Raw genomic sequence first — 143,771 nt, forward strand, 5'->3', positions numbered from 1 at the left:
ATCTACTTGTGAGGGCAGTAGCAGAGGAGCTGTGAGCTGGAGAAACAGAAACATGTCACATCATGGGTGGCAACAGGCCCCCGGGCCTCTGGGGAAGGCAGGACCCGGGACCTGGAGCCCAGGAAGCGAACTGGGTGGAGCTCAAATCCAGAAACCTCTGCGATTCTCACTCCAATCACCGCTGGTCTCCAAGGCTGATAGGACCTGGGAAGCAAGAGTCATGTGAGAATAAGTGTGAAAATACAGAAGTGAATTTTAACGGTCCCCTTGACTTCTCCCCCTGTCTGCTCTGGGCCTCTTGAGGCTAGGGCTGGACGGCCATCTCCATTGCTGCCTCTGAAAAATTCATCGTGGCCCATCGTCTCCTGGACTTGCCAGGCACTAGGGCCACTTGCCTGGGATGAAAGAGTTTGTGGCGTGTCTGAGAATGAGGCCCCAGTATCCTGCCCTCCAGAGGCTGGCTTCTCCATGGATTGATGGATGAAGTCTTCATGGGGCTGGGATAAATCAGGTGCCAAGTACAGGTGGAGACCAGGCTAAATGTGGTATTCTGTGTTGGGTTATGAGTTTTGAAGAAAATCGTTAATAGTAATAGCCATCCATATAAGAGATTATTCCAGGCAAGATGCTACCAGGCAGATGCACACGTGTGGGCATCACTTTCTGGGACCCAGCTCCCTACTGGAGAAGGGGACCCCAGTGATGTTATCTTCCCCTGAGACCAAGGGCCACTCCCCTCCCTGATCAGAGCAGAAACTCTATCCTTCCCATCAGTCTGGAGGGTCCCCAAGGGCAAGCGCTGTCTTTTTCCCTTCCCTGCAGTCCAAACACATGGGTTGGTCTTTCCCAAGGGCACAGTCCTTGTCTTCTCCACTCAACCGGGACCTTCAAAAGTTCATATGTCTTCAATGAATTTGAGAGCTTCTCAAGGTAGGGAACGTTGTCTTCCCCGGGAGGTGTCCCCAAACAGGGACCGTGTCGCCCAACCAAAGCAAGAGCTTCTTGTGTCCAGGCACCATATTTCTAATTTTGTTTCCTCTGTCAGTATGCAAGACTGAGCCCTGCACACAGTGGATACTCAGAGCTTGTTATTGACTGCCTAGGACCACGGCGGTGGGCCTCGCGATGGTGGGGACTTAGTGCCAAATTGGAGATGGCGCTCACCCTTTAATCACCTGATTCAGGTGTTTTCCCCAGGTCTGCTTCCCCAGGTAACCTTGGCCTTCCATCTCCATGAGTTCTTCCTAGTGAAAATGTTCTCAGAAAAAAGGGCAGTGCTCACAGCTTGTCAAGGGCACCACACACATGGTTTTAATTCAATCTTCTTCAAGCGAAAAATGTGTGTTCTGGGAGCTCACCTTAACCCTGGGAATTATTGAGCAGTCATTATAGAATTCATTAGTTTGCTAACAACCTTTCAAGAACTCCCCACCTGTGATGATGTGACTGATGCTATGACAAGTCACCCCAGAGTCTACTTAATTTGTTCTTGGAGGCTGTGTGTGTGTACTGTGTGTGTGTGTGTGTGTGTGTGTGTGTGCGCGCGCGCGCATGCATGTGTGGTCTTCAAGATAATGATGCAGGACAAGAATCATTTATTGAGTGTCAGGCAGCAGGATTCTGGTCTGGATTCTGGTCCCACAAATTGTGTGACCTTGGACAAGTCACTTGACCTATCTGGGCCCCAGTGAGTTTATAGCCTGGAAATGAAACAAACTATCCTGCCAATCAACTGGCCTTTCTTGTCCACAGACTCCTCCCCTCCCACTTTCTCCATAACCAGAGAAAATGAAATGAAAAACGATTGCTTCTCTTTTCTCCCACAATTTTTTTTTTTGAGATGGTGAGGGGGAATCACATTTCTACTCAAGATCTCAGTTCTGAATTTCCCTCCAACATAAAGCCAAGGGAAATATGCTTGAGAGAGCTAATATGGATCTCTGATGCTGGTCATCACAGTGGAGTTGGCACTCAATACTGAATAAGTTTGCCTGTTTCATTTGGGCTGGCTCATACAAGGTCAAGGGAGCCAGGCCCAGCTGCTGCAAGACCCAATGTTGACCACATACTGAATCTGAAAGACTTCGACACCAAGTCCCAAGTATTAGGCAGAAACATTAGGTAGAAACATGTTTCTACCTGTGTAATCTCATTACTGATGGAGCATCTCACATTAGACATGTCTCGCTCGCCCAAGATCAAGGTCATTTTCAATGTTCAACAACTCACCATGTGCCAATCAGCACCTCACCAGGAAGGCCGAATGCCCACTGGTTGAGAGAACGAGTTTGAATCGCAGCCCTGCTTTTGGTGTTTGATTATTCCACGTTTTTTGAGACTCAGTACCTTTACCTTCTATTACAAGGTGACCAATGGGAAGTGCATGGAAACTCTTCTGAGCTAGAAGAACCACCACTTTAGAGACTCTAAGTGGTTGTCGCCTACAGCGGAGTCTGGGAGGGGCTGCTGAAAGCCAAGAGCACTGGCACTCAGCATTCTGCTGGAAGCCCCGATCACAGGATATTTCAAGCTGGTATTAAATGTTCTGTTTTGTACTCTGCTTGGGCATAAGGGACCCAACTGCTTCCCTATGGAGTTAAAGAAAACTGCTCCCTCTGAATTTGGAGAGACTGTGTTCCCCACTTGTATATTATTATTTCTCCTAGGGATGTGTTTGGTGGTGCTTGTGTGTATCTGTGTGTCTGTCTGTTCTTATCTGAGCTTTTGCTCCCAGGAGTCAGGAAGTGAAGACTGCCAAAGGGACATGTGGGCCTGGCTTTGACCCTTCACACTGCAGATGGTGAAAGGGACAGCTCAGCCTTGACTGGGGTGCTGGCCCCTCGTGAGGGGTGTTACGTGGGTGTGATTTGGAACCTTGGACTGTACACTCTTATGAATGTCTTATCTGGAGTAAAACCTGATAGGGTGCCCATTTTGCTCTGAAGCAAATACAGCTTGGCACCATCAGCTGTTGGGTTTACACTGCTTAAGAACTGTCCTTTTAAGGCTTAAGGGTTTCAGGCGTAGCCACTTCTAGTAACAGTCATACATCTTCTTCTGGCTGCCATTCCCTTCTCTTACCCCCAAGACTTCACTCAAGTAAACTGGCAGTGGGGGGACTGAGAGGCACAGTGTCCCCTCACTGCTGCTAAAGGGGAGATTCGGATGCACAGAGCACAGTTTGATAATCCCTGGTCTTAAGGAAGCAGCCCCAGCTCCTCAGCATGGTACACAGGCCCTCCAGGACCTGGGCCTTCCCATCATTTCCTTTCCCACACTAATGCCTCACCAATCCCTTCCTACCCCCAATCCAGGCTGTGCACATAGCAGGTGCTCAGGAAATGTGTGGGTTTTGAATGGAACTGAGCAGCTATCTTGGTCAAAACCCTGTGGGTCCCCTTGGTTCAACCTCTCCCTCCACACCTGCCTGCTCTCCAACGCCAGGCCTCTCGAACCCTTCCATCGTCAGGGGTTTTCGTCTCTGTCTTCCTCTGTATTCCCGCTGTTAGTCTCAGGTGAAGGGTCCTGCTTGGACTATTGTAATAGTCTCCAAGCAGGTTGAGCTATGCTCAGATTGTCCCCATCTCCCGTCTGCCCTACAGGTTGTTGCTGGGAGATTCTCTGCAGATCACTGCTTTGATCGTGTTCCTCTCTGGCTCTAAGCCCTTATTGGCTCCCTGTTGAGTAGAGGTAAAATCCAGACTTCCCAGCCTGGCCTGCCACAATCTGATGTCAGCCTACTTTCCCCATCCTGCCCAGCGGGACTGCGGGTGCACCAGCCAGATTAGCCCACTTGTCATTTTTGTGTGTCTGGAATTGCTGTTAGCAAGACCTTCCCTCTCCTTCAAGGAGCAGATTCAATGCCAGCTTCTCCCACCATTTCCCTCGTTCCTCTCAACTCAAAGGATCCCTCTCTTCTGAACTCCGTGTGTGTTCTGTTCGTTTGGCACGTATCACACACTACTGTATAGTGCTGTGTGTACACTGTCCTTCCTCAAGCTCATAAGCAGGACCTGTGACTTAGTCACCGTGCTGTCCCCTAGTGTCCAGAGCAGGTATTTGCAGGGAACAGGAGCTCAGTTAACGTTTGTTTAATGAATAAATACGTAATTCAAATCCAACACCCTGTTGTCTTCCAATGACACTCAAATCATCCTAGGCGGAAAGCGTATTTATCTTTCTAACCTGACCTCCTACCATTGGTCAAAATTAGAATAAGCACTTTGTGGATTAAGAGCTGTCACTCTGTATGTGGCACCTTTCAGACCCAAGGTTGGGAGTGACTCACAGTTTACCATCCATGGGTCTAAGATGTTAGCAACAGTATCATCTACCTGGCAGAATGATGTCTGGGCTTCTAGGCATGCAGTAACCCGTCCTTTGAGCGCTCCTTCTGATTTCACATGCCCTGGGCTCCGGGTTGGTGTCTCTTTCTCTGATTCAACTCTCCCCCTGGATCACTGGGCCTTTGATCTTGGTATTTGTTCTTCTCTTGTTTTCATTTTTCAGCTCTTATCTGCTAGGGAGTTTTGGGTGCAAGCAACAGAAAGCACTTTGGCTAAATGTCAGCATAAGGAGTTTATTGGAAAGATGTGGCTGAGCTCATGGAATTGAAGGGAGGGCTGGAGAGCCAGCCCAGAGGGCCTGGAACCAGGACAATGTACGGGGTGGCATATGGGTCTCAGAAACAGGGGGAACTGATGAAAGGACAGTTCTTGAAAGGCTGTCATTGCTGCTGCTACTGCTGGTGCAAATGAGAGCCAATGACTTTTAGTCTTTTTGTCGCTGTAGTCCAGATTCAAACTCCAGGGAGAATCCAACTGGACCTAGAATGTGCTTCCTTTTCGCCATCCACTGCCCTGCCTCCTGAACCTTTCCTTGTTACCAGCCGGCCACTCACATTTCCACCCATCTCTCACTCCCCCTCCAGGCCTGTGTAGTTACCTGACAAGGGGTTTCCAAGTTGCCTCCCCCAGGGTGCCAGACTTCTGCCTGATCCAGGTGACACAGCCCTCTGAGTGGCAACAGCAGGACAATTAGACACCAATCGTCCTCCTGCTTAGAAAATAAAGCGTTTCCTTGTTTAGCCAAGATGACGGGTCATTAGTGGCCAATAACATAGCGCAAATTTTGATTCAATGAGTCACTTTAAATTTCATAAACCTTCTGTTTTCTTTCCCGTGGCACAAAACATATAGGCCAATTCTGAAAACTCCGAAGTGATTTGTTCTTCCAATATAAGTGCAAACCTGAGGATGATTTACTAATTAGCTAACTGTTCCTCCTTCCTGGGCTTTGGCAAAGCAATCTCTAGGCACAACAGGTAGATTCAAATAGTCGATCCCAGTTGTTCCAGTACCAACATAAGCTTCCTAGGAAACAGTTCTGAGCAGAAGTCATAAACACAGCGTTCTCAATTTCTACCCATTGGACTTGTGGGTTCACTTAATGCTAGTTTTCTCCCTAATGAAAGGCAAGGGAAATATCAGCTAGAAATTTCATAATCAGAGTGTTTGCCTAGTTTGCTATTTTTAAGCGCCACGGGCTTCACTTGAAATGAAGGATAAGCATTAGGCCAGCAAACGCGTCTGGTGAAGAGTGAGGTTCCCGTCTGCAGAGCTGTGCTGGAGAGGACAAAGAGTGGGCATAAATAATGGATTAAGAGTGGCTCCAATGAGAGCCTATTTGTCCAGCAGCCTCAAAATGAAAACACGCTGCCGATGACTCATTGGATAATAGTAAATATGACGGGCTCATAAAACCGCTGATTCCCACGGGGGCTGTTCCGCAGCCTTTGTCTGGTCTCGAGTTTGTTATGTTCGGAAGCTACCAATTTAAACCTCCCTTCCCCCAGCAAAGACATGGCTCCTGGATGGAGAGAGTTATTTGGGTGATTTGCAAAGTCTGGATGGCACAGGGGGGAGGCAGCCTGCCCCCAACCTGAGACACTCCTCTGTTCCCCTGCCTGTGCCCTGAGCCTGGGGCCAGCTCTGCGCCAGGCCCCCACGGAGGCCTGGATGCTATATGGACTTCATTAAGGGGAAGGCAGAGACCTCAGCCCCAGGGAACCCGAAACCGAAAAGAGACATGGCGTAAAGTGAGGGCTCGGAGTCCAACCTGGGAGATGAATAAAGAACAGAAACATGTCTTCGCTCCACCATGCGAAGCACTTCCAGCCAGAGTGCCTCTGATAATAACAGAAAGATATTCTGCAGGACTCTGGCTGCAGTGAAAGTGGTGGTCTTCAAACTGGGGGGAGCCATGTGGGCAGGGGGATCGCGTGGGTTCTCTGAGGTTGCAGAGGCTCCACCAGGACCCATGAGGCGAGGGGATACGCAGAACGAGTTGGAGAAATGTCAACATTAGCCTTATCCAAAAAGGGAACGGAGTTTCCCACCACTGGAGGTGCATGGGAACACACTCCTGCATTCACTGATTTCCTTCAGCCACTGATGCCTTAAGCATAGCTCGGCCATCCACTTGTGATAACGAAATAGAAGGCCTGAGTGCTGACTTCTGTTTGCAGATGGGACAGATGCCATAAGAGACAGGTTCTTTACGTAAACTCCTCAAGTGTAGGAGTACCAGCAAAAGAGGGAATTGCCTCAGCTCTGTTGCCAAACCACACAGCCAAAGGGGCACAGGTGGGGAGATTAGAATGGATTGAGTTTATCCTGTAGTCTAGGTATCAGGCTTGATGCTTTGCAGAACTCTGGACCAGGAGTAAGGGATCCAGGGACCGTTTGGCCTTGCGCAAGTCACTTACCCTCTCTGGCCTTCAGTTTTCCTCACAGTCAAACCATAGTGGAGGGGTAAGGGTAAGTGTTATTTTCGTTTGTAATCCACCAAGTATTGATGCATGTATCCATTCAACAAACACGTTCCCGTGGCCCCTTGACGTGTTAGGTGCTGGGGGAACAAAGACAGTTGGGACCAGGCCTGCCCCTGAGTGGCTCATAGCCTCATGTGTGCACATATGATGGTGTGGATGTGATGTCTACCATGGTGGAGCGAGTGAGGATAGGAGAACTTAGGGCTGGGAGTCGGGGGCAGGGAAGGGTAAGAGCCACATGGCAGCTTTCTGTGCCTGGGGGCAGCTGGAGAGAAGCATAAATTCAAACACACTATTATTGTCATAAGCAAAGACTAGCAGAATGCAGCAGACCCTAGGAGGGCTGCATCCTGACATCAGCACAAAGAGTAGAGTCATGAATATCACCATAGCACGAGATCCGGGCTTCCTTCCTGGGGCATTTCCCCAAAGGGAGCAAAGTCTCCATCACTGTCCAGTGGCCCTTGCACCTGAAGAGAACAAGGGACAGGAGACAAGAGGGGCCCTGAACAAGGCTCTTGTTCATGCCCACTCAGTGGTCTCTTCCTCCACCCTGGCCTTGCAGGGCCTGGGAGTTAAATGTGTGACTCAGCAAAACTGCCACTGACTACAGACCTTGGGATTTAGGGGTTGCGAGCAAACAACCCAAATCGAGAATAGTAAATCTGCAAATGACAAGGATGCATCTGTTTGTGGGATGCAGAATCTTTGTGCTGGAATTCCTTGGCGGTGGAGAGCAGAGGAGAGTTTTCTTTTCATCTGGCTCCTGCCCTTAGAATCTCACACTCTGTGGATACTCGGGAAGTCCTGACAGTGTTTGTACTGAGCAATTGTTTTTAAAAGCTTTGCAGACACCTAACTGGATAACTTGGTGGTCCATGGCACTATGGACTCTGGAGGGACGCAGACCTGCATAAAAACCCCAGCTCTGCACCTGGCTAGCTGTGTGAACTGGGGGTAAGAAACATAATCTCTCCATGCCTTTGTTTGTTCATCTGTAGAATGGGTCTCATAGTTAGGGAATGAATGAGAAGTGCTCGTATGCTACTTAGCAAGCGGTAAGTGCTCAGTAGATGGGGAACAGCAGAAGCATCTTATTATGGTCTCCATCTTCATCTTCATCACCACCGTTATCATCACCACCATTATTCTTGACTCCTGAAGGCCAGACTAGAGGGAAGGATCGCTGCCCGCTCCCACAGCTCTTCTAAGTGCCTCCCTGGCTCCTGGACCCTCACCACCCCGCACAGACAAGGGCCCAGCTGGAACCACGCTTTTCTCTAGTTCAGCGCTTCCCAGACTGGAGCTTGTAGCAGAATCACCACAGACCACCGGGCCCCTCCCACAGGGTTTCTGGTTCAGCTGGGCGGGGTCTTAGAATTTGCATTGCTAATGAGTCCTCCGGATTCCACTTTGAGAACCACAGCCCCAGTTTAGCGCGGTGCCCTGTCCAGGTGTCTCCAATAATCAGCATTGAAGGCCATTTGCCTCCTTTGGCATTTGACTAGCTTTCAAAGGCTGGCTTGTTCTTAGGGACAGGCCAAGGCCAGTCAGCACCGTGATTCAGTCACTTCTGAAACTTTTCCTCTTTTCTACCTAAAATCATTCACCCAAATCTTGAACCCCCTCCCACCCCCCCACCTTCCCCCCAAAAAACCTAAGCCCTGTGTCATAAGAACAGATGCACCTTGTTCCTCTCTCTTTCCAGGGCCCAGGATATTTTATTAAGGGGGCAGGTGCCCCGCCAGAAGAGTTTGCTTGTGGTTGATGCCCATGTCTCTGATGCCCGGGGAGGCCTAAAGCCCTCTGTGTTGGGAGTTACTGCGCTTCCCTGACTTGGTCCCCAGCAGACAGTCCAGGCCTTGGAAGCGCTCTTCATGCCTGAGGAAGTGGAAAACGCATCAGCAGTTATTTGGACCTGCAGCCTGTGTGTGGTGTCCAGGGCCTCACAGTGGACCCCACCGTGAACATCATCCCAGCATTGCCTCCTTCAGGAAGACTTCCCTGAATGTCCCCTCCCCGGATGGGTTTGGTACTCTTTCCTCATGCTTTGCACACCCCCTCTACCGTCTCGCTTATCCCACTGTTTAACAAATGTTTTCCTTCCCTGCTTCAGTCTCCTCCCCCTGCTCAGCTGAGAGTTCTTGAGGATTAAGAACTGTGTTTTATTGACATTCAGTGACTGTTTGTTGAATGAATGAACGTGGAATTATCTGAGGTTACATGTCCAATAACATGGATTGAGCAAACTCTGCTAAAAGGTTGCCAGGGTCTCATGCTTTCCTGCCTGCAGCTCTGGGATCTCAGTGTCCTATCTGCCCAGAGGTGGCTCCCGGGCATGAGGGCCATGAGCAAAGAGAGTGAAGGAGACTTCCGAGGGCACTGCTTTGATAACTCACAAGACTTTCCCCCAATTCCTCCATCCCCACAAGGGAAGCCTTGCTCCATTTGTTCGCTCCAGGCTCCAGGTCCAGCACCTGCCCTGGACCAGGGTAGGGTGGGGTCCTGAAGGAACCCTCCATGGTAACTGGGGCTCGCCCTGACCTTGTGCCTGGAACTTGGAGTGGGGAAAAGCGATGGCCCAGAATGTACCCCCGGCTCCTCCCTGGGTGACTGAGGGCTGGGTCCTGCATCTCCCTGAGCCTCAGTTTCTCCCCTGTGCATGCTGTGAGGAGTGCCCGGCTTGGAATACTGCCTGGCATGTGAGGTGTGTTCAGCGTTAGCTACTCCGATGATGACGACGATAATGATAATGTTTATGATGAAAGAGAAGATGACGATGATGAAGAAAAGGACTCCGTGTCACTCCCTTGGGCTGCCTGCTTGGTATCTGAGCTCCCCTGAGACCAGGACCTGCCTGGGGCCCCATCACCTGCTATTTCACCTCCTCTGTGCTGTCTCCCGGGATCTCAGCATGCTACCTGCCCCTGGTGTCCCTGTCTGCTGGTGAAATGGAGCAGGACCCTATGATCCTCCCCTCCCCACCATGTCCTCCACCTGTCTTTTGTCTGTGGAAAAACTTTAGTCAAAGTTCAGGGCTTCCCTGGTGGTGCAGTGGTTGAGAGTCCGCCTGCCGATGCAGGGGACGCGGGTTCGTGCCCCGGTCCGGGAAGATCCCACATGCCATGGAGCAGCTGGCCCCATGAGCCATAGCCGCTGAGCCTGCGCGTCCGGAACCCGTGCTCTGCAGCGGGAGAGGCCACAACAGTGAGAGGCCCGCGTACCGCAAAAAAAAAAAAAAAATAAGTTCAATCAGAGAAGTAAAAAAAAAAAAAATGCAGAAACAAAGAAAAGCAGTCAAACAGCACAAAATGATAATAGTTTAGTCATTAAAATCAAGGGCCTTTAGTTCCCCCTCAGGGGCTAGAGGTAATATTCTGAGCCATGTCCTTTGAGCTGTCTTGTAGAGACTGAAACTGCCACCAGGTGGAAGAAGTGAACTACATGATGACCAGGCTGTAGTCATGACACCAGCTGCCACAATTCTGAGAACTGGCCTCAAAGACATGGAAACAAACCGACTGTGGAACTGAAGATTAACTGTGCTTAGAACAGTCAAGATGATGCTGATCAGATCACCGAATGACCAGTTTCAAGACGACTGTCAGAGCTGACTGTGCTGTTTCTGCCTGTGGCCCCCTCCCTCTGTCTATAAAAGCTCTTGCCCACTGATTGCCAGTGGGGGGAGTCAGTCTTTGGACATGAGTCTGCCATCCTCCCCAGTTGCCGACCTCCAGAATAAAGCAAACTTTCCTTTCCACCGACCTTTCCTCTTTATTGTCTTTGAGCGGTGAGCAGCTAGAGCCCCACTTTCGATAACAAGTTTTTGCGCCCAACGTGGGACTGCTGCGCTCTTACGGCATCTGGCTCGCCTGGGTTTTAGAGAGTAGAGCCACTGGCCATGACAATGGGCCGGGATGGCTGTGATGAGCCCGCTGCTCGTGGCTCCTGGCCCCGAGAAGGGGGTTTGGGGGGATGTTCCTAGCAGCTGCAGAAACCATTTGTTTCGGGGGTCCTCCCAGTTTTTTGCCAACTGGTTCTATCTGCCATTGAGGACCATTTATGTTGGGGAAGTGTTTGTTTGGGACTCTATCGATCATCCTCTAGGAGGATTTGTGGTAGTTCTGTCTTCTGGTGTGTGAGTGCATATTCCATTTGTATGATTGGTATTCTTGCTGCCTTTTGTAAAATGGGCAATTCAGGTTCATTTCATTAGAAAAATTTAAGCTATGAAACCATGACTAAAGAAAAAGAAAGATGCTTTATTTATTATTATTATTTTTTTTTTGCGGTACGCGGGCCTCTCACTGTTGTGGCCTCTCCCATTGCGGAGCACAGGCTCCGGACACGCAGGCTCAGCGGCCATGGCTTACGGGGCCCAGCCGCTCCACGGCATGTGGGATCCTCCCGGACCGGGGCACGAACCCCTGTCCCCTGCATCGGCAGGCAGACTCTCAACCACTGCACCACCAGGAAAGCCCCAAAGATGATTTTTTTAAACACTGTATGGCAACAGTATTCTTTAGACTCTGGGAAAAAAATTGGTTAAGATGAAACTCATTTGAAACTCCAAAACTGGCTTTTTTTGCATGTGTAGTTAGAGAAAGCGGGCTTGATAAAATACTTTCTTCAGAATTCTGACCCTGAGAAAATAAAAATATGCCTAGGAGAAAGTTTGAAGTTAACTTTTTATCATGTCCTTGAAATACAGACACAGCCCACTTTGTCTGAGACTTCAGCCTTGGGTTAATTAGTAAAATTTCAACCCAAGGGGAAAAAAAAAAGAGGAAAGAGGGCTTGGATTTATTTAAACACACATCTTGTACCACGTTAAAGAGAAATTATGCTATAAAAATGTATGTTTTTAGAGGTTATGGAATATGTTCTTAAGTTTGCCAATCAGAAAATGCTGATGTAATAGTTCAGTTACTTGTTTCTTGGTTTTGTTAAGGTTTTTAGGGGTTAAACATTGTAATATGTAAAAATGATAAGGAAAGCATTTCAGTAAGTAAAGCAAGTAGGATATGTGTTGTCGGAGAGAGAAAGTATAAAGAATGGAGATATTTTTGTTGAGAAAAAATGATGGTAATAATTTTGTCCTACACAAGTGGATAAAGAAGATGTGATATATATGGAATATTACTCAGCCATAAAAAAGAATGAAATTCTGCCATTTGTAGCAAAGTGGATGGACCTAGAGAATATTTTGTTTAGTGACAATAAGTCAGATAAAGAAAGACAAATTCTGTATGATACCCCTTATAGATGGAATTAAAAAAACATACAAATGAATGTATATGTGAAACTGAAACAGACTCACAGACATAGAAAACTAGTGGCTGCAAATGAAGAGAGGGAAGTGGAGAGGGACAAATTAGGAGTATGGGATTAGCAGATACAAACTACTATACATAAAATAGATAAGCAACAAGAATATATTGTACAGCACAGAGAATGATAGCCATTATCTTGTAATAACTTGTAATGGAGCATAATCTGTAAAAATACTGAATCACTATGCTGTACACGTGAAACTAATATAATATTGTAAATCAACTATAACTTCAATTTTAAAAAAGAATATGAAACAGAAAAAGTGAATAAAATAATTTTGTCCTACAGGTGGAAGTTTCTGGATGGGAAAGAATGGGACAAATTAATATAAATACATGAGTCTGCCCTCCTCCCACCGCAACCCCCAGTTGCTGACCTCCAAAATAAAGCAAACTTTCCTTTCTGCCAATCTTGCTCTTTATTGGCTTTAGAGCAGCGAGCAGCTGGACCCCACTTTTGGTAACACTGGAACACCGCTTGGGCACCTCCCTGACTCCACTGTGTGTGATTCGGCCTCTGCCTCCTGCCTGGCCCACTGCCCTTTGTTACCGGCGTCCGGTTCCACCCCTAAGCACCTGGTATTCCTGGTTGACCATACCTCCATGCCCCCATCTCTCCCTTCCAGGAGAAAACCACCCACCTGGTGCATGCTGCTGCCTTTTACTTCCCCAGACTTTATTTTGTCTTCGGAGAAACTGCCAGGAGACCATCCACGTCCTTAAAGCCCTTGCCTCCCCCTGGAAACCACCTTGCAGGCCCCCTGACCACCAGTGATGCTGGAGGGCCGATTGCTTGGTTCTTGTTTATTACACATACATTGATATTCAGCAGTGGAAACTGGACAAAAGATCAAACCCAGGACTTTCTGGGTCTGTCTGTGGTCGTTTTTCTTCCCATCATGTCGAGAGAAGAGGAGAGTCCAGCTGAAAGTTGAAACCTTGATCTTAATGATCAGTTCTACAAAGCTCACCCTCACCCTCTCACAGTGCTGTTTCAAAGACTGCTTGGGGGCAGCCGAATATACCATATGTTATGAGGCTGAGTTTAGAAGCAGAAAAATAAATTGTTACTATTATGGATGAAGCAATTATCACACATCTATTTTTAATCTCTTCTTCCTTTTAAAATAATGGAGGCTGTCTTTTCATAAGAGGAAGAATCCAGACTTTGATATAAGGGAAGGTGCAAAAAGCTCTCCTTTTTCTAGCTGAAAATGCTAATTGAGCCGCACTTATTTTTTTAACCTTCATTAACTGCATTAGCCTGCATTAACACCTTTCAAAATCTCTTTAAAATTGTGTTCAATTCACTTTCTGTAATCTCTCCGTTTCTGGGAGTGTGGAATTACTTTGATCCTCATCTTCATCTTTTCTTTGATGACAACTTTGGGTTTAATTTGTATTTGGGAACTGAAATGCAAATTTGCCATTACCCTCACTCCCCTCCCGCTCCCGCTCTGCTAGGGTGGTGAGAACCCAGATGAATATTGATGCTGCGTGTCCCTGGCCAGAGGACCCTCCCAGCCCCTTCCAGGTCCCAGGTTGGGATAACATAGTTTACTCTGCTCCTGTAGGTTCTGGGCATTCAAGAAAGTTGCATAAAGTACTCAGTGTTGTGCCTTCCCTTGGTAAACCTTCAGCCAGTCATAGAAATGGTTCTTTGTTTTTCAAAATTTTATAGGAAGCTTCTTTCTTGTCTCTGAATATTGCTTTTCTTTGTCCTTTGCCATGGTGCCTTGATGTTGGGGAGAAAGCTCTGGACATTTTTAAGAGAAGAAAGACATAAAACTATATTGGTTTCCCATTAAGTTAAACATAGAATTGCCATAGGACCCAGCAATTCCACTCCTGGTATAGATCCCAAAGAATCGAAAACAGATATTCAAACAAAAACTGGTAAGTGAATGTTCAGAGCAGTATTATTCACCATAGCCAACAGGTGGAGACAGCCCTAATGTCCATCACCTGATGAATGGATAAATAGCATGTGGTATATCCAGGCAATGGAATATTATTCAGCCATGAAAAGGAATGAAGTAATGAAACTCGCTACAGTGTGGATAAACTTGAAAACCTAATTCTAAGCAAAAAAAGCCAGACACAAATGCCACGTATTGCATGATTCCATTTACATGAAAAGTCCAGAGTCAGCAAATCCTTAGAGACAGAAAGTAGAAGAGTGGTTGCCAGGTTGGGGTGGGGGAAGGGAGACATGGGGAGTGACTGCTCAGTGGGTATAGAGTTTCCTTTTGGCATGATGAAAATGTTCTGGAACTAGAGAGTGATAATGGTTGTACCACATTGTGAATGTGCTACATAACAATAATGATCAATATTATGCATATTTTACCCCAATATAACAATAAAAAGGATATTGGTTTCTCCAAAGAGAACTGGGTTTGACCTCAAGATAATATCAACATCAGGCCTGGGTTTATGGATGTGGGGAGACACGAGGAAGTGTGGAAGTATGGAAAGAGAATAGCTTTTGCAATCAGAGAGACCAAGGTTGGGTTGTCATCAACTGCACTCCTTCCCAGGCTGCACCTGGGCATGTTATACGGTGGCTTTGGGAGCCCAGCCTGTTTCTTCATCTGTAAAATAGGAATAATAGTACCTACCCACACGTGGTTATTGAGAGGATGAAGACAGATGACGTGGTTAATTTTCCTAGCACTCGTGGATGCTCAATGAGAAAATTGCCCGCCTCCCCTCTGTATCAACTGTGGTTATTTTTATTGCAAGCAACAGAAACCGATTTTAGTGGACTGAACAAAATGAGAAACTTCATTGGAAGACACCTGGGGCATTCCAGAAGTCAAAGGCGAGTTGCTTTGAGGAGGGCAGAGCCAGGCTGCTCCTGTGACCTGCAGCCTCCAGCTGGTGAACCTTCCCTCTGCCCCAGCCATCCCCTTGTATCTCCCTTTTTAGTCTATTTAATCTATCTCTCCCTTTTTAATCAGACTCTAAGGGGAGAGTCTGATTGGCCCAGCTTGGAAGACAGGGGTGTCATCCTTGCCTGGGGCAAAAGGTCTTGGAGTACCCTTATGAGCCTGGGAGCCCTCTCCTGCATCCATCAAGGGCTGTTCCCAGAGAAAGGGAGACCTGAAGCAGTCACCCACTGGTGCCCACTACACTGCCCCTTAGTGGCTGGGGTGGGGTGGGGGGTGAGGAGAAGCAGGGCATGCAGAGAAGTGGAGCAGCAGCCCTAGATGCAAGCCTGACCTCCCCCTGCCTGGTATCCCCTCCTCTACCCTTCCTCTAATTGGAAGATGCAGCTTCCAGCATCTTCATGGCTCTGCACCTTGGCTCATCCCATTCTCCTTTCACTTTTCACCACAACATAAGACTGATAGAACTCCTCATGCTCAATTGTAAGTTCACCTCCTCCTTGGAGCCTTCCCTGATTAGCCCCCGCCCCAACTACATCTTATCTCCCTCCTCTGTTTCTCTTTCCCAGCATCATGCACAGGGCTCTGAGCACAGACTGCCGAATGATGCCCCTAGTGCTGTTCAACTTTTCACAGAGTGTGTGTGCATGTGTGTGTGTGTGTGTGTGTGTGTGTGTGTGTATTATGTGTGTATTGCGTGTGTGTGCGTCTGCAACCCTGCCGTGTGGTCTCCAGTGCTGCATCACTCATTTGTAGCTTTTGTAGCACCAGCACAGTTTCTAGTGATGTAAAGGGGTGTTTAGGAGTCCAGGATGACTGCAAGGGGATAGAGGAACCCCCTAAAGGGCAACGAGAACTTACCGATGGAAAAGGACCCTGCTACCCAGTGAGTCTGCAACCATCCTGGGCAAGGCTACAGAAAGAGGGTTGGCCTGCGGGACTGGGGTCTCAGGCCACTAGAGGTCTATTTGCATGAAGACCAGAAGTTCTCATAGGAAAAATCTCACCCTAAGGGAAAGAGGAGGAGGTGCACAAGTGTGACCCTTCTCAGAGCAGCGGTGGGGCGACTCTAAGCGTACCTCACGCTGTCCGCTGTTCAGACTCCCAGGAGGTAAAGCCCACACCACTGCACCCGCTCAGGTGCAGGATTCTCACGGGGAGCGGGGAGGGGTAAGACTTCCACACGTTTGAATCTTGCTGTGCCCCTCACCGACCGTGTGGCTGAAAGCAAGCCTCTTCGTCTCAGTTTCCTACTCAGCACGATGGGCACAAAAACACCCGTTTTGCAGCACTGCTGAGATTAAAGGTAACGAATTCAGAGCACCTCCCGCTGTGTAGGTGACTTGAAGACTTAGGGCTGGAGGATGTGGGCGACAACTCCAGGAGTCTGTAGGGGATTATCTGTGGAAAGCCTATTTGCTCTGAGGTGATGGCGGGAGACGCATTTGGGAGAAGCGGCTGGCTCCCCTGCGTGTGGCCCGGCTGGTGTGTCCAGGCAGTTGGCCGGGGCTGGTGAGCTGGGAGAGGCAGACCTTCCAGGCAAGCGATCCTCCCCTGTTTGTTCACTTCCACAAGTTGACTAAGACAGTAAGTTTTTCCTATTCTGAACTGAGAAACCGCAAAGACCCATAGCTGCTGAGATGGATGTGGAAAGGGGTACATTTTCACCCTCTCACAAGAGGCAGAGTGCCAGGGCAGCAAACCACAGAATGAGCATAGCATATTTTCCTGCAAGGTCAATTTTCCTGGAAGATTTTAATATAAACTCAAACATGTCGAAAGCAAAATTCCCATGAATTTTTTTTTGTGTGTGTGGTACGCGGGCCTCTCACTGTTGTGGCCTCTCCCGTTGTGGAGCACAGGTTCCGGACGTGCAGGCTCAGCGGCCATGGCTCACGGGCCCAGCTGCTCCGTGGCCTGTGGGATCTTCCTGGACCGGGGCATGAACCCGCGTCCCCTGCATCGACAGGCGGACTCTCAACCACTGCGCCACCAGGGAAGCCCCCCATGAATTTTTTAGATGAAAATCTGGGAGTTTTTCACGGTTAGAAGGGACTCTTCAGTTATACTGCAGCCTCTGAAAGTACCCACTCATTTCCACCCAAGACTGACTTTCGTGGAAAAGTCCAGGTAACTCTGGGTTAGATGTGGGACCACTGGGCTCTAACCCCAGCTATAGACTTTTAGATTCCAATCTCTCTTCTGAAACTTGGAACCGCTCTCAGGACAAAGCTGAGCTATTGCTGTGCCTCTAAGCTTCCAAATTCCAGCCAGAAAAATCAAGAAGGAGGAGACATACACGCAGCCTGAGGCCATGACTCAGTAACCCTCCAGCTGTTACATCCCATGGGACATTTTACTGTGACACAGGAAGTGTCAAGGAATCACAGGCTCTCCTGTCACTCAGAAAAAATGTGGGGGTCATTCCAGGTCATAATCAGCCTGAACGTTATTCTTTTTCTTACATAAAAGCCCGGGCTGCCTGCAATGTCTCTTGCCATCCCAATGCAGACACAGAGAGATCAAAATAAAGGGGATTCTTTTAACCTCCCTGCTGAGGTTTGATGGTTAGCTAGTCCAGGCTTTACCTACTAGCTGGTGACTTTGGGTAAATTATTTAAACTTTTTAAGGCTTAGTTTTCTCATCTTTAAAATGGGACTAATTGATGATACTTTCCTTAAAGCACTGTTGGGAGAATTTGGTGAGGCAGTGAATAACAAAGAGCTTAGTCCAGGGTCTAGAACATGACAGACACTTGGTGCATGTTAACTATTATTATTAAAACTAGGAAAGCTACAAAAACTGTTAGAGGGATTGGGGAATATGGGAAATGGAAGCCAAATCTCAGAATTTCCCTCCAGCAATACTTAAAAAAATGAATTAAAAATTGTAAACTCCAATAAGCAAGCAATCATTGACAGCAACTACATGAGGAAAGACATGTCCCGGTCCCATGAATGTTAATATTGATGGCTAAGAAAAGAAGATTCTGGAGTGGGATGGAGAGATGCAGCACAGTGAGGCTCCTCTTAAAGTAGATAAAAATCTAGATTTTTTTTTTTTTTCCCCAAGAAGACCTCCAATCTGGAGAGATGCAAAATGACTGGGCTTCCTTCCCCTTTTCCTTTTCCATCTTGGGAGTAGTGGGAAAGCTTCAGGGATGTGAAATGGGAGACAGTAGAGAGGGAGGTGACCCCCCCTCCGACAGAAATGAAGGCTTCAGGGCTACGTTCCTAATTATGGGGGAGACCCATGGCTCAGGATCTTCCCCATGGTGATGGAGCACATCTTCAAAGCAGATGGAGAAAACCCTGGGCCAGGCCACTTAGCAAACTTTGGAAGAGAAAGCAGAACCCAGCTACTCTAACCAAGGGTGTGTCTTGCCTGAGTTCAGCTCCCCCTCACCTCGCACCCTCCACCATCCCTCAGGATTCCAAAAAGTAGCCAGAAATGCTTTCCCCAAGCCTCAGCCAGGAGACAAAACCAACTGGTCTCAGGTGTGGCAAAAAGCGCTGAGAAGCGCCGTCACTATATCAGTGCCAACAAGAAGTCCAGAACTCTCCAAAGGAAAGAAAATAAACAGAAAACACAGCAACTACACAAACGTGCTATAGCCAAGAGAGGAAAGTACCCAACTTAGAGGAAAAGATACTCATGAAACAGAAGGGGATTCTCCACTAATGCTTCATATATAGAACAGCTTCGTAAATCCATAAATTCTAACTCTAAGATACAAGAGAGCATAACAGAATGGGATAGAGATTGCAAAGCTACAGAAATAAATGGAGGACCCAAATCTTCACATATACTAAATAAATTAGAAAGAGCCAGCAAGGAACTGACACAGTTGAACATAGACAAAATTGAGATTACTGACACAGAGAACGGGCTTAATGAGGTAGAAGAAAAAAAGAAAGAGATTATAGCAATTAGAGCGGAGTTACTAGATATCAACTGAGATGGAAATGCTCCAATATGATCTTAACAGGTGTTGCCTGAATTCAAGAACCCAATGAAGGATAAAGAGAATGTCCTCAAAGATGGACCAGACAACGTCCCTATGATGAAGAAAGGAATAATCCTGCAGATCAAAAGAGCACAGGGTGTTCCAGGAAGATGTGATTATAAATACTCATTGCTGAACATAGCTTAGGTGGGCTGTTGAACTTCCAGGATAAAGAAAACAGTATCTTTGGATATCAGGAAAGCAAAAGCAAATCACCTACAAGGGTTGTGAGATGATGGGGGGGAGGGGGGGAGGAAATCAGGCTGACTGTGATCTTTCTGTAACGTAATCATCAATCCCCGAAGACCATAAAATAATGTCTCTAACACTCTGGGAGGAATAGAGTGTCATCTAAGAATGTAATACACAGGCATGCTATCATTTAAGTACAAAGACCAGGCAGACACACATTCTCAAATGTAAGAGAACTCGTGAGCACAGCAGATGTGAACCCTTAGTGGGCTCTACTTGATAAGGAAATCCAGCCAAATAAGTTATGAATAAAAGCAAAGGATTCAGGAATTAAGAAAGACTGATGGTGACCAGAAATGTATTTAAAAATAAAATTTCAAACAACTATGGGAGATATGGTTATCAAACATGAAATCATAAACCTTATTAAAATAATATAATAAAAATAGAAAAATCAAAGGAGATATGAAAATACAGAGTGGGGAATCAGTTGATATTGTTTATCATACAAACATGTAGTTTAAGAAAATATTGATTACAATATATAATGCTTTTTTCATAATCTCTTTAGTTAACCTTACAGGAATCTTAAAAAAAACTTTTTTTGTGATAAAGAACATTTATTCGAAGTTCAACAATTTCTTCTGTTTCATTTCAGTTTCTTTTTCTGCTGATAAATTTATGTAAAATTAAATTTAATACTTTTAATTAAAATAGCATATATGGTATCATCCCATTTTTATTAAAGTATTTCTGACTTTCTCTTTACATATGTATCCAATTATTTGGCTTTCTCTTCATATAATGCAGAGAAAGTTATCTGCAACGATGTTTGCCTAATGTTAATAATGGTTATTTCTGGGTGATAGTTAACTTTGTACTTTTCTGCATTGCTTAAGTTCTTCATAATGAACATATGTATATTTTTTAAAATAAAAAGTATACAATGATTTTTTTTCTGTTTACTGTTGTAGCAAACCCTGAACATAGTTATGCCAAAAAGTTAACAGTGTTTTTAATTCTGGGTGTTGGGAATGGGACACTGTTCTTTCCTAGTGAGTATTTTTTTTTTTTTGGTATTTTTCCAATTTTTAAAAATGAAAAATTCTAAATTTAATAAAGTGATGCAAATAAAGAAGAAGAAATAGACATTTTGCAGAAGGCACACTTTGAAGAAAAGCAAATCATCCTAGTTCCGGAAGTTGACTAAAGTCTGTGGAAGTGATAGGAACAGAAGCGGGGAGTGCTGTAGGAATCAGCAGGATAAGACTCAGAATCTAAAGACTAACCTGTGGGACTTCCCTGGTGGTCCAGTGGGTAAGACTCCACGCTCCCAATGCAGGCGGCCTGGGTTCGAGCCCTGCTCGGGGAACTAGATCCTGCATGCGTGCCACAACTAAGAGTCTGCATGCCACAACTGAGAAGTCCACATGCCACAACGAAGATCCTGCATGCCACAACTAAGACCTGGCGCAGCCAAAATAAATAAATGAATGTATGTATGTTAAAAAAAAAATAATAAAGACTAACCCATGAGTGATTGCAGTGCCTCCGAATTCTTGATGCAAAACGTGGCCATTTCAGCAAAGACTGTCATGGGGTAATAGGTAGGTAGGTAGGTAGATAGATAGATAGGTAGATAGATAGATAGAAAGATGATAGGTTATTGAGAGAAAGGGTTCCAGAGGAGAATCCTGGATGAAAAGGAGCCAGATGATGAAGAACAAAAGAATTTTGATGGAATGCCTCTTCTCTCCATACATTTGATGAGGGGTTTCTCAATTCTCCATGTATTTAATGGGGTACCTGGTAGAGCCTGGATTTTAAAATAAAATTGGAGCTGGAAAACTCCTCTGGGGACCTGTAAACACTTGAAGCAGTCTAAGGTGGAGATTGGAATTCATTTCTTGGGCAGTTCTGGGAGGGACCTCTTTGTTGCAGCCTTTTCCTTGGGGCAGCAAGTACCTGTCCATTTTCCTTGGGGAAGCTCTGAAACATGAGGGAAGTGCAACAGAGGCAGAGTCTGCAGGCTGAGATGTTCAGTGTTTTGTTTAGAATGTACCTGGTATGTTAGGAGAGTCTGGTCCTGTGTAGTTAGGGTCCTACCTGCACCCCACTCCCCCATCCAACACCTAGATTTACAATATTCTCACAGTGGGTTCATGTCCTCTCTTCTTACATTTTCTCCCGAGATATCTGGAGCCAAGAATCAGGCCGAGATGGATGTGGGAGCCGCATACCCTCTTGCCCGCAGATCGGGGAGGGGTAGGGGTGACTGTGTGTGGAACTGGACTTGAGCTGCCTGCCGTTGTACCAAACAGGGTGACACCGAAAACCGGGAGTCATTTTGATTGTCACGTCTGGACCCTGGTGTTTGGACCACACCTGCAGGGCCTGGGATCTCTCTAGGAGGAAAGGAATGTCCTGGGGCAGCAAAGGACACAGGCCTTGCACTGGGGAGGGGAGGATTTTCTCCTCTCTCTGTGGCCAAAACGAGTGGACTTCGAGGTCTGCAGACTCCTAGAGATTCCCGGGGCTTCTGGAGACAGGGCTGTTCCCCTCTACATGGAATCCTGCTAGGAGCCGGGCAGACTGTAGGTCAGGTTTTGATTATGAGCTTTAAGATGAGTAACTTCTGGTAGCAGCTGTGGTTGGTCTCCATGTTGTACAGATCTCACTCCTAAGCCTTCAGTAAAATTGTGTTGAAATATCAGCTCGGTCTTAGGTGAGTTCGAGGGTGGAGATGCTGGATTGCGTCCAGGACTGAGATGACACAGCAAGGGGAATGGCGGGTGCAGTGGCCTGGAGAATCAAATTATGAGATGGTAGGCAGTGACCCCCCTGTAGTGGAGCTGTGTCTGGGGCAGGGAGGTCAAGTAATAAGAAACAATCAGAGTGTCCTAGGAACATGTTCATATTCCGTGGGGAGGCTTAGAAATCCATGGAGAAGAATCCCAGGAAATACTGTCTCCCACCCCCCCGGCTGCCACAGGAGATGGATGCTTGGACTGCTGCTATGGGGTTATTAAAAGAAAGGTGACCCTAGAAATCTGGAGGATGGAAGCATTTGGGTTACTTGTCGGAACTCTTAGGTCGAGTGTGCATCTGCCCGTCCTCATTTTAGGGAACGCTCAGTCATTCTCACCCGAGCATTTGGGGGTTGCTCTAAAATCCTGACTTTAAAGGCACTTGCTGACCTCGCTAAAGGGAGGGCCCTGAGCCAGCTGCAGCCAAGTGACAAAGGGCAGCTAAGATCTCAGGGGCGGGGGATGGTGTGGGTGCCCATCCCTGAGAGGAGGGGCTGGATGAGCTGCATTCCTCCCTGGGGCCCCCTCTGCTCACAAACATGCCAGCCAGGCTGCATTCCCCCCATGGCTTGAAGTTCCCTGTCCCAGCAGGACTTTCTTCTTCTTTCTTTAGACGAAGTCTGCAGGAGTGGATCTAGGAACTGAAATTTCCCTGTTCTCCACTTCACTTCATCCCTGCAATGCAGCTTGTGGAAAATAGACTTTATTTTTTTCTTTCTCCACCCTAACTTCCCTCACCCTCCATCTCCATTGTGGGTGTTTTTTTTTAAATCATTTATCTGGTTTCTTCATATTTTCTAACATAACTCATATGCCCATGGTAGAAAACTGATCTCTTTTAATGTGGGGGGACTATAATCTTGAGAAGCCTGCGAGGTATTGCAATTGGGCTGTTGTATCTTTCTGTGGCCGGACAAAGGGCACCTGCTGCTGTCCGAAGTCTTCAGAGTGCTGCAGGAACTAAGCTGCAGTGCCAGGAGAGCAGAGGAGCGGCCACTGGGGGGCGCTCAAGTCTGTGGGCTGCACTGGCCGTGGTAGTGGCCTTGCTTGGTAGGAAGAGGGCGCTGTGGAGCCACGCACAGAGCACTGTAACTTCGGGCCCCCGCCAGTCACACCTTGAAGGATTCACCTTGGAGATCCACTTGGTATGTTGCAAACCCTCCACTTGGTCCAAGAACACCCCACCAGCAAATTCCATCTTCTACCATTCAACCCTTATTATGTTCAGGGCCTTAAGGCACCTGGGTAGGGTACCTTAAAAAGATGATTACGGGCTTCCCTGGCGGCGCAGTGGTTAGGAGTCCGCCTGCCGATGCAGGGGACACGGGTTTGTGTCCTGGTCCGGGAAGATCCCACATGCCGCGGAGCGGCTGGGCCCGTGAGCCATGGCCGCTGAGCCAGCGCGTCCGGAGCCTGTGCTCCGCAACGGGAGAGGCCACAGCAGTGAGAGGCCCGTGTACCGCAAAAAAAAAAAAAAAAAAAAAAAGATTACATTTCATCTTCACAATCACCCTAGAAGAGAGATGTTATCAATATTATTCCTATTTTATGGGAGGGAGCAAACGGAGACTTAGAAGGGATAGGGAAGTCGCTCAAGGTCAAGCTCATCCAGCTAGCCAGGAGTGGAACTGAGAATCTCAACTCACACCACTGACCCCGAAGCCCAAGCCACAAGCCACTACTTCTCTGTGTTGCCCCCAGTGTCGAGCTGAGAAAGCATCATAGTTCCCATGGGGGAGGGGAGGGTTTTGCCCCGGCAGCAGGAAGCCCACTAGCCCTGCCCAGGTGTCAGCTGTTACAGAACTGCCATTTCATAGGGGTTGCTCTGGTTTTCACAGAGGGCCATCAGGCCTGACCAGGAAGAGGAGACTTTAGGTCCGGTCTGCCTGGGGATGCTGGTGTGCAGGGTGTGTGGTGTGTGGGGTGCAGCTGCTCTCCCTGGGGGTTCCTGGGTCTGAGCCAATGACGTCAGGGCTGTGAAGGCTGTTTGCTGGCTCAGGGGCCGTTCCAGCTGTGGGGACCCCTGGCTTGTCTGCAGGGGGGAGCAGAAATCGTGCTGAGCCTGGTCTCCAGTGAGGAGGAAGGCGTAGCATCACTCCAGAAAGGCTCACGTCCATGGAGCACAGTAACAGGAGACTATTTTGAAATGGGGGTGTGGGGTAAGGATGGGGGTGCCCTCTGGGAAATGGGAAAGCCAGGCGCATGTCTTGTCAATCTAAGTTTCCTGTGACATCTCATGGTCAACAGAAACAGCTTCTTAGAACTGGAAGTACAGACCAAATCAGCCACAAGAGGAACTTGTAGATCACTGTGTCTGAAATCCTCATTTTACAGATGAGGAAACTGAGGCTTGAGGGAGGCTGTGACTCATCTAAGGTGATAAAATCAGTGAGGGGCAGAGGTGAACAAGCTCCTGATGCCTTACCACACTTGTGGGCCACCCAAGGCCTTCCCTGCAGTGACCCTGGGGACTTTGGCCATCTTATTGGAGACTAAATCCATGTCACCCCCTCCCTACTCCCTGTGCCACCTCCTCCTAGGCCAAACCAGACCTTCCCTTCCTCTGCCCAAGCTGTTCGTTCCCACCTCCAGGCCTTGGCCCACACTGTCCCTCTGCCTGGCCCTGCTGGGGCTGCTGGTTTATCCCACTGGCTTTGCCTATAGAACTCCTCCTCATTCTTTACAACCTGGATCAAATATCAACTCTTCCAGCCTCCCCAACTGGAAGCGGTCCCATCTTCCTCTTTATTCCCGAATCCATTGTTTGGGCTTTTCTGTAGGATGAGTTATCTGCTTTCTCTCTCTTTATCACAACAGTTTACAAAGTGCATGTCTTCCTTGGGACACTGGGAGGTGAGAAGGGTGAGTACTGTAACCCCCTGTTTGGACATGAGAATGTTAGATGACTAATGAGTGGCAGAGCAGAAGCCAGGTCTCCCGACTCCCAAACCATCTGGACAGGAGCCAGCCCGCTTCCTCTGCAGAACCACCTCTGTTGGCTCTGGGAATGAATCCCCCGGAGCTGTGCAGTGCACAGCCTGTGCGACTGTATTCCACAGCCCTGACTTTGTGCCTGGCTCAGGGTCCTTCTTGAGGCAGATGCTCAGTAAACGTGGGTTGACGCAGCAGAACCACAATTCAGAGGTAGCTCTCTTTTCTTTTCCTTCCCTCCCTGCTTCCTTCCTGAACCTGTTCCCCCCCCCGCCCCCGCTTTAACTCCCTGCGTCTTCCACTGAATTTTTCACTGGGAAGAAGCACATTTAGAGATGTGAAGCACACACTTTGCTGAGCCTCAGCTTTGATGAATCTTTGATGCCTATGACCCTGGGGAGGCGGAGGCTGCAGCAGACTGGGTGAGGTGAGGGAGGAGTTGGGGAGGCACCTCCAAGGGCCAGATTCTCCCTCCTTTGCCTCTTGGTGGGGGGAGAATTCAAACGTGCCCCACGCCTGGTGGGGCCTGGCTGCGCCCTGTGCCCTAAACGCGTGTGCTGGGTGGGAGCGGTGAGAGAGCGCGCAAGCTGTGAGTGGGAGGGGCCCGCACGAGGCTGGGGGCGGGGCAGCTAGAAGTCTGGCTCCCAGACACCACCTACTCTAACCTCAGCTCCCTTCACCCCCCCCTCCCTTTTCCAAGGGCTTTGAGGTCACACCAGTTTCTAGCTGTGTGGCTTTGGTGAGTCATTTAACCTTTCTGAATCTTAGTTCTTCAATAGTAAATTGGAGATGCTAATACCTTTCTCCTCAGGCCACTGTGAGTAAACGAGATACCTTATTTACTGTGCCTGACTCATGCTACATGCTCAGTAAAAACCAATCCTCCTACCCCTCTGTTCAAATCCACCTCTCAGAGCCTGGCCAGGCAGGTTTTTACAACGCGAGCGCCTCGCGCCGTGGGCGGGCCCTGCCTGGAGGTCTGATATGCAGCAGCTCCGTGCTGTCTGCACCAACAGCAGAGGATAACCAACCTGCAGAGCGCTGTCCTTGGCATCCCAAGGCATGCGTTTGAGTTCTGAGCTGACGTAGGGTTGCGCATGTGGCTCCAACACCCCCTTCTGCGGGACAGACCCCACCTGAGTCATAGCTGGGTGCCCTGCGATGCCCAGCACAGGTGCCTGGCCCACAGCGCCGCTCATCAATAGGCCGAGGGGGATTGGTGGCGGCGAACATTTGGGTGTGGCAGAATGTCAGTCTTTCACCCCCGACTAGCCACTCTGCGTGGCCTCAGTCAGAGTTGTAGGACCATTACGGAGTGGGCAGAGAGGGCTATTTGTTTTGTGGCTCTGCCCCTGTAATTTGCTTATCATCTTCTCATGATTCATCCTTTATTACAACACATATATTCAGACTCCGCTATGGGCTGCTGTACACACACCTCTCTGTGGGCTCCAGCAGCTGCCATTTCCTTCTCGTGGCATTTTTCTGTTGGCTGAGATGGAACAGCTCGCCCACCAAGGCTGAGTCCAGCAGGCCAACCCCTCTGCACTCTCTGGAGTTTCTCCAAGCCCCCTTTGGGCATTTCCAGCAGGAGAGAGTTGTATGACACGGGGCTCTCCATCAGCCTAGCTCTGCTCCCCAGACTTCCCTCAGCGGTTTGCATCCAAAGTGGTGAATGCGTGTCGGTGTACGTGCATTCACACACCCCAAGGGTCCCCCTGGCCTGTAAGGTCCTTCCCACTCTGAGGGGCTGTAATTCTAGGATTAACCTTCCAAATGCCTAATGGATTATGGAGGTCCTTACCCTGGCAGGGATGTCGGGGAACTCCTGCAAATCCCCTGTCCCTTCCCTTTAACTGCCTTCCGGTCTGGTTTCATGGGTTGGTGAACTGCCTCAGATTTCTCCCTCTATTTGGGGTCGGCAGGATACCTAAAAAGTAATCCTCCCCACCCCTCCTCACCCCCTCCATAGCACTAATAGTCATACCTGAGTGTGCATGACAATCAGGTTGTTCTCCCCCTTACCGTCCCCAAGGGAAGGGGATTTTGACTGAGGTAGAGGGAAGGCCTAGATTACTCATGAAGCCCTGAATGGTCCCTGCCTTTCAGAATCACTCACCTTCACGTCAGTCTGCACGAGCGTAAGGACGGGAAAAGTACTGCCCTTGGCATTGGAGGCCTCCTTTGAGCAGAAGAAAGTGTTCTGGGGAGGGCAAGGCTAGGGGACTTCCGGAGGGCCCCTGAAGACTGGGAACCAGGGGTCTCCCTCTGGGACTTTGCCACCTGGGTGAGGGATAGATGGTCATCCAGTTTCCTCTGTCTGTGCCCACTGCCCATCTTGCTGCCCGGATGGCCCTAAGGTGTCTGAATGGCAGAGCCTGACGATGCAAACATCTGGCCACCAGCAGGGGTTGCTCTTTTGGCGTCCAAGGCCAAACTAGGTCGTGGTTTCTGGGTTTGCGGGGAGAATCTGAGAGCTGGAAAGTGAAGGGGCTGACACTTCATTAGGGATGGGGGTGTTCTGCAGCCAGATAGAAGACAGCTTGAATTGGGCTCCCAAATCTGAGCCCTCCTGATGGAGGCGTGGCATCCCGAACCCCCCCAGGGCAGACTGCAGGCCTGGTCAGGTTCTTAGCCCCCCTGCTGCAGGTGGATGAACTCAGCGGGGCTGCTCACCTCTGCCACAGTCACATCACTGTGACCTGGGGAACAGCTGGGAAGACAGCACGTGCAGTTAAGAGTCGGGGGCTTGGGACTGACTCTCATCCACCGCTCGGGTAGACCCTGTCTGTGCGGTGAGGGGTGGATGAGAGGCGTCCCAAGAAGCACTGGGGCACCTTAGCTCTGCCTCTCCTACCACCCAGCACAGCCCCGCTAAGGTTCAGATGCTGGTGTCTGGGGAGATGCTCCTGCTGGGGGGCCTTTCTCAGGGGCAGGCCCAGTGGGCAGCTTGAATGACGGTTTCTGAATGTCTTCTTGTGCTGCCAGCTCCCTTCACTCCTGGCAGGAAACTGCCCCGTTAGAGAGCCCGGATTTGGCTGTCAGAGGATTTCCCTCCGTTAACACACCCAGGGAAGGAAGTGACACTGGAGCCGCCGTCACTGACACTGGGATCATTGAAGGGGATGGGGCTCCCAGGGCACAGGACATTTAGGGGAGCACGAGAGGCCTGGGGAGGGGACGACAGCTCAGACAACTTTCTCCATGCTAATGTCAGACCTTTGCAGCCAGAGCTTCACTGAGCTGAAGTTCTTGCACAAACCTCATTCTCCTCGAGCTCAGGGTACTTGGGGGTGGGGGTGGGTGATGGTACAGAGCTCCTGCCCCGTGTCACAGATGGGGACCCCGAGGCGCACAGTGACTTGCCCAAAGTCTCAGAGTCAAGAGTCAGGCTTTGTGGCTGTGAGTAAGACACAGCAGGGCCTGGCGACCTCAAGTGGGCTTGGGGTGATTTAGGGGAAATCGTAGGTTTCTGCAGACACGTGGCCACTTCAGGGTCAGTCCCAGCAGGGTTTCAGGGCCCCTGGGGGCTGGGGCTTTTGGCCTGAGGGAGAAAGCTCTGAGAGTCGTTTGCTGGGCCTAGTCATGGGGTTTGGGGAATAGAAGGGACCTTGAACCTCAGTGAGGTCAACCCCACCCTCTCGGTTTACAGCAGAAACGCCTGAGGCCTAGAGGGATCAGGACCCCAGCAAGGTTGCCAGCAAGTTGGAAACACAGTGGAAACTGACCCTGGTCTCCTGACTGTTCTTTCCGTGTGGCCGCGGGCTTTTCTCTTTCCAGTAAACTCTGCTCTAGGTACTGGCTGCTGCTTTGCTCCTTTCCCCTACCCACACATACAAGGAACCTTTCTCTTTTACACTTTCCCCTGGGCTTCTGAGTTTCTACTCCCCTCTCTCTATTCTCTGACCTCCCATTTCACTGCCTGCTTCAACAGTTGCTTGTCTGTCCATCCACCCATCCATCCATGCACTCATTCCTTGATTAAGTGTTTATGGGCAGCTCCGTGTGCCAGGCTCTGTTCTGGGCCAGGTGGACCTGGGCCCTGCACTCTCTAGAAGAGGGACAGAGACTTCAAATGGAGAATCCCACCAACATCTCATGGGGCCTGTGATTCAGGCCACGAAGGGAAAGCACAGGGGACAAAGAGAGTGTGTAACTGAGCTGTGACCCAGGCTGGGAGAATCAGGGAACTTCCCTGCGGGGAGTGACATTATTCTATCCCCTCCTTAATGCCGCCGGCTTTTCCAGGTCAGGGACCTCAAGATCTTTCCCTCTGGTGTCCTCTCAGCAAAGAGCACAGCAGTGGGGTCCCCAGTGGCGCTCTGTGAAGCCTAGGAGACAGGTAGGGAGTCTAATGAGCGTGTCTTGTGGACAGGGCTTCTGTGACGAAGCTTGGGGCAAATTCTTTAACCTCCTTGAGCCTCAGTTTCCTCATCTGTAAACTGAGGATGTAGGTGGCCCACCCTGAAGGATAGGAAGTAGGGACAAGTAAATAGCCCATTCTCTCCTTGGACTTGACATTGGGAGGATCCATGTTTCCAGACTGCTAGCCTGTTCCTTGTTCTGTCTTTTTGTTCCTTTTTCACCTTGTGGTGCAAACAAATGACAGACTGATATGAAGCGGTTGGTATTGTGGGAAAGAGCACTGGTTTGGGAATCATGGGCTCAAGTGCTGCTTCTACCCCAAGTTGCTGTGCGGATTTGGGCAAGCTGCTATCTATGAACCTCATTTTCCTCACCTGTAAAATGGGTCTGTCTGCCTGTCTCCCAGATGATGGAGGTGTCAGATGCCAGCGCCTGGCACGAGTGAGCATTGTGACCTCTCCAGAATCTTGTTCTGCCCAGAGAAAAATGCTGGGTGAACTCAGTAGGAGGCTGAGGGTCTGGCAGGAGCCCAGGTGGGATGGAGGCCAGGCCATGCAGCAGGGCACCCCAGCTCTAGCCACTAGCCGTGTGAGACCCACGGCTCTTACGTTGTGGGCTTCAATTGGAATTCACAGCAGTGCTTGGATGGAGAGGGCCGTGCTGAGGAGGGAGAGCCCAGCTGGTCTGCAGATGCAGGCACGGCTATTGCACGAGAGGACCCAGGGGGAATCATTACTGGCTCCACGTCCACCTCTCGCTGCTTCCGACCTGGGAAGCGCTACCCTTCCCGTGAGGCCATCAAATATTCAGAGCAGAAGATGCTGGAACGACGGGCCAGGGAAAGTAGCCCCTCCTGGCCTCCAGGTTAGCCAGCCCTCCATGAGGTTGATATGCAGGCCGGCATGTGGGCGCCCTGGGAGCCTGTACCCCCTCCTTTCATCTCCTTTCCTGTTCTAGACACTCCCCCTTCCTGCTTGCCCGTTTTTCTTCTTTCTCCTTTTGACCTGCCCTCCCCACCTCTGAGGCTCTTTCTTCCCTTCATTCATTCAGCAGCTTAACTGACTGCTTCCTCCTTACTCTACCCAGGGTCTAGGCAGAGCTGGGACCGGAACTTCCCAGCTGCTCCCCAGTCAGCTGTGCCCTGACTTCCAAGGTCTCCTCTTCCCCAGGTCCTGAGTCTCTTCCAGTTTAGCTGTAACTCCTCCCAAAACCCCCTTTTGTCTTTTCCACGGAGGTCCTAGTTTTCCCTTCCGCACACCCAGCTGGTGCTGGGACGTTTCACTTGCTTTCTGAAGGTGAGGTGAGGCCAAGGGATGACAGAGGATGCAGGTGGCATCCAGGTGAGGTGGATAATGGGGACAGGACTGTCGTGACGAGGGAAGAGCCCCTAGAGGGTACACTGACAGCAACTGTGGGTCTTTGGGGAGGAAGTGGATGGGCAGCCCAACCCCTTCTCCTTGGTGAGAAGGGCTATTATAAATAATAATAGATTTCAGATCACGATCTCAAACAATATCTCAGGCACATTCATTATTATTTAATCCAGTCGATGACTAGTGAGGTAGTTGTATATTCCTCATTTCCCTGAGAAGGTTAGAGAGGTTGAGTGACTTGCTTGAGGCCACACAGCCAGCGGCAGAGCTCGAATCTGAAGCCAGTCTGATTCCATTAGGAGGGGTTGGGGTAACTCTGGGCTGTTTGTTTGTGGGAGCCTCGAGCTCTTGAAGTAGCAGCAGGGGATAGGGCTCCTTCTCCTCGACCTGCCCGCACCCCACCCCCTAGACACACCTGGTCATTGTAATGACTTTATCGGCTGACCAGGGCAGGAGTGGGATCTTGGCAAAGAGGCCCTGAAATGCAGGAGCTGGCCAGCCTCTCGGTTGCAGGCATTGAGCGCCTCTATTCGCCTGCTGCCCCCAGACAAGGAACTGTTTTTCGCAAGTTTTTGCAAAAGGCCGTTTGTTTGATCTTAGAAGCCATGTCTGCAGAGGCAGGATCTGTGAGAACGGTCACAAGGATATTTAAAGCAGGCTGCTGGTGCCTCTAACTTCCAGGGATTTTTTAAAGCATTTATACACATGCTCTTGGGTCCTCGCCCTCGAATCGCTGATACCTCCTGATCTCCTGGTAGAATTGCTCTTATACATTGGCTTTTCAAATCCCGACTGTCCCTAGAGCCTAGAAGTACATTTAAGTGTGAGCCCTGTGGTAAGAAAATTCAATATATTTTCACCTCTGACCCCTGGCATCACAGAGGAAATGCCCTCTTCTCCTTAGGCGAGCCTGAGACTGGCAGGCACCAGGGACTACCTGCTTTTCCTGCCCACGTGCCCACCCGAGGGTAGCGTGAATATTTTCCTTCTGACTGGGCTCATTAAGCCCAGGAACTTGGAACTGGGTGAGAGAATTTCCTCATTTCATAAAAATTTAAACTACTGTGCAGAGGCAGCCAGGTCCTGCTTAGTTATTTTCTCTCTCCTGCCTGCAGGTATTTAGTTATCTCTTTTCCTGGTGGGAGATAAGGTACTAGAGGAAAACAGAAGCAGCTGAAGGGGGAGATGCTTCATTCTGTTGAAGACGTGTTACCTTCCGAGGAACTCATGAGAATAAACAGCATTGATTGAGCCCTACCTATGTGCCAGATACTTTGTATAGTCTTTATTTGATTTAATTTGTACAACCCTCTGAACTAAAGATTCTTTTCCCAGTTTCACAAGTGGGGAAACGGATGCTCAGAGAGGGAAAGTAACTTACCTAAAGTCACACAGCTGGAGGCTGGAGGAGCTGGGACTCAAACCTGAGTCCCTGTGCCACTAAGGCCTGGGCTGTGAGTACCTTGTTACGTGGCTTCCTGCAGGAGTAGCAGTTGCTAACAGCCTCTGGGTGACGGTCGGGTTTGGAACATGCTGGCTCCTGGCCTGCTAGCTTGGGGACTCAGACTTTCCTCACTTGGATCTGGGTGAGACCCACTCGGGGGAGGGTGGGATGGAGCTTGTCTGGGAAGAAGCTGGAAGACCACATTCCAGCCCATGAGAACTGAGACACTTCCCTGTGCTCTGGGGGAAGAAGGATCTGGAGTCAAAGTTGGAGGGGTTTGGATCTTGGATGTTTGCTAAGTTTTCACGCACCAGGTTCAAGCCACTTATACTCTCTACACCGCAGTGTCCTTATTTGTAAAACGAGGCTACCTTTTAGGATCAGCCCAAGGGTCAAGGAGACAATGGTGTGTATGAACAGCCTCAGCCCCATGCCTGGCACATGGGAGGTACTCACAACATGTTAGTTCCTGTCTATAAGTTCTGTCCAGAGCGATGCTCCTCTGAATTCTGTGCATCTCACTTTGCTGTACTGTCTGCTATGCCCGCCACAGCTCTGTGGAAGGAAGGGGAACGTCTGCCCTTGCTGGTGGGGGACAGGGTCTCCCTTTGCTGTGTCCATGCCTGGGAGGAGCCCACACCACTCATCAAACGCACGTGAATCAGCAGTGGGAGGTGCCTCCACACCCCAGGGTGTCAGTTGCCCTGGGAAGCTCCCTAGCATAAAGGCTCTGTGCTTCTTCCAGGGGAACCTGGAAATACTAAGAAGAGAACACCCTTCTCCTGAGGCCCGTCGGGAGGGGATGTGACCAGGTTGCAGAGGTGTCACTAAGCCCAATGCCTTCTTATCAAGCTTGGGACCTTTTGGGGAATCATGTCCTGTGCTGCCCATAACTTAGAAAAGACATGTTTCAGCCTTAAGGAAATGATGATTCATCCAAGAGCATGGACAGAAAATCTCTGCCTTAACTAGGGCCCGGCAGGGGCAGGTTGGCCTCGTCAAGGAACAGCCTGCTGGAAGAGGACATTCAGGCAGGCGCGTGGCCAGTTGGGAGGGTCCCAGGATAAGAGGTGGGACTCAGCCATGGCAGGGTAGGAGGATTCCCAGGCCCCCTAGAGTTGCTTTATCATCTATTCCTCCCCACAGCCTTGTGAGGTACAGATGTAGTTACTTCCATCTTACAGGAGGCTCAGAGAGGCATATTATGCAACCCAAGTCACACCGCTAATAGCGAGACCCTAGAGGGGAACCCAGAAGTAGCTGGTTCCAAGGCCTGCGTCACTGCCACCATTCCTTGGAGTTCTGAACACGGTTGGTGGTAGGCATGCTTGCTAATTAAATCACCAGTCAGCATCATCTCTCAGTCATAAGACTGGAAAAACCAGTGATGATTCAACAAACTCTGGGTAGACAAAATCAGTGAAGAAGAATCTTTTCCCCTCAAAGAGCTCATAGTCTAGGGTGGGTGTGAGACAAATAACCAGGCGATCACAGTGAGACACGTCTATGATTGGAGAAGTGAGGGTGCATTGAACCCAGCCTGAGGAACCAGAGAACATTCCCCAGGGAAGAGATGTTTAAATTGTCTGAAAGAGGAATAGCTGGAATTAGGACCCTCAGTCCTCTTGTAGGCAGTGGGAAGATCAGGATACCCAATGAACCCCCTTCCCTGCACAGCCAGACCTTCAGTTCATCACTGAGCTGCCAGCACCATTGATGGCTAGGATGACAACTTGGGGATTTCTACCGCACGGTGGCTGCTGATGGCCCTGCATCAGAAATGTCTTGTACGGAACTTCCCTGGTGGTGCAGTGGTTAAGAATCTGCCTGCCAATGCAGGGGACACGGGTGTGAGCCCTGGTCCGGAAAGATCCCACATGCTGCGGAGCAACTAAGCCCGTGCACAACTACTGAAGCCCACGCGCCTAGAGCCCGTGCTCCACCACAAGAGAAGCCACCGCAATGAGAAGCCCGTGCACCGCAACGAAGAGTAGCCTCCACTCGCCGCAACTAGAGAAAGCCCACACGCAGCAATGAAGACCCAATGCAGCCAAACATAAATAAATAAACAAGTACATTTATGTTTAGAAAAAGAAAGAAAGAAATGTCTTGTCAAACCCGGGCAGTGCAGAGCTTTACCCCGGTCCTACAGAATCAGAACGTGAAGGGCTGGGGGGAGTCAGGGAATCTGTGTTTTAAACCAGTGGATTGTCCACAGAGCCCACTTTGATAACACTGCATCCAGAGGGGGACGTGTTCCCTCGGACTCAGCCCCATCTTGATACAATGGAAGCACTCAATAAATAAGAAGCAAAAAATAGGAAGAAAAGAAAAGAAAAGAAAGTAAAAGAAAAGGGAAGACGTATACGTTGTCCTTTTCCACTGTGAGCTTATAATCTCTCTGAAGAGATAAATCACCCACATCAAAAAGACTCGGGCTTCTGCCCAGCCTAGCAGAGACCGCAGAGGCTCTGCCCCCCTTAGGCTCTACTAAACACCCACTGCCTGGATCAGACAGGCAGGGCTGAGGCAAGTCCAGGGAGGCGGATTGAGGCGGACACAAGGCAGGGGACAGGATAAGTAAGCCCTCCACCACTTTGTCAGATCCAGTTCAACCAACATCTATAGAGTGCCTCCTGTGTGCTGGGCCCTGAGCTAGCTGCCGAGGATATGGGAGAGAGAAATGGCCTCTGCCATCTAAGAAGGAACTGTTTGGAAAGGGAGACAGATGTGTGAATAAAAGATTACACCTTGGTGTGATATAGTGAGAGAAGGCAATAGCCAGGTCACAGCACGATGATTAAAATCTGGGCTCCGGATTTGGATAAGCTGGGTTCAGATCTTGGTTCCATCACGGCCCAGCTGGGGGACCTGGGGAAAGTTCCTAACATCATTCAGTGTCAGGTCCTCATCTGTAAAATGGGAGCGTTTTAGGACATAAGGCAGGGTGTCTAAAGAGTTGTGAGGATGATGCATGGAATGAATTTGGCCTCGTGCTGGACCTGGGAATCATTCAACAATGTTAGTTCTGTTGATTGTGATGTACAGAAGAGAAAGTGATGAGCTCCGTGAATGTAGAGATTAGGGCAGTAATGCTAGGACAGAGATTTGAAGGGTGAAAATGAGCTCATCAGGCAGGTGAGGCTGGAGGCAGTGGGAACACGATATACAAAGGCTGCCTGAGCGTGTAATAATGTATTGTTTTCAAGGATGTGGTCAGACAACCCTAATCTCTTGGGAGGGGCTAGAGGTGAAAAGGATGGGAGAGGAGTGGGAGAGGAAGCTGTTTGGGAAGCGTTCTGAGTGCCATATGATGGCACTAACAAGGATGGTTAATATGCTGCAGTCATGCTGCACCCATAGCAGACATTGCTAATCAATCACAGATCTCTTCCTTGCTGAGCCAGGGTATGACTTTGGCATCATGGGTAAATTCTAGGCAGCCACTACCAACTGACTGTCATTGACTTGTAAGTTGAAGGCTATTTGCCATTGCTGAGAGACAGGTCCTTCCAGAACCTACTCATACATCCCTGCTCCCAGCTGGGAGTCTTATCAAACCTTTCCTGTCTTCGCCACACTGCGGTTTGGGCTGCAGTGAGCTGGCAGGCCATAGTCTTTCCTTCCTTTAGACCAGCCTTCTCTGGGTCCATGTCCTAACCGCAGGTCTAGGAAGCAGCTGGAGCAGCCTGCCATTTGCGGTTTGGCTGGCCCTGGGCTGTTCCACCCCACCCGCCCCACAGTGAGGGCAGCAGCAGCACCCATCCCTGGCCAGGTTTGACTCTGTGGGTGGGTGGGTCCCTCTGCTGGGTCTGGCTTGCTCTCCACCTGTAGCAGCTGCAACCCAGGGCCACCGCATCAGGCCCAGCGACAACCTTCCTTGCCCGAGATGATTCCAATTTGGCCAGAATCTCATGGTGCATGTGTGAGTGAGGGATGTGGGCAGGGCGGGGCTCACTCTGAGACTGGCCACTGTGGCAGGGACCAGGAATAGCCCAGACAGCACCACGTAGTTCAGGCATGCTCCATCAAAGCAAACCCTGTGTTTGGAGAGGCAGGAGTGAAGAGCACAGACTTGGTTTCCAGACGGGCTGGAGCCAAATCCTGGCTCTGCTTACTTACCAGCGCTACCACTTTGCTTCTCTCTGCCTCAGTTTTCTTATCTGTAAAATGGGGATAATAATAGCTATTCCCCTTGGGTTTATTGCAAGGATAAACCAACTGATTCTAAGGAAAGTGCTTGCACTTAGTAATCACTTTATAAAGATTAATTATTATAGGGAAGGAAGGACAGAATGGATACACAGAGGGCTTGTGAATAGGATGGAATGCATCTGAACATAACTTTGCAGGATTGGAATGGTACCTAGAGGGGTCATGACTGTAGTGGCTCCAGTTTTAAGAAAGCTTAGTGCTTCCCTCTCAGTTGTCAGGGGCCTGGGACCCTACAGCCTGTCCTGCCCTACCCCACAACCCCCCGGGAGAAAACTGGCTGCCCCTCCACTGGAACTGATCTCCCGGCTCCCCAAAGGCACAGAACTCCTGTGAATTCCCTCCAGGCCTGGTGAGACGGGAAATTAATCTCCCTTTAATCCTGTACTTAATGTACAAGATTCCACTCCCCAGTGAGGCAATGAAATTAATCTGCCACTAATTTTCTGTTTGCCAACCCTGGGTTTCAGCATTTTCAGCTCTGCTTTTCCAACTGTCTTTCATCCCAGGGAACAAAGACCTAATCTCTTCTCTGGCCTTGTTTACTCTGCGTCTTCAAAATATGAATCACACTGGCATTTTGCTCTACTGGTTTGGGAAGGAGGGTGGAATGAGGTTTCCCCATCTTTCCCAGAGGGCACAGATTCCAGACCCCTCACCCCAGCCTCTCCCCAGCTTTCTGGGTGTGAGGGGATTAGAGGCCCCATGATCTGTCTGCTTACTCAGAGTCTATGTGTGTTAAGTCACAGAGAGGATGAGTAACGGCCACCCCCTTGGAAACTGCAGGAGGCGGAGGCCCCGAAGCTCGAACATCAAGTTCTAGTGTGAGGTGAGTACCTGGGCTCCCTCTTGCCCAGGTGTGTGTGTTTGGGGTGGGGGTGGTGGTGGTGGAGGCTTAGGACCTGGCCTTGCCTACCTGTCTAGCCTCTGTTCCCAGCACCTAAGGCTTTAGCCACACCTGCTCTTTCCTGAGCATGCTTGTTCTAAGAGGCTCCCTCTCTTTGGCCCCTGTTCCCCACTGCCCCAGGTAAGGCCTTGACCTCTCTGCGCCTCTGTCTAACAGGAATAAAAGAGGTACCTGTCACATGGGTGGGCAGTGTGGACTGAATAGGAATCTCACCTGAAGCCTGAGAAGTGCGTGATGTTGGCAAAAGCCTGATACAGGGGAGCTGGTAATGTCACCTGACTCAGATGCCCCACCTCTGGGCCACGTTTCCCAACCCTCAGCAGAAAGAGGGGTCCTCTCCTCTGGGTCCCCTTGGCACCTTGTTCACACCTCTGCTCTGTGGGGGGCCCTACCCTGACCCTGCCGCTAATCCCCATTCCGCGGCTTAGCCCAGAGCCCGGGAACATAATCTCTCTGCGTTTTGTTTCCTTCAACTGCAGAGTAGAAATAATGGTAATAATGATGTCACTGGGGTTGTCAGGAGGATTACATGAGATGATGCCCATTAAGGCTTAACACAGGGCGTGACCTGGGGTGAGCAGTGAATAAATGTCATGATGTCTTTTTATAATTGTTAACACTGTTATTGATCATGCGTCGAGAAGTCTGTCCTCCCTAGCAAAATCTCCTGGAAGTCTATCCTTGCCCGGCAGAGCTCCCTAAAGGCAGAGACAAGCCTCAGTTTTTCTTGGAATCCTCAGTGCCCCGCCCACTGTGTCTGACTCCAGAGAGCGGCAGGTGGAGGGAAGTGCTCAGAGCCCACCTGTCCTGAGTGCAGGATGATCTTCCCACCTAGTGCTTGTGTCCCTGGGGGGCCATCTCCTGTGCCCATCGGAGCAAGCTTGCATCCCCAGCCCTGTGTCACTTGCACCCGTAAGCTGCACCATCTCTCTGATGATGGTGATAATGACATTCCACTCACCTTCCCCCTCCCCCTGTGTCACTGTCCTATCAGCACCAAGCCCCCAAGTGTGTCAGAGCTGGGAGAGACCTCGGCAACCATCTGGCCCATCCCCACACTTATGCCCAAGAAAACTGAGGAACAGAAAGCTTGTCCAGCTGGCCTAAGGTCACACAGCAGGTCAGAGGCAGCACCAGGACTGGATCCAGTTTCTTGATTCCCACTGGAGGCTCTTCCTAACACCGTGCCGCCTGTCATCGTTTCACCAGCACCACTGTGGTGGAGGAAGGACATCGGTATTTATTGAGCATCTACTATGTACTGGGTACTCTGTAGGCTTTTGTGTGTATTAGCTCAGTCACTCCTCCTGACACATCTGGAAGAGGTGATACTATGCTCTCCATTTTACAGGTGGGAAAACATCAGCTAAGAAAGGTAAAGCCCCTGATCAAGTTACAGTCAGGCAATGATGAAGCTGGAATTCAAACTCAGATCTGTCTGCCTCCAAAGCCTGTGCTCTTTCTGTTCTTCCTACAACCTCCTGTGGAGAAATGAGCATAGCTGGGCCCCTGGTTGGATGGGCAGGGGGCTGCCAGTCCAGTATCTCTGCTCCTCCCTCTGTGGTGGGAGACATGGAGGATGCTTGGACAATCAAATTACAGACAGTGACTGAGGATTCATGAGCAGCCAGGGCTTAGCTTATCCCGGTGGGACTTCCCACTGCCTCTGTGACCCAGCCCACGGCCCCTCCACCTGGACAAGTAGATTCCTGTCCCCGCCTGGGTGGGTGGGAGGTTGGCTGGGTTTGCAGTGGGCTGGGACCAGTGGAGCAGCAGAGACCAAGGCCGTGCAGCTGCCACGAGCCTCAGGCTGCTGGTGCCAGGAAAGGGGCAGGAAGTGGTTTGTGGGGAGCGGTGACGAGGCTGAGGCTGTTCGATGTGGCTCTGCCTGAGGTTTCTGCCCTGGAAACCTGACTCGCGTGGATGAAGCCCAGGCTCCCCTTCCCCGGGGGACAGTTACTGCAATTACAGGCCCTGGTCCTGCAGGGAAGGGAGTATATGCTCCGAGGAGGCGGCCGAATGGGGCCTCGGGGATCCGAGGCCGCCCCAGGGGTCAGCGGTTTCACCACCGGCTGATGGGCAGAGAGCCTGTGGGAGGACGAGTCCACACAGGCCAGCTGGGCTGAGCCGAGGAGGAAACCGGCAGTGTGTGCTCTGCCGGCAGGGAGGGCTCCCCCGAGTCTGGAGTCCTTGGTTCAAGCCCCAGCTTGGTTCTGACTCACCGCGTGAACTTGGGCAAGGCCTTTTCTTTCTCCGAGCCTCACTTTCTTTCTTTATCTCTAAAATGAGGTTTCCACCAGCTCTAAGAATTAGATGACTCTCCCCTGCCGCCACCCAATCAAAGGAGCATACAAACCACAAGGGAGCAAAATAGCAACACGGAAACCCACAGCAACGAGTAGTAACTGCTGGAGACGTGCTGGGCCCTGCTCTGAGCCCTCTGTCTGCTTTCTACAATCCTCCTAACAGCCCTGATGTGCCCATTTCACAGATTAGGAAACAGCCCACGTATTCATTGGGATCTATGGGCGGGGCACCCTGGCCCATATACTGCAGAGAAAGGGAAATCTTTTGAATGGGAACTGAGGGTGCTGCCAGGCCCCACCTGCCCCCTGATGTCTCCTCCCCTTACCCTAGTGCCACTGGCCTGAATTGTCATGCTACCTCCTTAGCTACTAAGAGTCATGCCAAATGGATAAGAAATTTCTTTCCCTGGTTGTTCTGGGAAAGAGGAACGTCGGCCCCTGCTGTTCAGGTGCCTAACCACCACCCCTATCTCCCCCTGACCCCCGTCCCCCCTCAATCCCAGGTGACAGAACCAAAGGCGACCTTATTGGGCACGCAGAGTGAAGCTTTGGGGAGTTCCGGCGAGCTTCTCAGGGAGTGAGTGGGGAGAGAGGGCTACATGTGTCTATTCTGAGAGCCTCGTTGCTGCTTTTGCCGGGTCCGTGATAACCTGTGTGTCCCACGTGCAGTTTTACGTGAAGATAGTGTTGGCTTTGCACAAAACAAATTTGCATATCCTGGATGGATACCCCGCCCATTTTATGAACGGTGAAACTGAGGCCCAGAGAAGGAGAACGGCTTGTCCCACAGGCACTCGATGGCAGAGCTTGGCCTAGAGTTCAGATGTCCTGGCTCTCAGCTCTGTGCTTCGTGCTTTCCAGAGCTCAGGCCAGGCAGGGCCGGGCTTGGAGTCGGACCAGGAGCTGCCTGCCTTGAGTAAGGACGGAAGCTCTTTGCTGATCAGACAGAAATTCCAAGCAAGGTCTTTTTGGATTTTGTTAAGCAGGGCATGGCTACTAAAGCAGGGCAAACCCAGCTTACATTCCCCCGCCTTGCTTTACTGAGATATAGCTGATATATAATATTGTGTAAGTTTCAAGTGTACAGTATGATGATTTGATACACGTACATATTATAAGGTGCTTACCGCAATAAGGTTAGTTAACACATCTTTCCCCTCCCATAACTACCATTTTGTCGTTGTCGTGGTTACGGCGAGAACATTTAAAATCTGCTCTCTTAGCAACTTTCAAGTACACAGTACAGTATTATTGACTGTGGTCACCATGCTGTGCATTACATCCCTGGGACTTATTCACCTTATAACTGAAAGTTTGTACCTGTTGACCAGTTCTTCCTATTTACCCCACCCTTCAGGCCCTGATAACCATCAATCTACTCTCTGTTTCTGTGAGTTTGATGTTTTTAGGTTTCACATGTAAGTGAGATCATACAGCATTTGCCTTTCTCCATCCGAGTTATTTCACTTAGCATAATGCTCTCAAGATCCATCCATGTCATTGCAAATGGCAGGATGTCCCTTTTTGTGGCTGAATAATATTCCATTATATACATAAACCACAGGTTCTTTATCCAGTTCATCTAACAACGGACACCAGCTTGCATTTTTCTCTTGGGGAAAGTGGAACAGTTCTGGCCAGAAACCTGCAGATCTTCTAGACCAGGGGTCCCCAACCCCTGGGCCACAGATCAGTACCGGTCTCGCTGCCTGTTAGGAACCGGGCCGCACAGCAGGAGGTGAGTGGCAGGAGAGCCGGCGAAGCTTCGTCTGCCGCTCCCCGTGGGTCCCCATTGCTCGCATTATCACCTGAGCCATCCCCCCTCCCCACCGGTCCTTGGAAAAATTGCCTTCTATGAAACAGGTTCCTGGGGCCAAAAATGTTGGGGACCACTGTTCTAGATGAGAATGCCAGCAAAGTATTTAGCAAGAGTGTCTGCACACAGTAAGTGCTCAAAACTGCTAACTGAGGCTGAAACGGCTGTGCTTGCCTACCCAGGGTCACCTTCCCACTGTCTGACTCACAGAGAAGAGTCCAAGAGGGAAGACTTGGCACGAGGACGGGAGGGAAGGCCAGAGTTTCCTGCTGGGGCCAGTAACCAGGGTGTGCATTCTCCCTGCTCCTTTTCACATGTCCCAACCCGGGCCTGAATACTGTGGGGTGCACTGGTTTTGGGGTGCAAAGACTCCTGGCTCCAGGGTTCTAGTCCTAGGTCCTAGGTCCTGGGTCCTAGTCCTAAGGTGTCACCAGCTCTTCCCTCTGGGCCTCAGTTTTCTCCTCTGTCTCCCTCTGGTCCAAGGGAGAAGTTGGACCAGCTGGTGGTTCTCAACCCTGGCTGTCCAGAAAATCACCTGGGCAGATTTCAAACAATCCCAAGGCCCAGGGCTCACCCTGTGTCAACTGAACTTCAGCAGCTGCCATGTGAGCATCTGTGGCTTTGATTCTGATGCCCAGTGAAGGGTGGTCACAGGGTGGTTGGGTGGGGTCCCTGGTGGTTGAAGCACAGGACATGTACATGGGTTCTCAATAGGCTGCTGTCCGTAGGGCTTTGCGTCTCCTCTTGGCATGACTGAGCACCCCTCTCAGCTGGAAGCTGGCCCCCAGCATGTCTCTCCTGCCATGTAACAGCCCCCTGGGTGCTGCAGAGAGGAGGTCACACATGTTTGGTCTCCAGGGCCAAGACCCCAGAAACCTCATTCTTTTCCCCATGGGCCAGTCTGGGCTGCTCTGATTAGAGCATGGCCCCCAGGGAGCTCCCAGCTCTGAGGCAAACTCTTCTAGCAGAAGTCAGGCCATCCAAAGACTTGGGACTCTTGTGCCCTGGATGGGGATCCTGGCAGGGAGCTGGGGTTGGGGCCGCAGTGGGAGCCCACCGAGGGCCAGCATCCAAAATCAGACTCCCAGCATGCCGTTCAGGTTCTGCTGCCTCTGGGCCTCAGTGATGTCATCTGTAAAATGGGCTATGTAATCCGCAGCCAAGGTGGTGTTAGGGGACTGCTGTAGGGATTCTGATACAGAGACCATCAGAGAGAGAGTCAGGCAGTACCAGGACTTAAAGGCTCAGGGAGAACGGCAGGACGGGAATAAAAGCTAAGGGAGCAGGGCTCAGGTGATATGGTGCTGGGAAAGCTGAACCCAGGAAGCCTTTATACAAGAGAACAAAGCCTCACCACGTGGAACCGTCCACGGATTTCAGATGCATATAGGTGAATATTTTCATCAGGTGATCCCTTAAAAAAAGAATTTTACCAGGACCCCCAGTTTACAAAACATGTATCAATGGAACGAATGTGGCTGACGTGCGGGACGGTTCCTGGAGATGCCCCTCCTTCCCCTCCACAAAGGTCTCATTCGGGAATAAGTTCGAAAACCACTGACCTCAAGCCATAAGACCGTCTTCTTCCATCTCCTTCTGAGGTTCAATTCAGGGGAAAAGGTGTGCAGTGCAGCTGGGGGTTGTTCTGCATTTAGTGGGGTTGGTAGGAGCAGTGTCGGGAGTGCTCCTGGAGTGCTGGTATCTTCACCCTGCCTGAGACATGAGGGGTGAACAACAGGCTCTTCAGGGGCCCTTGGGCCTCCTGCTTCCAGGGTAGGGCTGGCAGGGGCCTTTCTTGTTTAGGTTCTCGGTCGTGTGCAGAGGGACAGGCTTCTGTCAGGAAAGCTGGACATTGGCCACTTGGCTGGGTCCTCTGGGGGGCACAGAGGCCTTGAAGTGGGAACGAAAAACAACAAAGTGACTTCCCTTCCCCTTCCCTCTGTGGACCTGCCTGACAACGAGGAGCAGGGACACCCCGATCAGATGACAACAGGGTGAGAAGGACACAACGTGGGGAGGAAAACAGCATAAGTCAGGACTGAGGCTGGAAAGTCAGGGGCACGTGGTTGAGGGGGCAGAATTGGGAACAGCTAAGATGAGAAGAAACCAGACTCAAAGGGAGCAGAGTCTGAGTGTGGGGTTCCAGCGGGCTCCAGCTTCAGAATATGTCCAGAACCTACTACTTCCACAGCCTCCACCTGCCACGCAAGCCCCTGTGAACCGCATGTCTGCCAGCCCTCCCTGACCTACTGCTCCCCCTTCTTATATTCCACATGGGTGTCAGAATAATCCTTAAGAAAAGAAAGGCATCACCATGTCACTCCCCAGCTCAAAGCCTGGCTCCCATCTTCCTGCCTGGGTCTCCAGCTTCACTGCCTTCTCTCTCCTCCTCACGTTTCCCTGCTAACAGGCCTCCAGGCTGTTCCTGGAACACCCAAACTAGTTGTCATTCTCTCCCATCCCCAAATAGCACCTAGTCTAGGACCGCCAGATAAAATAGAGGACATACAATTAAATTTGAATTTCAGATAAACAACAAATACTTTTTTTAGCATAAATATGTCCCATATAGTGCGTTCATTGTTTATCTGAAGTTCAAATGTAACTGCACATCCCGTATTTTTACTTGCTAAATCTGGCAACCCTAGTCTTGTCCACCCCCTCTGGACCCGAAGTTTATCAGATCAACTGTCCTAGTTCATGGGCTATTAAGAGAAGGTGGAAAGCTATCTTGCAGGTATTTTATTTTACATAAATGTGTTTAAGTACATTTATTTTAAATAAATTCTTTAATTTCGAATAAAGGCATTTATTTTAAATACATTTATTTTATTTTAAATAAATCTATTTGGTGTCTGTGGGTGTCCTAGAGGCCATGTTCCCCCATCTCTTTCCTGCCTTTAGTGACCCAAAGGGTGGAGATTTTAGGAAAATTGGAGGGGGTCGCCTTTTAAATCAGAAAATCTGGGTTCAGGGACTTCCCTTATGGTGCAGTCATTTAGAATCTGCCTGCCAATGCAGGGAACACGGGTTTGAGCCCTGGTCTGGGAAGATCCCACATGCTGTGGAGCAACTAAGCCCGTGCGCCACAACTACTGAGTCCGCGTGCCACAACTACTGAAGACCTTGTGCCTAGAGCCTGTGCTCCACAGCAAGAGAAGCCACTGCAATGAGAAGCCCGGGCACTGCAACGAAGAGTAGCCCTTGCTTGCCACAAGTAGAGAAAGCCCGCACTCAGCAACGAAGACCCAACGCAGCCAAAAAGAAAAGAAAGAAAAGAAAGAAAGAAAGAGAAAGAAAGAAAGAAGGAAAGAAAAGAAAATCTGGGTTCACGTGTAGGATCTGTCATTGGTTCCCTGACTGGAGTTAGGGAGTTTCTTTCACTGCTGTGGTCTCAGTTTATTCATCTGTAGAAAGGGGCTAAGACTCTATCTGCCTCCCAGGTCAATGAGGGATTCATGACTCATGAGCACATCCCAAGAGCTGGCAATGTGGGGGGTTTGGTTACCAAGGCCCTGCCGCCTGGGGTTCCAGAGTCACCCCGACTAGAGGGCTGAGAGGTGTAGCCAGATCTATAAGCTCTGTGGCTCAGCACTTGGCCCAATCTGTGGCTTGACTGTGAGCACCAAGCCCCTTGATCTCTTGGGCCTTCTTGGCCGGCCATGCAGTTCAAGGTTATGGCCACCAGGGGCCAGGCTTGCATACTGATGGCTAAGCTCTGCCTTTAATGGTGCTGGAGGGGCCCTCCAGCCTTGGGGGTAGGGGCAGTAAGGATGGGGCAGTGGCACTTGTTTTACTTGGCTCCTGGCACTGTGGGTCTGTGACCTCCAGATTTGGAAGGTGAACTGCTCTGCTCTCTCCTCTTACATTTTGCTTGGCACTTCCTAGAGGGCTTCTCAGCTCTTTGGTTCTCATCAAGAGACCCCATGACGGAAGTTGAGTTAGGTGGGCTGGGGTCTGGAGAGAATTCTGAGCAGGGAGTTTGAAGAGAGTTTGCATCCCCCCACCCCAAGTTACTAGTGTCCTTGTGGGTTATATTGTCTTCTGAGCCTCAGTTTTTTCTCCAGTAGAATGGGGTAATAATGCCTCCCTTTCAGGGGTATGTCAAGATCCGGTGAAGTGAGGTGTTGCTTTTGGGCTGGGCTAACATCTCTAGCCCCTATCTAGAATGGCTTATGTTGAAGGTGGAGACATGATGAAAATATAGGAAAAGAACCCAGTACGAGACTGTCACGAGGCACCGCATGATCCCTTGCCAACTCCTGGAAGCAAGCACCAAGTTGTGAGGACGGACTGGGTGCTACAGCCCAGAGAGGGGAAGTCTCTGGCTTGATCCCTCATAGCCAGGGGGACAAGCTCAGGCAGAGTTCACGGGGCAGGTGGCCCTTGGAAATGGGCAGTAGGTCAGGCACCCAAAGCAGGCATGCCAGAGGAGCCAGATGGCAGCGTGAAGGCTGTTGGTCCCTGGGACTTCAGATTCAGCTCAGTATGTTTCTGGGTACCTGCCCAGGCTGTAGGAGCTTATTCACTACAGGCAGACACAGATGCTTCCAGTTCAGTGTGGTGAGCAGCAAGGTGGCTCCAATCTTTTTTCCGGGCACCAGACCCGGCACCCAGAGAAGACTTTTCCTATCACGGCTGCCTGGCCTCCTCCAAGAACTTCACACATCCACCTCTATATTGTACAAGGAGAAAGGTGGATCACCCGGGGGTCCCCGGAAGAGTTGGTGTCTTTGAACCGACCCCACCCTTCCCAGCAGCCCTGCCTCCCTCCTGACTCCGGACCTGCTGCATCTCAGCAAGTGGGCAGCCGTGCACCGGGGTTCTGTTCTCTGGCCCACGGCCACGGTGTGGCTGGGTTGCTCTGGGAAGCCTGAGGGCTCTCTGTTGTGCCTTTCCTCAGGGTGTGTCCTGAGGGCCCTGATGGATTGCCCTCTCACCTCCACTGGGTGGCTGTGGTTTTTCTCATCAGCAGAAATGACTTCTTACCCACAATTGCATCAGTCTTTCCACAGATGGAGTATATCGCATTGCAAGATGTGGTTTCGGACCGTACCCTGTGCTCTGTTTAGGGGCTGGCTGGGCCAGCGGGGTGGGGGCAGGGGCCGACCATGCTTTGACTTGAACTTGGGAGAGGGAAGCAAAAGCCAAGAGGGGATTGCCAGGGGAGGGATGCGGTAAGTGAGAGAGGATGCGGAACTCATTCTCACGGGCCAGGGAGGGGGCTGAACCAAGTGTCCAGTAACCTTGACCATGACCACATTGGGGAACCATATGGCTTACTCACCCCCAGCCCTACCACTACCTCCAAGAGGAAAAGAAATGAAGAGCACAAGCTGATTTATCCTCTAATGCACTTGCAGTGGCATGGGGGGAACCAGGGAGATGAGTTGGTTTCGTTTCCTCTTCTTTATGTTGAACTCCATGGCTTGCTTCCCCTTCAGCTGACACGTTGTGGCCATGGGCTGAGGGCTTCCAACCTCAAGATGAATTTCTTTCCACTCTCTGTTTCACAGCCTACAGCTGCCCTTGGTCTTCAGGGAGAGTGAAGATTCTAGCTGGTGGATTCTTTCCAGAGGCAGAAAGAGACATCCTTCTCCCCGTCCAAGGCAGCAAGAACAATTCTGCCCATTTTTCAGGTGGAGAGGATGAGTCCTGAAGGAAACTCGGCAAGCACCTTGCTTCCCTCCTCTCTCCCCGAACCTTACAGCACAGCTTAGCTCAGTATGTCAGAATCGCAGGATCCACCAGTATATGCCAGTTGGACAAGAACGGGAGTGGGTGTCAAGGGCTCTGGTATAGGTTGGGGTTTCAACCTTACCAACCTGAACAGAAGAGAGATGGGCAGTGACACATGGAGGTGCTACTGGGGCAGAGCAGCCCAGAACACAGGGTCCACACAGGCGAGATCGTGTCTGGACCCGCGTGGATTTGCGTGAATGACAGATAAACTTGTGTAAGCCACTGAAATTTGGGGGGCTGTTTGTTACGTAGCGTAGTCTATCTATCCTGCTATACAAATGCAAGCTCAGGGGATTGGCCTTGATCTTGGAGGCCATGGGAAGTAAATAAAGTCTTAGAATGGCAGTGCCCACATCCCACACTGGGATAAAGATGGTGCTCTGTCTCCCTTTAGATTGTAAGTTCATGGGTACAGCACTATGGCTATTTTTTGTGGGTTTTTTCACCACTGAGTATACCTAGGGCCTGGAACAGTGCCTGGTATGTGATTGGTGTCCATGAAGAATTTGTTTTCTCCCCTTCTGCCTCCAGTTTTCCTCCTCTCCAATTTCTTCTTCCTGTGAACACCATGCACTGCCTCCTTCGTGCCTTAATTTTGTCCACAAACATTTACAAAGTGTCTGCTATGTCCTAGGCACTGTGCTTTGCCTGTGTTATCTCAGTTTTTCCCTAATCTTGACAAAGAGGCTCTTAGCCCGTCTTCCAGATGAGGATTGTGGGCCCTAGAGTCTTCCCCCTATTCCTCCATTTGCTTCCTTCCTTCTTTATTGGACACCCACTGGGGCCAGCAGACAGAGCTAGAGAGAGAGAGCTGGGATGCTTCTAAATACGAAAAGGCATGGTTCTGCCCTCAAGGAACTTGGTCTGGTGGGGGTCGCCATCATGTCAGTGGACAGATGCCATCCCATGTGGTGCTTCATTAGAAACACGCATGACATGGAGAGAACCCTCGAGCTGACACTTAAGAAGTGTCGCCGGACGACAAGGTTGGGAGTGGGGTGGGATGGAGGACATTGTATGTGCAAGGGTGAAGCGGGGTAAGAGAACTCGGCCTATTTAGGGAACGGCAACTAACTCAGTATGACTGGAGTATAAAACGAATTAAGGAAGGCTTCGGGGAGGTAAGGTAGGAATAGAAGATAGGGCCTATGTTGTGATGTTTAAAGACGTTTAGAAGCTTCTTCATCCCCAGCCAGCGGAGCCAGGAAGTGAAAGCCCCCGCCCAGCGCTTGGGTGAGGGTGGGGACGTGGGCTGAGAAGCAGGGATGAGGGAGAGGCCTCCTGGCCCTGGGGAGACCCTGGCCTCCTTGTTCTGGAGGCAATTAACCTCCTCGCAGGAACCCCTGCTGCCCCGCGATGGGGGCATTAACTGTTTATGAGTTAGCGGCGCTCACGATGTTTTCTGAGCAGTAAGTTTTCATGATGTGTGTTCGGTGAGCGAGGCAGCTACCCTGCCAGAGCCCTGCTGGTGCATAAATCCCGCCCGTGGTCCCTCCCACCAGGGTCTTGTAAGTAAGTTTGCCCAGATAGCGGGAGGTAGAAAGAGACCTTCTCTGAGTGGTGCTGGAGTGCCAGGGGGGGAGGGAGACTGGGGAGGAGGTGACAGCAGGGAAGGGGGCCAGGGGTGCTCCTGTCCGGAGCTGACGGGAAAGATTCTGAAAACCCTGCCAAGGAGAGCGGAGTAACTAAACGCTAGTCACACATCATCTTCTCACACTGATGCCCTCTGGGGTGCTGGGACTTGAGGACCCTGAGCTGGGGGGCATGACCCACTGCTGGGGCTTGATGGTGGCTCTCTGTGGGAACCTCGATGATGGGCCCTTCAGTCTCCAGACCCTGGCCCCATGCTGGCTGTTAGGATGTGATGCCAGGCCTCTGTAGGTCTGGTGTGTGCTGAGGTCCTGGGGGTGTCATCACGGGCCGGCTGATGGGGACAGAGCCCCTCAGGGTTCCTCTCTCCCTCCTCCGCACCCAGCCAGGAAGCCTATAAGGAACAGGCTTGGTTTCATCTGCTGATTTCCGATTAGCAGCAAGTAGGCTACTTAGCCCCTCTGAACCTCTACTTCCCCATCTATAGGATGGGGGTTCGAAATTGTGGCAGGATTACGGTGCTCTGAGGATGGTGTTAGGTCAAAATGTTGCCCTTCCTCACGAGTGCCCCGAGGGCTCTTCATGGCAAAGGAGCAGGACAGCCAAAGGGACATGTTACAGAGTTGGCACCTTGGTGCCCGGGCACAGTATGGGGCTCTGGGAATCCTTTCACCCACACTAGGGCCCAGATCTGAGTCTTGCTCTGTCCTGTAAGGGGGGTGGGAACAGTCGAGGGAGGGCCAGACAGAGGGCAGGAGAGGGCACTTGCCCCCAAACCTAGAGGCCCAGCCAGCCTGAGGCCTTCTAGGCCAGCACAGAGGGTCTGGCCCAGCTACCAAGGGAGGAGGAGGAGAGCCAGCAGCTCTCCCTTTGCCCTGGACTCATCCATCCTTGGGAAGGAGGATGGGGTGAGAAGAGCAGGGGAAGGTGGGGGTTGGGGAAGGATTCCTGAGCCCTCCTCAAAACTGGGTCTCCACTGGGCAACAAATCACCAGCTGGGTAAGGCAGGGCCCGGAGAGGCCCTCCTGGAGGAGGGAACTGCTAGCCTAAGCCAGGGAGGCCTGAATCAGAGTAGAGTTTTCAATACTGATGAAAATTGGCTAAGCAGGTTTCAAAAGCCTATTGAAGGGGACACAGGGGACTGCTCAAAAGAATGACTTAGGGCTTCCCTGGTGGTGCTGTGGTTGAGAGTCTGCCTGCCGATGCAGGGGACACGGGTTCGTGCCCCGGTCCGGGAAGATCCCACATGCCGCGGAGCAGCTGGGCCCGTGAGCCATGGCCGCTGAGCCTGCGCGTCCGGACCCTGTGCTCCGCAACGGGAGAGGTCGCAACAGTGAGAGGCCCGCGTACCGCAAAAAAATAAATAAATAAAATAAACGACTTAGTGTGGAGACAGGAGGGAGAAGAGGAAAGGTGGTGCTGCTTTTGCAGTCACCCCAACCCTAGCTGGAGCTGACTTCCCAGGCCAGAGAGGTGCTGAGATGGGTAGGAGCACGGGATTGAGAGAACTGAGGGCCATTCGTTGGCTGCCAGGCCGCGGTCGTCATTCTGCCCTTTTGAGCGTCACTTCCACTTCTATAAAATTAGTCCCCGGTCATGAGATGAACTTTATTAGCTGATTGAGCCCTACGAGCATCTTTGAGGCACAGTGAGGTGAGGTGATGGGGAGAGAAGCAGCCTGTGCCCTTGGCCGGACCCTAAACCAAGAGCCACCAGCATCTCTGGTCTCTCAGTAACTCTCCCCACACCCACTCCTGCCCCTCAGCCTACTGCTTATAAAACAACAAAGGGGATCCTTTCAAAAAACCTCAGATCTATTTATGCTGCTACTTAACCCATCAATGGCTGTCCCTTGCTGTTAGGATAAAGCCCCTAATTATTTTCTTGGTCTTCAAGGGCCCTGCTAAGTTTTCCACCCTTAAGGCCTCCATACTCTCTGTGTGCTTCAGGGTCCCTGGCCTTCCATTAGCACCCAGCACACTGTCATCCTGGCCTCAGGGCCTTTGCTCTTTCCCTTCCCTCTGCCAGGAATGCTTTGCCCACTTAATTCCTACTCATGCCTCAGGCCTCTCAGGCCAGGCCAAGCCAGGCCCTCTGTCCCTTGCTATAAACACCCCATACTTCTGCTTGAGGGTGTTAACCACAAGCGCAGTGAAACCATCGATTGTCTAATTCATCCCTGACTCTGTGCCTCCCAAGCTTAAATGTCAGCCTGGGGCGGGGCAAAGGGCTATGTCAGTGTTAATCACATTAGAAACAAGCCCACAGACCTCACTCAAAATGTTAGATATTCGTGATACGATGAGTCTGGGAAGGTGAAAGACATTGGAATCAGACAAATCTGGGTTTGAACCCCAACTCTGCTCCTTACTACATATGGGACCAGAGCACGAATCTTAAACTGAGAAGCCTTTATTTCCTCACCTATAAATCGAGGATATCGCTCTATTCCTCCTAAATCTGTTGAGAGGATGAAGCTGGCCACTCCTGAGTGGGTTCCGGGCCGCGTGCTGTGGTCACCTAACGTCAGGTTTCGGCCACCTCCCTGCGCTGGGCCTTGCTCAGAGCCGGGCACAGCGGGGCCTGGGTTCCAGCCCGGTGGATGGACCCAGGGACCTGCCTAGGGGTGATGCTGATGCTGCAGTGAAACCTCGGCCCCACCCATCTCCTCCGGCTGCCCTGGGAACAGAGCAGCTCGCGAGGGGAGGTGTGTGGTTTCACTTTCAAAGTTTTCAAACAAGAAGACAAAAAGAGGAAAAAAATGAAACCACCCGGGAAAGCAGCAGGGGCCCATTTTGTCTGCAGCCTGACATGTTTTGCTCGGCGGGCACAGCCGGCCTCAAGTATTTATTTATTTAAGTAACCGGCTCATGAGTCAGTCGGTCGTCTTGGTGGTAAAACGCAACCCGCTATCAAGGAAATAGCTGATGAACGACATGGCATGGATGCCGTGCCAACACACCACTCATGACTTCTGAAAATCCCTTGTTTTGGGGGCCTGCACAGGTCAAGTGGGGCTGTGGTTCCTCACGCTGCTCTCCAGGACCCGCCGCCAAGCGCATCTGAGATCCTTCAAAAGTTGCCTCATGATCGCTGCTCGCCGCCAATGCATGTTTGCTGTAATTACACCGTGTCTAAAGGAGAAGCACAAAAGACTTGTTGATTTTGGATGGAGGCTGACCTGGGCTCCTGGCAGGGTGTGGGCTGCCCCGGTGAGGACGTGACCAGCTGGGGCAAGCGCTGAACCGGGGCCATCGCAGCCCCGCCGCCTTGGCCTCACCCTGCTTCCAGCTGACTCGAGCCGGCTTTCTTTGGAGAATCACCCGAGGGGAACAAAACGAGGAACTGGAGTCCCTATAAAAAGCAATTTTGGCTCCTTCCCCCAGCCAAGTCCCCGAATGATAATCTCTGAAGTGACCTGCCCCTCCCTCTCAAGCTGCTAACCGAGCTCATTGTCTTTCTCTGGTCTCTGTGAGGAAACATCTTGGCTTCCGAGAGCCCCATCCACAGTGGCCATCCCATCTGAGCAGGGCTTCCTGCTTCCCCCACATAGGCTGTCCTGGGCAGTCAAGAGGTCGGCCAGAAGGTGCTGGAAAGGAGAGCGAGCTGGCTTGGAGCTGGGGACCCTGGCTGCAGTTCAGGTGCCACTGCTCATGTTCTCGGTGACATGGACAAACTACTTACCCTTGTGGAGGGTTCAGTTTCTCCATCTGTTATTTGAGGGGTGGGGTGGACCAAACGGTGGTTTCCATACCCCTTTTACATTTCTTCCCAGGGAAGTATTACATGGAACCTCAATGCAGAAAGCAGAACTGCTGGGTGGAAGTGGGGATTGCATCCCACAGCTCCATCCACCCAGCATTTCTAGCCCAACCCCTCCCAGGGATCCCCTGGGACCCTTGGAGGAACCCTTGGGTACCATGGAACACAATTTGAAAAACATGGGCTCTGATCTCAAAAGTCCCTGCCAGCCTTTGGGTTAGAAGGATCTATGCCTGCTGAGTTAAAATCCCAGGGGTTGCCTTTGGCCGGGTCAAGGGAACCTGACTCTATCCTGGGACGGGGAGGGGGGATAATTTCAGCAGGAAGACGCAACCCCTAGTAACAACAACAACAAAAATGATTTTCCTCCTGCTGAAGTTTCTTGAGCAACTGGCAGGCTGCCACGAATGTACTTAGGCAGAAAATCACCAGAAAAAAATGATATAATCTGACAGATTTTTCACAGGCTTAAATATTCATGAATTAAAGGAATTGGCAGAATTTTCTACATTATTAGCTTTCATCATGGCTGCAGGAGCAGTTGGTATACTGGCTGCTCTTCAAGATCCATTAATCTCGTCCATCATAAGAGCAGCCATTTTAAAATTAGCTATCTTTACTGAACGATGGTGTACGGGGGAGATGGGGAAATGGAAATGTTATTCCAGTTTAAAGGTCCTGCCTCTCCTCACTTTAAAATCAGCAGGGGAAGACAAACAGCATCTCTGCAGGAAGGGGGTCAGCATGAGTCCAGGGTCGTGAAAATCCAAGCACGTGGTGGGGTACAGGGCCCCTCTAGTTCCTTCACACAGCACAGCAAGACTTCTGCCTGATGAACCCAAACTCTGGGCCAAGGACTGGGCAGGGAAGTTGAGACACCTTCTGGGATGCTGAGACCAAGAGACCCAAATAGGGGCTTCTGGGTAAAGAAGTTGCACAGTCTTGCTATCAGGTGGCACTCGCAGAATAGCCAAGTGATAATATTCATTATTTATGGAATGCATGCTCTGAGCCGGGTCCTGGGTCCTGGAAGGTACCTATCTACTGGAAGGTACCACAAGGTACCTGCCTTCCAAATGCTTTGATGCTAGAGTGAGATGATGCATGTTATAATATGTATATATTTTTATGTATATGTAATAGTTGAGGAAATGAGTCAAGAGAGGTTAAGTCAGTTATCCAAGGTCTCACAGCCGGTGAAAGCAGGGTCATGATTCAAATCCAAGTCTGTCCCCAAAGGTAGTGTGTTATAATAACTGCTGGCCTATGGCACTATGGAGGGCTATTCTCCCAAACACATCCAGGGTCTGCTGGGGGAAGCGGCTTCTTTCAAAGCATAGAACAGAGTTGTGGATCAGATCATTCCTACAGAAACTTGAGGCCCAGGTTAATTTCTTCCTTCCTTCCTTCCCCCTCCCTGTTCTAAAATGTAGGTTTTATTATTATTCAGCTATGGTAAGGCCAACGGATCGGAAGATGATTGCCATTGAAAAGGTCGTTTATTACTCAGAGCCCCCCAGAGGAGGGGCATGCCGTGCCAAAAGGGGCTATGTAGGGAAGCACCCGTGTTGGTCCAGAGGCAGAAGGAGTGAGGGCAAAACATGGGCTAGAGTCTTTACCGTGGTTTCCAAGGGAAGGAACAGGTGAGGCAAGGTAAGCTGGTTCAGGATTGGCTAGTTTGAATGATTTCAACAGTGCTCTGGGGCATAGAGACTGTCCCTAATAATCGGGTACCTGGCCCCGGGCCAGGAGTGGGGTGGGGGGTGGGGGGTGAAGAGGGAAGGTAGATAGTGTCCCAAAGAGTGAGAGCCTGATAAAGGAGGTGGCTGGGGGGCAGCGTAAGGGGGGGTGGGGTGGGATAAGCCCTCGGGATTGGTTGTTTTGCATATGGAAGGTGTGTTGACCACCTCCAAGAACTGACTAGCCTTGGGAGTTGCAGACTCTCCAGGATCAGCAAAATCCCAGATGTCAAAGCATCAGAAAGACAGAAAGTAAAAGGGCATGATTAATATACTCCCTCCCATCCATCCATCCATCCATCCATCCGTCTATCCATCCATCCATTTAACCATCCAACCATCCATTCTGCTATGCTGGGTGCTGACTTAGGCCCTCGGTACCTCTGCCAGGCCTTGCTCCGATTCATTTTTCAGGACGCTGGTGAGATTTGAATGCTCAGGAGAGCCTGCTCCTTGCCTACCTGTCTTGCCCCAGAGGCAGAGTTCTGGGAACTTGACCAGGACTTCCTCGGGTCACTTTCTATATGCATGTCTGCCTAGTTGCACATGAGCCAGGACTCAAGGAATCGGAAAGGGGTGCTCTGTTTAGGTGCTATCCAAAATATTTAACAACCCAGAGGCAGAGGAGCTAAGTGGATGCAAATCATAAGCAACCTTAACAGATGGGGTTGAACATCACCTGCCTGGGTGGGACCGGCCCCTGCTGTGCTGCTCAGGGGCTGTGAAGGGACCGTGAACATTTCTTTGTTGTTGAGGAGTGAAAACTCTCTGCAGACAGATTGAGTGAGGGAGCTGGCATTCGGACAGCAGTTCTCACGTTCATCGTCAACAATAACGATGATTAGTCATCATAATAATTAATAATTATTTACACTTGTATGACGCTTATTTGTGGAGTATTTACTCCATGCCAAGTGCTTTTATAACAGCTTATAATTGTAGCCAAAGTTTACTGAGCTCTGCTGGGGGCTGGTCACCGCTGTGCTTAGGACTGTCTGGACATTACTGTGCTTAATTCACACATCATCTCTGTAAGGCAAGGATGTAATCTCCCTTTTACAGGTGAGGAAAGAGGTTAAGGCTCAGAGAGGTTATGTAACCATCCAGGGCCACACAGGGAGTAAGTAGAAGAGGTGGGTCTCAAAATTCAATCTGCCTACTCCCACCTCAGGTGTCTGCTATGCCCAACCTGACCTTGGGCCTGTAGATCCCAGTTCTTAGGGGATCAGAGAGAAGGGTCATGTCCTGGGGTGGTAGGCACAGGTGTTCAGGCACTGGAGGGTTCCCTGACCAGCTCCTGGGTCCTGGCTAAGGAGTCTTTCCCTCTCTCTCCTACCCTTCTATTCTCAACCGTCCATCTCAGATTTATTCTCCCACTCACTTATCCATTCCTCATTCATGGCAAAATCTGTTCTCCACGCCTCTCTTCCAAGATTTTCCCCAGCTGTGCTCTGTACCTCTGAGACCACCCACTCCAGCTTTCTGGGAACACAGGAAAAATAATAATAACCATGTGTGAGCCCCTGGGCTTTCAACTCATCAACAGAGGTTAAGTGACTGTCATGGCCCGAGGGGGACCCGCTCTAGGAAGGAAGCAAAGGCAGGCCCAGGGACCCCTTTCTTCTGGAGGAACATGGTTTCTGCTCCCCAATACCTCTGGTCCTTATGGCAGTTCTGTGACACGAAGAGGAAGGACGGTGGTGCTGCTGGCACTAGGTGGGAGTTACAGATCTTTTCTCAGTTTCCTCACCTGTAAAATGGGGATAACAATACCTACCTAATGGTTTTTAACGAGGTCTAAACAAGTTAATATATTGCCCAGAACACAGCATACACTATATAAACATTGATTATTATTATCATACTGGTATTATTGTTACCATTGTTGTCACTGCTTTGCAGTCCAGCTGTGTGACATTGGGTTTACCTTTCTGAGTCCATTTCCTCCTTTTTAAAACAGGGATATAATATTTGCCACCTGGGGGCTTGGGAGGTATCTGATGTAAAGCATCTTGCACAGTGCCTACCTCTCAGTAGGTGCAAAGTTGACCACCATTCTCTTTCCCCTCCCCCCTTCCTCTCTTCACATACGACATCAGCACTGAGGACCAGGGAGGTGGCTTCTGCAGCTGGCACAGCAAGCCAGTGGCAAGTCTAGAAATAAAACCTCCCGGACTAGACCAGTCCCTTGGCAGACAATGCCTGGCTTTGCTGCTCAGTCTAAATTTTGGCTGCAGATTCTAAATCTGTTTGTCCCCAAAGATCTTGGCTTTCTTGATCTCTCCCTAATCCATGTAGACCCTACCGATTACTTGGAAAAGAAGAGTCCATCATAGATCTAAAGCACGGGGACATTCACGGCTTCATGGATTTCCTCTGGCTGGATTATGGTGCTGTCATTAAAGTCTTTAGCAAGCTAGAAAAGGAAGGTAGTACAGAAATGGGAAATATTCTTTCTGAGCTCAATTAATTCCTGTCTTTAGGCAGGACTGCACCAGGAGGCTGACTCATCCCAGATGGTAAAGGCTTCTCTGGGGGCTCATCTCCCACCACTGTGTGTGTCTCCCCGTAGAGCCCACCACCCTTTCTTTTCCTTGTGGGGTCCAGATTGTCATTGCAGAAGGGGCCAGATGCAGAACTCTCCAGAACTAAAGCTCTCAGCCCTCTGCCACCGCTTAGCCACATGGTAGAGCACAGCGGGCACTGGGTCCCCAGGCCACCCTTCTGCCCTGAGATCCTCTAAGAGCTCACGTGTCTTTGCACACGAGGCCTGTAGGTGGCAGCAGCTCCCGGATCCAGGAAGAAGATCAGCGTTGGTTGGGGAGAGTGGGTTGCAGACAGAGAGGCAGAGCCCGGGAGCAGGCGTGACTGCACCTGGGGGTGACAGGTGGGGTCAGGAATCAGTCTAGAAGGCTGATCAAGACAGTGTATCAGCACTAGAGAGGGCTAAACTAGGAGGAAAGTGCGAGAGGGTGGCTCTAAAGCCGGACAGCCTGGTTCAAATCCTTGCTCTGTTGCTTACGAGCTGTGTGACTGAGGAGAAGTTGCTTCCCCTCCCCGTGCCTCAGTTGTTCCATCTGTAAAATGGGAATCATATAGTAAGCAACTCAAAGGATTGTCTGAAGATTAAATTAGAAATTACTTGTCAAGGTAACTACTCAATAAAGATTAAATATATACTGAAAGTCCCCTTGGTCAAACAATGAACGAGGCTGCAGAAAAATACTGTGGCTGCATTGTCTTCTCCAAGCCTGGGTCACCACCCAGTCTGATCAGGGGGGACCACAGGTCCAGAACCCAGGTCACAGACTGGGTAAGGGGACAGACTCCAGGCAACAAGCAGGGCCCGCAGGCAGCTGGCCTGTGCACCTGGCCCTGCAGCTCCTTCCTTCCCAGCCCTGCAGGGGTTAATCCTCAGGCACTGAAGTTCTGGGGCCTGCAGTGCTGGCTCCTGACTAGGTGGGGAGGGGGGGGCGGACAGGGAGAAAAGCAGCTGAGGACAGGCTGCCCTCCACACGGTTAGCCCTTGACAGCACCTTTTCATTAAACCATCTCTTTTCAAAGGCTTCTGTCCCCAGTGTAATTGAGGCTTTGGTTCCCTTCACCGCCGTCTGCTTGTTTTCCAAAGAACTGCCTTGGTGCCCCTCAGAGCCTCTGACAGATTTTCAGAGCAACAATTATGGAATCCAAAGAGTGCACGTGATGCAGCCCTCTGCCCCGCACCCCGTGTGCCTCGGGCCTCAGGAGGGGCTGGATGCTATCACAGCCCAGCCTGCTTGGGCAGTAGGGCTGGGTCTCAGGGATCCCAGGATGAGGAGGATTTTTTGGTAAACACGTCTGCTGGGCTCAGGGGGTCCCCGGCTCGCATCCTGCTCCCCATTCTTTTCTCCTGCCTGCCTGCCAGTATTGTACTGGCTTTGAACTTGAATGCCCTAGAAATACATTCATTAGGCAGATAGCACATTTTATTAAGGAGGCTTTGGGCTCTGCTTGTAAAGCAGGCAGAAGTCCAACAACGCAGAATCAGAGGCTCTGGCTGGCCCGTGAGGCTTTCAAAGGCCACAGATCTGGCTCCTAGTCAGTGACTGAATCCCTTTTGCAACCTCCTCCGCAAGTGGTGCTGGCCTCTAACCACAGATGATGCAGAACGCAGGACCTTTAGAGGCAGACATTGATTTTCTGTTGAGGTAGCTCAGACCGTTCATTGGCCCCAGGGACACTGGGGACAAGGCTAGTGGCTGTACCTGTCCAGGGATATTTAAGTTGAACTATTTTTCTCCATCAGGCGTGGGCCAACACACAGTGCTAGGGAGAGGGTGAGGATGCTTTAAATATGAAAAAGCACAGTTCTGCCCTCCAGGAACCTTGGTCTGAGAAGCTCAGTAGAAACCCATCTTGAGTCCAGCTCTTTGAGAGAGTGGGAGACAGCTTGGTCAGGAGCGTCAGGGGTGCAGTGGGGAGCAGGAGTTCATGAGCTGTGTACTGGGGAAGGTTACTCACGCTGTAATCTAACCTCGGTCCTTAGAACTGCCCTGGGAGCTGGGTCTGATCACCTGCATTTCATGGCTGGAAAAATGGGTGCCCAGGAAGGCTGTGTATCTCCAGGTGCCAGAGGCCTGGCCCACTTTGTGGCTGGGCGTGGACTGGTTGAGGAGGGATGCTCCGCTGAAGGGGCTTTTGCTGCTGTGATCTTGAGCTGCTGTGCGATGCTTCGGTACCACCATTCACGTGTGAGGGCTGCTTGTGCATCTGTGCATCTGTCTGGTAGTGTGCAACAGGCCTTCCTGTTTATCTGTTGCCAGGGGCTCTTTCACCATCACTGGCCCTGACCTCCGGGAGGCTGAGCTCTCTTCTCCACTCTTTCTGCATAGTCATTCGTTGGCCTTCAGGGATGGGCAGACTCCTGTCACCCAGAGCCATTTCCCCACCTGCGTTCCCTTTAGGCCCCAGGGGTGCTGAGAAGCCTTGAGCCCCTCCCAGGGGACCTCACCCCATGACCTTGTGAGGTTGACTCACTCCCTTCCTGAGGACAGCCACAGCCCCTGGCAGGTGCCTGTGTAGCCATCTTGCCCTGAGGCTCAAGGGCGCCCAAGTTTCTCTTTATATCTCAACGCTCATGGACTCAGAATCTTCGAATGGGGGGGTAGTGGCATCAGATAGACCTGCAGGTGAATCCCAGCATTTGTCATTCTTTAGCTGTGTGACCTTGGGCTCCTCTCTGAGCCTCAATTTCCTCAACAGTAAAATAAGAATAATGATTTAAAAAAAAATCACAGTTAATTAACACAACTATTTTACTGTCTGTGTATTGGGCATTATTCTAAGTACTTTATGTACATTATCTCATTTAATCTCTGTAACAACCATACGCAGTGATTCACATTTTTTAACCCCTATGTTTTAGGTGAGTTAACTGAGATCACACAGGCAGTTAGTGGCACAGCTGAGATCCAGGAGGAGCTACCTCCACAGTCCTTAACATTTATGCTGTGCTATGTCTCAGGGAAGCACGTGTATAGTCTAATAAATCATGTCTACTTCACCACATAAGGAATAAATGTAATGGTGCTGTATGTGCCCGGTGCTGAGCTTGGCACATAATAAATGCTCATTAAACCTCTTCTCGCTTGTCATTTCCTGGCTCCCCCATCCCTTTCCTTCTATCACCCCCTGTGGGCACACATTGTGGCTAACAGCAAAGGGGTCAACAGGTTGTGTTTGTGGAAGGCTGGCCGGATAAGCCTGGGCCGGTGTCTCTCACTTCCCACTGTCCCTCTGCATCTGGGACAGCCAGCAATTCAGCATACAAGCAGGTGTGGGCCCAGTGTCCCTGGAGGTGACATAAATCTCTGTTTCCCAAGACAGGAGAGTAGGAGAGTGTAGCAATTGCCCATTGGAGGCTGTCAGTAGGCCTGGGGTCACAGGGTTCCTCCCGTCTTCTCTGGGGAGGTTGTCTGCCTATGTTTACACCCATTTCCTCATGGACACACTGGGGGTTAGAGATTATTTGGCATGGTATCTGAACCAAGGCCTTAGGTAGAATTCATACTTTCCTAACCTCTTTCTCTTGGCTTCTCAAATCCTCAACCTCAAGCTCAACTCTAAGGGGCAGCCAGTTATAGTTCCCCACAGACAGACTCAACCGTGCTGGAACTCTGGGGAAATTTCAAGAACCAGCTTGACCGCAAAACCGAAAAGCAGTTCTGTTAGGCCCTATCTGGACAGAGTGGTCATGGTAGCTGTCAGATGAGGATCCAGATTAGTCATGGGAGAAACAGGAGCCAGGCTGGGGGTGGAAGCAAGCCCTGATGGGCTCTGCTCCAGGGCCTGGGATCCAGCTGGGGCAGGAGCAGAGGCTGTGTTGCAATTTCACTGCAAATCAACTGGGCCATCTCTTGTGGGTGGCACTGCACAGGGCCGCCAACCCTCGTGTTTTTTCATAGGTATGGAGATGCTATCATATGGCCCAACTGCCTTTAGCATCGTGCTGTGAGATGAGGCTGGAGGGAAGTTGTACAACAGGCATTCTTGGCCTATTGGCTCTGGAGGCATGGGATGGAGGGGGCCAGGGTGGAGCCAATGTCTGGACAAGTTGGGAGCAATTGTTGGAGGAGCCCTGGGCCAGTGGCCCCCCCAACCCCAGGTCAGAGTAGGCCCCTGGATCTGTTTTCAAGAGAGGAGGTAAACATTTACCACCACCATCCCAGTTTGAACTGTTGCTGGGTATGACACACAGTAGCCAGTTCATCGGCCTGGGGCTGTCCCCTCCCGTCTGGGATGCACAGTGCCTGGAAAGGTAATGAGGTGTGGTAGGAAGGGCATCAGCTTTGGAATCTGACCAACCTGAAATTAAATCTCAGCTCTGCCTGAAATACCGGCTGACTTTGGGTAAATCACTTAACCTCTCTGGGTCCCATTTTCCTCACCTCTGAAAAAAAAAAATAGTAACAGCTTCTAGGCAGGGTGGTTACGAGAAGTAATAATAATAATGTGGGAGGAGGGATGGCATTCAGCAGGAACTCGATAAAGGTTGGGACATTTCTCCCTCCTCTTCTTACAAAACCATAGTTCTTCAGCCACTTCCAGGTTTATCCTCTTAATCTTGGTTATTGGCTGAAAGGCCTCACTGCCTGGCTGCCCCTGCCTAGATCAGGGATCGGCAAACTTTTTCTGTTAAGAGCCAGATAGTAAATATTTTAGCCTTTGCAGGCCAAATGGGGTGGTGCCTGTGGCAACTACTCATCTTGGCTGTTGTAGTACAAAAACAGCCAGAGACGATAGGTAAATGAACTGGTGTGCTTGTGTTCCAATAAAACTTTATTTACACAAACAGGCAGTGGCCGGACTTTGCCCACAGGCTGTAGTTGGTCAACCCCTGGCCTACAGTTTCAAGTCTAAACACAGATACTTAGCTCTCAAGGGACTTCCCCAGGCTAGTTTCACTGTGTCCATCCAATCAGTTTTGTAATTCCTCTCTTAAATATCCCCAATCCATCAAACAGTACTCCTTTTGGTCCTTTGCTCATGAAGTGTTTAGTCTTGCCTCTGAACCTTTGCTTATGCTCTTTCCCTTGCTTTCCCATTTCCTCTCTGCCCTTCTACATCCCACCTCCTGTTAATCTCCCAGGTTGTCCTGTAAAATAAAGGGCTCAGATCAAAGTCTCTTGATTCAACATTGGATGAACACCTTTCAAGGCCAAGCTCAGGTCACTGTCCACAGGATTACTCCCTTTGCAGGACTCCCACATTCGTGCCAATGATGCCAGTATGGCCCTCCTGTGGACCCTTGGCTTTGAGTGGTACCCCAGTTTCAACAATGAGCCCTTGAGGCTCAGTCCTCAGCTTTCCTACATCCAGCTCATAACAACTTGCATTTTCATCCAGCTTGGTATATTCAGGACTTCCTGCATATAAGTACCCAGAAAAAAATCTCAGGCTTTATCTCTGCAAATATTGCCTCTCTCTCATTCTCTTTATTCTTTCCTTCTGGAGTTCCAGTTAGTTGTAGCTTAACCTCTGTATCATATTTTCCTTATCTTTTATCCTCTCTGTCACATTTTCTGGTTTTTTTTTCCTCTTCTGATGCAGTTGGGGTATTTCTTTAAATCTCTATTCTAATTCATTAATTTTTTATCTGTGTCTGATATTGAATTTTTTAATTTCAAAGATTATATTTTTTCATTTCCAGAAGCTCTATTTGAGCCTTTATAAACATCTACCTGTAAATTTTGGTAGTTTCTTGTTCCTTGCTCATTTTTCTCTGTTCCATCTTTTAAGTCTTTAAGTATGTCATACACAGTTATTTTATGACCTATCTTATTATTCTAATATTTTAAGCCTTTGAGGATCTAAATCAGTGGTTTTCAAGTGAGGGCAGTATTTTCCCCTTGGGATATTTGGAAATGTCTGGAGACGTTTTTGGTTGTCAAAACAGGTATGTGTGTGTGTGTGTGTGTGTGTGTGTGCGTGCACCCACACTATTGGCATCTAGTGGGTAGAGGCTAGGTATTCTACTAAACATGCACAGGGTAGCACCCCACAGAAAAGAATTATCTGGTCCCAAATGTCAATAGCTCTGAGGTTGAGAAACTCCAGTTGAAATCTGTTGCTTGTTGTCTCTGCTGACTCTTGCTTATGGTGACTCATTGCTTTGAGTGCGGAGGCGTTTTTTTTTGTAGTTTTTCTCTGGCAAATCTGAGTGAGAATACTACTCCAGAGAGGATTTGTATTTGCTTCTTCCAGCCACCAGGGGGCACTTTAAACCTGGTACCACTTCTGTTTTCTGGCTTGGGAGTTCGCATCACATGGGTAGCATAGATTCAAAGCCCTGACTCCCATGAGAACTGGCAATATGAAATTTTCTGTGTTAGACCCAGCTGAGCTGGAGCTGACATTCATGTACTGACTTTGGATTTCCCCACATCAACTAACGAATGAAGATCTGAGCCTGGACACGGAAGAGTGTGGTTTGAGTAGTGTTTCTGTTCAGTCCACCCTGCGTCGTGTGTGAATGTGACTATGCTATAGGATTTTGTCCTATATCATTTCCTAGAAGTGAGTAGAAAATGAAAAAATGCAAAAGCTACTGTAGGAACAGTAGGTTCCCTAATCTTAATACAGTTGGGTCAGACATGGAAATTATTTGGCGTGACTAAGGCCAGCCACAGGGTCGCCAACAATCCCTTGACTTGGTGGTGTCCATTGAGTTATGAGAGGACGAACGATATTAAAATACAGGTGTGAAAAAAAAAAAAGGGACTTCCCTGGAGGTCCAGTGGTTCAGACTCCGCACTTCCAATGCAGGGGGCGCGGGTTCGATCCCTGGTCAGGGAACTAAGATCCTGCATGCCGCGCAGCATGGCCAAAAAAAGGAAAAAAAAAATTACAGGCGCATCACACTGACATTATGTTGTCAGAAATCGCCTTTAAAAGGCTTACTAAACCAACTACACTTCAATTAAAAAAAAATAGTAAGGTTTAGTTAGAGATCAACTTGCAATACCGTCCCTTATCCACAATTCCAAAATCCAGACAGATCTCAAACACCAAAAATTGATTTTTTTCAAGTTAGTACAAAATCATTTGACAGCATAATCTGACTTGGACTGACCTGTGGCTATCTGGTCTTCATATTCGGTATGAATATTCATGCATTTTGCTGCAGAAATGTTTTGTGTTTGACCATAGGTGCTGCCTCAGACTCTGCCAGGAGTACTATACAACAAGCAGACTCTGTACACTAGCACTGACTAAAATCGTCAAATTTGATCTTCAAAACACACATGGCTGCCAGGGTCCTGTAAGGGGTCGGTAACCTATGTGATTAAGTTCAGGGAAAGTATTCCCCCTACCCCCGCCCTCACGCCCACCACCCCTGTAAGAATACATTTGAACACACACACTTCAGTTGTCGGCTGTTTTCCAGTGCCTGTTGGATGACAGGAGGGACTGTATTTACATGATTAGCATCTCATGCTCATCACAAAGTGAATGTACAGAGATTTGAATGGGACACGTTTCTGTGGGGTCCTTTCACCCCTTGGACGATGCTGTACATCTATAGAGGGCTAAGTATATATATTCATTGATTCCTTCATAAGTCCTTAGTTAGCATCAAAGAGTTTATGTTTGTTTTCACAATGGCACCAAGAGTAAAGAAATACACTTTTATTTTAAAAATGGTACTAAAAACATTCGGTGCAATATGGGAAACTTCTCCTTTACTAAATACCCCTGATACCCTTCCCCAGAAATAACCCTGTAAGCACTTAAGGCAAATATTTCCTGTCCCCTCTCTGTACATTTATATATATATATATATATATATATATATATATATATATATATATGTATGTATGTATACGTGTAGTTATACACTTAGGTGTTTTTTGTATAAATGGGATCATGCTATACTGTATACCCTGCATTGTGCTTTTGTTCATTTAGTTATATGTTCTTTCATATTGGTACGCATAGAACTACTTCACTCCATGGTACAGAAATATAGTGATTTAAAGTAATTCCTCTTTTGTATAGATTTCCAGGAGTTGTAGTGCTATGTCGAAGGGCATGTATGTTTTAAATTTTGATAGGTACTACCCAGTTGTCTTTTAATAACTTTCACCAATTCATAGTTCATAAGAGTGATTGTTTCCCTGATTTCTTTTCGTGCCAACATTTGATATTATTAATCTTTTAAACTTCTGTCAGCCTGATGGGTAAAAACATAATCTTGTTGTAACACGCATTTCCTAGCTTCCTTGTGAAGCTGAGTGTCTCTTCTTCATTTGTCAGCTGAACATAAATATTTCTTTAATAATGAGCTGTTTGTTTATAGTCTTTGCCCATTTTTCTATAGTACTTATCCTTTTCTTAGTGATTTTTAGGAGCTCTTTATATATCCTCTGTTTAATCCACTGTCTTTTTAATCGAGGTATATTTTACATACAGTAAAATATGTATATTTTAAGGGTAGACTTTGAAGAGTTCTGACAAATGTACACACGCATGTAGTCATCACCCACATCACGGTGCAGAACGTCTCTTTGCTTCTGAAAGTTCCCTCAGGCCCCTTCCCGGTCAGTACCCCCAGGGGCAGCTGTTGTTCTGATTTCTATCACGGGCTATTAGATTTGACTCTTCCCGAACTTCCCGTAATGGAACCACACAAATAAACACTTTCATGCCTGGCTTCTTTTGCTTAACGTATTGTTTTTGAGCCTCATCCATGTTGTTACATGTATCTGTAGTTGGTTCCTGTTAATTGCTGAGTGGTGTCTCATTGTCACATTGGTCACCCATTGTCCTGGTGATAGACATAAGGGTCATTTCCAGTTTGGATCTATTATGAATAAAGCTGCTGTGAATGTTTTTACACAGGTCCTTGTGTGGACATATGTTCTCATTTCTCTTGGGTAAATACCTAGGAATGGAATAACTGGGTCACAGGGTAGGTGTATGTTTAAGCTCTATTAGAAATTGCCTAGCAGTTTTTCAAAGTGGTTGTACCTGATGTGTTTTAAATATATTGCAAACACTTTCGCCTTGTCTGTTACTTGTGTTTTAACATTGGTTAGGGTGTTCTTTGTCATTGAGTTGTTTTGCATCTTTATAAAGCAACCTCAGTCTTCTTTGTATTCTGGGGCTTGTGTCCTGCACAGAAAGGTTTTATTATTAAATATATATTAAATTATATTAATATTAATTAATATATTAATATATAAAATATATATTATATAATATATTATTATAATATTATAATAACATATTATAATAACATATTATATATAATATATTATATATAATATAATATAAATTATATAATATAATAACATATAATAATATATATTAATATTAATATTATGTTAATTAATGTATATATTAATAAATATATATTAAATATATATACTTTTAAAATGTTCTTTTAGTTTGTCTTTGACATTTTTTTTTTTTTTTGCGGTACGCGGGCCTCTCACTGTTGTGGCCTCTCCCGTTGCGGAGCACAGGCTCCGGACGCGCAGGCTCAGCGGCCATGGCTCACGGGCCCAGCCACTCCGCGGCACGTGGGATCTTCCCGGACGGGGGCATGAACCCGTGTCCCCTGCATTGGCAGACGGACTCTTAACCACTGCGCCACCAGGGAAGCCCTGTCTTTGACATTTTACTCCTTATTCTATCTAGAATTTAATTTTTAATGTGATATGACAAAGATCTTAATCCTAGCCCAAACCAGACAAGGTAGGGATTGTTATTCCATTTCACAGATAAGGAGACAGGCTCAGAAAGGTTATGTGACTAGCTCAAGCCGCACAGCTAGCAGGCAGTGGATCTGAGATTCAAAAGCAAATTTGTCTCCTTTAAAATTGTTTTCTCTCCCAGAACTCTATGGGCTCTCATCTGCACCCTAACATAAATTCTGTAGGAAAGAAGGGAAAATAACAATATGTCTATATGAACACGTACACTCACACATACATAAAAAAACACAAGAAGAACAAACTAGAAACTAATGGGTTGGGGGGGTAGGAACAGCGTGGAGAGCATTGGTGTGGGAGTGAAACTGCTCCAAACATGGTTTTTAACATAGTTTTGTGTTTTTAACCGTGTACATGGTTTGTATGTTCAAAAAATTAAATCAAGTTAAAATACGGAGAAAACTCACAAATTGTTCACAAACATAAATAAATAAACCTGACTGTAAATTAATTTGAGAGCCTAAGCATACAGCAAAAAGAATTATTTCAAGTAACTTGAAAAATACACCCTGACCATACATCTGTGGTCGGATATATTCCAAGGACAAATAAAACTACAAAGAAGTCTTAAGTTTACTTAGTACATTTATTGTTGATAGTAACGATGTTATGGTAATTTTGCAAGTGTTTTATGAACAGCGTAAAATAAAGCAAATAAGTACATATATTAATGCTAGTAGAAACCAAGATTTTCTGTGTAAGAGAAAAGAGATTCAAATATTAAATTAACAACAAAAGAGTCAAGAAAGAAAAACAACTGTTAAATTTGAACTGGTAATATTATAAACTGATTTCAGTTTTCCCACCTCTGTCCACTGAAAGAGCATAGAAGCAAGAAGCCCGGGAGTAATGAGACCGCCCAGTGTCCACCAGTCTTGATTTCTAAGGCCACTGCCCACCAAAAGGAACTCAACCTTTCTGGAGAAATGGCTGATTCCAGATCTGAGGAAAGGAAAGTACAGGGTAAGTCTCGGACATCTTATTGTTCCAAGAAGTAAGGATGTGCTTAAAAACCAGTGGGGTCAGGTCAAAAAGAAGAAGTAGACTTGAAGGGATCCCTTTGGTGAAATTTGGGACTTCTGAGCATCAGAAAGAATAATGGCTATCGTTAATTAAACAAGTATAAAATTTGCTTAAAATTTCACATGAAACAGATAGAAGAATCCACGAATTCAGTGTGTATGTGTGTATAAGAGAAAGAGGGAAGGTGTGGGGCAGTGGGAAGCTCTTCTTTACAAAAGAATGCCAGCTGAGAACTGCAGAAGGAATGATAAAGCTAGAAAGTCACACTTCACAACGTCCAGTGTCATTCTTGATTTGGGCAGGGATTGTGAATAGGTGCTAAAAACCAGTGGGTGAAGAAGGGTTGTTGGGGAACAGGATACTTGTGCAGCTGCTAAGAGTCCCCCTGGCTTACTTAGTAATTAAAAAGGGGAAATGACCATTACAACAGAGAGCTATGGTGGCCACGTGTTTATCCAACTGATCAACTTAGCATCATCCATTCGTAGTAGGACAACCTGGCATCACAGGCCTCCCGATGTGAGGTGGTGTGCAGAATACACCTCACCTATGGAGTATTCTTGCCAAAATGTTTAACCTTTAGCCCCAACTCACAGGCCACGGGGCCTTCAGGGGACAGAGGAACGGGTTAAATGACAGCAAGAGAAAACAATCAGGCAAATCCACGGTGTGGGCCATCTAATAGACTATAATGTTTGGACTCTTCAGATGGCCTATGCAATGGGGTGGAGGGGGAAACCCAGGCCATTTTAGTGTGAAAGAGACCCATGTGGGAAGCTTCATCAGATCCTGCTAAAAACAAACCGAACAACCAACCAAACGAAAAATCTGTTAAAGATGTACTTGTGGCAGTTGGGAAATGTGACTATGGATGGGGGATGGAGGCAACATGGAATCGCAGCGGGAAATGGATCTGTTACTACCCACAACATCCTTGGGAGCAGATGCGAGCAGAGCAGCTGAGGAGTGAAGTGTCATGTGGTCCATAACCCATCTTCCAACTTTACAGCAAAAACCACTGTTTAGAGAGTAGGATAAAGCAAGAATGGCAACAGATTAAAATGGTCCAACAGGCCCAAGACTAGGATGAGGCTGGCGAGATGCCTCAGGTGCAACCTTGAGGGAGTCACCCCTCTCAGGGTCCACCCTCCACCTGCAGACCCTGGAAGCAAGCCCCTCCTTCAGCATCATGCCAGAACACCTCACTGGCCTCGCCCTAGTCCAGACCCTGTTGCCGAGTCAGGGGTGTGGGAAAATGGGTGCTCATTCGTTATTCTTTCAATCTTCCTGTACGTTCAGAAATGATGAACCTATCCAAATGTCCCTCCGTGGATGAATAGTATATCTATACAATGGAATATGATTTAGCCGTAAAAGGAATGAAGCGTTGATGCCTATTGTAAGTGGATGAACCTACATGTTGTATGATTCCTTTTATATGATGTACCCAGAATAGCAGATCCATAGAGAGACAAAGCAGATTAGAGGTTACCAGGGGACTGGAGGAAGCGGCAGGAGCGGAGAGGGGTTATCTAATGGGGACGGGTCGTTTTATGGGGTGATGAAGAGTTTTGAAAGTAGAGAGAGCTGGTGGCATTGTGAATGCGCTTAATACCACTGAATCGCACTCTTTAAAATGGTTAATGGTATGTTATGCGAATTTCACCTCGAAAGAGTTGATCACAGCAAAAAATTGAGGAACAAAATGGTCAGAAGTCAGCCATAAAAACGATGCCTTTTCAAAAGCGATGAAAATTGTACAATGTCTGAGTATGAAGGAAGATCTCTTGGCGTCCTGGCCTGTGGTAAGGTGGCAAAAGCAATGATGTGAGCTAGCATCAGCAGTCAAGTGAGCTGGTGCATTCACTTCCCTCTTGAACCTGGGTTTCTCCGCTGTGAAACAGTCTCTGGGTTTCCCCCAGCTGCACCGCTGCTGCTCCAAGCCTTTGCTTTCCCACCAGGTACCCTGGCCACAGGCCAGCTGCGCGGAGCTGGCTTGCCTCTCCACACACCTCCCAGTGCACCTGGGCCCAGGTGGTGAGCTTGCAGGGAAAAGTTCTCCAGTTCTGTGAATTCACCGGCACGTTTCCTGACCTGACCCCAGGAGGGGTGATGTTCCTGACCCACAGGTTATGTTGATTCAGTGGGGAGATGTGGTTGATGAAGCACCTTCTGAGGGCTTGGGCTGGGGCAGCACACCCACCTGGCTCTTCCTGGGCCCCAGGGGCCATGGTGTCTGTGACTCTAGCATCAAGAAGGAGAGCCGTGTGCTTGGGTTTCGGTGTGTGGGAAAAAAATTACCACACAGCCACCAGCGTTCGTTGAGCACTTACTATATACCAGGCACTGCACTAAATGCTTTGCTTGTGTCCTCTCGTGCAGCTCCCTGATGGCCCTCCGATGTGACAACTGTGACTGGGCCGACATCACCGAAAGGAGAGGGTGGGTCACACAGGCTAGATTAGTTCCCAAGGCGTAACCAGCCGGGATTCAGCACTGGGTGGGCTCCCAGGGCCTGAGTGCTCCAGGTGGAGACCCTAAACCCACGTGGGCAATGAAGGAACAGGAAGGGGATTGTTGTCTGTTGAACACCTACTATGTGCCATCCCTCCTAAGCTCAGAATCCAAATCTCACCAATGGCTTCCAGAAGACCCTGTGCACAGGCTTTCTGTGCTCATGACCATCTTACAGGGGAGGGAACTGAGGCTCAGAGAAGGGATTTGCCCAAACACGGCACAGCCGGGAAACAGGAGGTCAGGACTCACGTCCACTGCTGAGCTCCTTCTCCCCAGAGCTGAGACTCCCTGTAGGTGTCTTTGGTTTGGGTTTCCCCTCTCATTTGCTTCTTTGAGGAGCATTTCGGCTTCATGGGGTTAGAGGAGCAGAGAAGGCCTGTTTCTGTCTAGGAAAATAGGCAGGGCTGAGAGGTGGCCTGTGCGGGCGGCCCAGCAGAGGCCTGGCTGTGTCTTTGCAGCGTGAGCCTCCCAGGGCAAACCAGGCAAGGACTTGACGGCCCCGGCTGCCGTGGGCACCTCCTTCTTGGAGGCGCAGCAGCCTGGCCTTGATGCTCATGGAGGAGGGTGGAGATGGAAGATTCCAGAAGGGAGGACACCCACCACAAGTCTGGCTGCCCACAAGCCAGGAGCATAAATAGTTCTCTGAAGAACTAGAGAGAAGGGACACAGAGGTGGACAGAGTTCTCTGGAAACCCTTGTGTGTCCAGGGCAGGGAAGTTGACAGAGCTCCCTCACTCCTCTGAAGGTCCCCACCAAACAAGGTTGGTCCAGGTCTGGGCTGAGGAGACAGGAAGTGATAGCCGCCTTTTGGAGTGTCTCTTGCGGGCTGGTGGTGGGCCCTGTCCCGTGAGGGGCCACAGGGTGTAGGCCATGTCTCCCCTGTGCTCAGAAGTAGATCCAGCTGTAGAAAATGCTTCCAGACACCGCTGACCACTCCAACTCACCCGGTGTGAACCACTCACTTCCTCTACTGCTCAGACAGAGTAAAACTGGCCAAGTCTGGTTTAAACCAGTTGTAGTGGGCCTTTGCCCACCTCCTGGCCCTGCCCATCTGCTCTGGGCAAGGCTGGTGTCTGTTCTGAGAGGCTCATGCCTCTGGGGGTGAAGCCTCTTGCTGGGGCTGGACGCTGAGGTCACTTGAAGGCATGGGAGGGGCCCTGAGATTCCAGTCCTGGGCAGGGGGACTCTAAGGGGTGTGGGAGGGAGGGACACAGCAGTCAGTAGCCAGGCCTGGGTGGGGGTGAGCAATGGCACCGACCTGCGGCCGATCAACCCTCCTGTCCTCCTTCGCTGCGCAGAGCAGGCTGGGACGTGCCGAGGGGAAGCGCCTGCCATCCTCTGGGGAATTTCTAAGGGGAAAGCTGGGTTCCCAGGGTGCCCTCTAAGGCTTTGGGGTTCAAACCACTTTGCAGGGCTCAAGCACTTACTTGGGATTCAAGGCATGAGAGTGTGACAAGTATGAGGAGAGGGCTTTCTGGCAGAAAGAGGACCCCAGGCCTCTAGCCTGAGTACAGGTCCTAGGATGTCCCTCAGTTGGAGGTAGTGGGCTCTGAAGTACTTGCCCTACCTAGGCGCACCTGCCTGGATCCTCCCTTCATCCTTCCCATCCATGCATCTAACCATCCATCCGTCAGTATCAGGCGACCACCAAATGCCAGACTCTGACCTAGAGTCTGGGACTGAAATGTAAATTAAGACACAGTCCCTCTCCTCACAGCCTGGAGGAGAGACCAACAGGAAAACAAATGGTCTTCTTGGTGGAGGGGTGTGCAAAGTAGACGACTGCATAGGCACACCTGGTGGAGGGGCTGGGTGAGTTCTTCCCTGGGGGGCAAAGAAAGTCTTCACAGGGGAGGAAACACTTGAGCAGTTTCCTGAGGGATCATCCAGGCAGGAAGGAGAGGGAAGAGCATTATGGGCAAAGGAACTGGCGGGTGCAAAGGCACTGAGGCATCAAAGAGCTAGGTATGTGGTGTGCCAGGCAAACGGTCTGGGGGGACAACCACGTCCATGGGGCAAGTGGAAGGAGATGGTGCTGGAAAGGTAGGCTGGCCCAGAGTGAGGCAACCTTGAATGCCACGGTAAGGAACAAGGACACGGTCCCACGGTCATGGAACATCAGTGGGTCCTTGCCTCAGTGGCTCTGTCTGCACTTTGAGGGTGTCTGAGGCACTAGGCCTTGCCTCCTGTCGGGCCCTCCCTCCCAGGCATCCGTTCCCGGTGCGTTTACCAGTCCTGCTGCGGCCCAGGCCAGGGTCATGTCTACACTGAGATGGCAAGCACGGGACGAGACCCCTGCGGCAGGTGGCCTGCGGCCCAAGACATGTGTGGACCCCCAGGAAGGGACCGCCTGAGCTCATCTCTGTTCTTGTCACAGCCTCACCCCAGCCAAGGACAAGTGAATTCTTCCAAGCGGATCCATGGTCTCTGCTCTGAGGTGGCCCCACTTGCACTCCCGTGCCAGAGGGCGGTGGGTTTCGGGCCTGCCCTCCACTGTCACTGCTGCACCTTGCTATCTCCGGCTCTGTGCTCTCACCTTTTATTACAAAACCTTGAGAGGTTCTGCGAATCAGCTAGCCGGTTATCACGCTCCCACAGCCGCCTGCATGAGCCTCTGGGCCTGAACCGCAAGGCGACCACAGAGCATCAGCAACTTCTGCTCTGAGCCGAGCCGGGGGGCCCCCTTCCCCTCTGCCCGCCGCCCCCCGCCCCAGCCCCGAGCTGGGCTTCCCACGCTTCCCTTTCTGTCTTTTTCTTCTCCTGAATCTTAGAAACTGAAGTGCAGCAGAACAAGGATTGGGTGAGCCACTGAGGCTGGTCCAGCACAGGGAGGAACTCAGAGCAGGCCCGGGGGGGGGCGGGGGACAGGGGGAGGAGAGGGGGCTGGGGGAGGGGAGGATGCTCTGTCCGCTGAATCGACCTATTCTTCCCACTGAGCTCCCTCTGGCTTCCAGAAAGCAGCCTCAGCCAAGGGGCCTCTCAGGAGAGCAGAGGGTGAGATGTGTGTGCGTGCGTGCATGCGTGTGTATGTAGAGAGAGAGGATGTGTGTGTGCTGGGGAGAAACAGAAACCCAGTATGACACAAACAGAGAAGAATTTATGTGAGAGAGAAAATGAGACCATTAGTCGAGACTTTCCTTCTCTTCCTCCTCTGATCTCCCTACTCCCAGTGACTGTCATAGAAACTGCTCTGTAGTAACTGCTTAAGACATGTTTATTGAACAAATAAATAAATCAGGGTCTGACATTCTACTACTTGAGATATAGTCGGCGCAGCAAGAAGCATGTTAGGAGTTCAGGAGCCCCTTGCCCCTTTTTCCTTCCAGGGTCTGACCTGGGTGGCTTGCACCCCTGGGCCACAGTTCCAAAAAGGCCCAGTCTCAGCACGTTACAGGCCAGGTGAGCACCTGGCATCCTTGGGAGCAGGGAGCATGGGGCCCTCACACCCGAGCACAGGAAGTGAAAGGCAGGGAATGGCTCATGGTTGCTGTGCCCCTGCCCAGCCGAGATCCAGCCCAGGGCTGGTGGGCTCCCCACTCCGATCAGCATGCCCTCAGGAAGCCCCCTCCCCAGCTCATCTCGAAGCGGGGGAGGAGGGGCATCCCATTCTCTGCAAGCAGGTGGGAATGGGGAGGAGGGGAGACGTTCCTTCCCCTACAGCTTCATCTTTTTTTTTTTTTTTTTTTGCGGTACGCGGGCCTCTCACTGTCGTGGCCTCTCTCGTTGCGGAGCACAGGCTCCGGACGCGCAGGCTCAGCGGCCATGGCTCACAGGCCCAGCCGCTCTACGGCATGTGGGATCTTCCCGGATCGGGGCACGAACCCGTGTCCCCTGCATCGGCAGGCGGACTCTCAACCACTGCGCCACCAGGGAAGCCCTACAACTTCATCTTTTGAAACCCAAGTGCTCCTCCTTCCATTTGGATCACGGCTATTTTAGGAGAAATGAATCCAATTAGATGAGTGTCTGCTGATCATCTAGTTGAGATAGAATAATGATAATAACCAACGGCTCTTTACAGTTGACAAATCACTGTCACAACATCGTATAGCGGTGTCCCATCATCCCCAGGGGTAGAGAGCTCATTCCTGTCTTACAGATGAGGAAACGAGGAGACTTGCTTAGGGCCACGTGGTATGGGGAGCTAGGGATCAGGTCTGGCCAGACTCCCAGCCCAACCATGAGCTGAGCTCTTGGGCCGAGAGGAGGAAGGGGACCAGGAGGCTGAGGGCGGGACCGTGATGTGGGAGTTTGGGGTTGAGGACAGCCACAGCCAGGACGAGCGAGAGTCTGGCTCTTGCTGTTTTATACTTTCCCAGAAAAAGATGCATGTTGGTTTACATACAATTTCAGGGGGCTCAGAGGCACTCACCTGGGGACAGAGAGGGGACCCAGAAAGGAAGAGAGGACAGTACTGAAGCCAGTGTGTAGCTCAGCTATTCCCGTCCTCCAGGTGGAATTCTTGACTCGGGGTGAAAGCAATTTCTGAATAAACGGGATGTTTCCTCCCAAGCCCAACACAAAATATGTGGGATTCAGGAATATCCTGCTCTCTTAACAATTTGTTCTTAGCAACTATAATGTGTCATGCAGTCACTGACGATGACATCCCCAACAAACGTCCCAATGACGGCTAAATCAAAGCAGCGACCAAAAGCGTGCCATAAGAGAGGTAACATCTGTAAACTTCTATTGTACTATAAAATAGAAAACTATTCTTCAAGTCCTATACAATGACTTCATACTGTGATTACAAGAGGAGGCCCCGTTTGCTATAAAATCTAAAGATGGATAATATAATGTCCTCCTGTATTGTACATTCAACCTAAACTAACATACTGTCTTTAATAAGCATTAATTACATTTTTATTTAAGAAACTTTTTTTACGGTGTTGCAGTTTGGAAGTGTTTTCAAAGGCAAATAGGAAGGCTAATATCTGAGGGAAAAAACTACTAAAAAAAGTTGGAGCAGGTGTCCCCTTTTCTTTAGGCCTATTCCCACGGCAAACGGGACCTTTCTGTTCCGTTGTGCTGCCTTTGAGGCTGCATCCAGGGCAGTCACTGGAGAAGCGGTGATGCCGTGGCAATGACGGCACGGCCCCGACGCGCAGCTAGCTGTAACCTTAGGTAAGGGAGCCGTTCATTGCCAGGCAGGAACCTGGCATTCCCAGAGTCATGGTAACCTGCCCAAGGCCCCACAGGGTTCGAATGCAGGCTCTTTTCACGCTACAGCCACCATTCTTTCAACTAAGCCGTGTCCTTTACTGGTAGAAATAGCGCAATAAACAGCACACGGCAGAGAGAACGGGATACGGGCATTAACTGATTGCAACAAAAGTGGAAATCGTTGAAAAAAGGACCAGCTGTGCTTTTTACCCCTTGCTAGGCAGAGAGAGCCAGGGCAGGGCTGAGGCAGATGCCCAGGTCCTGGGCAGGTACCAAACTCTGAGGCCGGCACCCGTCCCACCGGGGAGCAGAGGACTCCTTGCTCAGTCACCCATCTTGGGTCTGTCTTTTCATTTCCATCCTCTGGGCCCAGCTTGGGTCTGGGAAGGGGAACACGCGTCCTTTGAGAGCTCACTCTGTGTTAAGGGCGCTGTGGCCCACTTTGGTCCGCACAGCAGCTCTGCGCGTTCAGTATCATCAGTTCTGTCCCACAGATGGGGAAGCAGAATTTGTTAAGTGAGAGGCAGTATGGCTCGTAGTTAGAGGCATGGCCTCTGGCCTGAGCTGCTGGAATCCTGACTTTCTACTCACTAGACTAGAGGAAAGGAAACAGCTTTCCCAAAGCAGTGTTCTTTCTACACGCAGGGATAACAGGAGTGTTTCCGTGGTAGGGCTTTTGTGAAGATGTACAGGTGTTGCTTGCAAAGCTTTTAGCACGGTGCACAGCACTCAGTAAGGGCTTACCCCATGCCAGCGATGGCCACCGTTAAGAGTTTGGGCTGGGATTTAGCCCCAGCTCAGCCTGACCCTCTCCACACCATCAGAGCACCACATGTTAAATCCCCGCTCTGTGGTTTGTTTACAAGCTGCATGACCTTAGACAGGTCACTTTCCTTGGGCCTCAGTTTCCCTTACTGTAAAGTGGGGAATATTACTTTACAAGGTGATTGTTGAGGCTCAAGGGAATTAGAAGTAAAAACACTGACTCAACTACTGAAAGGAAAATGCAGAGTTAAGCGTTAGCTGGTGTTTTAGTAAGTGTTGGTCGGTGCGTTAGGATTTGTCTTGGTTCTCTTTGGGGTTTAAAGTACAGAACCCTAACTCCTGACTCCCCTGGAGACTGGATAAGGGAAAAGATAAACACCCGATAAATGCACAAGACAGGAACGAAGGGCAGTGGGAAGGGAGCTGACTTGTATTGACACCTACTGCATGCCTGGCCTAATGACAGGCATTTCAGAGATGTATTCCAGGTGTACCAGCCCCCCAGCCTGTGACTAGAAAATCTTGGCGCGTTTGCTTGCATTGGCCCCCACCGCTTGATCTGAGTGTTCCCTGGGTATTTGGAGGCCTCGTCACTCTCCGTGTCTACCCCACCCTTCCTCTTCTGCTTGAATCGCCATGTCTGTGCCCACTGCCGCTACCCAGCATGACCCCTGGTCTGTGAGGGGGCCGCCTTCCTCCACCAGGGCACTGAACACTGGCACACAGACCTTCCAGGCCGAGGAGAGGAGGGTGCACCTCTCCACCTCCATGGGCCCCAGGGCAGCTCTGTTTCTGCCCACAGTCTTACAGAACCTTTCGACTTCTGACTCTCCAGCTTCTAGATCTTAGAACTCAACCCAGTCCCAGGGGCTGGATGAGAAGTCCCGTATCATCTCTCTTTCTCTGCTCTCTCCTCAGACCAAGCCCCCAATCCAACATCTCCTTTACTCTCTCTCCTGCAAAATAAAAGTATCTGGGCATTATCAATGGATATCAAAAATACTGAGAACGTGGGTGGGAGTATCACTTGCCCTAATAATGCCTGGATTCAGGGTTCAGCAATTCCCAAATGCCATGCTGCATCCTTACCAAGATGCTGTGAGACAGATACTATGAACCCACTTTGCAGGTGAAGACACTGAGGCTCAGAGAGGAGAAGCTGGGTCAAGGATATTCAGCTAGTAAGTGGCCGAGCTGGGGTTCAGACTCAGGGCTATTTGAGTACCACCCTGCTTCTGGAAGCCGAAGGGATGATGCTCTGACAGTGTCAGGGTGAGCTGTGGGCAGGTGGTGGGGGTCCCCGGGTGCCTTCCCCCCAGGCACACAGGCATTAGCTGATGCTTCAGGCCTGCTTTCCAAGTTCATCTGATGCACCCATCCCAACCTCAGCTTTAATTATGTCTGCGCTTGCGAAAGCCAAGCAATTCAGCCTTCCCAGAAACGCAGGCTCCCTGAATCTTCCAGGGCATTTCAACATGCAGGAGCCCCAGGGAAAAGTGGCCTCTCCGTTCTTGCTTCTCTTGTTGAAGCGGCTTTCATCTGGGTCTGCAGGAGAACTTCCTCCCACCCTTTCTTTCCTCTCCTTCTTTCTTTATTATTTTCTAGGAACTTAAATGCAAAATGCCCAAGATAACGCAACTCCCATCATTTTCTTCCCTGCCCTTTGTGTCTCTGAATCTTCAAATCACATGCCATGCCAGCCAGTTTAGCATAAGAAATTAAATTAATTTTCATGCTTCGGATGTAAATGCCTTTATTAATAATTTAAAGCACATTTATTTATGCAGTTTGATATGTTTCAGGTTCAGGGAAGCAATTAAGTTTTGCCCATGCAGCTGATCAGCAGACAGAGTCTTCCGTGCCTGCTGCCCCTCCAGAGCGGCTGCAGGAGAGTCACGTGCACAGAACCTCACCCCTCTGGCCTGCCCACTGCCTCTGTGAGACGTGGGCTTTTGAAATGAGGAGAGCACACTTATTTGCTGGGGCCCGACTCAAGGAAGGCCAATTTCTTTCTCAGAATTGCCCTGGGTTATTAGACTTGACCTTCAAAAGTCCTCCCCTCAACTAGTTCCTCCCCTCAACTAGTTCCTGGCGAGGCTGTCATCCTCTAAAAGCCACCTTTAGATTTTACTCTGGGAAGCAATTTTACATCTGTTGAGGGCTTGGCTGCTTGAGAGTGAGAAGAGCTGGCTTGGCCACTTAGGAACTGGTGAGCATGGACAACTTGTCCCACTGCGTTCACCTGTTTCCTTATCTGAAAAATGAGGAAATGATATTTCCCTTAATAAGGATGCTGTGAACTTTGAGTAGCAAGAGAATGTACATGAAAGCACTTAGCTGGTCTACCCACCTTTCCTTTTCAATGGCCTTGCCCTGTCCCCTTCCCAGGCCTGTGCTTGGGCTGTGTCTGCTCCCACCCCCACTGCCACCTGTGACACTATTCCTTCTCATCTTCATATCTCAGCCCCACCCCACGCTTTGTAATCAAAACACTTTGTATTCACTTATGCTTGGTACTATCCAAAGATCTTTCGCATCCCTGATATCATTTTATCATCAGCACGAATGCTTTAAACAGAGATGGAATCTGAGTTCCCAGGAGGCGTAACTTTCCAGAGACAGATTAGAATTCAAAAATGTTGTCGGGACCCCTGTGCACCATGGACTGCGGGGGATACTATGGAATGCGCGTGGAGCACACCATGATGACCTGGGTGTGTCTCTAGGGTCTCACTAGGGGGACCAAGAGAAAGCAGCGCCCCCTGCCCCTCACTCGGACCCTACTCTGCTCAGTGTGTGCTGCATGTTCAGAAACTGACCAGGAGTCCAGGACTGAAGCTGGCTGGGACGCCTTGGGCACGTCTTCTCAGTCTTATCAATCAGATCCCAAGATCAGGTCTTCTCCACCCAGGTCTCCACGGAGTGGGACCTGGAACCATCCTCGACTTCCCTCTCCCTCACCCCCACCTGTAGTGCATCGCCCAGCCTTGCTGATTTCGTGTCTCTGGAGTGCGCCCACTTCTCTGCCTCTTGCTGTTACCACCCGCCTCTAGAGCATCATCATCTCTCGTGTAGACCCCTGCAACAGCTTCCAATGGGTCTCCCGCGGCCACCTCTGCACCACCAAGCCATTCCCCCACTTACTGGCACCCTCCTCACCACACGGACACATCTGAAAGCTCCAAAGCCTCCTCATTGCCCCAGACCAAGGACAAAGGCTTTATCATATCCCATAACTCACCGCATGGTGTGGCCCTCCGGTAAGTGGCACAATTAGTTGAGGTAGGAGGGGCGGACTCCACTGTTTTCCTGTAAAAATCTGGGTGGTGAGCAAGTGTATGGGTGGTTCCTACTTCCTAGGTTTGTTCAAAGTGTGGCACTCAGTTCCTTTTAGCTGTCTTCCATAAAGATCTTGGTCCCGGAGGCCAGAGTGACCTTGGGCAAGACATGGCACCTCACTGAGCTTCATCTGAAAAATGGGGGCAGAGCATCTCTCCATGGAGTTATGATAAGGAGGAAAGGAGATGAATTATGAAGTGTCTAGGAGGCAGAAAATTCCAGTAAGAAACATTTCTCTGCCCCCTTTCTCCCCAGAGCCCTGGAGACTGTTGGGTGGGGTGCAGGCCAGCTTGTGCCCCTCCTGTGACTCGGCTCTCATCCACCGCAGGCTGGCTCTGCAGGGTCCAGGCGCCCCCCTGCCTTCTCTCTGCGTGTGTGCCTAGAATAGAAGCTGCCAAGGTGTTGACGTGCCTCTGACGACCTTCCAGTCGAGGAAGCTGCGGGAGGGATGGCGGTGCGGACATGTGCTGAGTTTCCCTCTCATCTCGTGCTCGTCACTCGGCCCCCACAGGCAGGCACTGGAGGTGCTCCCAGCCAGCTGGGTGGGCTCCAGGCAGCAGACGCTGGTTTGCACTGGGGCGGAGCCAGGGAGGCAGGGAGGGGCGGGGGGCGGGGCAGGTCAGGGGGCGGGGCAACCCCCTGCACACTCAGTCTTCCCTGAGCTCTGGGCTGGCTCAAACCTAGAAACAGAAGGTGGCAAAGCTTATGCGGAGGGAGGGACATCACTGAGCCCACGAAGCCCAGGCACCTCATTGTCCGTATGGGGAAACGAAGTGCAAAAGGCCAGAACTCAGATTGATTTCTTCAACGCACATGATTCAGAATGACCTGCAGAATGAGCACTGGGGTGGGGAACAGAAGGGGTGGGGACCCAGCCCCTGCCTCTTGTACGGGCTTCCAGGGCACACTTGGGCGCGAGTGCGGACGGCCGTACAGTCTTGTGGTGCGAGTGGCTTGGTCTCATGGCTGAGCCTGTCGTTTCTCTGAGGACCTGCCCCTACCCCCATACCCTGCACAGACCTGGGCGCATTGCGAGTCACGGCCGCACACCTGGGGGCTCAGGGATCCTGTGAGAGCATCTCCCAGGTCCACCTCTCCCTCTCCTCTCTGTCGCTTGCAATCTCCCTTGAAAAGTACAGACAGTGCTTTAGGGAACTGGATCGAACCCTCGGACCCCACAAGTAAGCTGAGGATCAATGCTACTTGGGCTGGTTTAACCATCCACCTTGCATTTTCCAAGACCTGAACTGCCTGGGGCGTTTCCGGAGTCGCTGAAGCCTCTCTGTTGTGTAAGATTTAGGGATCCAGGGAGGCCAAGGGTGGTTAGACATCACCTGTTTCCATGAAGCCCTGTCTGTTCGCTCTCAGCAGGTGGCCCCGGTCTCTCTGTTAAGAGTGCAGAACCTGCATTGCACAGCCCGCGGCCAGGGGCTGAGGGTGGGCTGGGCCCATAGCTGGGGAACGAGCGGATTCCTGGATGGCCCTTCTGCTCACACCGCATTTCCAGAAGCTGATCATCTAGATGTGAACATCCTGCTCTGAGCAAAGCACCGTGCTAGGTGCTTGAGGAAGGGAGTAAGGCTGACCTCAGTGAGTTGATTTTGGGGGGTGGAAGAGAAGGCTACCTACCCAAACTGGGGTGCACTGGTGAATGTCTAACCAGCAGCTTTCCATAGGGAAAAAATGCTCTAGTACAGCGCTTGCCAGTTCCTGTGGTATGAATATTCCCACATGGCCAATTTCAAGGAGCCAGTGTGACATCTTTGGGAGAGATGCAGAGAACCAACTGGTCTTGAGAGCAAGTGGAAGCGGGCTCCAGCTAGTTTGTGTCTCAAACTAACCACAGGGCAAGGCAGTTTGTAAAACGTACTAAAATAGAAAGATAAATACAATTCTATGGCCCCTGGACAGGGGAGCAATACCTTCTGACAGAGGTTCCTGGGGAGGCTCCAAGAAGCAATCATTTAGTTTCGGTTTTGAGGAAGAAAGGGCTTTCACGGAGAAAGCAGGGGAGGGGAGGTCCTCTAGCTGGAGGGCCAAAGAAGCTCCTGACATGTTTGAGGACCTGTGTGCTGTGGCAAGACCATGGGGACCATAGATCACAGCAGGCCTTATATACTCTGCCGAGGAGTTTGTCCTTTATCTTGTCAGTGGTGGGGGAGACAATGGTGCATCTTAAGCAGGTGAATGACATCATAAGGTCTGTTTTGTTGTGTTTTTTTGAATCCTGACTTCATCAGTCTCTTTTTTTTTTTAAAGTATGTTTATTACAAAAACAAATCAAGCAATGTATCAAAGTACAAAAAGACTTTTTTTTTTAACATTAGGTGAATATCTTCCCAATGTATGCACAGAAAAAAGTTTAGACAGATATAGTAGACATAACACAAAAGAAATGAAAATAAAAGGAAAAAAGAGAGAACATAGGAATTAACTGGTCCCTCTTCTTCCACTGCCACTGTCCACTGTCCTCCACTTCCACTGTCAAGACTGTGTATAATGTTTGGAGCTGTGGCAGCCATCTTGTTACCATGAGGAAAGCTAGCCCATAGTAGCCAATATACTGAGGGTGTTGACAGAGTGGGAAGATGGAGAGGATATGAGTTTTGATGATGTAGAGTAGCTGCTGTCCTTTATATATAGATCATCCTGAGACAACTCTGGTATTTATATGTGTATGGTTTTCCTATTTACCTAGATTCTGAATTCTCAAGGCTCAAAACTGGGTCATAATGAAGCAAGTCAGTGTGATATAGTGTCAAGGACTCAGGCTTTGGAGTCAAACAAAACTGTTTTTGAATTATAGCTCCTATGGGGGAATTACTTAATCTCTCAGTGCCTCAATTTTCTTATCTCTGAAATTGGAAGAGTAAACTTGCTCGCAGAAGTGTTGTGAGCATGGCTTTAGATAACATATGTAAAGTTTTTACCACATGCCCAAGCCAGAAGGCACTCAGAAAATGCTTATAAAATATACAAATAGATCTGAGAAAACATGGAGATGCCACTGGGTGGGGAAAAACATTGTACCTCGATTTCTTCAGTACTTTCAGCAAAGACTGGGCTGACTATGAGCTGTGGAGTAACCGTTCTGACACAGGCAGAGTAATTCTGAGCAAGTTTCTTTACTTCCCTGAGTGTCACCTTCCTTAGCTGTAAAATGGGTAAAGGGGGATTAAATAAAGTTAATGCCCAAAGCACTTGGAGAGTGGTAGACTCTTAACACAAGCTTCCTTCTTTCTTGTTCCTCCAGCACACAGACAAATGCTCGCATAGACATGTGTACAGATACACTTTGACACACATACACACAAATACACCCAGACACACACACATACACACACAACCTTTTTTAGCCCCAGAATCTTTCAGGAGATTATTATGAAGGTGTGGCTTTAAGGAAGCTGTCCCCATGTCTGTCTGCCAGGCCAGCCTGTTCAACTGATTACTATCATGGGTTCTTTGTCTTTCCCTGGATTTGTTTTTCAAGTGTAGGGTCTTCAAACAATGGACATTAAGGCTTAAAGGAAAACTATTTTCTGGGGGAAAAGATGCTTTAAAATGTAATTATGTATTAAGTACACATCTAGTAAATAATCTAGTAAACAATGAGACATATAATGCTTTGACTATAAAACACCACATGTTTGCAGATGAGACAGATAGATTTTAGCAATCAGAGGGAGTTAGGAGAGAGAAATGAAAGAAACCGGTACTTCCTTTCTATTTTCCTGGCAGAACTGGGCCTGGCCCTGGGGCGTGGGGCTGGGAGGGACCTGCCAGACAGGCTGTGCCTGGGATGCAAGGAGCAGGAATGTGACAGGCAGGTGAAGGGGGCCAGGTGAACTCTGTCCAGGTGGAGACTGAATACACTGCTTGGTCTCCTATCATGTCCAAGCATCACCATCCCAGCCACCATCTTCGTGGAATCTTCCCTGGACGATTACTTTATTTTTAATTTTTTTTTAAAATTTTTTGTCCACGCGGTACGTGGGATCCTAGTTCCCCGACTAGGGATTGAACCCGCATCTCCTGCATTGGAAGCATGGAGTCTTAACCACTGGACCGCCAGAGATAGAAGTCCCCCTGGACGATTACTTTAGTTTTCTCGCTCAGTTCCCAATTCCACTCTTTCCTCTTCTGCCCTGTTCTATGTAACATCACTACAAGTTTGTCCCTTGAAGTGTCACTTTTCTCAAGTGGCCCTCCTGCTGGAAGACCCTCTCTTTCCACCCTTCCTGCTTTGGTTCCCCGGGGAATGAGACAGTCGCGGTTCTCCCGGCATGCAGCTGGCAGCACCATCTCCATCCTTTCCAGAGCGGCCAGGTCTTAGAAGCCACCAGGTCCAGCCCTACGCCACAGAGCTGGAGTCACAGCTTTCTAAAGGCCACGTCTGTGCATGACCTCGGTCCTAAGCCACTCTCTGACCCACCTTGCACTCCTCTTCTCCACCTTTCTCTTTTCTTCCTGATTTTTCTTTCCGTTTCACCTTCCTTGGCTCCTTGGGCTGGATCCTCAGCCCTATGTGCTCGTCTTTGACCTTAAGTTTCCTCCTAGCAGGTGGTTTGGATTTTCCATCTGGCCAGGCATTCATTCCTTCCTTCACCAAACACGTATGGAACACTCATGGGGGCACATGCTGGGCATGAACAGTGCCTGTGATCTGGAAGGCGAGGTCATTAGACAACTCACTTTCTGTGTGTGTTGTTGGGGAGTGTTGAGTGGGTGGGGAGAGTGAAGTTGCACAGGATAAAATGTTGTCCTCAAACTCTGGCAACTTGCCAGAGTCTGGTCAATAGAATTTTATCCTTAATTGATTTATCAGATTAGCTTTAATGGAACCCAGAGGAAGCTAGAGCAAGCCAGGAAGTGATTACAATAGAAGAGATTGGACTCAAGGCTTCCCTGTGATCTTCAAACAACCCTGAGAGGGAGGAGATTGTCCCCATTTTCCAGCCTGGGAAGCAGACTCAGAGTGGCTGGCTGAGTTTCCTGAGGTCACCCAGCTATCGATGGAGAGGCTACAGACATGTGTCCTGGAGGGCCTGACGGGTGTCCTGTGCTCCCTTCTGAGGCTGAGCTGATCCCAGGGCATCTGTGGTCAACTTGCTTCCTGAACAGGCTTCTGGGGATTGTGAGACACCAGTCCCTTCCGCCGGGTAGATTGGAGCTGCACTTTCGTCCTGGACCGCTTCCTTCTCTCACTACATCATCTTCCTGGCTCCTCTGCCTTGGCCCTGGGCAGAAGGGGAGCCTGCTGAGTTGTCATCTGAGTGCACACCGTCCATGGCTGCATAGAAAAAGGACATTGATTTATGATCCAAAAAGACGAAGGATGATGCCAGGGAAGAAGCAGGGTGGCGGGGGTAGGTGGGCGATAGGGAGAGAACCAAAAAGAATAAAAAGAATCTCTAAACCTTACGACAGAGCCTGCCCTGTGATTCGTAGGTAGGCGTGGGCTGAGAATCTTCTGTGTAAAACTGAGATGGAATCACAAATGAGGAGAAATCATCTTGGGGCTTGGGCGTGCTTTCTAGGGCTGAATTAAATTAAAAACCTATTGATTTTCCCCACTGATTAACAGGTCTGGCACGTGAGGAAGGGCGGCAGCCCCGGAAGCAGCTTGAATCGCTGCCCCAGCTCACCAGAGTCCCTCTGCTGCATCCCGCGTCACTTCTGAGTCTTGGCAATTTTATAATTGGCCCGATGGGTTATGATTTGAAACCAGAAGAGCCAATTAGCAGGAATCTCCTTTGACCTCCGGTTAGGGGTGGTAGGAGACGAGGTAATGACTTGAGACAGAGAAAGAAAAAAACAAAACTAAACTAAAAATAAAAATAGAAAATATTAAGAGCAAAGACTTAAATCTTTTTGGCTCTCTCATTAATAACCCTGTCATGCCGATCACAAGCTCTAAACAGCAATGCTGGTTGCAGCTGAATTTTTTATACTTTCTATTAATCTTTAATGATAGCTTGGTCACCTAGTCTCTTTTATCTTGTCAGATAAATGTATGGTTAACAGGATAATGAGATTTCTAAAGCCCCATTCCAGCTCCCAGCTCTCTAGTGCATGTGGTGACCTCTGACCCCCGGCAGACAGCGACACCAGGGTGCTGATAATTGGTAGGTGTGCTGGGAATGTATTGGAAGCTGACGGATGGTTTAAACTTTGATTTGAGGTCAGCGAGGTCACAGAGCTCTGGAAGACCAGCCCGATTTTATTACCAACTGCCTCTGATGGGGATATAATTAGATTTAGCTATTGCTTTATTAATAAGTAATCGCTTCCCCCATCGCTGTGGGTGGGCAAATGTATTCCTTGGATAATTTGCGGACACTAGTCTGGCTTTATTAGTAAGAATATATCATGCATATTTGACCAGGCACAGACACCCATCTGGTTTGCTGGACTTTGGGGGGACTTTATCATTTTCACTCATTTGCGTATTGAATAAATCAGCCCTGCCTTGTGAAATCTATCCTTGCCTCGGTGACCTCGAACTCTCTGTTGTTGTAGGGAACCTCTGTTTTGGCCTCTTTCTCAATGACTGAAGAATAAAAAATATGTAAGTAATTTTATCCAGCTGTCCATCCATACGTCCATGCACCCATCCATCCATACATCCCTTCATCTACTCAATCATCTGAGTACCTGCTAAATGTTAATTACAGCCCTAGGTGAGGGGGGCAAGGGGTTCACAAAGGGTTAAAGACCTGATCCCCCTCTTAAGAGATTTACAAGCAGATAAATAACTAAATTTCAAAGAAGGGCGAGTTAAAAGCCATAAGAAAATATTAACAAAATCCTAGACAGTGCATGGAAAGTGCTGAGTGTTAGACCCGACATATTCAAGAGATTCATACTTTGGTAACAGTTATGAGCAGTAGTTTTATTTTTTAGAGAAGGGCTGGGGCATAGGAAAGAGGCAGACTTGAAGGAAGGGCCGAGGATTTTCTGTAAATATTTTAAAATTTTGAGACTTACTCCCATGCATCCCTATAATAGAAAATAGGAATTGGGGAAGCAAGGGAGAGAAACAAAATGTAAGAGAAAGAAAATTAAAGAAAGATCAGTCCTTAGACCTAGACTCTAATTAATTCAATGACGATTTATTGAGTGTCTGCTGTGTGTAAGGCAGGTCCTGGCTGGGACAGGCTTCCCCGTTTACCCAGAGATAACCCCAGTGTAAAGACTGCAGTTCTCATGTCCGGTGCTCCAGTACTACATACGTCATTCTATTCTGAAATCCTGTAATTAGTATTTTTGGTGGTTAAATGCCATAATGTAGGTATTTTTAAAAAAATCTGATATTCGTTATGCTGGGCACCTCTTCTCCAGCTGGTGACTCAGGGATTTATCTCCTGCAATCTTAACATGTACCTAGAGACTGAAGTGCTGCCCTAAAATTTCTAGTTGAAAAAATGTGTGCACTTTTAATAAATGATTCAGACCACATTTCTACTATATTTCATCTAATCTGAGACACTGTTATGTTAAATATGTACCATGAAAAAGAAAAAGCACTATTCATATATGCTCCTAATTATACTCTGGTATGCTATGGCTGGAAGACACATTCTGATTTCCAAAATGGCAAAATGTGAAAAGAAACGTGTTTTACAATTGACAAAAGGTAGTAGTTTAAATCTTCCCCCAATATATTGTTGTTCCAATTCTCATTTCTCGGGTTCCTTGGGAGGGTGGACATATTTTTTTATGTCTATTGGCCTCTAGAGCCAGTTGGGCTTGGATCTACTTCCCAAAGTCTCAGACGGCATCTCTTAAAGAAGAGAATGGAGGGGAGGGGGATTCTTAGCCTGATGCTGCAGCCTTGCCTGGAGAGACCCTGCCACTTCTCCTGCTCTAGAGGTAGAGCCTCTCTACTCTCTTCCCCTGTCTCCCTCCTGGGCCGCATCCATTCTCCTAGGGCCTGACCCTCTCTCCAAGAATCACTTATCTTTACTAGGAGACCCTCGAGAATAGTAGACAGGAAAATCCCACCAGGAGGGACTCAAGCCAGGACCAAGGAACCTTGGTCCTGGCCTTAGACTCTCCCAGATGGAGCAGTGTCTGAAGGCAAAGGGTAGAAGGCAATGGTAAGTCTGGTAAGAAGTTACCATTTAGCGGAAGAGTTACGAAGCTATTTTCCTCTGGTTGTTGCAATCACTCCTATTAACTCTGTCTTTTCGTGAATTTATAGGTAGAGCTAGAAGGATATAGCTAGATACAGCTAGAAGCTATATGGGTACTTATTTCACAGACCCCATCTGATACTCACCCAGAGAAACAGCTCCTTTCTAAGGGCCCTTCCAGTAATTACATTTATTGAACACCTGAGAGGCATTGGGTACCATCTTGTCAGCTGTGTTAGTCGGGATAGGCTGGTTTATACTGCAGCAACAAGCATCCAATTCTCGGTGTTCATTGGTCTTATCACTGACGGAAGGTCCAGTGTGGGTACTGCCGTCAGATGGCTCTGCTGGGGGCCTCTCCTCCAAGAGGTGACTCAAGTATCTGCTCCTTTTTACTTAGCTTAGGAGGGTACCTAAGTGCCCTCAAAGTCCTCCTTGGGATCTTACGCATCCAGCCAGCGAATGAGCAAGGTAGATGTAAAGAGGGGAGCTGTGGAGGCTCTAGGAGCCAGGCCTGCAAGTGGCAGATCTCACTTCTACCACATTCCATTGACTAGAGCTAGTCACATGGCCCTGCCTAGATGCTAGGGCCATGCCCAGGAGGAACATGAAATGGTTTGGTTACCCCTTCCTCACCAAAAAAGTCCTCAACCGGAAAGTAGGAAGACGATGCAAACTCAGAATAAGGTCCTCTTACTCACTGTACAGGCCTAGAATCTGCTGTGGGGAAAAAATAAAATAACCAACCAACAACAAAACCCAGGGAGAAATGTACACACACATACCCATTCACACAGGAAATAGCTCTGAGATGCCACAGTTATCCCCTACTTTGTCACTCCTTAGAAGTATAGGTTGCCCAAAAAAGGAGGGAGAGTCTGCAGAAGGAGACAAAGGATTCTTCTGGAAACCAAGGTCCTGGGTTCCAGTGCCACCTTTGCCATTGTTACCTTATGATTTTGAGCACAGTCATGTCCCATCTCTGAACTTCAGGATTCTCCTTGGTGGTCAAACTACATAGATAGCAATGGATTTTTTCTGATCTTAAATCGGGATACTGACAAATTCTGGTGTATTTGTGGAGTCCATGGGACAACAGTTTTGAAATCAGGAGCAAACTAGAGGACTAAATGGTACTGTAGAGGACTAAATGAGTTTCCTGTGGCTGCTGAAACAAATTCCCATTCACTTAGTGGCTTACAGCAACACACGTTTATTCTCTGACAGTTCTGGAGGTCAGAATTCAGAAATGAGTTTTATGGAGCTGAAATCAAAATGTCAGCATGTCTGGTTCCTTCTGAGGCTCCCTGGCCCCTTCTAGCTTCTAAGTCTGCCAAGTTCCTTGGTTCACCTCCTCTTGGTGTATTCCTCCCACCTTCTAGACCTTTATTAGGTTGAGAACAGATCTCAGCTTGGTGGTTAAGAGGATAGGCTCTGGAGCCAGTCTGCTGGCTGTGCATTTAATTCAAGCTGTACCACTCGATACCATTTAATACTGGCTCTGTGACCTGGGAAAGCTGCTGAGCTTCTCTGTGCCTCAGTTTCCCCCCCTGTGAAATGGGGATAATATTGGCAGCCACCTAAGGGAGTGCCGTGAAGACTAGTGAGTCAATGCAGTCAATGGAAAGGGCATCTCAGGGCCCCAAGCCTGCCCTGAACACAGGCTCCGTGTACCCCCGTTCCCCAAACCCACACCAACCTCAGCGGGGACAACTGAGTCAGATGCAAGCCACTGCCTAAATGAACCAACTGCCAGATAAGTTTATTATCAAAGCACGGTATGAATGTTGTTTTCATGCTCAATAAACAGCTCCTCGGCTCTGCGAAATGAAATATTCCTTTCATTATGAAACTGAGAAGCCATTTATCCCATGTCTTAAGTGGCATAAATAGACTGTGTGGCAGTCAGCAGAGGGATAATGGCTCTGTTTATTTTCACTAGCTCGGGATGGGCTGACACAGCGTGTACCGGGGGAGTGAGTGCGGCTCCTGGAAGGGGACCCACAAATCCGTCATTCTCGCCAAGAACAAGGTGCTGGGCATCTGTTCTCAGGCTCCGCTTGCCAGGCCCAGGCAGGCAGAGGGAATGTTGGGATTCCACCTGGCACCTTGAGGAGCCAGCTCTGAGCTTCAGCTGGAGAAGGGTCTCCCCCCAAGTGGACGGAGCTGATGGACCTGGGCGGCCCTATGACACCGCCCGCCATGCTGCCCAAGATCACCATCGCACAGGTACTCACGCATAAACCTTTAAGTGACTTTACAGGTTAGAAAGCTTCCCGCCCCCAAGTGAGTATGGAAGGACTAGATGCAGATCCGAGAATGGCGTCCAAGGTCAGGCTCCAGCTCTCTGAAACCGTGGAGTATTGGGCAAGTCCTTGGCTCTCTGCCCTCCATCCCCTTGTTTTTTGTTTTGTTTTTTTCTTTTTTGCGGTACGCGTGCCTCTCACTGTTGTGGCTTCTCCCATTGCGGAGCACAGGCTCTGGATGCGCAGGCTCAGCGGCCATGGCTCACGGGCCCAGCCGCCCCGCGGCATGTGGGATCTTCCCAGACCGGGGCACGAACCCGCGTCCCCTGCATCGGCAGGCGGACTCTCAACCACTGCGCCACCAGGGAAGCCCCATCCCCTTGTTTCTGCAACGGGGAGGCCTGCCTTGCCTTGTATGCGATTGAATGAGACAGTGCATGTGTAGGTGTTCAGCTTTGCACAAACACATGCCCTGATTTTTCTGGAGAGGAAACAGAATTCCATAGCGAGAGGGTCAGAGGCTCGTGGGCGATTCCAGATCAGATCCAGGTCTCCTGACTCGTGGTCATGAGTTCTTGCTAACAGTGTGTTCCTTGGATTAAACGCTGTCTCTGGAAAGGCAGGACCACTGTCTAAATGTGCACTGCCTGACTCCAGGTGGGGGCGGGTGGCTCCTCCTCACGTGGAGGAAGCAAGATGGCAGCCACCAGGGCGGGGAGCACACGTCCTGCACAGATGGGGGTGGTGGTCTCTATGGTCTGAAGACCTCAGATCAGAAGAAACATATTTCTAAGGAATAAAGGGCACCTCAGCCCACTGACACTTTAGTATAGATGAATTTTTTATTTCCTTCCTGGAAGAAAATAGCAATCGACAGAGATGGGATCTGAGACATTGTGTTGTGTTGGGGGGGTCTCAGGACTGGAAAGTCCAGGGCTTGGGTCTCAGCCTGAGTTAAGGGCTCTGTGTAATGGGGGGTGGGTGTTGACCCTATGAGCACCTAAGATAGGGAAGAAGAGTTGGAAGAACCATCAGTAGGAAGGGGTGAGTGCTGATGTCAGATGGGAGCCTTTCCCAGAAGAAAGCCACGTGCGAGTCACTTCATCTCTTTGAGACACACTGTTTTCATCTGTACAATGGGCACAATCATATCTTGCTATTCTGAAGAGCAGAGGCCAGACTGGAAGATGCTAACAGGGCTGATCCAGCCCCAGGGCCACCTCTGAGCTGTGCTGGCAGCAGAAGCCATTCCTTTCACTGCTTTATCCAAGGGGTGGGGAGGAAGCTATATGCATTTTAGGATTCTTTCCTACTGGGGTGGCTGGGAACCCCTGGCAGGGGTGGGGAACAAGTGAGCTGAGCACTGCCGGGGCCAAGGCAAGGCCTTGGGGGAAGTAAATAGAACGGAGGGGCTGGGTCCCTTCATATAGCAGAGAACCAAGGTTTCGAGCCATTGATCTGAGGGGTACAGCAACTAAGGTCCAAGTCTGGGTCTGATCTGAGGGTCAGGCAGTGTGTGTGTGTGTGTGTGTGTGTGTGCGCACGGGGGGTGGGGAGTGCCCAGGTAGTCTTGGCCCCCCAAATGGCCTGGGCTAGGGTTCAGTGAAGGATGCACGGAATAAGTGAGAAACCCTCCAGATGAGGGCCACCTGCTGTCCACGGCATCCGTCAGTACCCAGGCAAGAGACTGGAACTGCTCTAAATGTTTCAAGTGATTTAATGCAAGGAATTGGTTACAAGGGGGCTAAAAGGTCAGAGGGCAAAAAGAAATGAAGCTTCTTACCCCTCCACCAGGAGGCTGCTCCTGTCCAGGGACCTGTGGCCCACAGCCCTGTTTGGGTGCTGCCACCCAACGGGAACCTGGGGTTCTACTCTTCTGCAGATTCTGCTGGAACTGCCTCTGATGCTGCGGTAGCCCCCAGGGCACACAGCCCCTGCTTCTGCTGGAGCCACTGCCAGGAGCAGACAGATTCTTTCTCCCTCTTTTCTGCCTTCCAATCTCCCGCCAGTGTTTCCTATTGGCTGAACCTAATGGGAAGCCAGCAGGCAAGGGAGCCTGGGAAACGTAGTTTGCAGGGAGTCAAGATGGGAGAGTGACACGCTGAGAGCCAACACATGCTATAGGGCACATGTTCCTACTATGTTCTAGAACAACCAGAGACGATCAGATACATGGTCCAATTTAAAAGTTGACTCTGGATCCGTCCAACCACCTTTTGTGGGAGGTTTTATCATGTCTGTTTTAGGTATGAGGCTCAGAGAGGTTAACTAAAATGCCCAGGATCACACAGCCAGCAAGTAGCAGAGCCGATATTTGAGCCCTGAGCACCTGCTCCTTTATTCTTGGGGGCACTGCTGGTCACTGCGTTCAGCTGAGCTGGGGTTTTGAACAGGTGGCCAGTCCCAGTAGGAACCAGGGATTTGGGCAGAAGCCAGGAAGCCAGATGAGGCTTGCTAAGTGGAGGTTAGGGTGCAGAGGTCTAAAGGCCACGCGGTCCCCGGAAGCTGAGTTCAGCAGCAGGTTGCTGGGCACAGGAGCAGCAGATGTGCCCACTCCCCTCCTGGGTATGGGAAGGTGGTGCTACCACACTCTCGGGTCAGTGTTTTGTTGCTCCAGGTGGGATTGGGGGACGTGGGGACTGACCATTTCCCACATTTGGGAGGGGAGCTGTGTGACTGTGGGAACATGCCAGAGAAGTCATGGATCAGTGAAGCCTGGGGCGTCCATTGTCTCTTTGCCCCTCTGATGTGGAGGAGGTGTAGAGATCCAGGGACCAGTCCCAACTGGATGGAAAGAACAACCTGGTGTGTGACACCCTGCAGCTGGGGCCACAGCCTCCCACACCCATTGTCACTCTGGCTTACAGGGTGGCCGGGTAATCAGTGTGGTAGCGAGGGCAGTGGACCAAAATTCAGAGATCTGGGCTGGAATTCCATCTGTCACCTCCTCAATGAGTGAGCTTAAGCAGATCAAAGTCACTTTTTGTTTTGGGGCCTCTGTGATTCTGCCAGGGAAGGACAAGGAGTGGTTGCAAATATCGCCTTTAAAAAACATGAAAGACCTTCCGAGGAAGGCCGTGACCACTTGGGGGCGGCACTGAGCCCCTTTCTTTCTACCCTGAGCCAATGTTTCTGTTCTAGATCACTGCAGCTTTTCCAACAATCCATTTCCATGTACTGTTTCTCTAAGTCCCAGCTTCTTCTTCTTTGCTTCCTCGTTGGCTAACTTTGGCCTTATTGTGACCACTGAAGGGGTCTCGAGGCTTAAGTCCACACCACCGCTGGCAGATGGGGAGCCTGGGGGCAGGAGAGGGGGTGGGACTTGCTTCCGGCCACACGGTTGCTATGGACAGTGGAATTTTGGAGTCTGGGACTCCTGACTCCCTCTTCCAGTGCTCTTCCAACCAAAGCACCTGGGAAGATCTTTGGCTCCCAGGAAGACTCTTGTTTTGGAATAAATAAACATCACTGGGATTATTTGGGGGAAGCAGGCTTGACTTCATCCTCCCAAGAAGTCTCCTCTCCACTGAGCCCCCCACAATTCCAGTACATCCTCACCTGCGGCCTTTCCACCTGTATCAGGTATCTATTGCCAAAGAAAATTGTGTAAGAAACCACACCAAAACTTAGTGACTCAAAATAATGATTGATTCATCTCACACGTGTGTTGGTTAGTTCTGCTGGTCTGCACTTGCTCACATGTCCGTACTCTGTTGGCAGAGTATGGGCTGGGGGCTGGCTGGTCCTGGATGGCCTTGCCTGTGTGTCTGGGGGTCATCTAGCCGTCAGCAGGACAGCTGGTTTTTCTTCTTCCTGTGGTTTCTCATCCTCTGGCAGGCTGGCCCAGGCTTTTTCATGTCGCAGCAGTGTTGGAAGAGCAGCAAGAGATGAAGCTGCAAGGTCCCTTGAGGCCTAGGCTTAGAGCTGGCTCTCCTACTACTGTCACCCTACTACATGCTATTGGTCCAGGCAAGTCACAGGCCAGTCCAGGTGTAAGGGGCGGGGAAATAGGCTCCACCCCCTGATGAGAAGAGCCTTGGTGTATCGTGGCTTCCTCTGCAATCTGCCGCACCTAGGCAAATGGAATGCCTTCCCTGCCCTATGGTAGACACTGCGATGTCCCATTCCAATATCCACTCTGCGCTTCTTTCTTAATAATGGAACCCTGATGTTTATCTGGGCTCAAAATCATGACTACATTTCCCAGACTTCCCCAAAGCTGGGACAGGCTATATAACTAGATTCTGGCCAATGAGATGCCAAGAGAACCTGGCATACATCCTTTGTCCCTTTCTCTTTTTCTTCTTTCTTCCTGCTGCATGGATTCTGGATGCAGTGGCTGGAGCATGAGCAGCTATATTAGACCATCAGGCAATGCACTGAAGATGGCAGCGAAGTAAGACAGAAAGTGTCCACTTAACATCTTTTATGTGAGAGTAAAATGAACTTGTGTCTTCTTTAAGCCATTGTTATTGTGACATTTTTCTTACTGACAATTGAACCAGATCCTAATGAAGAGACTTTCTTCCATATACTGATTGTCTTTCACCTTCTTTGTATTTCTTATAATTGTTCCCATCTTACAAAACCTTCCCTGATCACACGCATCTCCTCTTTTCTCGATTCTCAGAACAATTCCTGTTTGTATGAGTCCCTGACATCCTCCCACCAATCTGGCCTTGGTCTCTTGGTTCTCTGATTTGTTCATCTTGGTGTTTTCTTTATTTTTTTAAATTTTTTTGCAGTACGAGGGCCTCTCACTGTTGTGGCCTCTCCCATTGCGGACCACAGGCTCCGGACGTGCAGGCCCAGTGGCCGTGGCTCACGGGCCCAGCTGCTCCGCGGCATGTGGGATCTTCCCGGACCGGGGCACGAATCCGTGTCCCCTGCATCGACAGGCGGACTCTCAACCACTGCGCCACCAGGGAAGCCCTATCTTGGTATCTTATATATATTATTGCTTTCATTTTATTGTGAAGCTGAGATCTGTAGTCTATTATACAGCTAGGAACTGTAATCTCCTTTGTATTTCCCTCAAATTAATTAATTAACTCAAAAATATTTCTGGAGTACTTACCATATGTCAGGTATTTCTAGAGTACTTACCATATGTCAGGCCCTGGGGACATAAAAGTGAACCAGACAAAATGATAGTCCTTGCCATCATGGAACTGAGGTTTAGTGGGAGTAAATAGGCTTTGAACAAATAAACAAAGGACTATATAATTATAAAGTATGGTAAGTGCCCAAATGAAAAATACCAGGGGCATCTAGTTTAGATCAGGCACTCAGGGAAGGCCTCTTTGAAGAGACAGTACTTACAGTGAGATTGAAAGATGAGGAGAAACCAGGTAGGCGTTGTAAAGAGTGTTCCCGCCGGAAGGATACCATGTGCAAAGGCCCTGAGGCAGAAAAGACCTCTGGGTATTTGAGGAGAAGAAAGAAGGTCCCTGTGAATGGAAATCAAGGGAGGGAATGGAAGAAGAGCTCAGAAAGTTAGCCAGGTCACACAGGGCTGAGGGGGCCATGGCCTAGAATCCGGATTTTATTCCATACGCACCATATGGAAACCAGGAGGTTTCAGGCACCAATGTGGTCTCATTGTTAGGATTCGGTTCTCCTGCCTGTAACTGAAAAACCAAGTATCATTGACTTCCACAGCCTGGAGGAAGGCAGTCTAGGGCTCGCAGGGAGGTTCCAGGATGTCATTAGGGATCCAAGCTCTGTTAGCTTTCTTCTCCATATTCCTTATCATGTGACCCTATTCTCAAGTCTCTTCATGGCCCAAGATGGCTGCTGGAGCTCCAATCACATCCACATACCAGGCACAAGAAAGAGGGAGGTGGAGGAGGCCTCTGGGCTGACTCAGTCCCCTGTAAAGAGCTTCCCAGAAGCCCTACCGAGTGGCTTTCATTGATGTCACATTGGTTACCCTGGGCTGCAAGGGAAGTCTGGGAAATGTAGTCTTATAGTCGTGTTGCCACCCTATGTAAATTGGAGTTCTGCTAGTAAGAAAGAAAGGGAAAATGGATGTGTGATAGGTAACAAGAAGTCTTTGCCAGAATTGGGTTCACAGGAGCCTAATCATTAAAAGCCTATTTGTTCCAATAGCTACACACAACATGGATGTCTCACAGGCCTAAGCTTGAGTGAATGAAGCCAGAACTGAAAGATTGCTCTATGATTCCAGGCAAAACCAATCTGTGGTGATTACAGTCATCAAAAAGTGTTACTCCTGGGGCATCAGTGACTGGGAGGAGGCATTTGGGAGCTTTCTAGGGAGCTGGAAATATTCTAGTTCTTGATCTGGGTGGCAGTTATAAGGTGGATCCTAATAGAAGAATTTAGTGAGGCATCTACTTAACATATATATGGTCTTTACTGCATACGTATTATGCTTCAGTCATTTTTTAGAAATCATGTTCATTCCAGGATTTGTCTGTCTTCTGAGTATTAACCAGAACAGTTAGATATTTATTTTTATATTTTTGGCTTTCTGGAAGGCTCTAGTGTCAGAAAGCTTTGCTCTGTCCCTTTCCCGGGTCCCAGGTCTGAGCCTCTCTCCTGCAAACCTTTCTCCAATCTCCTGAGCTGCAAGTGCTACACCCACCTCAGAATTCCCCCAGCTCTACATCCCTCGATAGCATGTCAGACTTTCTCTCTGTCTGGAATGAGGCTCACTTTCCTTACTCAGCACTATGCCTGGCACATGTTTGTTGAATGAATGGACAACTTTATGACCCACCCACATAAGCCTTGCACATTCCTTGGAACAAACCTTTATTCAGCCCTTTATTTATGACAGGCTGTATGTGCTGAGGGTAGAGAGAGAAAGACGCCATGAACTGGGTCCATAATTCGACCCTGTCTTGGAAACAATAGTGTTGAGGGAACAAAGACAGCAGGGAGGAAGAGGAGATTGATGTTATAGAAGCAAACCTGGGAAGGCTTCCTGGAGGAGGTGACACTGAACAGAATGTTGAAAATGAGTGGGAACTTGCTACTGGCAGGAAGGGGTTGGGGTGGGGGAAGAGGCAGTAGAGAAGAAGATGGCGTGTGCATACAGGTGTGAAGGTCGAGTGGCTGGCTAGAAGCAGGTCAGAAGGGAGCAGCAAGTCCAAGACCATGGTGTGGTCTTCCTGCAACATTGGTATCTGTCTGCTTGGGGAGAGTGGACCTTGGGGGATGCTGGGCTGGTGGCCTGTGTCCCAAGGCTGGCCAGGCTGGCCACTGGGTAGCCCTTGTCCTGCTTTCTTTCCCGCTCCCCTCTTCTCTGCTTCTCACAATGTGGTCCTGAAATGACACCAAGAGCAGCTGCTTAAGCAATTTCGCCAATTAATGGGTCTCTGAAATTAAACCGCCTACACAGTCTGGATGAGCCTTCTCCAGGAGGAATTTAGCAATTGTCTTCATGATAATCAGGCTTGACTTGCCTTCACACACATTAATAAAAAAGCGAAGGAGTCGGGAGAGGTGCCCTTTAGAGGGGAGTATCGACAATATCATAATGAGGCTGGGGGAGAAGGATGCTGAGGCATGGTGCTGCATGCTCAAAACCGCTCCCCTCTGCTAGCAAGAGCCAGCTCTGGCTGGAAGCAGCTGGGCTTATAGTAAAGCATATCACCGCTCGGTAGCCAGTCAGGCTGCATCGGTCCAGAGAAAGGAAAGCAAAGGGCAGGAAATGCTTGGGAAAAGAGGTCAGGAGGACCTCCTGGAGGAATAATCTAGGTGGTGGCAGGGGGAGGAACAAGACAGCTAAGCACCCAAGAACAAAAGCACCTAGGCTGCGGTCAGCCCTCTTCCCCCACACCCTACTAGATCCAAGCACCCCATGTCTTCATTCGTGGACATCACCAGCTGACCAGGCATGCCCTCCGCCAAGCCAGAAGCGACCTCAGAATCCTCCTCAATGCAACATTCTTGACACAACACTCCCAGTACCCTCTACCGATTGGTTGGATTAGAACCAGAGTTAGAATACCCTTGCCATGCAGCCTAAGAATCCATATCTATATGTTTGCTTTCAGCATCTTCCAGTCCCCCTTACTCTGTGCCCTTTCTACCAGGCACAGTCCCCCAGGTTTTCTCCCAATGGGCAATGTATTTTTACAAGGATCAAAGGCTTAAGAGATGAAGTTCTAATGGTGGAAATTCAAGAGTGGAGTACAGAAGCCAGGCTGCATGGCTACCCAGGTCCTTGAGACATGATCACACGTGAGAAAAGGAAACTAACAGCTCTTTAATATCTACTAAGTCATCCTGTTTACCCCTTGCGTCAATTCTCCCGGCGGGTATGTCCTCCGTTTTGCACACAGGGATGTGAGTCTTCGGGAGACCGTACAACTTGCACAAAGTTACGTCGAGTGAGGGCTAGAGTTGGGATTGGAACCTAGATCAGTGTGACTCCCAAGTCTGTGTTCTTTCCATCCAGTCAGGCTGAGGAGGGAACACACACACACACACACACACACACACACACACACACACACACCCCATTATGCTCCTGTTGTGTTAGTGCCCTCAAATGAGTGCAGGAGAATTTGGTAAAGCAAAGAATACTCTTTACAAGTTGAGTGCCTCAGCTGCCTTGGTAGAGAGAGAAGAGGCAAAGGATGGGGCAGGGGGGAAAACCCAGCAGCATCACCCATCGCATCCAATGATGTATTAGCCCTTACCGCATGCCCAGCAGAGTCTGTAGAACACATGGGCCGCCCCTGAGAGCTTAATAGAGCATCCTGTTCCTTTTGCATTAAGTGCGAGCTTCATGTAGCTTGGGGTGGGCTGACCACTTGGGAGACCCTTGGATGTACCCTCTACACAGCTTAACTCAGATTCTTACAACCGTGATGGTCACACAGTTTTCAAGGGTCTCAGAAAGGATGGGAAAGCCAGCCTGTCTGAGGGGAAGCCAGGCTCATTTCACACCCCCACCAATGCGTCCCCATGCCCATTGCCAAGCAAAGGAGCCACAGAGGAAGAGTCAACTTGATGACCTGGTAGGGGACCCAGCACAATGCCCTCTGTCCTCCCTTGGAGCCATCCCCCAGTGTGGTGCCCATGTTTATTATCAGGACAGGGCTTCTTATTTAAATGACCCATACCAGGCTGTTCTTTCCCATGTCCCCACCGTCATCAGCAATTTGAGAGCTAGACAGCACATCTCTTATCTCTTTCTCTCTAAACTCCTAGCAGGGTAATTATTTGGGAATTGGTATACTTACTTAAACCTTCAAATAATGTAAGGCAGTATAAGATTATGCAAAACCTGCACTAAATATAGCACATTAGGGCTTCCCTGGTGGCGCAGTGGTTGAGAGTCCGCCTGCGGATGCAGGGGACACGGGTTTGTGCCCCGGTCCGGGAAGATCCCACATGTCACGGAGCGGCTGGGCCCGTGAGCCATGGCCATTGAGCCTGCGCGTCCGGAGCCTGTGCTCTGCAGCGGGAGAGGCCACAACAGTGAGAGGCCCGCTTACCACACACACACACACACACACACACACACACACACACAAAATATATATATATATAGCACATTACATCTATAGCTAAAACTGCATTTTTTTTCTGAAAAACAAAGTCTCTGTTTCCTTCTGTCTGTGTGATTGTGTGCACACAGTCATTGTCTGAGGGAAGGTGTTTGGTGTCAGTTCAGTTTTGCTTGAGTGATTTTAAACCAAGAACACACACATGGTTTTAACTTACAAGGCCGTGGCCAGGCTCAGATGTAAGGACCATGGGCTTAGATTTGGGGACGTTTGTTAGGACAGAGGACAGAGTAGACTATCTCCTTCCCACACCCACATTAACTGCCCCTTTCCCCGCTTCACTGACTCTAAGGGAGACCCCGCCCACCATCATTAATTAACATTCATAGTGCAGGTATCTATGGTGGGCTGGGGGTGCTCACGTGTGTCATCTCATTTAACCCTCACTCAACCTGGGGAACTAAGTACTCTTAGAAATGCCATTTTCCAGTTGGAGAAACTGAGGCAGCCGAGAGCATCTGTGTGGAGTCACCCATCATTCTCCTTCCCTTCTCCCCCACCCCGGTGACAATGAAGCCTTCTGGTGGGGCAGATGCCAGGACTTGGGGCAGCCAAATTTAGCCCAATAAGATGGGGGCCTGAGACCTTGACTTCTTTGCTCATCCCTCCTATAGGCTGAGCTCCATAGCCCATGGCAGAGACGACGAGCTGTCTACCAGAAATTCATATCCCCCAGCTCATACTGAAGCCATTTCTTAGTCAAGGACTACATCTCCCAGGCTCCCTTGCAACACCATTGGGCCATGTGACTAGTTCTCACCAATGGGGTGCAAGCCTGTCTTATCTCGGAGAACTCAGAGACCCTGGAGGAGGGCAAATCTACAAGATGGGTGGAGCCTGGATCCCAGAATCACCATGTGGAGGAGAGCTGCCCATCAATCAGCAACACACTGATGGAGCAAGAAACAAATTTATTTTGTGTTAAGCCCCTGATAATTTTAAGTTTATTTGGTATAGCAACTAGCATTTTTGCCTGACCAAAATGGCCAGAAAAGAGCCCAAGATTCCCAAAGGATTTGTCCTCACCTGCATTTGTCCAGTGCATACCTGGCCAAGGAAACCCTGTCCTCAGCACCTTAGAATCTGCTCACAGACTTAGAATGTCAGGACTGTGAGGGCCTCCATGTAATCTCTACCAAGGCCCAGAGAGAGCTGAAACTTGCCTGTCACCACAATTCCCTGTCCAGTGCTCATAATGTAAAAGGCATTCAACACACATGCATGCACACACATGCAACACACACTGCACTTGAACAGAAAGGAAATGATAAGGCTTCTTTATGCATCTAAGGTCTGTGCATGTTTCCTCCATACAAACCTTCCTCTCTGGCCAAGTGCCTCCACTGTGCCTCCATCTCCTGATATCTCCTGAAAGAACCAGGAGGGGCTTGGGTGATGGAGGAAGCAGCCACCGGGTACCCCAGCCACCACGCCCTGCTAGTGTCACCGAGGGCCACACCAAGCAGCTGTGGCAATGGGAAAAACCTGGGCTCTGAGACATAAAGACAGAAAACACAGTGTTTTATTCGTGCTCGAGACGTTTATTTCCCGAGTTAACAACAATAGTAAACTCGTTTACTGCTGTGAGTTTCATTGCCTTCCCCGGTGGGGCTCCCACCTGCTGCCTCTGTTCAGATTCTGTGCGGCTCCTGAGCATAGAGAGGCCAGCCTGGCAGCTGGCATGGGCGGGCACCGCCTCCTGGCAGCTGGGAGGGCCCAGGCAGGCGTCCCCGGAGTGCTGTACCATCAGCACGGGTCCTGCCTCGGTGCGGGAAGACAGGCTCGCTCCCCACACAGGATCATCACAAGCAGGTGTTAGCCTGAGGTTTCTGGGCCCTCACCTGTCTATTGTGCAGGTGGCTCTTCCCAATCAAAGAATAAAATGACTTAGAGACTTTGCACGTTCCCTGTGGCCCTTCTTAGGACAGGGAACCAAGAGGGGGTACACAGAGAAAGGGAGGTGTGTGAGAGGGATTTTATGAATTTATGAAGATACGACTCACCTTATGTTGTTGTTTTTTAAAAATTCACTCAAAATAACTATCCCCCCTGTTTCTAATTGCTCCTTTGTGCTTCATCCTCTTGGCTCTTATAGATTTGCTTTACTTGATGCTCCTTGCGTGGAGCTTTGAAAAGTTCTGAAGTTTTATCTGAGTGAGGGGTGGGCAAGGGTGGTAGGGAAGTTGAGGGAGGGTCCTGCTGTATTTCCCCACACCAAGGTTTCTCAAGCTGGCGCACGGATCAGAATCCCCTGTAGGGCAGGCCGATCGCTGGGCCCACCCCCAGAGTTTCTGACTCAGTAGTAGATATGGGGTGGGGCTAGAGAATTTGCATTTCCAGTGATGCTGATACTGTTGGTCCCAGAACCACATCTTAGACCCTAAGGTGCTCTGGTAGACGAGCCCTAGAACAAGTCAGAACTGAGTTCAAATCCAGCTCTTCTGTTTATCAGCTGTGTGAGCTTGGGCAATCATTCATAACTCCCTGAGCTCATAATGCTAACTCACATAATAATAAGGTGCAAATGTGTTGATCTTGTGCCAGGAACGGTGCCCCAGTCTTTATTTGGCATCATCTCTTTTAATCCTCACAAGAACACAAAAAGAGGTTGGTGGTTTTAACAGCTCCATTTTATGGATGCAATGATGGGGGGCTCAGGAGTTAGGAAATGTTTCCAAGTTCACACCACTCAAAAGTGGTAGAGGCAAGGATTAACGAAGTCTGACCGCAGAGGCCACAGAGAGGGGGCAGGGATCGTAGATCTCTAGAGAGGTTACAAGGATTAAATAAGAAGATGGACTAAGCACCCAGCATGAGGCTTGGCACAGACTCTCTGCTCACGGAGGGTGAGCCCCATCTCCCTAAGCGAAGGCCCTTGATGAGACCGGAGGAGGCCAGGGGCTGTGCCCACTGACGTTTTAGCCTCCTGGTGAGCCTAGGAAGGGAAGAAAACAGAAAATGGTGGGCTGAGTGTCTAGGGGCAAAGTGGAAAGAAGCAGACACAGCTCTGCTTGCCTCCCAGGGTGGGGTGGGGGGATTGGGGTCTGCTTCTGACACCTGGAGAAGAGAACAGCCCATCGTCATGGCAGGAACTGTATGTCCTTGTCAGGGTGCCCTTGACAAGGCAAGTGCTCTCCAGGTTGGAGACCTCACTGCAGCCTTTCGGGGTGCCCTTTGAGAACTCCCCTGGGAGATACATGGCCTCTGGAGACCTGTTATCCAGCCCTCCACCTGTGTCCTCTGTCCCAGGCAGCTGGCTCTAAAGCATTTTCCATAGAGATTGTCGACCCCACATCAGCCCAGATGCGGAGACAGAGTCTTGTTATTCTTGCATCCTGTTTTCTCATCCCACTTTGCAAAAACACAATTATCATCTTGTTTGCCCCATACCTTTATTAGAGCCATTGTTCTGCAAAGTAAGCACCTCACATGTACACATCTGGCGCCAGGCAGGCTTGTGTAAAATGGGGCGGTCCTGGGATACAACTTCCAAGCAGAGAAGCAGCAGGGCACTCCCAGCCCCGGAGCCTGGATTATCCCTCACAGAGCACATTCAGGTCAGGCTCACAGGACTGGGGGAGCTGGGGAAAGACTCCTGTCTCCATACTGCTCCACCTTGTTAGGAGAAAGGGTTTCAGAGAGCAGCTCATCAACCATGTGAAGAAGAACTGAATCTACCTGCTGGCCCACCGACTTGGGAATGAGTGGCAGGCCATGTTTTCTGTTTCTCTTCCGTGCCCCACACCCCCACACCCCCGGAACCTTTGTGGAGCAGGTAGGTGTCAGGTGAACACATGTTGGTGGAAGGGCGGTTGGGCAGACAGCTCTATAACACGGGGCATCACTGCCCGACTTCCCTGAGTTCGTTGCTTCTCCCACTGTTGCCTTTCTCTTTCTAACAGTCTCCATAGCATGATAACAGCAGGCATTTTTAATCAGAACAAATTAAAATGAGTTGGGTTGAAAATGTCACTGCCCCTTTAAGACGCCTCAGGCATGATGCCACTGTCCGTGTAGAGAATCCTGGCTTCCGTTAAAGAAAGGCAAGACAGCAGGGATGGATGAAGAGTAGTGGAAAGGGAATTTCTCTTAGAAGCACGTGAAACCCCGTCTCTCATTGATTGTATGACTTGGGCAGGTCGCTTACGTTTCCGTCTCCTTGTCTGTGAAATGGGAATGAGGATAGAGGGTCCCCCCCACGAGATGATGTATGGCAAAGCTGCTGGCTTGGAGAGATGCTTGAGCAGTATTAGCGGGTAGAAGGAACACCTGTAATAATTATCTCCCATACTTGAATAGGGCTTTACAGTTTTCAAAGCAGTTTCTAGTACGTCACAGGGCTGAGTGACGATGATCACCAGATACATAAACAGAGGGACCCCCTGGCCCACCAACCATGGGGCGTAGGTTCTGTGGATCTCTGGGGAACAGGCGAAGCTGCGTGTATCTGATTCTGGCACAAAATTTTTCTGACCATTGCCGTTCTTTTAGTCTTTCTGGTTCTATCAGGAATGGAAATCTAATTCAATGCTGCTTTGTCTTTAACAACTTTGGAACACCCTTTTCACTATGTGAGCTCAAAGCAGCTTGCCAGGAAATAGGAAGTTGCTTATCGGGGCACAGAGAAAATATTCCAAAGCACAATTCTGGTTTTCTCTATTATTTAATCCTTGAGTCTCTTCTTCTCCAGCTCTGTGACACAAACACACACACACACACACACACACACACACACACCTACAAATATCAAGAGATAAAGACATAACTATGAGAAACACCCAAACGTGGTCAAGTTCAAGAAAATGCCGCAGTCCTCCGGAACTATGCTCTGCACACTGGCAAAGCCGGAGGTGACTTTTTTCTGACCGCCAGACATCACTCCCACTATGAGTCTCTCAACACCATAAGCAGTTCCCAGACCCATTGTCAGACGTTCTGACTCAGGAAGTCAGAGTGGGGCTAGGAGTCTGAGTTTTAATAAACCTCCCCAGTTTTGCTAATGTTAGGGGTGAGGCACCGTAACTTTCGAGAGCATTCTAGCCTCGGCCATCCAGGTATTGATGAATGTATGCACCAAGCCAGTCCCGGTAAATCACTTTCCCTTCCCCCACAATTGAATCCCTCAGGATTCACACCTTGGAGGAAGCAGAGCGTTTCCTTGACAACAGATGACTAATTTAGAAGTCCCTGTGAACAGGTGGGAGACAGGAAGGGACAAGAGAAGCAACATGGGCAGGTGCCAATTTGAAACAACAGGCTCTTGGCAGTCCCAGGAGGCTGGAGGGGAGGATCCTTGGGGCTCAAGCACAGAAGGACGCTGGCCAAGGGAGCCCACTTCTCCATCTGGAAGGAGGGGGGGCCCCAATGAACTGTCACGCGCAGGCCCTTGGAAATCATCCTGAAAGCTAATTTTTGGAATTAAACTATATTGAAAGAAGTTGTGGTCGGAAGGAAAATTTGGTTTCGAATAACTCGTTTGAATAGGAAACTCAAATGGAGAAGGCAGTACCTGAGGCCGGCAGCTGGCTAGATGCAAGGCTCCCAGCAAGAGGGCTTGGCAGGCAGAAAAATCTGGAGAGAGCTCACACCTGGTAGGACCTGGCCCCAGGTTCACGACCTCAGTTCTTAGCAATTCTTCTTGGGACCACGTGGGCCTGGTCCCAGGCCATCTCTGGTTTCCTCTCCCACATTCCCCTCTGGGGCCTCTGCTCCAGCCAGCCTCCAGCCGCTGCCCACATCTCATGACACGCTACCTTGTCTTACGCATGTTAACCTGTCCAAACTCTGCCCATCGACCCCAGGCCCAGCTTAGATCCGTCTCTGTGGGATCTGGCAATACCCTAACCCTCACCCATGCCCAGATCTCATGTCCTTGTATCTTTGCCTTATGTCACCAGCTGAGCTTCCTGCACCTCCCACATGAGGACTAGAGCCTTCAGATGGCCTTCGAGGAACAGGATTTCATGGTGCAGCCTAAGTCAGGGCTCCATGCTCCTTCCTCAGTTGGGCTTACAGTGGGCACAAATGTGCTTACCTTGACTGCCCATCAGAATCGCCTGGGGAGCTTTCGACAATCCCGGATCAACTGAAACCAAATCCCGGATCAACTGAAACCAAATCTCTGTGGGGCAGCCATGTCCTTTCAAAAGCTCCTGGGTTAGGCTTCCCTGGTGGCGCAGTGGTTGAGAGTCCGCCTGCCGATGCAGGGGACGCGGGTTCGTGCCCCGGTCCGGGAAGATCCCACATGCCGCGGAGCGGCTAGGCCCGTGAGCCATGGCCGCTGAGCCTGGGCGTCCGGAGCCTGTGCTCCGCGATGGGAGAGACCACAAAAAAAAGCTCCTGGGTTATTCTGATGCACAGTGAAGGCTGAGAACCACTGCAATAGGCCGTTACTCATTCTTAGCCATGGAAGGGCAATTAGAGAAGAAAGCCACTTCCCCTGCATTCTAAGACTATAGGAGTTCAGTGTATGGTAGCTTCTGTTGCTCTTGCCTGCTCTCTACTCCTTTTGGAATGGGGGAAAATAATCCAAGACTCCATGAAGGCTTCAACTAGCCAAAGACCCAGAGGCAATTACCAAGGATGGCAAATACCTATGTATCCACTCCGCCCGACCATGTCCTTGACAGGCATTGCTAATCAATCATGGCACATTTTCCCTCTGAACCAGAAGTGTCCCCACAGTGTTTCACCACCCTGTGTTCTAGGCAGCTCCAGTGAATTGGAGCTGGCATCCTAGTTGAAACATATTTGTTATACGTGGTTTAGAGAGGTAATACCATAGGGTTAAGGAGAAGCAGGGTTAGTAAATATTATGCCCTGATCTTTTAAGATTACATCAGGGAGGCCAACCACAGTCTTCCCGTAAATGTCCTTTGAGGTCCTCAGGGTCTAACCTGAAATGAGAAAGGCAATTCAGAGTTTCTCTGAAGTGAGTTAATTTATTCATCTTTCTTATAAATTGAGTGTGGTTTCTCATGAGCTCTCTTGGCTGGCCTAGGGCAAGGAAGGCTGAGTAGAGAGAGTAGGGTATAAGATAAGGATGGCCTAAGCATACTTTTAAACAAAATTGACAGCATTGTCAACTTCCCTACCACTTGAGCGCATTCTGGAAATAATCAGGCCTAATTCCTTCTTCTCTGGATGTATTGGCTTCCTTATGGACTTTCTTCTCCAAAGGCCTGACTGCCAACTTGCTAACCTTAGCAGCACCTTTCAAACTGTATTCCAAATGCCTTTTCGTGTACTTCTCACCCTGGCATTCGAGGATCCATAGTACCTGGCCCCAGCCTAACTTTCCAACCTGATCTCCCTCTTCACCCCATCCCAGGTTCTGACTCTCTCCTGGATGTGTCTTGTCCTCCATGCATTTATCTATACCTGAAATGTCCTGGCTTCCATTTCTGTCTGCTTATGTCTTATTGCACATTAAAACACGCTCAAATCACGCCTCCTGAATGAGGTTCCCGTCTCACTGATTTTCCTCATCTCTCCTCCTATTCTCCCATTATGCTCTCTTATCCTTCCATTTTAGCCAAGGGAATGGTGTGACTATTTCTTAGGCATCTACCACGTGCCAGGCACCATCCCAGATAGCAGTTTTAGGACTCTGATTTTATTTAATCTTACCAACATTTCTGTTTCTTAGATCTCACCGTCTGATTTTATTTATGAGAAAATTGGTAACCTTCGCAGTTCAGTGATTTGGCCGAGGTAGGAGCGTTAGTAAGTGGCAAAGCTAAGAGAAGACCCCTCATCTCCTGGGCCTTTCCAGGCTCTGATTTTTATTCTGTCCTCCTTTGTCTCCAAGGCAGAATTTCCCCTTGTCTGCCTCGTACATAGGATTTGGAGTCAGATAATATAGGTTCAAGGCCCATATCACCTAATTAGTTACTGTGTTGTTTTAGCAGTTGACTTAATCTCTTTGGCCTTGTGTTTTCATCTGTCAAGGAGGATTAAAATAATACCTGCCCTACCTAGCTCACAGAGGAGAGCTCCTCTCTCCATGTACTGTGAGCCTCTTGGGCTGAGGCCCCCTCATACTCATCTTTGTGCCTCCACAGCACTTGGTGGGCACTGGGCCAACACACCAACACTCAACAAATCCTTATCATTCAATTGCATGAGATTAAATTAAACAAGTCAATAGGTTAGGGGAAAAACCCAAACACCTCGTTTTGGGGTCCAGAATTGGTTGTTCCCAACAGCATCCCTGGAGTGGGTTTTGATCACATTCACTTGTAACTTGTTTGCTATTTGCTTTGTTTAGCAAATTCCTTCACAGAGAGACAGGGAAGGAGCCTGGGAAGGCAGGGGAAGGGTGTGGGAAGATGCTGGAATCCGAGAGGGAGCTCAGATTGTTGGTTGAACATATTGCTGTCTGTGTGGAAAATGTTCACAGCAGTTACAACTTTGAATGAATATGCATTAGCGGCAGTGCTGCAATTTGCCGGCGTGTGCCACGCTACACTCAGAGATTTGGCAAGATGGGTAATTATCTCCACATTATGTGCCTTGTCTCTTTCTCTTCTTAATTAAGTAACTAATCTGGTGGAGGAGAGCTCTGTTTGTGTTTGTTTGGCAGGTGCAGCCTCGTGACAGTTGTCTGGAGAAGTTTCTTGGAAATTTATGAGACTTTTCAAAAAACAAACTGCTCGGAGCTGAGCCGACCTCCTGGAGGCTGGGAGGATCAGAGTTGGGCTCTGCCGGAGCACAAGGCAGCGTGGCAGTCGCTGCTTCTCCTAGACAGCGGGCTTCCTGCTGCAAGGCCCATCAGGGGCTCTGAGCTTCCAGGGTGGCAGGAAGCAGGGTGCTCCAAAGGGTGAGCACTCTCCGTAGAAAAGAGGGAGAGGTTAGAGGCCAGAATTAGAACATCAGTGTTCTCCCTTCTACCTTGTTTCCCTCTGGATTTCTCTGTTTGAGCAGATTTTCCCTCTCAGCTCTTCCAAGCTCTCTGTAAAGGAATTGATTAAACGAGCTAAGTGACAATCATTTATTGAAGACTGACCACGTGGCTCACGGGCAAACCTGCTGACATAAAGGTGCTTGGCTGGGTTGGATGGGACCCAAGGTGAAACTCCTGGGTCCCTGGAAGATGGTGCAGGCCAGTGACCCAGTAGGTGTTGGGTCCCATCGTGCTGCAGCATGGCCACCAGCCAAGTGCACAGACCACCGCTCTGATGCCTCCTCCAGGCTGTCTGCAAACCAGAGCAGGTTGCTCAGGAGGGTGAGGGACACAGCATCTTCTTTTGAGGTTCCTAGGTTGGTTGCAAGAGAGGGTTGGAAGGGGCCAGGCCACAAGTGGTAGGAATTGCTACTGGCTGCACTGAATTTTACAGGCACGCCTGAGTGGGTGACAGTGTTGTCAATAGTGAGGAGATTCCACTGAACAACACAGGTGCGCAACCCAGACGCAGGGTGGGCTGCTCTTTTCAGAAGGCTGTGCTGGCCACTGGGCACTTGCTTTGACCCATAAGCTCTGTTTTCTTATTTGAGATGATGGGCTTGCCTTCTGTATATGTATGTTTCCTCCCAATACACACACACACACACACACACACACACACACACACACACCCCCCAATTCAGTGAAATAAGCTGTTAGACATCCCCTCATGAGTGGCCCATCCCAGAGGTCACTGTGGTATTGTGGGGATAGAATTCAGAGGTGACCCCCTAGATTACTGGACCCTACTGCACACATAACTTCTCTCAATCAACCTCTAATCTTAGTACTGTTGTGAAGGGATTTTGCAGATGTAATTAAGATCCCTAATCAGTTGACCTTAAAATGGAGATTACTGGGTGGGGTTGACCTAATCACACTGGCCCTTTAAAAGTAGAGAGTTTTCTCCAGCTGGTTGCAGAAGAGAAAGTCAGAGATCTGAAGCATGGGAAGGATTCAACACACCATTTATGGCTTAAAAATGGAGGAGCCACATAGCAAAAACTTGGGGTGACATTTAGAAGCTGAGAGCAGCCCTCCAGTGACAGCCAGCCAGAAAGCAGGGTCCTCAGTCCAACAACCACAAGGAACTGAATTCTGCCAGCAGCAAGAATGAGCTTGAAAGTAGACTTTTCCTCAACACCTCTAGATGAGAACTCAGCCTGACCAATACCTGATTCTGGTTGTATCATACCTTGAGCAGAGAACCCGGCCATGCTGTGCCAGACCTCTGACCTACAGAACCCTGAGCTAATATATGGGTGCTGTTGGAAGCTACTATGTTTGTGCTAATTTGTTATGCAACAATGGAAAACTGATACATGTGTTAAGCCTCCTACCTGGCGTATAAGAAAAGTTGCACAGAGAGACTCTGCCATTTCTTTTACAATCTAGGCAGGTGGGGACTCAGACCTTAGTCCAGGTTTTGCCACTGGCTTGTTTAGTGATGATCTCAAGAAAAACATATACCTTCTCTGGGCCTCAATTTCCTCTTCTGTAAAAGTTGGAATGGGACTCCATGCTCTTTAAGATCCCTCATAGAGTGCTCATTCTGATTGTGACTATAGACACTGACATAAAAGAATGCATGGGAATGACCACCTGGGAGATGTAGTTTCCTTTGTATGAGATTTCTGGCTTCAAGGGCAGAGCAATCTTCCCATGAGACGGTTTCTGTATTGACATATTCTGCTCAAACACTGTTCAAGGATCTCTATTGTCTATAGGAAAAAAGAAGACCCTCCTCTTTGCTATTTAGGGTCTAGATAATTTGGGCCCAACCTAACCTCTGACCCTAGGTCTCACTGCTCCTCTCTGCACTCCTGCACATCCCCACATACTGCATACCACCATTGGTACCTGCATTCATTTTTCTCTCCTCCAATTTATATGTTCTCCATCTCTGTTAACCAAAAACTTAAGCAAATAGACTTCCCATTTTCCAAGGGTTAGCTCCAGACCTACCTTCTCCAGGTAACCTTCCTGGCATTTCTATATAAGCAATTTTCTCCTTTGATGGTAATGATAAGAAACTCATCTCAAAGTAGCTTGAGAAGAAAAAATGGAAACTAGTGATTCATGTCACTGTGAAATCTAAGGTTAACTTTAGACACAGATGGATCCAGGGTAACAATTTGTGCCTTTGGAACTTTGCCTCCAGCTATCTCTTTTCTTTGTTTCTCTCTGTAAGTCAGGGCCCTTCCTCATATGGGGTAAAAATGTATGGCCCCCGGCAGCCCCAAGCCTGGTTCTTTATAGCTTGAAATTTAAAAGCAATTTGTATCCATTTCCCCTGCAGCATCTTTATATTAAAGATCAGAGAAGACTGATTGGTCCTCTGTGGGTCAGTATCCACACTGAGCCAATCACTGCATTCAAGTTGATAGACACTTCTCTGATTGGTCAGGGAAGTATCTGCCTAAGCCTTGGTTGGAGCAGGGGGGCTGTGACTGATAACCTCACCCTGACCACATGGACTGGGGGACGTGTAGTCCTTCAGGGAATATCAGGATGACCAGAGGAACTGAGAAAGGGGAGTTGGTCAGAGAGAAACAAGAAATGCCCATCCTATCCTTGCCTTATTCTGTTCTGGACTCCCAGTAGCTTCCCATCTTTCCACTTATTCGGCCATAATCCCTCTCTGCCCTGCATAGGAGATGTGTATATAGCTGATCCGATTACTCGCAGAGCAATATATATATGCGGATAGAGTATAACCAGTTGGTTTTTTCCCTGTGCCTAGCCAGATTTTCCTCCCAATCTTGATGAGCAGTGGGAAAAAAAAAAAACAACTAATTGTCTAATATGATTGAATATAGTTGGCTCTGATCATTTTAAAAGGTTCCATTAGGAACATTTTTACTTATTTGAGTAAAAATACTTAGCCACTGCACTTGCTAAGATGAGGTCCAGCTGTATATATAGACAGGGGCTTATAACATCTTTATAAATCTATGTGCGTGTGAGGGATGAGTCCAAGTCCCTGGGCAGAATTTCTTCTGTGCTCCCTGCCTTGACTGCCTGGGAGCATTCACTGCCAGAGCCTGTGGCAGTGGGAGACCTTGGCTTGGCCTTGATGGGGGTTCAAGGACATCCTTGGCTGACTCAGCCTCTCTTTAACTCTCGCGGATGCAGTCTTATTGGGGGAGGGGGAGGGACAGCCAGATCTGTGTCCAGACTGCTGGTCCTACAGTCTCCGCCTAGCCTTGCTGAGGGGCTCCCCGCTCCCTGCTGCAGTGGGCCATATAGTGTGGGTGTGGGGGGGGAGGGGGACAGTGGGGGGCTCCACTCATATCTCCCCTTTTCTAACTCCAAACCTTTGCTGAGCCTTAATGGCAAACTGGGCCCATGAGTTGTCCACGCATTAGGGGGACTCTGTGAACTGAGGCAATTGGTTTGCAAATGAAGGAGATAAAGGAATTTAGAAATCCTCTTTGAGACAATAGCTTGGCTTACAAAACTATTGCCCCAATGCATAATCCTATTTTGTGGGTCAATAACCGAATATTGCCTCAATCTTTCTTTCCCCGTCCCTTTTGAAACAAAGACTAAGCTCCTTCCAGGCACATGGTTCCCTGGGATGGACAAGGAAGGTCACCCTCCAAACAGGCAAAAGAGGAAGTACGGGGCTTCCCTGGTGGCGCAGTGGTTGAGAGTCTGCCTGCCGATGCAGGGGACGCGGGTTCGTGCCCCGGTCCGGGAAGATCCCACATGCCGCGGAGCGGCTGGGCCCGTGAGCCATGGCCGCTGAACCTGCGCATCCGGAGCCTGTGCTCCGCAACGAGAGAGGCCACAGCAGTGAGAGGCCCGCATACCGGAAAAAAGAAAAAAAAAAAAAAAGGGGAAGTACGTTAAAAATTTAAAACCTCAGCCACACCGAGTGTGTGCCACTTGTGTCCTCTGTCAAATCACCTGCTCTCGAAGGCAGGAGCCCAGTGGCACCCTTCCGCACCCTGTGCAATGCCCCTTGCCGAGCTGTCACTCAGTAAGTGTCCTCTGGTTGGCTACAGCTTCATTCTGTGAGCAAAACTTGGATCACTTTATTTTGTGAAGTGCCTTATGCCGTTAACCCCATTATTAATTCCCTCATCAGACAGCTACTGGGTACCTGCTGTGTGGCAGGCACTGTGCTAGGCGCTGTAGGAATACAAAGATGGATGGAAGCTGGGAGGCGTGCTATTTGCTGAAACACCCACGATTCAAGTAACCACCTCAAATTTGAGGGACTACTGGCTAATGGAGTGGACGTTAAAAATCCCCTGGGAGTTCCTGTCTGCTTCCCACGCTGCCCTCCAGGTCTTTGGAGGCTGCTTGAAATGTTCTGCAGATCTCCCATGCTCCATTTTCTTCATCCTCCCCTGTTGATGTTGAGCACGGAAAGACCTCTGTGTCTTAGAACATCCTTAATGTGTCATTGCTTGACCCGATCTATAAATATTGGTGCCCGGGGTGCCAACTCCCTGATGCTTGGTGGGGAGGCCACCCTGGAAGTGCGGTTCAGTTGAGCACCTGATTTATTTCTTGGGTTACAGATGAGTGAGAATTCTTAATGGAAGTAGCTTCTCTAGTGACCCAGGAAATGTGGAGAGGGCAGAAGCTCGCTAAATCCTTTCCTCCCTGATCTTTTGGCTGTAACTGGTCTGTACTTCATGGCCTCCACTCAAAGACAGGCGCGCCTAGCGATTGATTCTGGCTTGGAGAAGCTCACACAGACCGAGGGTAAATTTCAGACCCACTGTAGCTAAAATAAGCAAACGAGACTGCAGTAATTTTAGGACAGCGAGTGGACAATTGCAAAGGGGACTAGAAGAGTGCTGTTTTTGAAGACAAAGGAAGGGTGAAAGTTTGCCAAAGGGCTTTGCCAGAGATGACAAAACTGCTGAGTGATTTGGTACGGGAAACATTCTCCAGCGTCGTGGAATGGGAGGAGCACCACACCTGGAGAATCAACTTTAAACTCTAGGTCTGGATCTGCCACTGACTAGCTGTGTGACCTTGAGAAAGTCACTGTCCATCTCTGGGGTTTTCTTCATGGGCAAAACAAGGTAACTGGACTTAACAATTTCCAAAATTCTTTCCAGATCCAGAAGGACATGGCTTTGTGTCCGGATGAGAAATCCTTGTCTTGGCACATTTGCAGAGCTTCATGGTCCTCTAACTGGCTCATTGTCATGGTCCCTTGAAGTACTGTATCATCAGTCTTATGCCTAGAGAGGGGAAAGGGCTATTGCTCAGGAGTGAGTGGTGGGGAAAAGTAGGGCTCTACCTGGTCCTGTGTCCAATGGGCCTTTTTAAAGGCACTTTCTAGAGATGTGACTGGGTTAAAGCATTATGTTCGGGGGTGGGTGGGGCTGGGCAGGTTGCAGACCAATCCAAAGGGAAGAGGAGACAGGATTTTGTAACCAAATCTCTTCCTTGACTTACTGGTCACTAGTTGTGTGATCTTGGACAACCTGTTCCGAACTCGGCACCCTCATCCAATGAGGAAACTCTCTAGAATCCTTTCCCATACTCACGTGCTACCGCGCCACGATGGTGCCAGGCAGTGCCTCCCTCTTTAATACAAAGCATAAAGGCTTGAACTCTCCAGGGCTTGAGTGGAGCAAAGACTGCTGCAGGAGACTTGACATCTCTCTGGGCAGCAGAAATCAAAGTGCACCCTGCAGGGAGGCAACACTAAATGAGAACAGCTGAGAAACTGTCACCACTGCCACCCCTTCCCATGGGGAGTCTTCCCTGGGCGGGGGAGGGGGGGGCTTTAGCTTTGCTTTAATGAGGGCTGCTGTTCCTTCCAGAAATCCACTGGTCAGTCACATATGAGGTATGAGAACGGGACGGGCTTCAGAATGGTGTAGAGAAAGTCAGAGTGACAACTTCATCATGCACTACGAACTGCTGGTCATCGAGCACCTACCAAGCGTCAGCCTTTGCACTGGGCACATTTCACACGTTGTCAGGTAGTGGTTGTTTTTCATTCTTTGGGCTGCCCGATCCCAAATTCCTCTGGGTGAGTCTTGGTGGGAGGCAAAGCCCTACATTTCACCTAGGAAAGCAAATAAGGCAAGATGCTTCCTCTTAGTATCTAGTCGTCCTGGAATATTTAGGTTTGGACACGTGGCCCAGGTCCCATCAGTCAAGATGCTCCTGTCTGGACTCTGAATCATGAGCAAATAATCAAAGACGAAGATACCATTTGAATGGACAGAGTCCAGTGGCCCTGGCCACGAGGCCTGTATCCTAGGCAGTCTGTTCTTACAAAAAGCTGGTTATGCCTTCTGCTCTTTGGCCATCTGCAGCTACCTTCGTTTTTCTTTTTTCCCCCCGCTTTCTAAGTCTTATTCTTCAGTTTCCTGTTGACTCTGAGAGTTCTTTCTGCTTGTGGTAACCAGAGCTGGTTTCTGTTGCTTGCAGCTCAGTTTCCAGGCTGAAACTCTGTTCTTATCCTGTAATTCCTATAATGACCCTCTGGGGAACTCTATCAATCCACACTTCTTGGTATCACTGAAAATCTTTGTCTCTGTCTTGCTCCAGTCACTGTGATGATTAGTTCTGAGCAGGTTTTACTGGCTTGACTCCGGACCTCTCACTTCCTACCCTGGGGCTTCTGTGATGCCAAAGCATGAGGTATCCAGGGAAACCAGTGTGTAGGAAGGCAGCCGTGGAGCTGCCCTTGACCAGGGAGGAGTAGAAGCCAGTGGAGGAATGTTCTCTCTGTTTCTCCCCCCAGGGCAACTGTTGTACAGATGTATTTCATAAGGCTGCTCAGACGGTCACACCTGTCAGTGGCTGACAATAATACGGGATTATACAGGATTATATGGGATTCCACCCTGTTCCACTGGCTGGTCCTTTGCTCCAGTGCCTTCATTCCTTCCAAAGTAAATGACCTGCGGGCCAGCCTGTTTCCTGGGCTCTGCTTCTGGGGGGACTGAGGCTCAGATGGGAACCGAGATGTGGAGATGTTAAGGAGCTTGTTCTCAGATCCCCCAGAGCACAGAACCAAGGCTTGAACATGAGACCCTCGGACTCTGAACTCTTTGCTCTTTTCCTTCCTGTAGCGCTTAGTATTAATGATAGGTGGGGAGCGTAGTGGGCTGATCTCTATGAGTCTGTGCCCTGGGAGGGGGTGTGGAGGAGGACTCTGGTTGGCCCAGGGAAGGGGGCGGTTCTGGAATCCTTACCGTGGTGCTATCAGCTTCACATTGAAGACTCTCTTCTGGATATGTCTTCTTGCCTAAGAAAGTTTATCTTTTATTTTGCTCTTGGATTTTTTTTTTCCTGCTTTTCTTTGCACCTGGCCCTGCTTTGAGAGCATACTACCACTATATAGACTGTGAGGCAAGAGACCCAGCATTCTCAAGCCCAACACCAACTTGCTATTTGATCATAGAACAAGGCACCTCCTCTGACCCTCTGGGTTCCCATTTGGCCACTTGAGTGGTCCCCAAGTGTTCATCTAGGTTGGCTGTGCCAGTCACCTACGAGGGTGGGGACGGGGAGTAGAGCTCACTAAAAATGCAGATCCCCCAGCTCCATCTCCCGGCATTTGGATCCAGCATACCAGGTGCGGGCCGGACTTCTGTGTTTTTAACACGTTTCTCACATTTTCACAGGTTTCTGTCTCTCCTTGTCTATCTTGATCTCTCTCTCTCTCTCTCTCAGCAGATTGATTTGGGAATGAGTAAGGAATCCCAAAAGGCCATTCCACTTCCAAGTATCTCCCCCGTTAACTGTGACAGCCCTGCATGCAGTTCCACTTTTCAGAGTAGATATCATCTCCAGGAGGCCTCTGTTAAAACACCAACGAGTTATTCCGGAGGGAGACATGTTATCACTTTAGCATCCGTAACATCACACAGATCACTTTACCGTATCAGAGAGCAAATCACCTTCAGAGATCGGGGGCTGAGTTTGTTAGCACTAAGGAACCCAAGTAATGAGGATGTTTTCTGAGCCATGCGGGGACACTGAAGGCCAGAGTCTGGGCGCTAAAAGGGAGAGGTCTGCATGAAGAGAGGGGAAGGGGGCTGATGAGAAGTTCCGCTTACCTCACACAGACCAAAGATGGGCAGGGATCCAGGAGGATATCAACAAGGAAGCAGAGGAGGCTGAGGCTTGTACTGGGCATCTCTGGGTTCAAATCCTGGGGCCACCACTGTGTGATCTTCGGCAAGTTACTGTACTTCCCTTTCTCTGAGGACACCTCTCTCTGTCTGTCTCTGCCTCTCTCACCCTTCCACGCACCGGAGTGAGTTCCCCATAGGCATGGCTGTTCTACATGCTCTTACTCCCATAGCTGATTGGATCAAGTGGTCACCGTCCAAATAGATCCAGGGTCTCTCACCTTGCATTTGGAATTTGGCCTCAGAGACAAAGTCTCTAGGTGGCTGGAAGTATTCTGTGTCCATGGGTATCGCTGGGCAGGCAGCTGCGATTTCTGCAACCACTAGAGGCAGAGAGAGCTGGTTTGCCGAGAGCATGAAGCAGAGACTGGAGAGAAGCAGAAGAATGAGGGGGCAGGGGAATCCTGGGGGTTGTCAGACCATAGCCCAGTGCTTTCCTGAAGCAGCATCCGTCTGTGGGTTCTGGGAGGCTCTCTGTAAATTTATGAAAAACAAACAAGCAAATAACTCACCTTTTTTGCTTAGACTAGTCTAATTTCTGTTGCTTTCCATTCAGCAGTCCCACCAGGCCCTCCCTTACGCTCAGTACACGGTGCAAGCCGGCACAGCAGCAGACAGGCCCCGCTGAGTGGACTGCGTATGCACGCTTCACTTACCAGCGATGTGCCCTGTGGTCCTGGCTGAAACTTTGCAGCAGATGTTCCCCACCTAGCGACTCGTCCCAAAGCAACTTTTTCAAAGCATTTCTTACAGAGCTTTACCTTGAAAAATGATAATGGCTCTTCCCCCCTCTTCATCCATTTGCCAACTTGCCTAGGAAATTTTACAGGGTCCAAACTACACAGATCAGTGCTTCTCAAACTCTCCCTCAGATGAATGTTAAAATGCAGATCCCGATGCAGCAGGTGTTGGGCCTCCCGCATGATGTGGCTTTGGACTAGCAGGTATTTAGACTCCCTATGCCGGGAATTACAAGTGAGTGGCCAGTGAGAACCCCTGAATCAGCGAGCAGGGTTGAAACCAAGTAACTACTCCAAGTAGGGTCAAAGAACTCACTAGTTTTAATTAATGAAAAGAAAAATCTAAATAGAGCATTCTTGCTAAGAAATACCGTCTTATTCCTTCCAACAGTACATAGGGGAATATTTGGCCTCTCCTGAAAAGAAGGAACAGATAAGCGCACGTTGTAATTAGCATATCAATGACTAATAATTAAAAAGAGGTTTCTAAAGAGCTGGAGGAGATTTGAACGGTTTTTCCTCTCCCTCTCAAATCCACCTTCTTTCGACTTGCTTATGTTTATCCTGTGTGTAGAGCCTCTTTTACCAAACAGAGCGATATTAAACTTCCATGTATCCCTAACGCAACGTTCGCAGATTCCTCAGTAATGCAGCCCCACTGGCGGTGCCAACCTCCTTACCGAAGACATTGCTTTTGTTTTATTTTTCTCTTTCAAGAAACTGACATCTTAGCGCCTCATATCCATCTTAGTTTAAACAAATGTTTTGATTACATCCAAGCGAGAGCCCAACAAAAGCTGTTGGGACTGAACTGAAGCATTTGTTATTAGTTTTAGACAATTTGTTCTAATATTGTCTGGAATCATTCGTTTATACACCCATACAGATTTGATTACTTTATTTGTTTCATTAATCTTTATTTGTTTAATCGTCTGTTTCATCTGTTTAATCATTGGTTTAAGTGGAAAGATTACATGAAGATGTTTAGCATTGGCTCATACAGGCATTCTGACGTGGAGCTCAGCATTCCTTTTCGACTATTGCATTCTTTTATGGGACTTCATGAGCTACTTGAAAGCCTGTAGGATGCTTCAGGGAATTCAATAATTTAGGAGTTCTTCACCACTGAACATGGTATATTTTTAAAAATGTTATTTAAGTAGGCAATATTTGTGGAATAATTTGACTTCCATTCTGGGTTTGTGGATCCTCCTCTCCTAACCAAATGCAATATTTAAGGTGGCACCGAGGCCATTCTTGAAGAGATTGGGAAGGTCTGGGAGACTGGGCATGCTCTCAAAGTTGAGGGAGCAGTTTTTTCTCTTTAGGCTTGTTTGCTCTGAGAATCCAAGTTGGTCCTTGTTTGAAAGTGTAAAGCAGTGCCCGAAGTCTGATATCATACTGTAACTCTCAGGGATGCTGTGTCGCCGCATCCGCCTCCATGCTGGAGGTGTCTATCAGATGTGGAGGCTCTAACTCCGACTGGGACACCCCTAGGGAGCCGTTTAAACATGAATAGCTTCCTTTCATCTGACCCATTTAATAAAACGGTCACCACTCTCTGTGGTGGCAGATTTTTATGTTATTCTCCAATTTGGCTTGAGGATGGGAGGTGTGTGTGATGGATAGACCTTGTGCATCATGGTCAGTACAATAGGTGTTACTTCAACAAGAGTCAATCAATGAACATCTCGGGTAAGGGCGTAAGCTCTAGTGGGGGATGATGCCACTGCAGACAGTGTCGTAGGCACAGCTCATCTACTTCTGAGAATGGAGACCCTTGCTTTCAATGGAGAGGTCTGCCCACCTCCAGACCTTGTCCTTGGCAGCCCTCTACCCCATCTTCCCCAAGTCCTGCCATCTTCCAAGGCTCAGGTTATGTTTCACCTCCTTTCTTGGACCCCAAAGCCACACATAGAGCAGGTGAGAGCAGAATTGAGATTGGAACTCACTTTTCTGAAATTCTGTTGGAAAAGAACCCGTTACCCCAACCCAAAATGTTCTGAACTTTTGGTCGCTTACGACAAGAAGCTGAAAAGAGAATAAAAATGATACAGCTCTGTGCTGCTGTTGCCATCCTAATTAAGTACCATCCTTTCGTGCTTTCCAAGTACATTGATTTTAATGCCCCTCAAACCTTGCTGGCGTGTAGCTGGGTTGTTAACCTGGCCATTTGTACCCTTGGATGGATTGAACCTCATGGGATCTCCGACGCCTCATCCAGGGCTTCCTCGGACGCGATTCCTGGGAGAGCATGGCACCCAACATACTTGAACACGTCTGGGTTCACGCCGCCTCTTTCATGGGGTACGTGACCTTGGGCAACTCCTTTAACATTCTGAGCCCTGTTTCTGATCATGACAATGAGGATGATAATGGTCTTTACCCCACAGATTGTTGCGAGCACAAAATGACAAAACAAGTGTCAGTGCCTGTCCAGCCTGGTGCCTGGTGAGAGTGAGCCCCAGAGTCTGCTGTTGTGTGGGGACCTCCGCAGTGGTCTCTTCTATGGATCCGTGTGCAGAGGTCTTCAGAAGGGAGAGTGGGCTGCCAGAGGGGACGGATTCCGAGAGGAGGAGGCACTCGCCCCCTGTGTGTCTTTCTGTCTGTTCCAACGTCATCTGGAGGGTTTGAGTCGTGCTGTTTGTTTTCTGTGGCTGAAACAGTGCCAGCCCCCAACGCGAGTGCCTTGTTCCTTCTCTGAGGGATGCCTCGCTCTGGATTCCCTCTGTCGAGCTTACAGCCTGAGGCTTCTCTTTGATTGGCCCTAAGCATCCTAGACCCTGGGAGCCCCCTACCCACACGTCCGAAGGAATCACTTCTTTAAATAAAATCCTGGATGGTATTTGAAAGAGATGTTTTCATTAAGAGGCTTCCTCCTGGGCCTCCAGATTTCAGTGTCCGTAAACCGTCAGCGCCTGAAACGACTTACTCACTCTTGCCTCTATTTGGGAACTTCCTTGATGCTCCTGCCTTTCATCCCCTTTCTTTCCATTCCCCGAAGAGCTGCCCAAGCAGGTTTGGAAGAGTCTGGGAGAAGCTGGCCGCCAGCCTAGCTCAGGACACCATTCCCAATTGGGCATCCTCAGTCTATTGTTGGACTGTGGGCATCATCCAGTGGCATGCTTAGTAGAGCTGCCTGGTTAACTCATGGCTTTTTGACTGAGGACAGGGCCTTCGCTCTCTGAAGGGTTTACCTTCTTCCATCAGGCTTTGGGCTCAGTGCTCAGGGAGAAATGTGGGAAGTGGGACAACTGTTCAGTCAACCAGTGCAGCTAACTTAATCCTGGTGCTCAGTGGCGTGAGCTGCTGTGGTCAGACACACCTTGTGTCCACGGGAATATGGGAGGAATGGAGTTCGCCCTGTGCAAAGAGCCCACCTCCCGCCCCTACCACCCTACCCACGTGAGTCCCAACAACTAGGGGACTCATTACCCTAGTTAAGGATGTGTCTTGGTTAACAACCTTTCTTCTAGATCCCAGATTTGATAGCAGGCTTTGGAGAAGAGGAATGGAAGGTTCTGATGGTTCCTGGTATTTAAGGAAAGGAGCAACAGGTTGATGCCCAGTCAACATCCCAAGGACCATGGGAACAGGGAGAAGGTCTTCAGCAATGAGAGGAACTCAAGGAAGAGGGAAGAAGCCAAGATGAACTTGGAAGTTCTGTCCCACTTGTTCCAGGTCATCTTGGTGCTACCCTTGGCATCCTGGCCATACTTTGCAGATGCCTGTGGTAGAGTGGCCTGGCTGTGAGGCCAGACCTCCAGCTTTGCTCTCCACAGCCACAAGGAGGGACTTTGACTTCACCTTTGCATCCCAGTCCTTCTACTTGCTCTTTCACCTGAGGCCACATTTCTCATAGGGTGGGCACATCATAAAGATGAGATAGATTGAGACTTGATATAGGTCGTAGAAGAAGGTGATAAAGGTGTTCAAGCAACCTTCTATGAATATTTATTGAACACCCACCGTGTGCCAGACACTACGCTAGGTCCTGGGAGTCCAGCAGTGGACCTGCTGGACCCAACTTCCTAGGGCTATCGGAAAGATTAAATGAGAGAATGTGCATCAAAAAATACTGCTGATGCTGTAATATTGAACCAGAGTGTAGAGGGTTTGGCTGCCAGGCTAAGGACTATATACTTTCAAAAGCAATGATGAGTCATCAGGTCGTTTGGGACAAAAGAGTGGGATGAACTGATTTTGTTATGAAATTTTTCATTATAAAAATAATCACGTTTGTAAAATGATGAGGTGTATTAGAGTATTGCTTCCATATACCCCAGAAAACACTGTGTTTTATAAATCTTGTTAATATTTGTAAATCTAGTGGGTGAGAGATGATGGCTGTTATTTTATGTGTTTTTAATTATAAGTAAGGTTGAGCATCTTTTCACATATTTATTTGTACTTCATTGACTTATTTTCATTTGCTGGTTCACATCTGCTTCCCAATGATCTAAGAGGCTGATTTTTTAAAAATTATTGATTTGTAAGAGATCTTTTTATTCTAAGAAAAATAGTTCTTATTATCCATAATATGTATTATAATTATATTTCCAAGTTTATTATTTTTTTACAAAATTATATTCAATACTTTTATTGAGGTACACGTTCCATTCAATAAAATTCACACATTCTGTTTTAAATATAAAAGCTGTTGACTTGACAAATGTCTGTACCCACATAACCATTGTTATCACAGCCAAGATATAAAACATTTCCATCTCTCCCCAAATTTCCTTGTACTCCTTTACTGTCAATCTCCCCGAACCCCATCACAATAATTATTTTTATCTGTTTTAAAACTTCATATATATGGAATAATAAAGCCTGTATATTCTTTCATATATGACTTCTGCTCAGCATAATGTCTGTGAGATTCATCCACGTTGTTGTGTTTATTAAGAGTTTACTCCTTTTTATTGCTCGTTGTGTCCCATTGCATGAAAATATCACAATTTGTTGAACTGCTTACCTATTAACGGACAGTTGGATTGTCTTCAGCTTGGGGCTATTCCAAATAAAGCTGCTATGAACATGCTTGCACAAAATCCTTGTGTGGACATATGTTTTCATTTCTCTTGTGTAATTACCTAGTGTTGGAGTGACTAGATCATATAATAGGTGTATGTTCAGCTTTCTGAGCAACTGCCACAGTGTTTTCCAAAGTGGTTGTGTTATTTGACACTTCCACCAACAGTGGATGAGAGTTCTACTTGGTCCATATCCTTGCCAACACTTGGTGTTGTCGGTCTTTTTTATTTTAGACATTCTAGGGATATAAAGTGCTATCTCCTTGTGGTTATAATTTGCATTTCCCTATAACTAATGAGGATGAGCATTTTTCATGTGCTTATATGAGTTTTCATATATCTTCTTTGGTAAAGGGTCTTTTCAAATATTAGCTCATTTTAAATTCGGTTGTCTTTTATTATTGAGTCATAAGTATTCTTTTTATATTCTAGATACAAATCGTTTGTCATATATTCATATTGAGTGTATTTTCTCCCATTCTGTGTTACCCCTTTTCATTTCTAAACCTTTGCTCGCTCTTATCTAATAAAACTTTGCAACAGGTTGCAAAGATGTTCTCCTATGCTCTGTTTTAGAACTTTTAAGTTTTCCCTCTTAGGTTTGGGTCTATGATGGATTGTGTGCTAACTTTTGGTTTTGGTGTATCTTTTTTGGGTGAGGGAGGCTTTATACATGAATGGAAATTTTGCTTGGGCATAAAATTTGGGGGTTACTCCCCCATTTCCAAACTCTGTAGATATTTTTACATGGTTTTCTGGCATACGGTATTTCTGTGAAGAATTGTGAAGTCACCTGACTTTGCTTCTTAGAAGTGATTTGTATTTTTAGTCCGAATAACCTTAAAATTTTGTTATACTCTTATCATTTCATAACTTCATCAAGATATGTGTGGTGTTTTTTTTTTTTTAAGGTGTCTTTCTCCTTCTTGACCAGTGACTTTTTAAAAAATAAATTTATTTATTTATTTATTTGGCTGTGCTGGGTCTTCATTGCTGCGCTCGGGCTTTCTCTAGTTGTGGCGAGCGGGGGACTACTCTTCGTTGTGGTGCGTAGGCTTCTCACTGCGGTGGCTTCTCTTGTTGTGGAGCACGGGCTCTAGGCGTGCAGGCTTCAGTAGTTGTGGCTCGTGGGCTCTAGAGGGCAGGCTCAGTAGTTGTGGTGCACGGGCTTAGTTGCTCCGCAGCATGTGGGATCTTCCCAGACCAGGGATCAAAGCCATGTCCCCTGCACTGGCAGACGGATTCTTAACCACTGAGCTACCAGGGAAGTCCTGTTGTGGTATTATTTGTTCCGCATTTTTTCCCCTTTAAAATATAGACTTATAACTTTTAATTTCAGGAAAGTTTTCTTCTAAAATTTTATGAAGTATTTTTCTGATTTTTCTTTTTGCTGTTTTATTTTTTCACTTAATTAATAAGGTTTTGGAAGAGATTTTTTGTGATTCTAACATCTATCCGGCTATATTCCTTAGGAGACTAAGAAACTAATTTAGGATAATAATAAATTCTTCCCTGGAATAAAGAAGTTCCCCAAAGAATGTAAATTGGAAATAAAAGTAGATGTAGGTCCTATACTCACACAAGCACACACACCTGCCTGAAAAGTATACACTGGGGCGCTAAGTGGTTACCTTGCCTGTATGTGTCTCACCTATATGTATTTTTGTTTTCTTTTTTGTCATGCTTCCTTATTTCTATTTTGTCTGCAATGAGCAGGTATTGCTTTTGTAATAGCTCACAACACTCCAGAGCAGAGTTCTGGGAGCAGAAAGGATGAACCCTGTTCAAAAGCTCATTTACCAAACATTTCCTGGGTACCGACTTCTCTTCAATCAGGAATGTAATACCTTTCCTCCCATTTAGGCTGGAATGGTTATTCCAAAGTGAAAATTTAGGGATGAAGATTTGGCTGTGGGTGTAAACAATCTCTCCAAAACGAGGAAAGTGTCCCTTATCTACCTGTCCTGGGGGCCAAGGCCCTGGACATTCTCCCATGGATTAGGGAACTGGCTGCCAGGGGGCCAGTTTTGGCTTGCAGATGTGTTTTGACTGACCAATGCAGTGGTTACTTTTTTTTTTTAATTTCTGAACCTTTAAGTGGGGTATGTGCTCCCCAGTTTTCACAACCCCTCTCTAGGGTGCCTTAGGCCCATTCCGCTCACTTATGTTATCTGCCCGGTCCCTACGGGCATTTGAATTTGTGACCTTCTGGTCCAGGAGTTGATAGACAAGTATCCAACAAGTACCAAAACAAGCTCCTACTTACTTAATTTTTCTTTATCCGTATTTATGTACTTACAAGGCAGAAAGGGGAGATGAAGGTTAGTATACACAGCATATACCATAACGTTGCTTGATGGAAATGGCAAATTTGGCCCTGAGTTTCCCAGTGGCTAAAGCAAAGAAATTACCGCAATCAGTTTTACAATTCATATTGCCACTAAGTCTAAAATTAAGCTACTTGCTCAAGAGAAACAAGGTTTTAGTTGAAATCAAGCTTATAAGATGAAAACTGCCTTTGTATCCTTCTAGATTTGGGAACTCAGAATCCTAAAATGATCCCAGTAGAAGCTATACAAATATATTAAATGCAGAACGTATGCCCAGCAAGCTTGATGTCTACACAAGCTAATTGAGAAGAAAAAGGATTTTGCGTGTAGCATATAAGAACATCCTTCCCACATTATAGATAGCATTGCTACTTTCCAAGTAAAAACTGAAATATTTCATCTGTGCATGCAAATTACCCTGGACTCTCTGTCCAGGACTAAAATAAATAGGATCATGAATATATATTTAAAGTAATTCATGCTACCTCTTTTATTTTTTTTTTCTGCCTAGTTTAGTGGCACTGTATAAATGGGTGTGTGTGAGATCATATTTGGTAATTGGGAACTGGGGCATAAAATCAGGGAGACTATTCTAGCATTGTCATTTCTGAGTGTTTCTCAAACCTGGCTACTCACTGGAAACACCTGGAAATCTTTTAACACATACCAGTAACCTGGGTCTCATCCCGGATCAGTTGAATCTGTATCTCTGGGGTGAGGCCTAGGGAGCTAGTTTTGTTCACAAGGTCTTCTGGTGATTCTAAAGTGCAGCCAGGGCTTTGAGCTCTGATCTCTCTGGGCCCGTGATTCTCAAAATGGAGTGAGTGAGACTCACCTAGCAAGCTGGTTAAATGCAGATTCCTGGGCCCACCCCCCTTCCTGAGATGCTAATTTAATAAGCCTTCGGGGTGAGGCCAGTGCTGAGAAAAGGTGACCTAGTCTTTCTTCCCACCTAATATCACAAAGTACGTGATGTGGCTTAAAATATGGACTCAAATGAAGAATAGAACAATTAGTACAAATGGCATCAGAAACTAGAAGGAAAAAGAATTGCAGTAGAAACCTGAGAGAAGAATGATCGATCATTATAACTAAACACAAAATTTGACTTGGCTTTTCCTGCAACCGGGACCTCTGTCCCTGCTACCCTTGAGACATCAATCTTACTCTTAAACTTGGCCAACCACAAGTTTCCCTGCCTGTCCAATGGGGATGGTACTATATGATACACAGGGATGGGTTTCTTCTATCGCCACAGAATGGAATTCCTGGGAAGGGGCAGGGGGCCTGGACATTTCAAAAAGAGCCCAGGGTAAGCATTGGAGATCTCAGCTCTCTTGTGTCCTGCCATCGTCCCACACAAGCCATCACACCTGCCAAGCCAGGAGCTACGTTTCTAGTGGAAACCTCCAAGCTGCTTCTTGCCAATGCTTGACAACCCATTTTGTATGGGAGGTTAAAGAACACTTCCGTCTCAAGCAGGCCAAGGATGGGGATGGGAAATGTCTGCTGATACCACTGGGTGTCTAGGGAGACAGCTGGGGCGGCAGGAGCAATGTCAGATGCCCTGGTCCCTCCGCCCGCTTCCCCAGCCAGCCTGGCTGCCCGCAGCCCAGTTGCAGGATGAATTTTCATGTGATGTTGTGTTTTCACTCGGAGAGACGCGATAGAAGTGGCTGCAATATTTCACCAGCTCCTCTGTTTGTCGGCTCTGCTAATCATCACCCTCAGTCACTGGTGCGATATTTTATGAATTAATAAAAATGATCATGGGCAGTCCAGGGGGACCCGGGAAGAAACGCGCGCAGTAGAATTTTAATGAGCACCGTGGGGAATTTCAACCTTTTCTCGCCTTTTATTTTATTTTTTATCATCCTTTCTCTCTTCCACGCCCCCTCCCTGAAATTTTTCTTGCTCCCCCCCAAACCCCTTTTAGCAAAATCATAGCTTGAGCTACTTTAAATCACTGTCACGCAAATTAGGTGTTTTCCCTCAGCCCATTCTTTTGGCCCACAACAATGCCGTCCTAGGCTGCAAACGTGCCCCGTGCACCTGCTCTCGGTCCTAATTGAGCAGATGATCTGCCGATTTGTCATGCTTAGCCCAGACCCCCTTCCCGGCACCCCTCTCCCAGACTGCCAGCCTTGGCGTGCCTCGAACAATGGGCAGATGTAAAGCTGTGTGTGTGTGTGTGTGTGTGTGTGTGTGTGTGTGGTGACAGATCTTGTACTCATTACTGAATAATTCATTGTTGCGTTAATGTCTTCAGATACCATCTCTCACTTTCTTCACTCTTCCTCTCTCATCTGGCTCGCTTGGGAAAACTTGATTATGCTTGCCCCTCTGACGACAGAATATACAGATAAAAGATAATTGCTTGGCTTGACTCCTCCATTGATATGAAAATAAGATTTAAATTATTCACTCCGGTTTAAAGGTTAGTTGAAGGTTATTACAGGGGATGAAGGGAAAAAAAAAAATCACTCTTCATAACGTTCGGGGTGGAGATAAGACGGGTTTGAAAGGGCCTAATTTGCACTGTAGGCAGAAGCGCCTTGTGAATAAACTGGTCCCTCCAGAGATTTTAATCTAGGAAAAGTCAATTATTTATAAGCAAATTATGGCCGGCTTTTCATATATATAAAAAGCTCTGTGTCATAAATAAGGACGAGGTGGTGTCTGTTTTCTCAGTGCTTGGTTTTTCTTGATCTCCAAGCCCTGGCCTTGCTTGCAATGGGAATTTAACGAGGCGCCCCTATTAGGAAGGTGGGCTGCCTTGGTGGGGACTCTTTTTAATAGATGATAATGGTGATAATCTAATAATAATTCGGCTCTGGGGGTCTCTGCCTCTGCGCCTGGGGGAAGGCTGGCAGGGCAGGGGCTGCGGCTGCATGGGGCCCCTCCTCTGCCACCAAGTGGGTGATAACCTGGTGAGTTGCTGCAGCTCCATATAGGAGAGCGTCTCAGGGCCGATTCTTCCCACAGAGGTAAAGCTCCCGCCTGAGGATCAATAATTAATGGCTTTCCACGCTTCTGGAAGTTGGGTGCTGTTTCAGAAAGTATCCAGGGGCCCGTCCTCAGCAGTGCTCCCTGTCGATCATGGGTGGCCATGTCTATCAAAATAAAGAGCTGGGGAAGAGAGATCTCCCCTGGGCCAGTATTGCCAAGAATGCGCTTGAAGTCCCTGAGGGAGGAACTCGCGTCTGGGCCTCTTCCTCTCAGAACTTCCTCTTCCTGTGCGTTCAGAGGACCCTCTGCCCCCTTCCTTCCTGCAAGTAGGACACCAGCCACACCAACACCACAACCTCGGGGACTGGCTCAGGAAACCATGTGCCCTCAGAGAGCAAGGCTGCTGGGTCTCCACACCCAGGGTCCTGGCCTGGAAGCCTTGGGCTTAGCTTCGCACAGGGATGGGGGTGGAGGCCCTGAGGCTGCACCAGGGGAGGGGCCAGGGGACGTGGCCCTCTGACTGGCTGCAGGGAGCTTTCAGCCAGCTGCCGCCTGTCCAGATGATTCCAAAGCTGCCAGCCCGAGGTGATTCTCCACGAGGGTCCTGTCTAGAAGGGAGCCAGGTCCCACCACGGCCCTGCCTTGCCAGGTTTCGGGGAAAGTCGGGAACAGCCAGGGTTTGCTGAGGTGCCTGCCTGGTGTGGGAGAGGTCTGACCTGCCTGGCTCAAGGGCGGTGCGGGGAGGAAGGGGCGGCGGGGGGAGGAAGGGGCAGCCTGGGGAGGAAAGGGCAGCTGGCAGCAATGGTGTGGGGAACGCGAAGCTGCAGATGGATCGGTGCCGTTTCTGAGCAGCTTAGATTCAGGAGCCTTGTGGATGACATTCTTTCTCCCCTGCTCAGCCTGGAGCCAGTGCCCTACAAAAGCTCTGCAGGCAAAACTAATGGTGTGTGTGTGTGTGTGTGTGTATTCTAAAGCAAAATGCACACTTTGGAGTACATTTTGTACAGCTTCCTCACTGAGACCCAGAGAGGGCAAGTGACTTGCCCAAAGTCACACAGCAAATGGCAACACTTAAACCCAAACCCAGTTCTCCTGCTACCCAGTTAATGCTTTTTTAGTTGTTATTTTTTTTTTTCCTATCTAATGTTTGAGATCCAGAAAAAGTGAATGTTACTTCTTACCCTACAATCTAACCTCTCACAGAGGTGGGTTGAGGACAGGGCTTAGTTCTTCATCTAGACAGGGGTCTCTTGGGTCTCTCTGAGCTCTAAATTCTGTGGATACAAATTTAGTAGAATATTCCTCAAGGAATCTTCTCAAGGGCAGAGGCCCTAGCACTAAAAGAAAAGGAACATTAGCTGTGTATTTACCCTGAACGAGGCACGCTCTCAAAGATCTTGTCAGTCTGCAGAAACAAAATGTTCAAACAGAAAAATTAAAGTGAAATGAGCAAGTGACCCTCAAGTAGGTCAGAGTCTGCGTGAATCTGGGAGGTCAGTGCTGTAGGGGCGGCAGGAGTTCCCGGTCGGAGGCACCCGAAGGAGACTGAGCAGGTAAGTCCAGCTTCTGGGAGGATGACTTGCTGAGACGAGCAGGAGGGCGATGGAAGGCGTGGGGAAGGGGTGAGAAGCCAGGGGAGAGGAGCGAGTGGAGCCTGCAGGTGATGGGGGTGTTGAGGAAGGAGAGCAGCTATGGTGACGGGTGCCGGAGGGCGTGTGTTGGGGGAGCTAAGGAGAGCTTCATGCTCCATGGAGCCCCTGCTGGTCTAGGAGCAGAAGGATGATGTGTTGAAAGCTGTGTCTAAGGGGAGATTCACTGGAATGAAGAGGCCTGGCGTAGGAAATCTAAGAGGAGGAGCCTGATGTAATCCAGACACGGATCAGGTGGTGGGATGGATGAAGTTCTGCAAAGACAAGATGATAGGAGCTGCAGAAGAAGTATAAAGGGGAAGGAAATACCAACATGATTACAGAAAGAAGAATGATGGCTGGGTAGGAGCAGGCGAGTTTTGGGTGGGGAAACACGAGGTGCTTGCTCTGGAACACACGGGAAAATTCTACGGGTCGACAGTGACAGAGGACCAGAAGTGACCTCGTCCTCTCGTCCCCACACGCAGGGTCTGGGAGGGGATGTGACTTCATGACATGGTCACCGGCAGCTGAGCCAGCCCCAGGGCTCTGGTGCTCCTTTCACTGGACCACACTGCCTCTTTGGAGCACCTCTACATCCAGGCATGTAAAACCAAACAGAATCTGCCCCAGTGCGTTGGCTGTGGTCCCACTTTCCTGCTAGGGGCAGGAAGGTTAGAGCTATTCCCTCAGGTAAGACCTGCAGGGTTATCCGAGTTACGCTTAAGGGGAGCTGGTTGCAGCACACCACACAGGATTTTAATTATTTCAAATCTCTGGGTTCTGGGAGGCCCCCCAGAGACGTCTGGGATGGAGGCCACTCCACCAGCACGAGGGATTGATTGCCCGGGCAGGATTACTAGGTTAATGCGTCTGAGGTCGCTGCAAGAGATGGGTATCCATCCGATCAGTGGATATTAAAACCATCTAATCATTTTTGCAAGCTGCCTCCCAAATGTGATTGGGGGATGCACCGGGAATTAAGTTCTCATTACGCATTTCCACCCACGGCTAACAGGTCCCGCTCATTCAGCACAGGCAATTGTCTGCCCCATTACCTGTGAAAATCAGAGGGCGGCCGGGCCGTTTGGAGAGCAAAGGAGCCCATTTTCCCCTCTTCTGAAAATCACAGTAAAGTAACCCTTCCTGGGAGACTGGGCTTTTGTGGATCTGAGTACCAGGCAAGGGTGCATTGCGCCAATGTCCGAGGTTCCAGAGCCGTAACCTCGGACAGCTACCCGTCAAATGTGGATGAGCACGCTTGTTCACTCTCTCCTCGGTGGCAGGGCCCGGGATCCGACTCTCAGGCCTGAGACAGGCATTTCCCCTTCCTCTTATAACAGCCCTTCACGTCTGGGCAGAGAGTGTGCGTTCTGGGATACTTTCTCATCCATCACCTCCCAGGCCTTTGAATGGGATAATCGCACACATTATCCGTCCCGCGGGCCTTGTGCACGGAGAAGCTCCTGATGCTGTGATGGGCTGGTTTCAGACCACACGCTGCCTTGCTGCCTCCTGTTTCCGCCTCTCCGTGCGCTTTTCTTTCCTCTGAAACCAGGTTAAAGAGGGCCGAGACCTCATCTGCATTAGTTATCTATTGCTCTGTCCGTCACAAATGTAAAAGCAACAATAAGCATGTGTGATCTTACACAGCTTCTGTGCGTCAGCGATCCTGGAACTCTGTGCAGGTGGAGGTGGGAATGAGTCGGTATGGTGATGTCTATGTGAACTGCTGTGTTTAATGCGTGCGGGGCACGTAGCGTTCGCTTTCATGATAAATGTTGAAACAGAGCTATGGGTGTGCCAGCGGTTCAGGATAGTGATAGTCACGAGTGGCTTCGCTGGTGGCTCTGCCCAGGGCCTCTCATGAGGTGGCAGTGAAGATGTCAGCAGGGCTGCTGAAGGCTTGACTGAACTGGAGGATTCATTTCCAAGGTGGCTCTCTCACATGGCTGGCAAGGTGATGCTGGTTGTTGGCCGGAGGCCTCAGTTCCTTGTCACAGGGGCCACTCCACAAGGTTGCCTGAGTGTCCTCACGACGTGGGGGCTGGCTTCCTCCGCAAAGAATGATCCACAGGGCAAGGCAAAAGCAGCAAAGTCTTGTACGACATAGCCTCGGAAGTCATACCCCATCTGTTCTGTAAACTCAGTGGGTTACAAAGGTCTGCCTATTCAATGCATGAGGGGTACCAGCAGGCACTGGGGACAGTCTTGAGGACTGGCTACTGCAACATCTGGTAATTCCATGCCCTTCCTAGGGCCTCGCTCATGGCAGGGAATCAATAAAGGAAGCAGAAATGAATGAGTACCTATCCGGGTTTATTTAATCTTTACATCAGTTGCCGGGCAGGTTTTACTTCCCAGAGGAAGAAGCAGCCCCAGGAAAGAGTTTGTTCAGGGTCCAGGGGCACGGAAGCTCCTGAGCTAGGATTACCAGAACTCAAGCCTCTATTTTAGAAGTTCATGCCCCTTCCGTTCTACTGAGCTGCTTACCTTGTGTTAAAAGTCAGTTCTTCCTGAATAAGATTCCTGTGGTATAAATAGAGTGGGTGGTATTGTGTCCATTTTAGAGATGAGGAAACTGAGGTCCCAAGAATTTCATGATGTCGTGGCAGCTGGGGACAGGGCTGGCACTAAAATTCAGCACTCCTGTCTTCAAATCTAATGTTCTGCCTACCAGAAAAACTGCCTTTCAGTGAAGTGTTCGGAGACCTGAGTGTCCTCGGTCCTCTCTGCTCTACATGGGCAGGGAGGCAGGGGCAGAGGCTTAGGCTGGAGCTCTGGGCTGGAGAGAGCCCTGAGGGAGAAGAGGAGGCTGTGTCCTCCCCGTGGCAAGGAGGGTGGCTGGAGAGAGAGGACAAGGGATGCGGGGGGAGTGAGTCTTCATGGTAGCTGGGCTCAGCAGTGAGAGTGGCTGGGGTGGGATGGGGGCATCCCTGCCCTGAGTTGTGGCCCTGACCACAGCAACAGGAGCTAGCATGCCGTTTGTCCCGTTCATACCAGCCACCCCCCAGGTCCTGTTTCACCCTTCAGACTTTAAATCCCATAAAGCCGCAGGGACCGTAAGTATTCCCTGATAAAACCCCCGGGACATGGTAAGGTGGGTGGTCTTGTATCCGCTTTGCAAATGAGGAAGTTGAGGTCCAGAGACAAGTCTCTTTTCTTCCAGCCCTGTTCACTAAACCGCACCCACCCACCCCATTCTCCCTTTCCCTCTTTGGTTTTTCTCTACAATGGTTACCACTCCGGACATTCTTTCTATTTTTCTTATTAATTTGTCCCTCTGCCGAATCTTTTTTTTTTTTTTTTTTTTTTTTTTGCGGTACATGGACCTCTCACTGCTGTGGCCTCTCCCGTTGCGGAGCACAGGCTCCGGACGCGCAGGCTCAGCGGCCATGGCTCACGGGCCCAGCCGCTCCGCGGCATGTGGGATCCTCCCGGACCGGGGCACGAACCCGTGTCCCCTGCATCGGCAGGCGGACTCTCAGCCACTGCGCCACCAGGGAAGCCCCTTCTGCCCAATCTTAAATGTCCATCTGTGAGGGCAGGATGTCTGTTTTGTTCACTGCAGTGATTGGCACTTAGGAGGCCCTCGCTGCATGCTCACTGACTCTTTCTAACCACCCCAGCGGGAGATACCACCCTTAATGCCATTTCAGAGGCGAGGAGACAGGCTCCGAGAGACCACGTCATCACTCAAGGCTGGACAGTGAGTGAGTGAAAGATCTGGAAGCACATCTCACCTCTCTGCCAAGCTGCCTCTCCAGAGTCCCCTGAGTGTGATTAGGAAAGTGAAAGGAAGCCTTTCCCTCCACACTCACAGTAGGGGGTAGGGGTGGGGGTCAAGGAGAGCCTCCTTGTCTTAGGGACGTGGCCACACCTCCACAGAATCTCTCCACTTCCTCCTCTCCATCCCCAGCTGCCCAGAAGATGCTCACATCAATCATGCCCCAGGGATGATGCAGCCCAATCCCAGAGCATCAGACGTGGGAGGGACTATGGGTTCATACAGTCCATTCTTCCATTGTATGGATGGGTAAACTGAGGCCAGGGAGGGAAAGAGGCTTGTCAGTGTGCTTCCAAAAATGCAGCGTTTCGGAGGACTGGGCACCCACTTCTGTACCCACTTTCCTGATTTCCCCAACACCCAGATGTCAGTTAGTACCTCCTCATAGCCCCAGGTCCATTTTCCCTCCCAGTATGCTTCGTGGCCCACTTTGTGCTCTCCCACCCACTGTCAGGGAACAAAACCCCACCGCTAGACCCACATCTCTGGGTCTGATGCAGGCCTTGGCTCTAGCTCACCTTGGAAGCCTCATTCCTCATCTGTGAAGGAGGAGGGGTTGCACCAGAGGGTTTCCAAGGCCTGTGACCCTTACACTATGTGTCTGAGATGCTGGACCCCTGGCTTACCCATGCAAGCTGTCCCCCTTGGCCTGGGAGCTTGTAGCTGGTTGAAAGCAACACCGCCTGACTATGAAGGCTTATAATTACCTTTCCAGGGAGCCACTCCTGCTAACCAGGGAGAGAGAGGTCTGTCCAAGGGAGAAGGGTCTGGGTCTGAGGCTGGGGCCATAAACCCTCAATCCCCTTGGGATTTGACTGTTCCCTGGGATGTGTCAAATCTTCCTGGAGGAGCTGGGAGCAAAGTGGGTAAGTTCCAAGGCCTGGTTCCTGAGTGGTTCCTGAGGAGCAGGGAGAGGTTGGAGTTCTGGGTCTCAGCAGCCAAAGGGAGAGGTCAGGAGCTCAGGAGTTAGTAACCACAGCTTTGGTTTAGTGGAGGAGCCCGCGGAAGCCGTGCTGAGCACGTTCCGTGCACTCGCTCTCAGCCCAAGCTTCTGGGGGCATGTTGACGCCTCCATTTTACAGATGAGGCAACCGAGGCCCAGGGAGATCAAGTAACTTGCTCTTCCAGGTGGCAGGGCAGGGCCCAGACCCCGGGTGGGGAGTGGTCTAGCTCCAAAGACAGTGTCCTCCCAGGATGCTGCACCCAGGGCAGTGACCACCACAACTCACCTCTTCCCTTCTCCGTCACCCGGGGGAGATGCGCTCAGCTTTGACCTTTGGGTTCCTCAGCCCAGGGTTATGACAACGAACTGATGCGGCAGGCTGGCTAATCGTGCAGGACGACTACATTCTGAGATGATGGGAGCACACGGACACGCCTGCACTCATATACACACAGGCATACGCCAGCATGTACACATACACACACACGTGTAGATACATACGTGTAGGTGTAGGTCCTTGGCCTTGTTTATGCCCTCGTGTACCAATGTGCACACACACGCACGTGGTATCACCCCACAGGCTCGACTCTGTCGAGGTTTTCATCTCCCAGGAGCCTCGAGATGTTCCCTGGGAAAATCCATTCTGCGGTTGCTAGGAAATCCGGAAGAGGGGGGAAGGCTGGGCTCCTTCTTTTCCCTCCTGGATACAAATCCCCACAAGGCCTGTCCCTGTGCCTTTCTGCCTCCCTGCCTCTGTGTTTCCATTTCTCTTGGTTACCACAGCCTTCTCCGGTTTGCTTGGAAGGGCAGCAGGGAGGAGGGAGGCGCGGGCGGGCGCTGGTATCCTGGGCCCGCTGGGCTCCGCGCCCCATGCTGGGCCAGGCTCCTGCACTGCCCAGCGGTGGTCCTCGTTGGAAACAGCTTCGTGTGGCTGTTGCTATTGATTATGGCAAGATTGTGTGCGGCTAAGAGCTCCTCGGAGCCAACTGGTATATTACGTAATCACTTCTAGAGCAGATGACATAACTCCCCCCGCATCGGTTTGTCCTAATGGGCTTGGTATTACTCACGGGCTAATTGATTGGGCACGGAGGGAAGAAAAACTAAATTCACTTGTGAGGCGATTTTATGGCAGGGCTCATAACAGAGGTAATTTGCTGAAAATGTTCAGTCCTGCTTCGGTTATGTAAGATCATCTGTGTTCCTGTGTTTTATCTCCCCCGCGCCTGGCTTGGGGAGCTGGCCTGGCCAGCTGAGCGCAGGAGTTAGGCTCCCGCAGGGAACGGGCACTGCCAATGTGGGGATGCCCCCGGGGAGTGCTGACAATTAGTGCCTTATACACAACCTTCTTGCCTCAGGGGTGGCTTTCAAAATATCTCAGCTTCTCCTGTTTAAAAAAAAAAAAAAAAAAAGGATTCCGTCTAAGGGCAAAATAGTTATAATTTCAGATCAGCCATCTAGTGTTACAAAGCTCTGGTTCAGAAACGGAAAGGATGAATTATTGTTATTTTTAAGAGAAAGAATATTTTGCCAGGAAGAGGGAGGGATGGGGAGCTTGAAGAGGCTTGAAGGGCCCCTCTCTCCCTCTCTCCCTCTCCTCTTCTTTTTCTTTCCTCTGTCCCTGTCTCCTCCATCCCTCCCCCATCCCTCCCTGAAGCAGCCTGTCTTACCATCGACATCTGGAGGAGTCTTGAGCCTCTGCTTGGCCATCCTCGTGCCACACTGCCATCCCGGAGGGGCAGAACCAGTCCTTCTAGTCATATCTGCAGTGATGCCAGGTTGCCATGACTTTCTCCAGATGTGTGCAGCTGGCTGAGCTCCGCAGGCTGTGTGGCTGTCCACACTTTTGGGCTGGGTTCTGTGCTCGAGTGGTGTTTGGGGTCCCCCAGGTCAGGGAGGTGAACTTCTGAAGCTGTGGTGCTTCCTCACAGCTCTGAACCAGGTTTCCAGAAGGGAGGCTGGGCTGCCCGGGGCCATCCTCAGGGCTTCCCCCTTCCTGGAATGTGTGTAGATTGGCAAGGGAGACACAATGCTCTGGTCTCGCTGAAAGGGAGGGGGGGTCGACTACAAGTAACTTCAGCCTGAGTCCATCGTTGTGCCTCTTCCCTTTGACTATGAAATGAGGGTCCCTCCAGTGATTTACTAGTTCCAGTTGGAGCGGCCAGGCTGCGTGATCCAAGGAGGTTTCATCCAGGAGGAAACCAAGAGGCTCTGCATCCCTTGGCTTCATTTGAGGCTGGCCGTTGGGATCCTGGACATCCCCAGCTGGCCCCAGGCTGTTTAGGAGGTTTCACTGGAGGTCACTGGATCTGAGACTCAACCAAGCTCCTAATCTGGCACTTGACCAAACTTGACTAAACTCAACTGAACTCTACCTCCTGAGCAGGTGGTTGTCCAGCTTCTGCCCAACTCCTAGACCTGCCGGCTTCCCGGCAGCCCACTTTATCTCGGATGGCTCTGACCCTCAGAAAGTCCCTGCACAGAGCCTGGGACTTTTGAGCCTCATCCTTCTGTTCCCTTTCTATGGGCTAAAATTCTGCAGAGTGGTCCTGCCCTCACCTCATCTCATAGATGAGAAACAGGAGTTCTGAGAGGGGAGGGAGCTTGCCCAGCCCGTGGGCAGTGTCAGAACTAGGGGTCAGCTCTCCTGAGCTCAAAACAGCGAAGCCTGAGCTCCTCCCCCGCCCCCGCCCCAGCCCCTCAGCAGGCGTCTCTGTTCTCTGGGCCCACTGGACCCCAGCAATATCCCTACCATCACGTTATCCTCCAGCAACAGCAATTTTGTATTCTCAAAATCCCTTCCCAGTCTCTGCTCCAGAGAGGGCTCCCAGCTAGGGATGTGCTACGTGTGACCCGCCCTGCTGCCCCAGAACAAGTCGATTAGCCTCTCTGAGCTCCAGTCGCCTTTCCTAAACGGGGTGATAAATGGTAGTTAACGCGTATTGAGCACTTACTATAGGCCGGGAATAGTGTTTAGTGCTTATCTTGGTGAACCACTTTTACTTTAATCCTTCTGATAATTCTGTGTGGTGGAGACAATTGTGATTCCAATTGTTTCTTCCAGTTTTCTTGAGATGTCACTGACATACAGCACTGTATAAGTTTAAGGTGTACAGCATAATGATTCGACTTGTGTACGCCACAGAATGATCACCAGAATAAGTCTAGTGAACATGTATCACCTCATCTCTATAAAAAAATTAAAGAAATAGAAAGAAATATTTTTTCCTTGTGATGAGAACTCTTAGGACGTACTCTCTTAGCAACTTTTGTATATAATGTAGGGCAGGGTCAATTATGTTTATCATGTTGCCCATTACATCCCTAGTACTTATTTATCTTATAATTGGAAGTTTGTACCTTTTGACCGGCTTCCTCCAATTCCTCCTCCCCCCACACCTCTGTGATCCCACTTTTCAGATAGGGAAACCGAGGTGCTATAACAAATTGCAGCACTGGAATGAAACTCAGGCGGTTCAGCTGCGGCTTGGCGCTCCCAAACCGCTAATTCACAACCTGCCTCTCCGGCAGTTGCAAGCCTTAGAGGAGTTCACAGATGCTTAAGTTCTTTGTAAAGTGTAATAAGGGGTGGTCTCAGTGACGCCTTAGATTCTTACCCCTTTGTGGGGTGAGAGGGGAGGTCCCAGGGCTTTTCAAGGGTCTCTTGCAAGCTGTGGAGTCTTCCCAGATGAATGCAGATATGTTCACGTGTAAAGAATTTTGCTGACTATCTCAGGGTGAGGGTGAGGGTGTCCTGAAATCGAGGCCCATTCTTAGGTGCACGGATGCCTGGTTAGAGACACTTACCCTATCCAGTGTTTTCTACTCTCTGAGTGGGGACGTGGGAAGGGTGAAAGACAGTCTGAGCCTTGCGGGTGAGGAACAAGGATGAGGCTGTTGAAGGTCCCAGACCTCTGGGGAGGGCAGGAGAAGACTTTCTGCAGGACTGCCATGTTGACATGACTGCGGCAGCTTGGACAGGCCTGGGCAGGGCTCAGCTCTCCTCCGGGCATTTTGGCCCTTGCTTGGGTTGGTCTGGTGGGAGCCGTAGGGTGGAGATGACAGGAAAACACAGCACACCCTGATTTCCAGAGGGGAATGTGAGGGCAGGTGGGGGAAGGCCCCGATTTTCCCTGTAACTGGATTTCCCCATTCCTAATCGTCCTGTGATAATTAGTAGGTCTAGAACATTTGCCTTGGAGCCAAGTTAGGTGAGTAATGAACAAGGGAACAGAGGGGTCTGATTGTTTAACCTGGAGGCGGAAGGGTGCAGTTTTATGAGAAAGCTGAGGAGGAAATCTCCTGTATGGGATGGTTGTGGGACCTCTGGGAAAGCCCTGTTCCCAAATGAAAATGATCACTTTGCCCCTGTCTGTCTGAAATTCCACCATTACAGATATATTATCTAGGTCTAGAAAGATATTCAGTTACTTGAAGTGTATGAAGTGCAAATACCCCTGGGTGACAAATGTAGTGGCCTTTATTGGTCACCACTTGAAGACAAAAGAAGTTCCCACGGAGGAGAGGTTGGGGGAAAACAGTAGAGACAGGGTCGACAGCCTGAGCTTGCGGGTCAGGCAGATCCCGGTTCCAGTCTAGGTCTTGCTACTTTCCCCTCACTCACCCTCTCTCCCCATCACTGCCCCATGTGGTTTAAGGAACACCCCACAGCCACACTGCACTCCGCTGGCCATGTCTGCAGGGCCAAAGACCCAGGTACCCAGCCCCAGGTAGCTACGAGCAGCCCGTTTTATTGGTTTGGCAGTGCCCTTTTTTTTTTTTGCAGTACGCGGGCCTCTCACTGCTGTGGCCTCTCCCTTTGCAGAGCACAGGCTCCGGACGCGCAGGCTCAGTGGCCATGGCTCACAGGCCCAGCTGCTCCGCGGCATGTGGGATCTTCCCAGACCGGGGCACGAACCCGTGTCCCCTGCATCGGCAGGCGGACGCTCAACCACTGCGCCACCAGGGAAGCCCCCGGCAGTGCCTTTTTCTACAGGCGCCAGCCCCACAGGGGATCTGTGCAGAGAGATGTCTGTTCAATCACTGTGTTTACATCCTGCACCTGGTGTCCTCTTGGGATCTCCCGACTTCAGGGAGCTGTTTCTTTATCTGTGTGCCCTCTGAGAGCTGCCGGGGTCAGTCCTCCCAGTTGGATGGGGCTTTCCCCTCTGCGGGTGGAGACTCTGGAACAGGAATCTGACTCAGAACCTGGAAGGCCAAGCCTGCCTGAGGAAGCCGGCCAAGCGACCCTGGTTCTTGACCCTTGATCCTAAGCAAGCCAAGAAGCTTGGCCCCGGCGTCGTTCCCATCTTTATCCAGCTGTGCAGGTTCGGAACATTTATGGGGAAGCCATCACCCTCAGCTCCCAAGCTGCTCCCTGCTGCTCCTCCTGGGGGCCCTCTGCATCTGCGGGGCCCGGGCTTCAGAATTCAACCTCCCTCCCACCCAGACCCAGCCGGCGTTTGGCCAGCTCCTGAGGGCACAAGCTAATGGTGGGAAAGCGCTCTGTGAACAGCTTCTGTACAGGTTTGCAAGAGCGTTGCTACCCCGAAGAGGTGCTGGGCAATAACGCCTGCCAGGGCCCTGCTCCTCCGCACTCAGCCCTCCTGCTTTCATTTCAGTAGGGGCTGTCACCCCTTATCTGTAAGAGGGTGTCACTGACAGTGGAGGTTTAGGGTATCAAGGGCAGGTGAGGCTGTCTTTGAGAATTCTCCCCAGCAGTGAAGCTGGAGGGAACGAATGCACCCTCCCCTGGTGGATTAGGAGCCCTGGTTCGTCCACTGACCAGCCATGGGATGCTGGGAAGGTCCTTCCTTCCTGGGCCCAGTAGCTTTGAGGTGGTGCCTGCCAGGGGATGGTGGAAGGCCACTCCTGGCTTCGCGTGATTGACTTCTCCATCACAGACCAGGTAGGTAAGGCTGAAGGACACCAGCCTTTGGCCCAAGAGGGCTGGGGCTTGGAGCAAGTCTCCAGACATGCTTTCCCTAAAAGGGGGCAATCATGAGGGGTGTGGTGATCTTTGGGTGTGTGACAGGCCCCTGAAGGGAAAGGGATGCTGCCCCTGAATATAAGGGGGCAGAGGCCTAGGAAAGGGGCCCTTGGGCCCCCCAGCCGAGGGCACAGTGGGACAGAGCTAGAAACAGGAAGCCCGTCCCAGGTGCGTGCCAGGACTTGGAGACTGGTGGCACCCAGTGGGGTCTGGAATCCTGCCCGGAAAGTGGGTGCTGTTGTTTGGACCAGCTCCTGCTGCAGCCCCCTGAGAACCACTGAGGTGGCTCTTTCTCACTCTTTCTGCCAACCTGAGCCTTTTCTCATGCTGTTTTCTCCATCTGGAATACCCTCCCCATATCTCTGTAGGAGCAAATAGGACCCTCTTTCACCACTTCAAAGAACTTTTCCTGTTGTGTCCTCCACCTGGAAGGAAACTTTCCCATCCTTGTCTGCATCCTTGTAGAGCTTAACTCTGTCCTGGAGCTGTTCTGCGTACCAGGTTAGGAACCCCCTGAGTCAGGGTCTCTGTCTCAGCTCACATCCCCTCTGAGTCCACAGCTCTGCCTTGTACACAGCAGGCACTTAACGCCTGCTAGAATGCCCCAATGACAGGAGGTTAGTGGTATGACAGTCATACAAACAGAGGGTGCCCAGAACGGCTTCATCTCTGGAGTGATTTGGACCCCGCCGTTTTCCTTGGTATTTTGAACGCTCTGGAACTGACCCCAGGGGAGAAATGAGGGGGAGAAATGCAAAGCAGGGACAGCTGAGTTCTCGTGATGACTTGGATGCCACCAACCACCTGCAAGGTAGGGTGGCCAGAGCAGGTGTTGTTTTACAGATGCGGGGGTGAGGCCCTGGCAGTTTAAGGACTTACCCCTCCCATGGTAGAATGGGTGAACCCAGGCCTTTGACCTTTTCATAGCAGGGAACAGTGATGAGCAAATCCACGCCGAGACTCAGGGCAGTGCCTCTGGAGTCAGGGGTTGTTTTACAAAAGCTTCTTGTTAGGGCCTTTGTTGTTGTGTTGTTTAACAAGGAAAAATAAAGGCTAGAAAACCAAGTGACCCATAATCCACTGTGCGGATAATCCTGTGACATTACTTTTGAAAAAAGGAAGTCATTCATTTCAGAAAAGATACAAAATAAAATGTTAAAATCTCCTTGCTGCTACTGCATTCTCCTAGGCAACCTAAACAGGCTTTTTCTAGGAAAAAAAAAGTATACGTACCAGCCTTGATACTTCTGTATATACATGATATATTATACTTATTTACTTACACAAAAAGGGTTGTCCAATAGCCATTGTGCTAAGCATTACTATCTTCGTACGTCTGTCTGTTTCTGTATATTTGTTTATTCCTGTATAGCTGTATCCCAGCATTCAGAACAGCCTCTTTTTGTTAATGGCTGCCTTGAGTCCATTGTAGGATGTGCTGATTCAATTTGACCACTGTTGAGAGATTGTATCCAGTTTTTCCTTTGTCATATAAGGCAACAAAAATATCCTAATATTTTGGCAAATATTTTGACAGGCTTCTGTGAATCTAAGGGAGTAATTATTAAAGTAAAGCTCTGACCTTTTATTAAAGTTGTTGGTACTGGAAAATATTTGCTGAGCTGTGTCCCTGAATAATAATAATAATAGTAACACATATAGCACTTACTATGTGCTAGACACTGTCTAGACCCTTACACATCTAGCTCATTTAGTTTTCACAGCAACCCTAGGAAGTAGGTACTTGTATTATCTCCCTTTGACAGGAAAGGAAACTGAGGCACAGAGAGGCGAAATAACTTGCCCAAGGTCACACAGCTAGTGTACAAGTTTGCTCTGGCTACCATAAAAAGTACCACAGAGTGATGGCTTACCCAACAGAAATTAATTTTCTTACAGCTCTGGAGGCTAGAAGTCTGAGATCAAGGTGGAAGCAAGGTTGTTTCTTCAGAGGCCTCTCTCTTTGGCTTGCAGATGGCCATCTTTTCCCTGTGTTTTCACCAAATCTTCCCTTTGTCCCTGTGTCCTAATTTCCTTTTGTTATAAGGCCACCAGTCCTATCAGATTAGGGCTCACCCTAATGACCTCATTTTACCTTAATTACCTTTTTAAACACCCTATCTCCAAATACAGTCACAGTCTTGGGACGTTAACATGTGAATTTGGGGTGGGGGACACAGTTTAGCCTATAACAGCTGGTAAGAGGCAGAGCCAGGATTTAAACCCAGTCATCTGTCCCAGAGCCACATTCTAGACTAGTACACCATGAAATTCCCACAACCAGGAAGCGATGAGCAGGCTGGTGCGAGTGGCCCTGGCCACAGGAGCGATGCTGATTCCAGGCAAAGGAAATCTCCGGAGATCTCAGACCCTGGAGCAGCAGCCCTCCTACCGGCTCCGGCTGCGGGAGGCTTCAGCTGTGGTGGCCGATGAGACTGGTGATGAAAATCAGGGAAACAGGGCACACTGGGTGGGGAGCCCAGGGTATGGTGTGCAGAAGCATCCACGTGTAGGAGAAGGTGGGTAATTGAAGAATGGGAAGCTAACTAGTGACGGATTTGTGTACATGGGTTAAAATGCAGGTTAAAGACTGCCATCAGAAAGGGCAAGCAAGGTGTCAGAGGCCTTGGTGGCCAAGAAATGTGCATAGTCTTGATGGGTTTTTAACAGTTTTAGTGAGATATAATTCATATATCATACAATTGACCCATTTAAAGAGTACAATTAAATGGTTTTGGTATAGTCACAACCATTTGCAACAACACCATCGTCAATTGTGGAACATTTCCATCACCCCCAAAAGAAGCCCCATACCTATGAGCAGTCCCTCCCCATTCCTCCCAAACCCTCCAGTCCACCCAGCCCACAGCAACTACAAATCTATTTATCCATTATTTCTTCCCAGTTTCCTTAAATTCTCAAAAAACAGTGCTGGTGCCTTGGCCTAACACATTCCTTCCAAAACACAAACAAAACCCCCTAACAAACAATCTCAATTCTGCACCCCCAACACTCACATACCAATAAGTTATTGAATGAAGCTACATTCCTGAATACAACTTGGGTTCAGGCAGATTTAATGTGAAAATTGAGTTCTGTCCCTTACAAGCTGTGCACCTTTGGAAGAGTGAACGTCCCCCTCTGGGCCTCCTGTCCTCCCTTGGCAGCGGAGATACTACTGCCTACCTCATGGGTTATTGAAGGATTCAATGAGATGGCTGATGCCAAGAACCCAGCACAGTGCCTGGCACACAGAAGCATTTGGTGAATGTTCTTTTCTCCCTCCCTCTCTCTCTTTACTCTGGCTCAGGTTCCATCTTTTGGCTGTCCCCCCATCTGTGCCACCATCTTGGATGCTGACAATTGCTGGCGAATTGGCACATAGCTAACACCTGGGGACTGTGGGCCTATCCCCTGTCTAACTCTCACGTGTCCCTCTGTCCTTCCTTGGAAAGATGCCCTTTGCCTGCCTGGCTCCCAGATGGGGCCACCATCCCTTGATTCCACCGGGGACTGGCCTTGCTTCGCCACCCTCCACTGATGCCATTCGCAGGCAGAGGGCTGCTCTTCTGCTCTCCCACAAGCTTCACCAATGAATAATGAAGAAACCCTCAGACCCCGGTCCTCTCCCTCCTGGCTCCCAGCCTCTGATATATTTGATCCTAGATGGCGTAATTTTTCACCTAAATGTGAATGTATTTGCGAATTGATAGAAAATAGTTTTTGCTCTGGTGATATGATATAGGACTGCCTCATCCTGGCCGCTGTTTTGATTGTGACTTAAATGGATGAGGCCATCAATAATTATTTTATTGAACAGGCACATGAAAAATGATGCTGGGCCAAAGTAATTTCCCTGACAAAGCCGGCTGCTGCACTGTGGGCAGTCTACCTTTGCAGCGCTGAGCTGGCTGAGAGGCGTTGCAGGGGCAGCACCTCATCCACTTGTCCCCTTCTCTGGGTTTTCCCAGGGGCTCTGGGTGGTGGCAGGATGGAGGGGTCGGGGCTGACCTGCAGGCAGGTGGGGAAAGAGGGCAAGTCAGACACTTGCCACGGCGCT

At 49.4% G+C, this 143,771-nt stretch overlaps 1 long non-coding RNA gene across 1 annotated transcript; it reads left to right on the forward strand.

Annotated features, from left to right (window-relative positions):
• The first annotated feature begins 32,251 nt into the window (after nt 1–32,251).
• On the forward strand, nt 32,252–90,100 carry LOC111177774 (uncharacterized). Its single transcript, XR_016392056.1, has 4 exons — nt 32,252–37,216; nt 37,451–52,389; nt 67,326–67,466; nt 84,898–90,100. It is a non-coding gene; the product is annotated as an uncharacterized LOC111177774 (long non-coding RNA).
• The last annotated feature ends 53,671 nt before the right edge of the window (nt 90,101–143,771 follow it).

The sequence above is a fragment of the Delphinapterus leucas genome, chromosome 2, assembly GCF_059928025.1.
Source record: "Delphinapterus leucas isolate spDelLeu-1000000601 "Yukka" chromosome 2, BTC_Dleu_Yukka2, whole genome shotgun sequence".
Classification (NCBI taxonomy): Eukaryota; Metazoa; Chordata; class Mammalia; order Artiodactyla; family Monodontidae; genus Delphinapterus; species Delphinapterus leucas.